Raw genomic sequence first — 144179 nt, 5'->3', positions numbered from 1 at the left:
ATGAATGTTGAGAATGAGGATTATTCCAGGTATCCTCCAAGAGAGTACAGGGCCTCAGGGAACCGAAGAGGATTGGCTTATGGACACATTGACACTTTGGGGGCGCGTGATAGTGAGGAGGAGGGGGCTGGGCCTGTTGACAGACTGCCAGTACGAGGGAAAACTGGCAAGTTTAAGGCTGATCCAGAGAAGGGGGCAAGGTCTCCTCGCTTCTCTGGTCCTCGCCGCCGCCGCCGCCATGCGAAAGAGGAGCGTGGCAAGGTAGACCCGCCCCCTGCTGCACGATGCTCTGCTACCAGAGCTGAGTTCTTGAAGCAGAATGGCATGGCCTCTCAGATGGCCTCTGCTGAAGGCAGGGCAGCTGCAAAGGGTAGCAACAATGTGGAGAGAGGGAGGCAGAATATACCTGCACGTCCTAGCAGGGCTCCTGTGAGTATTTGTGGTGGGGGGGGAGCCACCGCAAAGAGCGCAGAGGAACCGGTGGTGAGACCAAAAATCCGGAATGTGGCAACTCCAAGCTGCATGAAACCAAAAGTGTTTTTTGATACTGATGATGATGACGATGTACCACACAGTACTCCCAGGTGGAGAGATGCTGCCAATGCTGATGCTGAGGAAGCCCGTGCAGAGACCCTCCCAAGAAGAGGCCGAAGTGAGGGTGCAGGCAGCTCCTCTGAGCCCAAGTATCCTGAAGACAAGAAGGATAACAGGAGCGGGCAGGCAAAAGCAGAGAAGGTGTCCAGACGGCGGCGAACCATGGCTGACCCTGACTTCTGGGCATATTCTGATGATTACTACAGGTACTATGAAGACGACTCTGACAGTGACAAAGAATGGATGGCTGCTCTGCACTGGAGGTATCGAAGCCGGGAACAACCCCAGTCTTCCAGTGGGGAAAGCTGGGAGCCTCTGCCAGGAAGGGAAGAACTCCCTCAGCAAGCTCAAGGGAGTGTGAACACCAGCGGAGCTGGGAACCTTGCCAGTACCAGTGTTGGCAGCAATGGCAGTGGCTATCCCGAAGTACAAGAACCGTCTCTTCAGGAAGAAGAGCAGGCCTCTCTGGAAGAAGGAGAAATTCCTTGGCTCCGGTACAATGAGAATGAAAGCAGCAGTGAGGGGGAGAACGAATCCAGCCACGAGCTGATACAGCCTGCGATGTTCATGCTGGATGGCAACAACAACCTGGAAGATGACTCCAGTGTGAGCGAAGACCTAGAAGTGGACTGGAGCCTGTTTGATGGCTTTGCGGATGGGATGGGGGTGGCGGAAGCCATCTCCTACGTGGATCCGCAGTTCCTCACCTACATGGCCCTTGAAGAGCGCCTGGCTCAGGCGATGGAGACTGCCCTTGCTCACCTGGAGTCTCTCGCCGTTGATGTCGAAGTGGCTAACCCACCCGCAAGCAAGGAGAGCATTGATGCACTTCCTGAGATCCTGGTCACCGAAGATCATGGTGCCGTGGGCCAGGAAATGTGCTGTCCTATCTGCTGCAGTGAATATGTGAAGGGGGAGGTGGCGACCGAGCTGCCGTGCCACCACTATTTCCACAAGCCGTGCGTGTCCATCTGGCTTCAGAAGTCCGGCACCTGCCCCGTGTGCCGCTGCATGTTCCCTCCCCCACTGTAAAGGCCATGGCTCGTCACTCTTAGCCTGGCTAATTCCCTATCTAACACCCACAATACTACAGGAGCCCGCTTTCAAAATTAACACTGGCAATGAAACCTGTCGGTCAGTTACACTAAACTTGTTGATTCCTTGTGATTATTTCCAATGTGAAAATGGTTGCGTGCAATTACATTTAAAAATCATTCTTTCATTTAGAAGGTAGAAAGGGGAAACTAAACTTTCTAAATGCTACTTGAGATTGCAGCAAGAACATAAATTTTCTAACCTGAAAGTTGAAACAAATCATATTTGTTCTGTAGACTATGTTACTCTTACTTGTTGATGTCAGGTTTATCTGTTAAATACGTTGGAAAGAAAAAAATCACTTTCGTTGCATGTTATGGGTTAATGTTCCTGTATTTGCAGTGGTGTAAAAGCTTATTAAAGTTCTTTTGGTTTGGCACAGTACAATGGCATCGTTTGGGCTTTGTCTGAAACGGTGTTACCAGGTAACTATAAATTTTTCTCAGCTCTAGAAAAACTGTCGTTTTCACTAGAAATTCTCATCAGAACACCAAAGACCTTTAAGAAACAGGAATGAGGTGTGTGATTGTGTTCTGTGTGGAAAAGATTGACTAGAGAGAGAAAGAGGAGAGAGAAAATACCTACAAAGAAACAGGTTAAAATAAATCCAAACTGTGGGGGGTGAACAAGTTCGAATCACCTTTGAGAAGATGGAAACTCACAGAATGGGTAAAAAAAAATGATCTGAATGCCAGTTACACATCTTAACATAGTGACACAAATAGGGACACCCTAACAGAGTGCTGCAGGACAGCCACGGCAAATTCATTTAACAGCTGGCCATGGTGCTTCAAATCCATCTCTAGGATAGAACTCAGACACAAGTGAATTCCTCACACCCTATTTCCCTTCATTCAGCCACAGAGGTAAGCACTACCGAGAAAATGGTGTGAACTCCTTGTCTCTATCTCTAGACATATACACTCTGTGTGTGTGTGTCCCCACAAACAGCTGGGTTTGTTTCTAAACTGGACGTAGTTGGTGGAATGTATGCTCTTGTTTTGCAGCTTGAATTTTTCACTCATGTTCTTTTTTTTTTTTTTGCATTTGATACATTAACCCTTTTGGTAGATGTTTAGATTCTCACCAGCACTGAATATAATAGGAATACCCCTTTGTGCACGTGTGTGTTTGTCTAGCAGTAAGTACAAGGGAATGAGAGATCAGCATGCCGTAGTTTGAGCATCTTTACTAAGTAGATAGTGTCAAATTGCTGTCTTGAGTGACTGTACTGCTATTTCTACCAACAGTTTTAGGAGGAGACTCGTCCTAACTCCAAAAGCCTGGGTGGTGTTAGTCTTCAGCCCTTCAGCCTCACTGGGATTCCGTGACGGGTCAGTGAATACACCAGAGAAACATGCTCTGTTCTTTAGAAAACAATAGTTTGTCTTCCTGATCACATCTAGTTTCAGCTTAGAAGAGGAGAGGACACAAGCAGTTGATCCACATTTGCGCCTGCAGCTTGAGCAGTGTGCTAGCAGCAGGCGGTAAGCTGTACCCAGTCTCTTGATGTTTGGGTAGGTCTGGAATTAAAGCTATGCAATGGTTGCAAGTTTTATCAGGTACTGATAAAGATGTCCAAGACATAATGTTATTAAGGAAGAAAGAAAAGCATGGCATAGAACAGTATGTAGAGGCTTTAGAGGCTTAATGGAAAGCCTCACCATGCCAAAAGAGAGGACCAGTGGGATGACTCGGGCTTAGAGCAATTACTGCTCTTGCCGAGGACCCAGGTTTGATTTATAACACCTACGTGGTGAAGGGATCCGATGCCCACTGTACACCAAGCACGCGTGTGGTACACACTCACACATTCAGACAAATCACACATAGGTACTAGCTGGTAGTCAGCATAAAGAAAAAAGTCCATACGCTTACAGAAATGTCTTCTCCCACTTAAGCCTTTTTTTTTTTTCTTTGCTGCAGCTGCTCAGGCTGAGACCTACAGCTTCCTTCTTCATCGGTCTTTCTCGGCCTTAGCCCAATATAGGGCTCTTTTGGTGGGTTCTGGTGGTTTGCCACGAACCTTTTCTATGCCCTGAGTGGTACCACATGAAAGTATTTTAGGAGCACCCTTGGTATCCTTCCCATGGTATAACAGTGACCCACATTTCCAATTTAGGCAGAATGAGTCAGTTCAAGAGAGGGGATGCTGGCCGGTGCCAGAGGGCCCCTACTGGCTGGAGAAATACACCACTGCAGTCTGGGTAGAGACTCCAGACCTGTGCCTCTGGGGCCCAGAAGTATTTGCTGTGGTGGTGATGTCAGAAGCAACAATGACAGCTTGGGGCCACAGTAATGATGCACGATTAATAAAAACGCAGGGTCAGAAACTGGGGTTCAACCTAAAGGTGTGAAAAGCAAAACAGCCAGCCACTGGCTCTTAACCGCAGTCTGAAATGGCGACCCTGCCTCCAGGAATCTCAGAAGGAGACTGTGTCTGAGCGCTGTCTTCCCCTGTCTCATATTCCTCTCCAGGGCTGGGATTAAAGGCATGCACCACCTGATTTCTATGGCAACCAGTGTGGCTACTGACATGAAGGGTGCACATCATTATGGCTACTGGGATTAAAGGTGTGTGTTACCATAACCTGGTCTGTAAGGCTGACCGGTGGAGCTGTTTCACTCTCAGATCCTCAGGCAGGCTTTATTAAAATACAATTGAAATGTCACTACACAGTAGTTTGGGGTCCTTGGTGATGATGCAGCAGGCTACCAGCTCTACTGGCAGGCTGTGTCTGTCTATCTGTCTATCTGTACTGTTCCTCAGACTTGCGTGCAGATGAGACAACACATTGCCCACCATGCCCCATCCTCGGACAGTCCTCACCCAGAGGAAGGGAGGAAGCTGGGTCGTGGAGCCCCTGAGCCACCTTTCCAAATGCCATGGCATTTGCATCTGCTGACTGGTGGCACTTTGTGAGCTCGCATGTATTCCCCCATTCCAGTTTTCTGTCTCTACACTTCACTATCCCAAGAGGTTCTCTGAACCCCACCGCCTCAAGCCCCCTCCATACATTGATTTCCCTGGCCCCGGCTGTTAATCCCAGAAGGAGAGTAGCAAGGAAACTGGCTCCAGAAGCCAGTGACGCTCTGCAGCCACAACAGAAGGATGTTGGAGGAGGGGCAGCAAGGGATGTCTTAAACCCAGCAGCCCTAATCTCAGCGGCTAGGAGCCAATAGGCACCTGAAGGGCTGTGCATGAGCCTGAGCTGCCTTCAGCTGGACCTCGTCGATCTGCTTCAGGTGTTCTGGTGACAGGCGCTACGTGCTGCCAGGCTCTTAGAGATCCCGGTGCACATTGCAGATCCAGCCTGGGAGTATGGGACAAGAGGACACCTTGCGTGATGACAGGAAAAAGAGGAACAAGACCCTGATAACTAAAGGGCACCTTCGGAAGAGCTGGGGACAAAGGGACAGCATCTGCTCACAGATAAGGGCATGCAGCTGGAAACCGACGGTACGAGAAGCAGAGACGGGCACTGGCACACGCAGCCAGTCTTCAGGGAGCAGGAGAGCCGAGCAAGGTCTGCTCAGTTAGGTTCATGCTTGCGTTCAGCGGCAAGCTGGAGTCCAACAGACTAGGATTTTTTTATTTCCTTCAAAACTTTGAAACCGGGTCTCTGTAGCTCAGGCTAAAACCAAACTCACTGCAGTCCTCCTGCCTCAGCCTCCTGAGTGTCGGGATTACAGGCATGCATCACTGTGTTTAGCTTTGTTTAGTTCAAGAGGTATTCAGCTTCTGCCTGTGGTGCGTTCAACCAGGGCCCACAAAAGATGAATGGAGCTTAATCTTTTTCTCAACTCATGGTCTAGACTGGGAGATGGGCTCAGGACAACAGCCACATGCTGGGAAAGCAGAGGCAGATGCACACTCCATCTGGTGGGCAAAGCTGGGAGGAGGGCTGGTGCTCCCAGACATCAAATGCGAGGCCATTTACGCTTCAGGCATGAGGAGGGAACAGGTAAGGAAAGGACAGAGGGAGAGCAGGATGGCTCCTTTTTAAGGCTGTCACTATCGTCAACTGGTTGTATTTGTTTGAAAGATACTTCAGTGAGATGTATTAACATTTCAAATCCACACACACTGACCCTGCAATTGCATTAGTGGGAATTTATCTCTCCTACATGAGCAAGAGCACAGTTTGTTTGGACAGGGATATTTATTATTGTGTTGTTTGTAGTTGCAAGATGAGCAAGTGTTTAAGTGTCCATCACTGGGGGCCTAGTTAAATAAATCATGGCCCAGCCATCAGAGGCTTTACTGGACAACCTGTATCCAGTGCAAGGGAGACCCTCCAGACTGCTGTATCAGTCTGCAGAAGTCTGCAAGCTACAAAGGCCAGGTGCAGTGTAGTGGGCCATTTTACAAATGATCACATGTCACAAAAAGATCTATGTGCATCAGTGCTTAGCCAGCTGTAGCATACCACTGGAAAGATCCGGAACCAGAAGCACGGAAGGAGGTAGGCAGTGAGGATGCTTACTTTTTACTGCGTGCTTGGGTTTCTTTCTTTTGTTTTCCTCCTCTCCCTCCCTCCCACTCTTCCTTCTTTTCTTTTGCTACATTTGTATTGGAATGTGTGCGTGGGTGTGTCTGTGTGGGCATGCGGGGGGGGGGGGGGGGGGGCTCAGAGGGACAATTCTCTTCTTTCACCAAACTCAGGTTGCCAGGCTTGGAGGCAGGCTCTTTACCTGTCGCATCATCTCCATTTTTTTCTTCTGCAGTGCTGGGGTCTAAGGCACACGAAGCAAGCCCTGTGCCACAGAGCTGCCCCTCTAGCTTACTGAATGCTTTTCGAGATGCTTGACAACTCCATTTGCTTTTGGCTTTGTTTTCTTCTTCTTCTTTTTTTTTTTTTTTTTGTTGTTGGTTGTTTCATTTGTCTGTTTTGTTTTGAGACCAAGTTTTACCATGTAGACCCTGCCTGGCCCAGAACTCGCTTTGTAGGCCAGGCTGGCATCAAATTCACAGAGATCCCCTGTGTTTGCCTCTGCAATGCTGGGATTAAAAGCGAGAACCACCAAGCCAGACTGGGATTTTTTTAATCATATGCATATATGACAGAAACAGAGAAAAGAAGGGAGAAGGGTGGCAGGAAGGTAGGGATCTCAGGCAAAGGGAGCTGAAGGAACAGAAGTCTGGAGGTATAGCATGGGATGCGGTGAAGTCTGGAGGTATAGCACGGGATGCGGTGAAGTCTGGAGGTATAGCACGGGATGTGGTGAAGTCTGGAGGTATAGCATGGGATGCGGTGTGTATTTGCATCCCTGCATCTTGGAGCAGAGACTCTCTGAGCTGATCTCCAATAATGGGATGGAGAGTGCATGGTCAGGAGATTGGGGGGGCAGGGTGATGAAAGCACTCTCAGCCACAAGGCCAAGGTCCCAGAAAACCACAAGTGTTGGCACATTCGAACCTCCTAGGGAGTTGTGGAACTCAGTTGACATCGACTCATAAAAATACATGGTACAGGCTAGAAGGTGGGAGGTGGCCTAGGGCAGGGCCACTAGGATCTCAGGTTGTCGAATAGACCTTGTGTATGTCCACAACAGGTTTACCGGGAAATCGACCATTGAGCTGGCTGGTGCTGATTCTCTTTCACTGGTGGGGTCATTTTATTGATCTTTGTGTCTGGGGGAGGGGGAATTTCTTAAACACTCCTCAACCAGCACATGACTGAGAAGGAAAGCTTTTTTTCCTGCATGTCTTTGCGAGGGTGTCAGATCCACTGGGACTTGAGTTACAGACATTTGTGACCTGCCATGTGGATACTGGGAATTGAGCCCGGGTACTCTGGAAGAGCAGCCAACGCTTTTAACCGCCGAGCCATCTCTCCAGTCCGTAGATTTTTTTTTTTTAACAAGGTTGCTGGAACACTGGCTCACCTTCACAAGGAGGGATTCTCCTTAGGAAAGCAGAGCAGGCCGTCAATGGTTGTCCTGTGTCTTTGAAAGTCTCGCAGAGGAGCTTTGCGTCCAGTGCTGTGGCTCAGTTGAAAGACCTTTGTATGTGAGGCACAAGCCTGAGGCCATTTCAGTGCTAGTTATCTGGGAGTCCTAAGCAAGGTACAGGCCCACTCAGTCTTGGTTTGCTGATTGACAAAATAGGCCATGAGGATCCCACAGGGTGAGTTGACTGCTGCACTAAAGTAATGGATGGGCAGGCACTTAAGCCTTTCTTCTAGCTCTTCCCTTTGGGCCCTGTCAGAGCCCAAGTCTCAGGAGAAAAGAAATGAGCACCCCCTATGTGGAAAGACCCCCACATCTCATCATAATCTAGCAAGACTAATCCTGATGGCTGACCCTGATCTGAAGCAAAACATCAAGAGGTGTTTTTTTGATGGGGTGGGGAGGTGGGGAGGATGAGGAGGATGAAGAAGCAAAATATTTCTTTTCTGTGCAATTGACTGCTCACTGAGGCCCTTTGCTCACCAGTGTCTGCAGACACAGCCGGCAGCTAAGGCTCCTTGGTGCAGAGCTTGGCTTCCGGTTGAGCACTGAGCATGCTCACCCTTTCCAGGCCCACTGAGGAATGTGGGCTGGTCTAGACTGGACGGACTCTTGTGTGTCTTCAGGCTCCTCCCTGAGCCCCAGACTGACCCCTCCTCAGACTGAGATGAAGGAGCCTCTGTGTCTTGGGGCCCCTGCCTGATTAGACATGGCTGCCATAGCAGCTTCTCACTCGCAGTCAGGCACTGAGAGAAGAAAGGCCCAAGGCCTCCAGGCTGCAAGTAGCTGGCCTGAGGTCTCATGAGGGACTGGGTGAGTCAGAAGTCCCTGCTGGTCTCTGTTCCCAAGAGGAAACTTTGAGTCTCCCAGGCTTTTAGGGCAGGGAGGGTGGGACTTGTCCAGCCTTCCGCTGGAGTTGTCAGTGAAGGCTCAGGCCACATATGCAAATTCAATGACCCTCCAGTTCTGCCCAAGGCTGCTTCTGTGGAGGTAGAGCTTGTTCATTGGCTGCAGTGAGGTGGCAGAGGTGACGCCTGTGGTCACCTCTGTGCCTAATTAGGTTGTTCTAAACCCTTTACAGGCCGGGCGATGGTGGCGCACGCCTTTAATCCCAGCGCTCGGGAGGCAGAGGCAGGCGGATCTCTGTGAGTTCGAGACCAGCCTGGTCTACAGAGCTAGTTCCAGGACAGGCTCCAAAGCCACAGAGAAACCCTGTCTCGAAAAACAAAAACAAAAACAAAACAAAAAAAAAAACTAAACCCTTTACAGCTCAGCATTAATGAGAAGTAGTCTTTTTTTTCCCTCTTCTCCAAGTTATGTGCACATTTTCTATCTCCATGTCCTATGTACTGAGCCTCAACTCCCTCATCAGGAAAACAGGCACAATGACATCTGGAATGTCTGTGAGGAGGACTTAGAGACCTAGCGCACTGACAGCCATAGGAGCCCTTCCATAAGGCGCTTTCCTTCCTGTATTTATTGAGTACTTCCTTTTTGAAGCTCCAGGGAATCCTAAAGTGACTTAGTCTCTGCCCTCAAACAGCCTCATGGGTTTGAGTTCCCTTGGCCACTAGCCCAGGCTTGAGCTAGCTTCTGCCCTCTGGTACTGCCTCGAGGCTTGCTGAGCACTTCTGTGGACATCATACCTTGACATTTCCACAGCGACTCCTCAAGGAAGTGGCTATGCAAGAAGACTGCAAGTCCCAGCTGTTTCACGTGCCCTGTGACTTGGGCAGATAGTTTAACCTCTCTGTACCTTAGTTTTTTGATCTGTGAAGCTAATTAGATTAAAAGTAGTTCTGCTTCCAAGAAGCAGCTCGAATGGGCCTTCACATAGGCCTGACACATAATAAGTTTCCCAAATGTGCCAACTGTCATCCTTAGGACACTGAGGATCAGAAGAGAAATGACTTGCTTAAGGTCATTCAGTGAGAAGCAACAGAGCCAGGCATGAATCCTGGAGCCAATGCACCCTTAATCAGGACTGGTCTTGCTAACTTCCTGACAAGATGATTGTAAGCATCTGTGGCCATGGTCTCCAGCTGCAAATCTCTGTCTCCCAGGCAGGCTTTAGTTAACTCCGTTTATCATCATGTCCTGCCACACTCCATATTTTCAGTTGCGAGTTTTTAAATTTTATTTATTTTTATTTTATGTGCATTGGTGTTTTGCCATGGGTATCAGGGTCCCCTGGAACTGGAATTGCAGAAGTTGCAAGCGTTCATGTGGTTGCTGGGAATGGAACCCGGGTCCTCAGGAAGAGCAGTCAGTGCTCTAACCACTGAACCATCTCCCCAAGCCCCCATACTCCGTATTTTAAACAACAATGCTAATAGAATACTGGGTGCCTCTCACTTTAAATATCAGCATATTCAATCCTGAGGTCAGAGCTCAGGGGTCTCCATTCGCCACATGAGAAAACGGAGGCATAGGAAGATTAAGTGAACAACAGCCCAATAACGGTGGCAGAAAGAGAACCCAAACCCCGGTAGGCAGGCTCCAAAATCACTGTGAAAGCTGGGCACTGTAGCACATGCCTGTGGTTGCAGTATTTGAGAATCTGAGGCAGGAGGATTACCGTAAGGTCAAGGCTAGCCTGTACACATGGCAACCCTGTCTAGAATACCCAACACAAAACCTACAACAAACCACAGCCTGAAGCCAGTAACTCCACCTCCTGCGGTGAGAGCAGGAGCCAGTTTGATGTGCATGGCAGGTGCTGAATAAGCAGAGGTTGAAAGAGTGGGTGGGTGGGTGAATGAACGAAGCCAGGTACAATAGGGTGCTGGCCATGAAAGGGGAAATATGGGAGAGATTTGAAAGCAAACTGACCAGATTGGGAGAGGAAACCACCTGGGATACGGAGCGGCCTTGGATGACTCCCAGAATTTAGGACTGGGTGACTGGATGATGAGGTCATTTACCAAGCTGGGAAGCCCACCGGAGGGACAGCATGCAGGGCTGTGGAGAGCAGCTTTGAGGAGGTCAGTTCATGATGAGTTTGTGGTGTCTTTGATGCTGGATAGTCAGGAGGCTGTGGGATAGCAGGTTTCAATGAGGGAGGTGGGCCTCCTGCCCAGCCCCTTCCCATCCACCCCCCACCCCTTCCATCTCACACGAAGCTGCTGGCCCCTTGGCCTTATTCTTCCCACTGGGAAGGAAGGGAAGGGATCTTTGATGGTGGGAATAGGAGGGGTGGACTATTCTAAACCAAACAAACGCATACACAGTGCCTGCTTGTTGCCGATCCGCTTGCCTAGCTCTGGGCACATGTAGGCTGTCTTCCAGGGCAGACCTCCCCCCACCACCCGCCGGCCCCTGCCGCCTGCTCCCTGCCAAGGTGAGCTCTGACAGGGCGACTTGTCATCTTTTCAACACCTCATTTTTCCCTCCTTACTCACTGCCCGGGGAGAGGTCCTTCCTGTTTGCACACCTCAGGGGCTAGGCCCCGAGGAGGAACAAAAACAGCCTTCATGGTGAAGGGGGAGGGGAAGGCAAGAGAGAAAGCCCGGGGAAGAGAAAGGAGAGAGATGGGCTGAAGAGGAGGGAAGAAGACAGAGCTAAAGACGCCCCCTCTCCTGCCCCTTCACACACACAAGCACACATGCATACCACCTGCAAGGCATCCTGGCCCTGGGTGCCTGATTCCCAGGTCACTTCCTCAGGACCCAGCTGCATCTAGAAACCAGCTGTGTCTAGAAACTAGCCACTATCTTGGCCTTCCTACCTCCACCGCAGAGGCTCGGGCCCAGAGTTGCCCAGCTCAGCTCAGAATCCTCAGTCTTTTTCTAGCCCCAGTCAGCCGGAGTCCCACCACCGCTTTCCTCTGAACCTCCAGGTCAGCTAGTCTGTACCCTCTGGCTCCAGGCCCAGGGCTCCTCCGTCCAACCTCCCTCTCCTCCTGGGAGCCCCATCCTAACCACTGCCAAGCAGGTAGTCCTCTCCCCTTCAGCATTGCTGACAGCTCCAGTCTCTTCCAGTCAGCCAGGTCCAGTGTCGCCCAGTCCGCCCCTCCCCCACTCAGCTCCCACGTGGGGAGCCTCGCTCCCAGGCCTGGGCTGCCCCATTCACAGCACCCTCCTCCATTGTCCAGGCCTGTCACTCAAGCCTGGCATTAGCATTTCTAAAGCCCTTTCCTAGACGCCGCTTCTGCCCAGGCTGGGCAGAAGAACTTAGCCCTATAGAACAAGGAACAATTAAAACGAGCCTTCAAGAGCACTTTAGAGTATATAATTCACTTTTCTATATAGCCATTTCATTTACTTCTCCCAACAGCCTTTAGTCGTGGGACACTGACATGGAGAGAAGTTTGTGAGTTGCTCAAGGTCACGGAGTGCATTTCCAAAGCCAAGGCAGGTTTTTCTGATGCCAGAAATGTCACTCTTTGCACTCCCACACCTTGCCTCTGTCAGACCCACTTCGTTTCTGCTTGGCTGGGCTTTCTTTAAAAGTGGGCTCAGCCAGGCGGTGGGGCGCACGCCTTTAATCCCAGCGCTTGGGAGGCGGAGACCGGTGAAACTCTGTGAGTTCGAGGCCAGCCTGGTATACAAGAGCTAGTTCCAGGACAACTCCCAAACCTACAGAGAAACCCTGTCTCAAAAAACATTTTTAAAAAAGGTGGACTCAGTAGGCACACACTCCTAGGGGAGGAAGGCATGCTGGATTCAGTCTGTAAGGGCCTTGGGGTGGCTTTCCCGCTGCCTATAAATGGACAGTCAGCTCAGAGAATATGTTTCTTTTAAGCTCCCACTGGGGCAACATTGACCTCACCTAAAACGGCCTAAAATACAGTCAGGAAACAGGTAAAGGTTCCCAGGGCAGATGGCCAGCTGCACATCCCCTTTCTGTCCCTTAGCAACTCTGTGACTTTATTTAGGTGAGTTTTCCTCTATACAAGGAAGATAATAATGCTATCTCCTAGGGTTACAGTGAGTCTTACATGAGTTAATGGACAGATCAGGGACTGAGCAGCTCAGTTGTCCTGGGGTCTGGCTGGGGTGGGGGGTGTGGAGCTTTGTTGTCACAGAGTTTAGAATTCAGAAAGTAGCTCTGCCGTCTACTGTGTGGCTTTAGTTGAATAGCCTATCCTCTCTGGTAGACTCTCATCAAATCCTTATCAGTAAAATGGAGATAATACTAGTTCTTACTTCTTGAATCATGAATGGTAATGTGTACACAAATGTTTTCTTTAAAAAAAAAACACTTTGTAGAAACAAAAAACAGACTGCCATTGAGACTTTATGTCTCTTAGGAATTTTGTCCAAGACTTCATTTGAGAAGGTGGGAGAGGTGGTTCAGTGGTTAAGAGCACTGACTGTTCTTGCAGAAGACGGGGGTTCAGTTCTCAGCACCTACATAGTGACTCACAGTCTCCCATAACCTACAGTTCCAGAGGATTTAATCCCTCTTCTGGCCTCCACAGGCAACACACACACACACACACCCATCCATGCAGACATTCATATTCATCTACCTCTTCCTACCTCATTGCTGATTTGGGGATGCCTCTCTCCCAGCCTGAGCACTAGTTTCTTTCCAGTGACAGGTGCTCACATGGAGCCAAGTGGACATCTTTGTGCCCCTCCACTGACACTGAAGGTCTACAGCAGAGGCTAGCTGAGAACAAGCAGGTTTTGTGTGTATACTGTTTCGCTAGGGTGGTGGGTAGAGTAGATAATCCCTCACATGGGCTCAAACCCTAAAGTCCTCAAAGCCCTGCTCACTACAGAGAGTGTAGGAGTGGGCCTTACAGAAGAGACACCAAGGCTCACAACAGGGAAGATACTTCCTTCAGTCTCTCACAGACCCAGGAGCTGAGACCAGTCTTGCAACTGTTTCAAGTCCAATGTCCATTCAAGCAAACCAGTCTACTTTTTTGAAGCCGGGTCTGGCCATTTAACCCAGACTGGCCTAGAACCTATGAGCCTTCATAGGCTCCCCAAAGCTAGGATTATAGGTTCACGCCACTATGCACAGCTCAAACATCCATTTGTCTCTGTCTTCATAAACATTAACACAGTTTTTATCCTTAGAGGGACACACTGGCACATCCCACCTCCATAAACAAAACCTGTTGAGGAAAATTTTATTTTATTTCATGAACTAGAAGCAATACACCTAGCTTGAGGTGTGATGAAATGATCCTGTGGTCCCAGCATTTGGCCAGCCTGATCTACATATTAAGAACTTGTCTCCAGAAAAATAACAACAACAACAAAAAGCCCAGAAAAGTAAGATACTTATTCTAGTTCCATTGTTCCAAGTGAATTATAACCAGCCCAAATCACTTTAAAATTCCCCTTCATTTAAGATGTCTGCATTAGAAATCAGTAAAAACATTCACCTAAAGCAAAAAAAAGAGTTCTTACTAGGCCACTGACTCTGAGTTAGTTAGGCTTGGAGGTAGGGACTTGGTGGTCACAGTAGAATAGAGGATTCCCAAAAGTGAGGCAGGAGAGATGACACACACAGTGGGTAAGAGAGCTTGATGCTGAAACATAATGGCCTGTCTGTGGTCAAGTCCCCAGAACTCACACTAAGTAAAAAAGGTGGTCATATGCATGCTAGTAACCACAGCACTATTGGATGCAGGAACACAGGAGGGTTGCTGAGGCTGGAGTGTGCTGCTCAACAGCCCAGCTCTAGGTTCAGTAAAAGACTCAGTCTTCCAGGAAGAAGGCAGGAAGTGATAGAGCAGGACACCCAGCATCTTCCTCTGGTTTCCATATGTGTAAACATCTTCACACACTCAGGTGCACAGACATCCTTATGCATACACAGTAAATAAATAGATAAAAATTTTCAAAAAGAAAGGGTGTGTGTCATTTGTCAAAGTAGACTCAAGAGACCTATTTTCCCAGGTGGTCTAACCCCTAAAAAGTCAAGCTTGTATCCAAACCATTTTTGCTTGTTGTGGGATACACAGAACACGGAGGTGGATGTGCATGGGTGAAGACAGATATACAGAGCCAGCACGTCTAGATCTGCCTGGTACACCCCCGGGCTGGTTTCTGCTTAACTCATCTGTGTAAAATGTGCCCTGGCTCTTTGCACAGATTTTAGTGTCTGTTTATGACAGTCCGAGGTCAAGTCCTAGTACCCATTGTTCATGAAGGAGGAAGGAAGGGAGTTCCACCTGACCACTCCAGGAGAGGCACCAGAGGCCACCATGTAACAGAGAAATAGTCTTCCCAGTGCTCACCATGCTTCTGAAGTGTGTCTCTCATTCTGACTTCTCTGATAACTAGATGTCATGGGTGTGAGTGGGTGGGGAACAAGGTTCTGAAACCAACCCCTTCATTTTATAATGTCACCATGCTATCTAGAGAAGCATTTGTTGAAGCTTTCTAGTGACTTAGCCTCAGAACCCAAAGTTTCAAAACTCAGGTCCCTTGACTCCCAAGTCACTATCTTTTCTCAAGCCATTCCACAGCACAGCATACCCACACCCATTCTATTTTACTTCTCTGAACCCCAGATGCTTTCAGGGTCACGGTCTTTGAATCTGTGTCATTCAGTATGGTAGCTATATAAACTGAGACCATGACCACTCCAAGGTATGTGTTCCAGTTCTCTTACAGATACTACACAGGTTCCTGGAAAAGTTCTACTGCTGTATCAAAAATCAGGTCTAGTAAAAACTGATCATCTCCAGAGCCTATTTAACCCCAGCCAGTTTCAAGCTGCCTGGGCCAAGACCAACTCACAAAGCGCTCTCCAGACAACGCCAACACCTGCACCAGCTCCTGGGATTTCACCATTGATACCAGCTCTTCTGCATCAAGGACACCTGCCAACTAAAATCGGTTTTTATCTGCTATTGTGTCCCATCCCATGGCTAGCTCCATTTCATCGGACCAATAATAACACTATTTTTTCTCCTAGCCACCTGCCTTCTCATCTCTCTCGAAAAGCAGCTGCCTGAGGACTCCAGGATGACAGCAAACCGGATGCCGCTCCAGCCGCTCCTCTCGCTGAGCTTGAGTGTGTCAACTCTCAGCTCTCCCCTCTCCCATGTCACCCCGTGCCCGCAGGAAGTAGCCAGACTTGAGCCAACGCCTCTTTATCCAAAGAGAGCCTAAAATGTTGGTCATAAATACCACCTCAGCTCCTTGTTACACCCCTATATCCAAAGAGTCTGGAATGTAATATTAAGTTGGGGGCATCACCCCAGCCCCTGGCAGTCATCCTTGGGGGTGCCAATGGAGCACCAACGGAGTGGAAAGTTCCATCTCAGGCCCCTCCCCCTGGGAGTTGCCTTGGGCCGGACTCCACCTCTGGGAAAGCCCGCCAAATGCTGACCCCTCCCCAGGGAGGGTCAGGACCACTCCCACAGGCTCTTTAGGCTCGCACGGCCACCCGAGAGCGCTGCATTTATTAAACGTGGCATTTCTAATTTGGTCTAATCTGGTTTAATTGGAGTTATTTTGCATCAGCGGAGAGGCTCGTCTTAAGATTTTTTTCTAACAGTATGGTTGAGGGGAAAGCTTCTATTGTAGAGATGAGGGAGAGTACAGCCAGAGGCATCTGGGAGAGTCCAGGGCAGGGACAGAAAGTAGTAGACTGAACAAAGCCAGCAGAGTGGACCAGGCCATGAGAGGAGGTGGGGGTTGCGGGGAGAGCCAGAAAGGAAGATGAAGACAGTGTGGACAAAGGAGACTATGAGAGAGGGGGCCAGGGCCAAGAGAGGAAGACAAAAGAGAGCTGAAATGCAGGGCTATATGGGAATGAGAAGCTGGTGGGAAGCCCATGAGCTGGAGAAGTTTAGGGTGGGGGCAGGGTGAAAAGAGCTGAGGAGAGCCCCAGGTACTGAGTGAGCCTGGAGGCCAGCATGCTCTTTCGGATGCTAATAGGCACCACAGAGCTTTTGAATCTGACAATGGCCACTGCCACTTGCTACCTGTAGCAATTAGATACTTGACACTGAAGTGGAAGGCTCTAGTGGCAGAGCCCTGGCTTCCATGAATAACAACATAACAAAGGACAGTCCAACAAACTGGAATTAAGATGTGCTGCGAGACGGGGTGGTGATGGCCGGTGACGCCTGTCTTTAATCCCAGCAGAGGCAGGTGGATCTGTGAGTTGGAGGCCAGCCTGGTCTACAGAGAGAGTTCCAGGACAGCTAGGGCTGTTACACAGAGAAACCCTGTCTCAAAAAAAACAAAACAAAACCAACAAAAAACAACAAACAAAACCCCCAAAGAGTGCTAGGTGGAGGATGCAAACGGTATTGCAGACACTGCCCAGCTGAGCTGACTGCCATGGTGTTCAATAAGGTGTTGGAGATAGACATACACTTTTCCGTGAGTATTCAGTATGGACTAAAGAAAGCGGACTGTCTCATTAGCACGCTTCGTATTGGTCCCTGATTTCTACGTTCTCAAGTCAATCACTTGCATACTGCCAAGTACAGCGGGGAGGGCAAGGGGAGACAGAGTCTCACTATGCAGCCCAGGCTGGCCTCACATTTACTATCTTCCCACCTCAGTCTTCCTAGTGCTTGGATTACAGGCAGATGCCACAAACTTTGGCTCAATGTTTTAAACAACCAAGGAACGAGTTGGTGTGACATCGGTTGCAGGTGGTGTTCACACCTCTTCGCATTGAATACATGTTCAAATAATCATATTTGGGCTACTTGGGATCAAATCTTCAAGTTAATTTTACTTGTGAATCTTAGGTTCTTTAAGTTCTAGCTCTCTTGTGGATCACTGTGCTACATCTCCAGCAGGAAGGAGTTAACAGTGTTGTCAGCAGGGTAGGCAATGGGGCCAGGGGCCAACAGATAGTGAGGAGCAGCTTCTGGCAAGACAGAGAGAAGCAACCAGCAAGCATAGCTTCAGAGGGTTGCACTGACCGCAGGCTAGTGGGGGCTCTGGTGAGCACCTCTGACACGGTCAGGTGACAGAGGTAGTGGTGGTGCTGGTGAGAGCACAAGCCTTTAATCTCAGCAACTGGAGCAAAGACAGACAAATTTCTGAGTTCAAGCCCAGCCTGATCTACAGAGCAAGTTCCAAGACAGCAAGGGCAACACAGAGAAATCGTGTGTGGGCAGTGGAGCAGGGTGGGAGAGAACCTCAGATGACTGGTCCAAACCAAGCCCCGGGGTATGGGATCTGGAGGCCTAGATTCAAGTCTGGGAGAACTGGGGAAAGGGAGCAGAAGCGTGCAAGGCTGCCATGACAGACTTAAGGACATAACCTCACTGTGGCATTTAGCCTCCCTGTGCCTTGGACCTCCCTCCTGTGAAATGGGAGTACAGTCAAGTTCCTGTGTCATAGGGACCAAGTGCTCAAAACAGGGCTTGCCACACACGGCAGACTCCAGAGGCGTTCATCGGCATCGTGATTGGTACCCGTCGGGAAGCCAGCAGCGGTTATCCACCTTAGGCCTCCTCCTATATTCCTAGGATGGGCCCCCGACTGATAGCTTGGGTGTTAACTGCTAGGCAGGAGTACAAGACCAAGAAACAAGCCGGTATGAAATCAGTTGCAGGTCGTGTTCACACCCAAGGCAGAGGTCCTGGGGCTCCAGGTGAAGCTGCAGCTGAGGTCAGAGTTCTCCCTAGGGACTGGCTCTGTGGCCACAGCTGTGGACAGGAGATTGTGGGCTCAGGAACTGAGGCAACCCAAGCCAGCTGAGCCTCTACTCTTTCTAGAAACATCACTGGATTGAGCCTTGCCCCAGTCCTGCCTATGCGTAGGGATTGTGGGCCTTGGCTCAGAGAGGGAAAATCACATGGAGACATAGAAATCCCTCTGTCTATAGCTCAAATAACGAGCCCCAGCTTTTGCTGCAAAGCACAAAGCCAGAAGCAGCACTTGAGGGCTCGGAGAGCTGCCAGCTCTGTGTCTGCTGTCGCCAGCATTAGAGCGCTGGGGTAGGCAGGCACCATACCACCCCATTTGTATGCCCAGTCATGCCCTGGGCTTCGCTTTTCTTCCCCAGCAGGAGGAGGCTGCAGTCTGGGTCTGGCCCTTTAGTTAGTAGTGTCCTAGAAAGTGTGCCCCCCCCCACTGTGTTTGTGGCCTCAAGAAGAGGACCGCATAAGTGCCAATAGTAACAACAGAACAAAAAGAGTAAGGGAATACATTTTAATATCCAATCAACCCGGGGGAGCAGGAGACCCAGGCAAAGGAGGTTCGAAGAGGCTGAGATGGTCTACTCTAAGGAAGGGAGTGATTTCTGGTTCCCCCATGGCTGATATTCCCTCTCAACTTCAGAAGTGGGAGAGATGACTGGCCCATCTGTTTGGAATTTACTGCAAGGAGAAAGAGAGATGGGGAGGGGAGGGAGAGAGGCAGGGAGGGAGGAATGAAGATGTGTGTGTGTGAGAGAGAGAAACAGAGAAACAGACACACACACACACACACACAGAGAGAGAGAGAGAGAGAGAGAGAGAGAGAGAGAGAGAGAGAGAGAGAGAATATGAAAATCCAATTTTGGCTATCTCTCTCCCTAACCTGTTCCTTACCATTGACCTTGGCAGCACCGGAGCTCACAAACAGCTGTCAGAATTTTTCAAACTGTTCTGGGGCCAAGGTCTTTGAGCAGACATTGGGGCCATCCAGGCTGGTAGTCATTTGATTTGATTTGATTGTGGAAGTGGGTATTAAACCCAGGACTTCACACATGCTGGCAAGCACTCTGCCACTGAATCATATCCCCAGTTCTCTTTTGTACAGTTTCGTACATTTTGAGACTTGGTCTCACTATGTTGGCTTGGGTGGGAGCGAACTCACTTTGTAGCCCAGGCAGGCTTTCAGAGTTTCAGCCTCTGACCTCAGTCTCTGAGGTAACTGGGATTTCAGGGCTGTGCCACCAGACCTGGCTCAGGCTGGTAGTCTTCACCTATTTCCAGATGCTTCTGTGAACAGTGTTTGTTTGTATATACAGTGAGTGAGCCAGCATGGCTATGTTATGGAGCTATCTACAGAGTCTCTCTGTCTCTCAGGGAACCCAGAGAACACCCAAGACAGCCTTGAGGTCTACTTCAGGCTACACTCGAGTGTCTGCTCCCTCCACCTGGCTTCAGGTGGATATGGTTAGAGACAGGGTTATAAAAGCAAACTTGACAAAGAGGGTAGAAGTGAGGGAGGAACCTCTGGGCGCAATGGAGACAGCCTAGGTGCCTTTGCCCAGGTGCTTGCCAGTCAGCCACACCACCCGCAAGTGCTTGTGCATACTCAGGGCTGGCCCAGGCAGGAGGACACTGGTAGAAACCATCGCACAGGGAGCTGTGGTGGTACAGCAAATGCGGAGAGCGCGCGGTGCAGATCCAATGAAGCAGGTTTGAGTTGTGCCAAAGAGTGAGAGGAAGGGGGGGGGGTCCTGCTTGCAGGGAAAATGAGAGTGCACCCGACCAGGGGCCAGGAGGCCTGTGCTGATAGATCCATCCAAGACCTGAGCTGCGGCCCTTCTCTGGGTTTCAGAGTCCCCGGCTCTCAGGGAGGGGCTCTGCTCTGGTATCCCTGCTGCCAGTTCCCATTAAGCCAGGACCCACTGAATCCAGATATAGAGACTCTATTCATGTCTGAGGACATCTTTGAATCCTTTGCATCTGAGATTCGGTGGGACCTCCCAGAGCAATCAGCCTTCTAGGCAGCACCCCTCCCCTAACCGCCCAGTGGAGAGGAATCTTTAGGAACTTGTCTTTGGGGGAAGGGGCAGGCTTCCCCCTTCATCTTTCCCATCTCACCTGCACCTCCGGAAGTCCTTCCTGTATCTCCCTTTCATCCCTTCTGTATATTTGGGTTCTCCTGAAAGGAGTGTCTCTAGGGTCCCATTTTGAATTTCTTTTGTTTCCCCCAACCAAGGAGAGGAAGAATCTGACTGCACATCTGTTTGGAATTTGGGGTGGGGGTAGGGAAATGAGGCAGCTCACTTCTGGAGCACTCCATGAGTTCCAGGGTGGGGGGAACCTGGGAAAAACCAGAGCCTCCTGCCACCCCCTCCCCCTGTACACCCCACCACTACCACCACCACCACCACCACCATGGTCCCTGTCAGCTGCCTCTTTGGCCTTTCTCATCTCTGAAACAAACAATCAGGAGGCAAACCTGAAACCTTGTGCTGAGACGGTAAACAGCGCGGCCGGCTGGGCTCCGGCCTTAATGGGCCCCAGCCCCGGCCTGTCTGCTCCCGCCGGCCTGCCTCCAATGTGTTTCTGATTTGTACCGAGCTAGCGGCTCTGCCACGCTGAATGTGGCAGCTGCCTCAGCCCCGCCTCTCGGGAATGCAGGGGTGGGAAGGTTGGGAGAAGTGGGAGGCGGGGACCCCACCTCCTCAACCAGCTTGGTGCAGAGGCCGTGGCAGGAACTTCTGAGCCATATACACAGACGTGGTCAGGGAAGGGGGTGGCAGCGCGGATGGATTTCATCTGGCTATAAACAAACATGCTTCTCATTTAAGGACCCAGGGGTGCCAGTCACCAGATCCCTCTTCCCCATTTTCCAGGGGCAGGCAAAGCAACGATTGAAATAGGGATGCTTGGGGACCCGAGTGGGTTCTTTTCAAGGAATCCTGCCTTCCCACAAATGGTGGGAATTTTCTGAAAGTGGGAAGGGCAGAAGTGGGCAAGAAGAAAATGAAGTTCTCTGGTCAATTGCCTCCAGAAAACCTGTGAGGATACGGGCACAAAAAGTTCTTTCTGCAAAACAACTGAGGCTCAGGGGCCAGAGAAGGCAGTGTTTGTCACTCTGACTCTACATCTCAGAGCCGGAGTTTGGATGGCCCGGGTCCATGTACTATTGCGCCTGGTTTCCCCAGAGACTGGGAAGGAGGGGTCCAGTGCCCATCAAGAAAGTGGCCTTTGGTATCCTGACCCCCACGGGATGAAGAAAAGCAAACTGCTGTCTTGGCTCAGTGGCTTCGCATACCTGCGCTTACATTCCACGATCATCTCCTTGTAGACTTGACTTAGTCATCTTGGCCACTTCTGCTCTTTTCATCCTTCTGTTAAAATGAAAGGCCTATACAGTCCCACAGGGACTCCTGAGAAGATAGTTGGCAAAGTGCTTTTGATCAAAGGTGTTTTCTTCTGACCAGGCATGGTGGTGACTGCCTGTCATCCTAACCAGGTTAGTGAAGAAAGACTGCAAGTTTGAGGCCAGCCTGAGCTACCTAGTGAGAGAGACACTTAAAACATAAATTTGGTGAAGTGCCTGCCTAGGATGTACGAAGCCCTAGATTTAGTCCTCAGCATCAAATAAAACTGGGTACGGTGGCTCACCTCTAATTCTAGCACTTGGGAGGGGGAAGTGGGAGAATTAAAAATTCAAGGCCATCCTCAGCTCCTCAGCAAGTTCCAGGCCAGTGCGGGCTACATGACACTATGTCTCAAAAATAGAAATAATAAATTTTAAAAACACAAAACTTTCCCGAACTCATACAATATATTCAATTTTTACCAATTCCCTCATCTTCCTTGGGTCATTAAGTCATGGCTTACCATCTCAGGGGCCTTTCTGTACTTGGGGTTAAAACTAAGATTGAGGTCAGGATCAATACAGTATAGAAAACAGTAGCTTCAAGTCAGGTGGAGTGGGTGTACACTTATAATCCCAGCATGCGGGGTGGAGGTTAAAGCTGGGGGATCTTGAGTTTGAGGCCAGCCTGGAATATTTAGTGAGACTCTGGTTTTTGCTTGTTCGGTTTTTGTTTTTAAAGGAGAAAAATGGAAAGAAAATGAAGGAAGGAAAAAAAGAGAAAAACACAAAGCACTAGTTTTACTCTGGAGACTTACTCGGATCACGTGGCTATGTCTCCAGCTCTGGCTATGATAGCTATCCAGCCAGTGCTCCCCTAGCTGAAAACGTTGGATTCGACCAGAAGGCAGGCTCCCCGGGGGTAGCAGTTCCGTCCAAAAAGCAAGCCATCTTGGCTGCCTCTTTTCTAGACCCCAACTCACAGGAATGTGGGAGGTGGGGGAGCAGGATGTCCTTGGGAAAGCAGCTCCTGGGACCACCCTGTGATTTGTGGCTGTTTATTCCCCCTCCTGCTTTTCCCTCAAGTCCTGAACTCTTCCCTCAAGTGTCTAGCCAGTTCAACGTATGCACAAAGAATTGTATGTTAACAAAGAACATTCCCATTTTTATGATTTTTGTTGTCGGGTCCCGAGCAGCTTGCAGCGGGGTGTGCTGGTCCTGGCGACAGTGAAGTTGAGGTTCCCTGACTGGGAGAGCAGACCCAGCCAAGCGGCGAGCGGCTGGGCAGGCAACAGTGAGTCCCTGGAAGGCGCAGGTTCCCAGCAGCGAGCGGGTGGGCAGGCAAGCGGGTGGGAGACATGTGGATAGACACATCGTACTTATTTATTACTTAGAGGAGAGAGGGGGGAGGGAGAAGGAGAAGAGGACAGAGAGAGAAAGGAGGAGGGGAGCAGAGAAGCGGGGAGAGAGGCAGAAGCAAAGCTGCCTCTCCTAGAGAAAGATGGAAAAGAGAGGGAGCTCAGGCCGGAAGCTGAAGATCAGCCTGCCTCAGCGGATGGGGGAGGGAGTAGGGGAGTAGGTGTGGCTTGTCTCTTAAAGAGACATAAATCATAACACCCATCACTTGTGTGTACATACCTTTCTCTTTGAGCTGCAACACCAAACCCTGCTGACGTGAAGACCCTGTCACTCAATGGGACGGTTACCCCGAGGGGCTGTGCTACAAGGACCTGCATGTGGGTGTTTTCAGTGTAGAGCTTGGGAATGCAACCCTTTCTTTGTAAACATTTTGAAGGTGAGCACCAACTGCTTTAACCTTTGCAACATCAGATCAGACAGAAGAGGATGGTGACCCTATGACCAGGTAGCCCCTACTCTGTTTCCCCCAGAACAGTGCGCTCCTCCTCTTTCTTTACAGCTTTCTCACCCTGCCCAGTTCCCATGGCTCGCCTATACTCAGAAGCCGTTGAGCCCAGTATCTCAAGCCTTTGCACACTCCAGGGACTGCAAGGAAGACCATAATGACAGCAGAGAGATAACATACAGGCTACCAGAAGACTGCCCAAGCCAGAGGAGCAAAGAAAGCTCCTGGCCAACCCCTGCCAGTAATGGCTTCCTGAATCAGATAATATATTCTTCTGATTTGAAACTCATTTTCTCATGTAAGACCTTGTGGGAGGAGATGTTAGATTACACAGCCATGAAGGGGTCCTACTTGCTTCATCCCACTGTGACAGGATGACCAGTGCCACTACCAGCACGCTAGGGCTCCACTCATTTTCCGGACAGTACTGTCTTTTATAAGCCCTTCCCTACACAGCCAATGATATCAAGCCAGCCTTGGTTTTGACATGGGCTTAGTTAGGCCCAAGCTGTATGAAGGGATACAGAGGATCAGAGCTTAAGCAATTCATTCGTTCATTCCCACATCTATCTAGTAATCCTGTTTTGGTACCCACAGGGTGCCCAGAAATGCTCAGCTCCATCTCCAACCCAAGATATTTATTTGTTTTATTAAATTGTTACTTATCTAATTGTTCGTGTGTGAGAATGTGGGTGGCACGGGCGTGTGGTAGTCAGAGAACAACTTCTGGGAGCTGATTCTCACCTCCTGCCTTTTGGAGACAGGGTCTCTCTTGATGCTCCTGCTGTGGCAGCTGCATGTATTACCCCCCCCCCCATCTTGCAGTAGGAGTGCTAGAATACATGTACATACAGATACACGTGTGCTGCCACATCCAGCTTTCTTTTATTTTAAAAATGTAGGTCCTGGGGGTGGAACATGGGTCCCAGACTTGGAAGGCTAGGTCTTTTACCCAGTGATCCATCTTCCAGCCCCAGCCCAGAAGATCTGTTAACTCACATTTCCCTGGCCGAGGACTCTCCCCGGTTCAGCTCCAAAGCAGTTAACTGCCCCATACTGTCATCCCTTCCCTGTCCTCTGCCTAAGTCCACTGTTACCACCTGATCTGACACATTTGGGACGGCAGCTCCTACCCTCCTCTAATAAGAACACCTCCTATTTAGGCCCCCAAACCCTGAGAAATAATCCCTTGTTTGCTTTATCTGAGGTGCGGCTGGGCCCCAGGCCTCTTAGCCAGAGCCTTCTGGATTCATTTTATATTCAGATCCACCTCCATCCCCATCCCAGCTCTTCACACCTTCCCAGCCCCCAGCACCTACAAGTGCTTCTGCGGACAGCTGTGAGCAGCCACGGCAACAGAGAGAGACATGGGTACAGGCACCAGGGGTGGCCTGGTGCATCAGTCTGGGTGCACTTGGGCAAGGACAGTGAAGGCACAGGAGCAGAGGGAAAGGGGTGGGGAGGTACCAGGGGGCGTGCATGGCAGAGGTACTTGTTGGGGGAAAGCCAGCTGGGGTCTATGTCAGACTGAATGGGCCGGTGTGTGGCTCCATGTGTGACCCTCCCAGCAGCTGTCAACCTGCATTAGCACACACATGGGCGAGCCTACACTTATACTCAAGAGGCAGCAGGGTAGAAGGGAGGGTGGAGAAACATACTGACGGGGCGGGGGGGGGGAGAACAGAAGAGGTTTCTGGTCTGAGCTTTGCTTGCTGGATTTCTAAGTGTCCGCCCCCACTCGGGGCCTCAGTTTCTCCATGCCTAACCCGAGTGTGTTGAACTAGAGATCTCCAAGGACCTTTGGCGGCTCTAATATCTATGCTCCAGTTCCTTGATGTTTTGCATGTGATAGCAGAATCAGAAAGGCTTTCTTCCTGAAGGAGAAACACCAGGGAAAGGCATGCAGAACCACCTCTGAAATATGGATGAAACTTCCATTACTCTGCCATAACTTCCGCCCCCCCCCCCCCCCCCCGCTCTGTGTCTTCTTACAACCAAAGGAAGGGCAGAGACGAGGGTGGGCTGTGTCTGGTTAATGAGGGGTGCGGCAAGAGATTCCAGCAGCAGCCTTGAACCCAGCGTTGTTTTTAGTTCCCTTAGGTTCCTGCGGTTGCTTTAGGTTCACAGACACGGTGAAGAAGCTGCTAAGGAGTCTAGAGAACCTTTGCCTGGCAAATGGCCACCATTTTGTCTAGCGAGGATTTAAGGGCAGAAGTAGTGTAATGTCCAGTGACATCTCTGGAGGTTCATAAAGAACGTGGTACTTTTAGAAGATGAATAATACAGGATACACACAGCAGGGTTTTTGAAGATAACGTCGTTTGTGATTTACACAGGATTTTAAATCTGAATTATTACTAAAATTGTATTGGGCGTGGCTTAGGAATTATAGGTGGGGGTGGAATCTCCCCGTATAGCCAGCCATTGGTACCGCCACTGCTGAACTGACTATTAGTCTTGATTCCCGGAGGCTTCCCTCGATTATCCTAAGCAATACATCTGACTCTCCTGTGCCTCAATTGCCTTCTATATAGGGATAGGGAGGTGGGGAAAGGGGTTAAGAATGGTTTCCTCTGCCCCAACATCTACCTAGCCAGCTCTCCTAAGGAGTAATTCCATTGTTCTTATAAGACCTTGAGCTGTGTGGTCACTGCCGAAGAAGGGGTCAGCTCCGTTCACGCTGCAGGGGGAAACAAGAGGCCCAGACTGCACACCAGGGCAGGCAAGCACTTTCCTAGCCTTCATTTGAGGTCAGGGAGGTACAGAGAGGTCAGGGGAAAGTGAGTGGCAGAATCAGGCCCAGGCAGCCCGTTGGGATTTTAGTGCAATACTCTTCCACGTCCCCCCCCCCCACCTTATACAATTAATTTACCTCTAGAGGTTCTAGAAAAATGGGCGGGAACTAAAGAGAGCTCTCAAGATCCACAGCTGGGTCTGAGAAGGTTAAATTCCCAGCTGGAAGCATTCAGCGAAGCTTCCAAAAATCGGGCAGTCCTTACAACTTGCAAATAAGTACTTCAGGCCACAGGAAATGATCCCAGACCACAAGGCCCGGGGATTGCACCAGAACAGTCCTGCCTGCGTGTCAGCACCGTGTGGGAGCAGCAGCTTGGGTGAGAGTGGCTGCGAGGCATCCTACAGACTTCAGGATTTAGACAGACCTGGGCTGGGGTGTACGCCCAGCTCTGTTATTCTCTAACCCCCTCCTCAACGCCTTCGAGACCTGACAATGATGGAGGGTAGCCACTCGAGTTTCTGCAAGGCCCCACTGGCCTGGTGGATGTTCCAAAGGCTTTGCAAGCTTTCAACTGCCACTCACTCTGTGCTGGAAATGCCGCATATACACATGTTCTCTGGGTAACCAGAGGAGGTAACTCTGGTTGTGGCCGAAGCCTCCGGTTTGGGGAAAAGCAGGAGAAAGGAGACAGGGTGCTGCGGGTGGGGTTGGGGGGTAGTGGGAGCTGCGGGCCCCCGCAGCAACCTTTCCTGCTCTGCTGACCAGCGAGTTCTGAGGCAAAGCTGAGGCCTGCGGGCAGGAATGCGGTTCCATAAAGCCACTCTACCTCACCGGAGTTGGCGGGACCGCGTAGGTGCTAGGGGACTGGGGACGGGGCGGGGACAGGCCTCTGGCCTTTTCTCTGGGAAGAATCTCCTTCCAAGAGGGTCCCGCTAGAACCCAGGATTTCCATTTCAATGCTCCCTGGCAAGCTGCCCTCCTCAGAACTCGGCTAAAGGCTCGCGGAAAAGCCTTTAAAAACACACTAATTACAAACAATTCCTGGGCCTTTCCTGATTTCCCTCCACGCGGCTCTGGGGGCGGGGCGGGCCGAGCGCCCAGGGGTCATTTACATGCGCCTGTCGCTGCTCGGTGTGTGAAAGCCCACGCCAGCAGCCACATGCTGACCCCAGCGGGCCAGGACTTGAGCTCTTGTTTCCTTCCGGGTCCTTGAAGGCCTCACTGGATGCGGTGGTGGTGGCGGTGACCCTGGTGGGTGGAGCTGAGGGAGCCTAGAGCAGGCACCTGGACAAATGCACCATGGCTCCAGGAGCCTGTTGTAAGGACACCAGAACAGGTCAGGCATCATCTGCCCTCAGCGGCCTGGATCCCAGCTGTGGGCCCTCAACCCTGCCATCATTGCTAGGGGGCTTCGGGAGGTCGGCCTCTGCCATGGTGCCACAGGGCAGTGGTGAAGGTGAACTCTGGCCCACCTTCTACCTCCTACCTCTGATTCCCCGGCGCGGGGGGGGGGGGGGGCGCTGTTTTCAATAGTTTCTGAGCTGGCCAAGACCAACAAAACCCCTTTCGGAAGGTTCTAAACTGTTTTAGCCTAATCTGAAGGAGCCTCTGGGGAATTCCGACTAAAGTCATGCTTCCTCACACTGACTGCTGTAGGCAGAGCCCCTCTGGAAGGGTCTAGAGGCTGAACGAAAGAAAACTCGTCTGTTCCAACTGGCCCCAGTCCATTGTTCATGAAAGGAATGTGAGACCTTGGGAGAAGAAGGGCACTGGCTCCTGCCTCTCGGGCCTTTGGCGGATAGTAACAACGCTCTGAGCGTGTACTCTGTGCCTAGAGCCTGTTAAATATTCACGGAGCGTGTTAAATATTCACTCATTTCATCTTTTAATCAGCCTCATGCTGAAGAAACAGATGCTCGGAGAAGTCAAGGCACTTGTCAAAGATCACAAACCGGTAGGTAAAGAAACTAGGTTTGAGTGGGTTCTCCCTCCTTCTGCTGCTCATTTGGACCTTAAGAGCTCAGACCGTTGCTCTATTGGGAGCCCACCAAGGCCAGCTGGACTGGGACTGAATAAGCATGGGTTGAAACTGGACTCTCTGAATATGGCAGACAATGAAGGCTGATGAGAAGCCAAGGACAATGGCACTAGGTTTCGATCCTGATACATGAACTGGCTTTGTGGGAGCTTAGCCTGTTTGGAGGCTCACCTTCCTGGACCTGGATAGAAGTGGGAGGACCTTGGTCTTCCCGCAGGGCAGGGAATTTGGACTGCTCTTCAGTATCGAGAGGGAGGGGGAATGGAGTGGGGGGAGGAGAAGAGGAGTGGGGATAGGGGGAGGGGAGTGGGGGGAGGGGGCAATATGTGGGAGGAGGGGGAGGGAAATGGTAAACGGGGAGCAGGTGGAAATTTTAATTAAAAAAGAATAAAAATAAATAAAAAAAACTAGGTTTGCATCTCAAAAAAATAGGCAGAGGTGAATCGATGGAGGACATTGATGCCCTCTTCCCGCCTCCATACAGGGGAAAGGAAGCGGGGGAGAAGGATGTAAATATTAAAAATAAACTGCCTTGAACCCAGATGCCTCCAGAGTCTTTATTACTGAGCCTCAAGGTCAAATCTGAGAGAATGTGCTGTCATTTATTAGTGCCTGCTCATGTGTCAGGCATTTGACACCGATACCTCTCAATTAAGGTCCTCATCAATTCTACAAGACAGACCAGATCGTCTCAATCTTATACAAGGGGCCATAGAGGCATGGCGGGTAGTTGACTTTTTCAAGGCCCTAGAGTTGGTAAGCAGCAGAGATGAGACTTCAGCTTTGGCTCTCTGTTAGGTACTCTCCTAAATGAAGCATGGGCATTCTGCCTGTAGCATCTATGTGAGGCCTGGAGCTAGCATGCGAGAGTGGGCTGTTCCTATCTGCAGACAGCATGACCAACCACCTCATTTTCATCCCTCTTTCTTTGGCAAATAGCTTCCCCAATCCTCATTGCGTTCTCATCAGACTCTTAGCTGGAAGGAAGTGGGTCTTATTGAAGGCCTTATGTGCTGAATAAGTGTTGGACGTCAGGCTCTGACGCTTCTGAAGGGACAAGTCACTGTCCCATTTGAGCCATGTTTACTCAGTCCCAGGAGTGAAGCTGGTCAAATAACAAAATCAGATGGAGACGCCTCTTGTCAACTCTGGAGGACTTTGCAGAGGTGAGTGGGCACTCGGAGATGAAGGCTTCCATCCCCAGCATGCTGGCATGACCTCATTGCACATGTGTCTACCACATGCGTTGGCACCACTACTGAAACATACATACCAGCGTTGGTAGGCTTCACACAGATGGGTGGGAGGGGATTGTCCTTGCCCCTGAGTTGTGTCTCCTCCAGACAGCCATCCCATAGCTCCTTTAATCCTTCCTTTTAGGGCAAAATGTCCAGACCTCCTCCCTACCTAGGCAGTTAGGTGAAGTAGAAAAATCACCTGGTTGAAATCTTGTAGACTTAGTTATTTTTGTTATCTGTTTATTTTGTTTTCTCTCCTATCAGGTGCTGGTGATGGAACTCAAGGCCATATACAGTCTAGACAAGTATGGTACAGGAGAGGTGGCTCAGAGGTTAAGAGCACTGCCTGCTCTTCCAAAGGTCCCGAGTTCAATTCCAAGCAACCACATGGTACCTCACAACCATCTGTAATTAGAAAAATAAAATGGTACCACTGAGCTACTGGACATCCCAGATTTGGAGTTAGTTAAATTAAGCATTTTTCTTCCAAATTTCTAGCTGTGTGAGTTTTTAAAAAAAATTCCTTCACCCCTCAAATGACAGCAATAATAATACTATCAAGCTCTTCTGAGGTTCATATGAAAAATCACGAAGAAGATACTTTTGTTTCAGATGCAAAAATAGGAAAACAAATACTCCCCCCCCCACGCACACTCCTCAGGGTGGGGGAGTTGAAATTGGAACTCAGGGCCTTGCGCATGCTAAGCACATATTCTACCACCGAGCTGCACACCTAGCCTAGCAGATATCTTGCTATCAAATAGCAAGGGGGAAGAGTCAAGCAATGGACAGAGGGTGTCAGTTGTGAAGTCAGTCATGACTCTGGATCCCCGGAACGGGGCCACTGATCTTAATCTTGGGGGTAGAGGTAGTTCGTACAGATGGTGCTTCAAGCAAGAATTACAGCAGATATATATGCAGCATTCCTTAAATGTATTTTTTAGTTATATTGAAGCATGTGTATGCATGTGTGTCTGTGTATGGGCATGTGCACATGAGTGCAGTGACTGCAGATGGAGATATCAGACCCCGTGGAGCTGGAGTTACAGGCAGTTGTGAGTCACCTCACACGGGTGATGGGACCGGAACTCCGGTCTTCTGCAAGAGCAGGTAGTATCCATCACTTGCCATTCTAATGCTTCGTAGCTTTATCTAATTTAGTCTCTTCTGAGAGAAACCTGCCATTATAAAAGAACTGTTTCTAACCCTGTTTCACAGACAGGGAAATAGACACAGAAGACGTAAGTCATTATCCTAGCTAGTTAATCAGTTTCCTAAGAACACTTTCTTTCTTTATATTGACTTATTTGTTGTGTGTTTGTAGGCATGCATGCACATGTGTGCCATAGTACGCATGTGGAGGTCACAGGACAACTTGCAGGAGTTAGTTCTTTCCGTCTCAGTGATCAGATTCAAGTTGTCAGGCTTGGCAGTCAATGCCTTTACCCTCTGAGCCATCTCATCAGCCGAACACACTCTTGTGTTGGTTTTGAAATCATTTCTGACTGTGGAGCTCAGACTGGTCTCAAATTCATGATCCTCCTGTTTCAGCTGCCAAAGTTCTAGGGTAATAAGTGTGGGTCACCCTGCCCAACGTGAGACTCAGAGAAAATTTACATTTAATTTGTTTTCCTTTTTGCAGCACTGGGAGTAGAACCCAGTCCTAGAGCCTTACATAATCTAGGCAAAGGAAGTTGTTTTATTATTTTTTTCTTCAACCACTGAGATACATCTGTCCCCAGCTCAACACTTTAACCCCAGACTTTTTAGCATCCTTAGACCCAAGATACCTATGTGAGTAGAAGTTTGCCAGTGGAAGTGGAGGCTGAGTGTGGAGTGTGAAACCAGCTCAGAAGTCTTGCTGGGATTGGAGGATGAGTCAGGTAGGTGAATGGGGGTCGGAACCGAAGGGCCCCATCTGCCAGGTTTAGACAATGGGACTTGACTTTGGAGGCAGTGGAGAGTTGCTGGTGGGTTTTCAGTGGTGAACCACACACAGAAAAGGTCTTAACTGTCTGTGGTGTGGAGGCCTCTCAGAGGAGGACGCACTCTGGTGGCAGAGGAACGATAAAGGCAGCATTTGTAGGGATGGAATGCTTGGGATGGGTTCCAGAGATATCAAGGAGGTAGAATTGGCAGGACATGGTAATTAATTAGACGTGAGAGGTGAGAGGAAGGGAGGTGCTAAGGTTTCTATCTAGAAGCCTGAGACTGGATTGCTGTGGGGAGATCCTGCCCCTAAAGACATGAAACTAGTATGGTCAAATGGTCCTGTGGGTCTTGTTTGAGGAGAGGCAAACTGGATGTATCTTTGGAGATGGCCACTGAACACATGTCTATGCAGCCTGACGTTTGGAAGAGCGAATAGTCCAGGCTGAGGTGATACAGGATTCACTTGCTGAGAACAGGGGAGAAAGCCACAGACATGGTTGAGAGGTCCCAGGGGACCATCTACAGGGGGACAAATTTTGAGAACAGCACTTGGAGGACCCCAGCATTGAAGGAGCTTGCAGAAGCAGGGCCTGGGAATGAAAGGGATTAAGAAAGAGTATGCAAAGTTCAGGGACCAGGAAACCCACACCTAAGTGGATAGGTAAGAATTAGGGACTAGAGTGTCATGAAGCAGGAGCCACTCAGACGTACCAAATGTGGCTGAGAAACTTATGGTTTTTTTTTTTTTTGCTATAATTAGGTTTTGGCAAAGAGAGAGAGAGAGAGAGAGAGAGAGAGAGAGAGAGAGAGAGAGAGTGCACTGATGTAGTCAGGGAGTCTGACAGTAGTGGTCTAGAAAACTAAGGGCAAATAGAAAAGCCTAGAAGCCCAGTGAAGACCCTGGGGAAAGGAGAACAGAATGCCAGCTAGGGGGAGACACTAGGTCACAGGGGAAGCTGAGCTTGGTTAAGGGAAATGAATGCTAGTCTCTTCCCTCCTGGCTATTTTTCTCCCTGCCCCTCCTCCTGCCCCCCAAACTTGGGTCTCTGCCCTGGGCATGCTGAGGTTTGTCTATGCCTTTCAAAGTGCCGGGTCCTCCACCTCTCCTCTGGCTCCCTCATGTCTTCCAGCAGAAACCTCCCTTCCTTGGCTTTGGACTAAGCCCCTGAGAGAGCTGATGAGACAGCAATTAGACCAGTTGCAACGGCCATGCGTTCACATCTCTGTGCCAGGGCAGGCCTGCTGGCACCCTGCCAGATTCCTCTGGGCCAGCTTCACTGCATGGTCTCTCTCCTGTGTGACCCCACCACCACCAACAACCATGAAGGAATATAGCTAGGAATAAAGGCTAGGGGTACAGCCTTAAGTCTCGCCCCCCCCCCCAGAGTTGGGTGGCTATACACTCAAAAAGACAGGTACAACACTCCCAGCCACAGCACCAAGCCAGTGTCCACCAGCTGAAGGGTAATCGAGGGAAAGGGGTAGGGGCGGGCCTTCATCCCACGTTCCTGCCCTTCACATCTTCTGTGACTCAAGATGCTTTCTCTTTCCCAGGCTGCTGTGGCTTGCCCTCCACAAAGCTTCTAGGGGCTGCCAGGCCCTCGGGAGAAATCTGCTTTTGTTGGGCTGGTTCTTTGGGGCTTGCCTGCTGAGTTCTGTGGCTGCGAGGGCCTAATTTTCCACAGGCTTTTGGGCCTTGGTCACAAAGGTTTCATAGTCCTGCTGGCCATCCATCTCGCTTCTCTACCTAAATAAACTAGAGCACATTCTCTCTTCCTCTTTCACACTTGGACTTGACGTGGGCAGTCTCTGGCTTTGATCTCAGCCTCTCTGAGTTGATGAATCCTAGAGCTAGCATAAAACGTTCGTCTATCACAGCAGCGCTTGGTGGGATAAAGAGTGCAAATACTGGAGCTGACGCTGTACTCTCCAGTGGACGCCTCCAATCCTTCCCCTAGTAGAGTACTGCATGACTGCTTCTGCACAGAGGGACGTGCAGGAGGGACGGGATGCTTGAGACCAGCCCCACTCTCCCACAGCGCCATCTGGGGGAGCAGCAGGTCATCCAAATGTCTCTCTTCAGTGTCATCCTGAAGACTGGATGGGGGAGGACAAAAGAATCACAAGCAGAGATGCAGCGCGGTGTGTAAGAAATGACACCAGGTCTTGGGAGGCGGGGAAGGAGGCAGAGAAAACATGAGAAGAGATCCTGTGACACCCAGTGACTTGGTGTTTTTGAGAAAAAGGACCAGGCTTTGGGCATCTGTCCTTGCGGGGATGGATGGGACACAGAAGTATGGCAAAGACATCCTTGGGCGTGGTGGTAGAAAAGCAGGGGAAACTGTGAGCTGCAGCTGGAGGGCAGGAATCAACAGTTGCTTGTGGCTTACCTGGCAGAGATGGAATTTGAAGTGATTGAGTAGGGCTGGCCTATTAACTGGTACCAGAGGTCTGAAACTGTCTTCACTTCTGTAAACTGGGTATATAATAACATGTGCTTTATAGGCTTGATGTGTGGGAGAAATGGCAGCGTGCCTATAAAAGGGCCTTGAAAATATCAAGGTCTATGCCCATGGGAAAGATTGGTGTTATTTGGCACCCTAGGTCTGGTCCTAGGTTCAAAGTTACCACCGTTAGGCTCCTGTAGCTGCCAGTCTTCGTCTCGCTTCTGATCACTGTTTACTTAGCATCTCCTCCCAGGGGGTGCCTGGAAGGCAGGCCTCGTGTCTCACTCCTGTCTATATGTTCAGGCACGGGACCAGGAAGTCCCCAGTGATCAACATGTAAGTGTGTGCACACATGCAGGTGGAAAAGGGAACCAAAGGATTATGGAAGAAAGTCCTGATAGTCATGCTTGAAGATGCCCCTGTGGGCAGATATGTCCTCAAGCAGGACCCATCCACGAGGATTCCTAATGTACCTTTCTCTTCTGTGTGCAGACAGATACACATCTGCCCACAGGAAGAGTACCTTCACAGTTTCCTCGATCTTACAGCCCAAAAGGAGTGAGGCTCAGAGAGTTCCTGCACTTCAGTGGGCACACGCTTTCTCGAAACATGCCCTTGGCCCCATAGCACACATGAAGCCCCCTCGGCTGAGTGGCTTCTGCTCCGCATTGGACACTACAAGGCATCTGTTTAACCTTGGGGAAGGCTCACAGAACTGGTCACTTGCTGGGAGGCCAGTCCTCCTCATAGCGATGTTGGGGGAGGGGACATGAGGTGGGGAGCTGCGGAGCTTTAGAATTGAGGAGGGAAAAAAAACCTGATCAAAACCATGTCACAAAGAAGGGGGAAGGGGTAAAAGAAAGGAGAGAGAGAGAGAGAGAGAGAGAGAGAGAGAGAGAGAGGTTTCCATTCACAAAGAAATCATTATGGTTAATTTAATTCATTGTAGCGTTTAATACAGAAAAGCTTTTCTACAGAGACTGGGCATCAGGCCAACATTTAGATATAAATGGGTTTTATTTTAAAAGCGAATGCAGTGAGGGGGATAGGCTCAAGTTGGTCCTCTCACTCCCACTCTCCTTCCCTCCTCTCCTTTCTCTACCTTTCTGACCCTGTGTAGACCAGGAATTAGGTACGCCACAAAGTGACTACCTACTCCCCACTCCTAGGTCATGACATTTCTTTTCCTAAGGCCCTGCCTCCTTCCCTTTCTCAGGAACAGGGGGAGCCCTCTGGCTGGGCCTAGCTCAGAGCAGCGTTGGGCAATAAGAGCTTTGACTATTCTCCATATGACAGTCCTGAGAAATCACTCTACTTTTCTAGCCCCTATCCAGGACAGCTCCTACCTCCTCTACAAAGGAGGACACCAAGGCACCGAAGAGAAGTGTGGCATGCACGACTTGATTAATGGTAAGGGAAGAACTTGAACCTGGGTCTTCCGGTTCTCATTGTGATGCTGTAGGCATCCAGCGCCCTTGGCTTGCCAGCGCCTCCGTCCTGGGGGGCTGGCTCCATTCTTCTGCACCTGAGGCAGGCCCCTCTCTTCCCTGCCAGGCTGCAGAGGAGCCCCTCCCACAGCTTGCAGTCCTCCAGCAAGCTAATCAGCTAATTCACACTGTGGTGTCAATGGCAAATAATAACTTACTGTAAAGTGCTAATGGTGTAATTTCAGGCTCTCTGGGCTGCTTGGAGGCTGGAAAAGAGCTGTGGGGATAGGACCACTTTTTAGAAGTTCATCGTATTCTATTACAAATTGCTCATCTCATGCCCTGGGCTGCCACAGAAGCTTGTAATGCCCATTGGTCTGGGATCCCAGCCTGCGGAGGAACACATTCCCATGGGTCGAGTGACACCTGCTCTTAAAGGGACACTCCCAAGGAAGCACCCAGATTCACCCGACTTCATTTCCTGCCCAGTCTCTAGTTTCAAAGGCAGGGACCAAGGTCCACAGGGCCTGGTCATGTGAGAGAAGGAGTTAGCCATGGCACTGACCTAAGGACTTCAGCAAATTGGTATCCTTTCTTTTGTACTGCCATGTGCCCGCTACTGCAGCTTCAGCTGCCCGGGCCAAGCTCCCGGTTTCCTCACAAGGCAGGATAGCTACGTGTACTTCCATTGTAGGGGTTATGACAAGGAGATCCAGAAAAGTGGAATGTCTTGTTCAAGGTCACGCCTTTAGACGTGAAGTTTGAGTTGATATTCATGACTCGTGACCCTTGGCCTTGAGGCCTGACAAAACCTTGTCTAGACAAAGAGGAGTACTGGATTCTCAGGACAGCATAGGCCTTATGACTCTGTCATATACAGCAAGCTTTGCATGAGCCTCAGAATTACTCATTAAAGTCATAAATTCTAGAAGACAAGTGGCTAGTGGACCCAGCAGTCTGAGCATAGGGACCAAGCACACACTCAGAGTTCAGAGGCCCCACAACTCTCTTGCCCCTTAGACAAGAATTAGCAAGTCTGACACTGGGGTCCAGGCCCTCAGGAAAGGTCCTGTGTGTCCTAGGTCGACTTGTAGCCTGGCTGGTATTTGGGGTATTTGGGGTTCAAGCCCAGCAGAGGCCCACATCTGGATCCCCTTAGCTCGCTGCGTTCCTTCTTGGCTGAGAAGAATGTATTCAATGCCGGAGGAGCTGCTGGACTGCGGACTTGCTGCCCGGACCGGCTATCAAAGCGGAGTGGCAGCAGGCCCCTGGGGAGGGGCTTCGTGGGCTCTCCATCATCGAGCAGCCGCCCCCGCCCCCGCCGCCGGTAGCTCCAGGGTGGAGCAGGAGCCTTTCAGCAGGCACTCCATTGGCGCGGCTGCAAAGGAGCCGGCCAAACTGGCTGGTACAGCCCAGGCAGACCCGCTGCTTCTGATTAGTGGTTCACTCTCTGCTCCTGCTCCACCAACCTGCCCTACCCCCCCCCCCCCAGAACTGCCGCAGCCACCATGTGCCCCTAAGATGAAGGTTGTGGGTGGGGAAGGGGCCTGGAGTCCCTAACCAGAGCTGAGTCAAGCTAACTTTTGCAGACCCTTGAAAAAAACAGACTCGGTTTTTTTTCTTTCCAAATCTTCATTTGCTCTGCCTTTGAGTTCCCTCTCTGAAGAGTTCCAACCACAACCAGCCTTAGTGCGAAGCAGTTATTAAAAAATAATGCTAAGGCATGTGCAATCTTTTATACTGCAGCATAGCGGTTAAGGGGAAAAGTTTGGAGCCAGGCAGCCTACATTTAAAACCTAGTTTTGTCACTGATTAACTCTGGGCCTTAGGTCTCCCCCAGGCCCCATTTCAAAGTGCCAAAACAATAGGCCACCAGGCCCCCAGGGTTGTCCTGAGACTTAAGTGAGTTAATACTATAGAGGGCTTAAAATAGTGCCCAACACAGAGTGAGCGCCCAATAAATTCCTAGTGTCCCAAAACTTGTTCCCATCCATCCCTTGACTCATTTGAGCCTCTAGCAAACCTGGGCTGTAGAGGTTGTAATGGAAAATAGGTCACGCAGTGAGTAGAGGCAAGGCTGGGGCTTGTCCTTGGTAGGTCTTTCTTCCCTGTTCCCCAGCACCGTGTCCTTTCTGGCACTGCCCATGGCGCATCAATCAACTAACACTGGGAAAGAACTTTTCTCCAGGCTGTAGTTTTTACTTTTGCTTTGGGATGATTTGCCAAGGAGGCTAAATCAAAGATTTCAAAGTGGGGGGCCAGAGAACTGCTAATCCTTCCTAGCTGGGGCTTCAAAGGAGTGTAGCCCTCAGAGGAGCAGCCCAGACTCCCCAGGGCTCTTAACGGTCCAAACGTGCCCCTCCATCCAAGATACATGCCTTTCCGATTTGCAATCTACCTAGTAGGGGCGAGAAGTCAGGGATCCACAAAGTAGCCTATTGCCTGGAAGGGGCTTGGTTCTCATACAATTGAAGGGACAGGAGGACCACCATGGATAGTCTCATCAGAGAAGGTGTGGGGAGCAAGAGAACCCAAGGGCTTGCCCTTCAGGCTAAAGTGTACTCCCATACCCCGGGTATCCCAAGTCACCGCCTGTGGCCCTTCAGCCCCTGCTTTCCAGGAAGCCCACACTGCTGCAGGATGTGGTGAGGATGCCACAGAAAAGTGTGTGTATGTGTATGTGTGTGTTTGTGTCTGTGTGTGTGTGCACGTGCCCCTGTTCTTTTCCTGCAGGCTGCAGCCAAGGGATCTGGGCCAGCCTCACAGGGAGCTGGCAGGAAAGCCTCCAGGGAATGTGACCACAGCTCACCCTGCCTCTGCCACAGGCCAGCTGGCCCAAAGGCCACACGCACCCTTTCTAAATTGGGCCCAGAGATTGCTGAGGGTCGAGTTCTCTAGTCAGGAGAGAGAAGTGAAGACCCAAAAAATGCAGCTGCCATAGCAGCGGTGAGGCAGTTTCTCTCACACAGTGGGTGGGAAAAGAGGGAGGGCAGAGGCTGAATCTGCATCCGGGTCCAGATCCCTCCTGCCACCTGGTAAGGGATAGGCAAGCCTCCAGATTCGAGTGTGCATGCGGAAGTGCTCTTACTGTGGCTCCAGGCTGCAGCAGGGGCAAAGGACATGCCTTGTAGGAAGAGCATTAAACTTGCACTCATTGTGTCTGCTACCAGATCTGTGTGACCCTTCCCTGATGAACAGTCGGTATGCGGCACTATGGGATGCATGGCCATAATGGTGTCTTGACTAGGCTTTACTGGTTACAAGATAGGCACTGTGCTTGTGTCCTGGTTCTCAACGCTTTTTATAACCTCTGGCTTCTACTCACTTTCAAAGCTGGTTCTGTTTCACCCGCGAGTTCTGTGAGAACCACTCTGTGAGCTATAGGACAAATTCCTAGGTAGCTCAAGTTAGCCAAAGTTTGGTTTCTGCGTATGTGATTGGAACCCTACATCAACCTCCACCAGATGGTGGAGGCTGGGAGTTTGCCCTGTGGCTCCTCTCTTCCCTTTCAGGAATTCACATATGTGCACAACACACACACACACACACACACACACACACACACACATACCACATACATACAAATGTGGGTACTTGCTGCCTATTTGCTTCTGACCTGGTCCACTAAAGCCTTCCGGGCAAGCGAGATCATGAATTGACTGACATGAGAAGAGCCGTCTGGTGTGGAGGCAGAGGTTGGAGTGGAGTAACACTTCTGAAGACACCAATTAGCTTCAGCTGAAAACTACCCTCAGCAAACAAGTGACTAGCCCGAGCAGGGGCCTGACCCCAGTGGCCACACAGTTTTACCTCTTGCCCATAGTTCTGCCATTGCTGGACTAAGAAGACCAGTTCAGTGAAGAGCCACAGACCAAATCTTCAGGCCAGGCTTGGTAGGTCACTATACCTATAACAAACACAACACACATGCGCGCATGTATGTACCAGTGCATGCCCACATAAGCACACATGCATATACACATGTGAACATGCACACACACAATGCATCTTCATGCACGGGACCTTACTCCATGCATCACTATGTTTTCCCAGCAATGTTAACAGCATGTGTGGGGTATCGTTCCACACTGCCCATGAGGCTAGCTTACTCTTTTGAACGGCCATATTGTATTCCACTGTATTGAGTCACGCTGGGAGTCAGTCACCTCACAGAGGCTGCTTAGGCTGTGTGCAATTACCGCATCTGAACAAGAATTTCATTGTTAGAAAGGACTGCTGAGCTAAGTGTTTACATGTGATCTTCCCACTCTGTCCCTCCCCTAGCTGCTCAGTTCCTGGAGTGGGGGTTCTGGCTTGCGAATAGAGAAAGCCATCGCAGATCCCAGCACTAGCTTCCTGAGGTCTTAGGTAGTGAATCCAGAGCAGGCTTCCTGGTCAGGCCCACTGTAGAGGGGCGAGTTCTGGTATAGCTGAGCCAACAGATCTGGCAGCCTCACTCCCCACATCCAGCTGGATCTGCTCCTGAGCAGGCTGTTTGGCTAACCCCTCCATGTGGTTCTGGAACCTGTATTGCCTCCAATCTGGAGTCCTACTTCGGAATCCCCATTTGCCTAGCAGAGACCAGGGTGGCAGCTTCCTTCCACCAGGGCTACACACCTCTAGAAGCACAGCCAGGCACAGATCATAGCCTCCCCAGAGCTTGCAAAGTCCACCGGCAGCCCCTTTCGGACGTGGGCGGAGTGGAGGCTAGAAGCTGGGGATTTTTCCTTAATAACAACTTGGCGCCCCAACTCATTGGCAGCTCTGCCTGCCTGCAAGCCAACCTGCACCCCACACACACACCAGAGGAGCCTTCATCTTCAAAGCTTTTGGGAAACAGTTAATTAACCCTCACAGCCCTACTGCCTGTCTGTCTGCCTGCCTGCCTGCCCGTTTGCCCGTCCAGGAGGCTGTGTTTCTCCCAGCTCCATGATGTGGGGGGTTGCTAAAGAAACCAACATCTAGAGAAAGGGCATGGTGCTGAGACCAGAGGTACAGGAGGCTCCCAGGCAATGACGCGCTCTGCCTTTCAAGTCTTCCCATAGCCAGTGGGAACCCTAGAGGTAACCCCCTCCTATCATGGACTAGGTGTAGAAGAACGTACCTTCAAACCCAAGTCACAAAATTTTCTGTGCCTCCTGTTCCTCATCTTTAAAATAGCTGTTAATAGGACCCAGGTGTCAGAAGTCCTATGGGACAGAAGGGGGGCAAGTGCTCTGGGAACTGTGTGTCCAAACGCCAAATGGATGGAATGGTGAGTGTTTGGAGAGCTGCCTCAGGCAGGGCACTGAATGGAAGAGGCCTGAGGACACACACACACACACACACACACACACACACAGAGAGAGAGAGAGAGAGAGAGAGAGAGAGAGAGAGAGAGAGTAAGAGAGTACTCATCCGCATACAGACATGCACATGAACAAATACACCAAAATTAGCCAAAGCAAACTGCAGGGATATACGACAGCTTCCCATAGAGCTGTCCTACAGACAGATGCTCCCATTTAGGGACTCAGAATGCAGGGAGCCCAGGGAGGGACAAATGAGAATTAGATGGCAAGTTGGATGCCAAATGAAGCAGCCTCCTTCAATAACTATCTCCCCACTCTTGTTTTCGTGACAGCCCCCAGCACCCTCAGTTTCTGAAGGCAAACCTCCCAGTTTTTCTGCTCTTCCATTTAATGTTTGCACAAGCTCTGTGTCCTCTGTCAGACTAGACACTCACCAAGTACAGTGAAAGGATCCTGTTGTTCTGCGTTCCCAACCCCTAGCGCGTTGGGAACTGCTAGCATGTACTGCGCATCTGCTCTGTGCTTCCTTATGTGGCAGGGCGTCGTCTTCATATCAACAGAGAAAAGTCAGCAGCATCTTCCACATAGGGAAATGAGGCTTAGAATGAGGACGTTACTTGCCCAACGTCATACGGTTAAGGTGAAGGAGACAGAGGATTCCAACAAAGGAAGGCCCCAGGACACCACTCCCCAGCAAACTGCCTCATCTCTACATGTTGCCAGGGAGCTTGCTGTACTGGTGGACAGAAGCTGGGTCACGTTAGCACCTACTCCTCGGGTTCTGATGGAGCCAGCTGCAGTCTGACTTGAAAGACTACGAGGCCCTCAGATGCATTCCCGCCCATCTGTGAGAGGTTGAGGGGAGTCACTAGTTCACACGCATCATGACTGACTGGACAGCAGAAAGGCCCAGGGAGGGACGGAGAGAGGGAGTGAGAGAGACTGGGCCTGGTGGGGTTCTAACCAACACACTCTCTAGCCTTCTTCTTAGGTGTGGGCAGAAGAGGGGGAAATCTGGCGCCTTGTAGGAGGGGCAGTCAGGTGAGTAGCCCTCCTCCCAGCAGGAGGAGGGGACTGGAAGTCCAGAGGGGGAGGCTTGTTTCTCTGGAAGGAAACCTTCAAACGCTAATTGGTAGTTGCAAATAATTAAAGTAATTTACTAAGATTATAAAGAAATTTCTTAAGAGTGATTAAGCAACTCTGGCTGTGTCTAGCTGTTGGTAATCACTTCCCCAGGGGGGTGAGTGCACTTGGCAGGGTGTCACGGGGCTACTCACACCCGATGGATCCTGATTTCTTGGCAGGGGGTGGGTCGCAGAGGTTGCAGGGCATAGCAGGAGACCACTGAGACTCTCTGGGGGCGTCTGAGCGAAGTCTGACTCTCGGAGGTCCACACGCTCCCTGCTCCCTTGGAGGCTCAGGTGTAACTGGCTATGCTCATACATGTGCTCTGCATTGGTATGTCATCCCAGATGCTCCTAACCTCACATGTGTGGTGGAAACTTTCCCATAGATGCACAGGCAGAAAATGACTGTCACCATCATGACCCTTCTTACACAAGCACTTGTACACTTCTGGGCAACAGTACAATTCATAGAGTCTGTAGGCACAAATAGTGGAACAGGCCTTCCCAGCACACTCGGTCATACCCAGACACTGGATAAATGAATTCAAGTGATTACAGGCATGCATACACACAGTTATAGATGTACCAAAACACATACATACATACATGTTGACATAAGGAAATAGACATTCATACACACATGTCACATGTGGACAGACATGAATGTGTAGTCAGTCATATGTGTCCGAGCATCTATCTTGAATCTATTGCATCTTAAGAGCAATAGAAACTTGACATAGACACTCAACCAAGGCATCATGCACGCACACCCAAACCACATGGAAACAAATCTCATGCGCACCGGTCCACCTGTCCACCTGTCTGCCCATCCTGCAGTCTACCGAGACCTGCCTCCCAAGTCCTCGGAATCCTCAGAGGTGACCAAGTCAGAGCCTGTGTGTTCTGTGGGACACTGTCCTGAGGATCTCTCAGGGACCACTTGGATCCAGGTCAAGCCAAGGAAAGCAGAAGTGAGTTGAGGGGACATGGGAAAAGGACCCAGGCTGGAGTTGAGCGTGGCTGGGACAGCTCTGAGGGACCTTCTGTGGCAGCAGGAAGCATCACGGGATAAGGCTCTCCAACTTTCCAGAACACCATTTTCTAGGTATATGACTTTTGTCATGGCCCTTTACAGTTGCGGTATTTACTTTCCTAACCTGTAAGGTGAAGATATCTCTGTTCCCTTCTTCCCAGGAAGGACTGTCATGAGGATTGGCATCTTGCACACAATAATCCAGCGGGGGTGGGAGTTTCCTTCCTGTGACCCTTAAGGGATTTCTTGAGCTGCTCCTCACCCAGGGACAAATCCCTTTGGAAACTCCCTGTGTAAAAAAGGCATGAGCTCATTTTGATATTTATTTATTTTTATTTATTTATTTATTTTGGTTTTTCGAGACAGGGTTTCTCTGTTGCTTTGGAGCCTGTCCTGGAACTAGCTCTTGTAGACCAGGCTGGTCTCGAACTCACAGAGATCCGCCTGCCTCTGCCTCCCAAGTGCTGGGATTAAAGGCGTGCGCCACCACCGCCCGGCAATGATTTTGCCATTATGTGGTTGCCAGGAATCGAACTTTTGACCTTTGGAAGGGCAGAGAGTGCTCTTAACCACTGAGCTATCTCTCCAGCAAGCATGAGCTCATTTTGATGTCCTTCTTTGGATCATCCACAGCAGCCTAGACCTTTGGGCCTAAAGCTGACAACAAAAATGCAAACCTCGCTTGAACCTTCGATACCCTCAGGGGCCCTGGCCTCTTTGGTCCTGGCATAAACCTGGGTAAACCTGAAGAATCTTCTTCCCTTCTCCAGGCCTCAGTTTCTGTCTTTGTTCTCCTACAGGACAGGCATAGGGGGAAGAGATGACCTAGATGATTACTGAGTCCCTGCCCAGCACTGGCAAACCAGGGTTCATGTAAATGACCCACTTGAGTCTGGGCCCAGCTGAATGATGTTAATCATGATGCCTATTATTTTGCCCTAAGAGGGTCTCTGCTCCCCTAGGGCCTATTGGTGTTGATGAGGGGTGCGGGTGGGAGCTGATCATGAGGGTGTCTTGCTGGGGAATACAGGAGTTGCAATGACAGGGCATAAAAGACAGAGAGAATGAAGTTACAAGCAATGTCCATGAAACCATAGAAGAAAGGGGATCTGGGAAAGGCCTATGAGAATGGCTGCCTCGGCCCTATTTCCATTTCAATGAATACCAAGAGCAACTGGGACCTACTCTCTTGACCCTTTGAGGCTTGCCCTCCCCCCCCCCCCCGCCACTTGTTTTTCTGTCCAGGGCAACCTTAAAGTCCTTAAAACACAAAAGGGCCATGGGTCTGTTGCAGAGGCAGCAGCAGACGTGATGCTGGGAACACATTCCCCTTTCTCGGTGGCCTGGGAAGGGCAGGTGACGTGGTTGAAGAGTAGAGAGAGCCAAGCTCACGGTTTGCAGCTTGAGGAAGACAGCAAAGTCCCCTAAGCAGGCTCTGGCCTATGCCAGGCCCAGGGGATATGTTTCTGATTCTGCAACCCCCTCTCCCTCTCCCCCAAAGACTTGCACCTAACCACCACATTGCCCTTCACGGGCTTCCATAGATTCTACCAGCAGACATCCGGGTGCACAGTCCCTTCCTTCCTTCTCCAGGCACCAGTATATCCATTCACTTCCTTCAGCCTGTCAGTAGCTCTGGAGGGTGGGGACCAGGCTCCTTGAAGCTCGGGAATCAATCAGTCCTTAGCACTGACAGAAAATTCTAGACTCCCATGAGCAGCTCCACTTTGAACGCTCAGACCCATTCTCACTGACTTCCGAGAGGACAGCCATGACACCGGCTCCCTTTGGAGGCAGGAAGGGGTCTAGCCTCGAAAGTGCCCTCAGCCAATGATGCCATCAAGAGCTAGAGGTGCTTGGGCCCCAGTTAACTTCACCAATAGTGGTCTGGCTGTTATTCCTCTCTTCCCATTTCCTTCTCTGCCGGTATCAGTGGCCCAGCTTGTCACTGCTCTCTTCGTACACTTAGGTTTCTAGAGTAGTGGACAGAGGAATTACTCCAACCCCAGGCTGTGGCTTTGTGTATGACCTTGGCTAAGTCACTTCACCTTTCCAAACAAGCCCCAGGTTTCTTACCAATAAAATGAGCTCAGTCAACCCTTTGCTACGGTGAACAAGATTAATAGATTCAGAAGTACCTGGCATAGGTCTTGTTCTATATTTGGCCTTCAGTGAGGAATAATCCCCCTGCGGCCCTACTCCATACAGTCCCATGTCTCTGTCCCAGGCTTTCCTAAGGCTCTTTTACTTCTTCCTGCTTCCTTTCCAGGTCTTGTCCTGTGTTGTTTATCCTGGGCCTTCTTCCGCCCTGAGAACATTTACTCCCTTGACTCTGAAGAGAAGGCTTTCGTCAGAGTGAACTGGAGAGGAAGGGGACCGCTCGAAGAGTTCCCCGGGAGAGGATGCTGCAGCGCTTAAGTTGAAGGTTGCAGGTGCCTGCAGGCCTGGCTTCTCTAAGTTAAAAAACTGGCTTTGTCCTCTGCAGCTCCCATTTTCCTGTCCACTCCCTCTCATCCTACTGTCAGAAAAGGAAGAACAGCTGGTTCCCATCCTCTGAATAATAAGCTTGCCGTGCAAATCGTTTTCCAAAATCATTAGGCCACAAAGATTCTATTCAGCTGCAGTGTTTGCCTTGGTCCCTCCCTCATTTCCCTGCAAGATGGCCACTTAACAGAGATAGTGCACAGACATGTACCCGAGACCCAGAGACCTTAGCTCACAGATCTGTGCAGACTGGCCCAGAGCAAGAAACCCAGGAAGACAGATCCCAAGGCTCAGAGACCAGGAGTAGAGGAGGCATGTGGAATCTTTGCCCTTTCAGAATGGCCCAGAGCAGTGCCTTACAACAGAAGCAGCACACAGATTAGCCCTGAAGCATCCCAGGTGTCCAGCCCTGGGCCTCAAGAGGAGGTGGCCTGAGTAAAAGGGATACCCCTACTCTGGGGAGGATCGCTGCCTTGTTGTGGAGACAGCACACAAGACACACATACAAAAATGCATTCCAAGGTAAATGACACATGTTCTCAAAAACAGTGCAGGAGGTGTCTCTGGGCAACCAAAACCCTGAGTGCACAAGAAGGACTGTATTAGAGAAGGCAGATAGCACATAGTATCCGTTCCCTGGCCAACTGTCCAAGACCATGGGGATGAGTCAGCTTCCTATGCTGACGGCTGAGACCAACAGCCTTTGGGACCTCCCTACTGACCGTTGTCTCTCCTGGAGACTTCCCAGTAAAATGGTTCTGACTGCCTAGTCTCCCACTTAAGGATGCTTTGGTGCACACAGTGGGTAAGATGTTGGAGGGGCTCTCATGTTTGAGCAATGTTTAAAGAGAAGAAAAGGAACCACGGATAGTCTTGGGATGCCTACTGTGTATGATACAGGAATATTGTAGAATCCTCTGAAAACTATGGCTTATTTGGCTGTTTTCTGGGTGAAGAAACTTGGGTACATGAGCAAGGATATAGTGTTAGGAAGTGACTATTCTCTGTGTCATCCCAACAACTTACCAGAAGCCACCATCAACAACAGCTTGCACACTCAAGCTATCGTTACGATTACCACCAACCGCACATACTGTCAGTCACGCCATTTCTACCCACTACCATCTCCTCCACTACCTTCTCTGGAATGCATTTACTTATTTACAAGGGTAAAGGGCTAAAGGTATAGATCAGTGGTCAAGACTTGGGTTAAATCTCTACAGCAGGGTGCTGGGGAGACCAGGAGGGGGAGGAAAGAGCTGAGCTAGTTTTGCCAGGTATGTTGATGTACACCTGTAATCCCAATGTTCTGAAGGCAAAGGCGGGAGAACCATGGGTTTGAGGTTAGCCTTTTAAAGATCCTGTCTTAAATAGAAAAAAAAATATATATATATAAAATAAAAATAATTTAAAATCAGTATTACCCCTGTTCTCCATCTGAGGAGATTCAGTAGATCTATTCCTCACTTCTAGTAAAAGGCTGATACACTAACATGGAACCCACCCCAAACAATCTGTGTACCTGTGTAGCCATTGCCGTGTATATGAATCTCTATTCATGTAGCCAAAACCCTGCCAAAACCAAGGGTGCCCTGGACCTGACATGGGTCAAGTTCCTTGGTTGGTATGGGAACCACAGCCACGACAGATCTGCTAGTTGTCCCCACCAAGACGAGAAATGCCACTAAAGACCATGAGAGGAACAGTTAAAGGAGGCACGTCTGTAAAGGACATGACGGAGTAGGCAGGGCTAAGAGCTCAGGCCTGAGGGTGGCCATCCATGGAACCTTGAAGTTTTCTTGCTCTCATAGCTCCCAGGAAGACTTGTGCCCACATGTCCATAGAGAGGAGGTGACTCATGCCAGGCTCCAGGGCAAGGTGTGAGAGGCGGCCTAGGACATGCCCCCTGTCTTCCAAATACTAAAAGGGTGTGTGAGGATGTGAATGCCCTTGATGTGTGTGGGGGTGGGGGGAACGAGAGTGGAATCTGAATCTTTTGTTCTCTGAGAAAATGGTGAGTACTAGGGGTAGGGCAGGTCAGTGTTAGTCTGAAGAGCACATGGGCTCCAGCAGCCCCCACGAGGTTTTGCAACCCGAAGGCATTTTAGTACTCTTTTTTTTCCTCAGCTAGCAGCTCTGGCCTCTGCTCCTTGGCCTGCACCCCATCGATTCAGTTATGTGCTAAGGCAGGCCATTCACTGTTTCTGTGAATGGAAAGGGGCCTCAGGGAGACTTCTAGCCCTCTGGTACAATGAGCTCCCTTCCTGTCCCTGCTGGATGCCAGCTATAGTTCAGGCGGGGCTGTCTGCTAAATCCCCACCTCGCTGAGAAGATTCCTGTTTCAAAAGTGGGGAGAAGGTGAAATGCTATTGGCCACAATTTGATAGCCGTTGAAGCTGGATGATGGGTGGACGGGGGTGGGGTGTCCTGAAATGGTTGTGTCTACTTTTGTGTATACCTGAAGATTTCTCTAATAAAAAGCAAAGGTGAAACAACAAAATAAAGCAAAACCCCACATATGTAGAGGGCTGAAATCATACTTTCCAGCAGTTTCTGCCCACAGACCCTGATATGCCTCCTCAGACCATACAAGCCACCCTTGTTCCCCATTCCCAGGTTGGCCTTTAGCTATTTGGACAAAAGTATAGTTTTTGGCACTAAGCAAAGCTGTGCTACGTACAGGCTCTGCTGCCTCCTAGACGTGAAATTTCAGGCAAGTTACCTCCCTTAGTCAAATGAGAATGGGCACCCCTTCCATCGGGGTTATTGTATGGGTTTTGTATGGGTAATGCCCCTTTTCTCCATGCCTGGCCCAGGACTCACGATGATTGTACCTCTGCAGAATGTTGTCATGGGCCAAGTCTTGGAAGAGAGAAATGTCCCTCATCTGTCCTCTTGTTTCTCACAAACAGTACTTCTTCAGCTCAGGGGACATCTCCTTGGCTGTTTATCAATGTGCCTTGGCAAATGCGGGCCTGTAGTGGGGCCCTTTATTGCAGATGTTCCGGACGGGTGGAGTACAGTAAACTCTTACCTCCTTGCATCTGGGGATAGGATTTCTATGCAGACAGCCCAGGATTTCATTAGCTTGCTTAGCTACTACGTCACATGCTGGCTTCCGAGAAGTCTGTGGTCATCCCGGAGCCCTTTGTCTTTTTGAGGCCTATACTCATAATGTTCCACCTCTGGAGCCTGTATTTGCAAAGTTGGGTTTTGATTCTTCAAGCAAGCTTTTACATATGCTCCTACTCAGTTTGATCTGGCTGGCTAATTCAGGTACCTGGTTCCAGTCTGTGGAGAATTTCTTTTTCATTTCAACATATTAGCTGTTCTTTGCATGTCCAGAATGTGAAGTAATGACCAAGCTCTCTATGGCCTCCTCCAGATCACCACCAACATCATATACGGGATGGTATGGAGGTCCAGGGCTCTTTGGAGGCTCCCAAGTAATTCTTTTCTTTGTTGATATCAGCCAAGGCTCTTTACTTTGAATTGTTCGGTGATTAGCTCACCATATCCGAGCAACTTCAGCTCACAGTTCTCCATCTTACTTCCTAGGATAGCATGATAATCCTTGTCACAAGCTGTGATGAACTCCAGAGATAGTTAGTCACAAAATATAACTGGGCCTAACTGACCTCAGCAGGAATGCACTGCTTGTGCATGCTCCCAGCTTCCCTGGCACATTTCCTCGTGGTCAACAACTTAACACTTCTTTGGAGAACTTGGTTGAAGACTGGGATTGAGGCTCCCGTAGTATACCCTTCTCCACTCTGGGTAGTTGATGCTATGCTTGCTAACCTCCTAGCCTCCATGAGTTTTGAAAGTCCTGATAGTAGATGTGACATGTGACATGTGACAGTAGCTATTAATACCTGAACTTGTAGAGCAAGTCAATTTAAAACAACAGATACACTTAATAGCGACCCAGAGCTGAGCTAGATAGGACTCTCCTGTTCAGCAAACTGCCTCCCTTTCTATATGGAGAAAGAAGAAAAGCCAATGGGTGGTGCTGAAAAGAGACAGTGGGTAGGATTAAAAAAATATGGACCAATAAAGTGTTAAAAAAGATTGAGGGAAAAAGGACTGGGAGGAAGTTTGGGAAGGCCTCATGGAGAAGGTTACAACTGAGCCTCTTGTGGACCTTAAAGTACAGGTAGGATTTAGATGTGTGGTGATGGGGTAAAGATTCACCGTACAGGTGGAGGAGCTGGGGGTGAAGACACAGGTGGGGACTTTGTTTGAGCTATGCATAGCATGAACACAAAACAATAGTCATAGTTTTGCCCCTATTTATCAAACATTCACTGTGTGCTGAGTTAAACTATTTGCATACATCTTTGTGTAAAGTATGAACTGTGATCATCTAGGAACAGGCTCAGTGAGGTCAATCGTCTTGCCGCTGATCACACCGACAGGATGTAGAAGTCAGGCTTTTGATACAAGGCTGTGTTGTCTGACCTGAAAACTCATATACTCTATTAAGCATTTGTTTATTTGTTTCATGTATGTGAGTGTGCATGCATTTTGTGAGTGCATCCATACCATTGTGCACATGTAGAGGTCAGAGGACAACTTGCAGAAGTCAGTGCTCTTTATGTCCCCTGTGGGTCCTGGGGATCAATCTCAGGTTGTCGGGCTTGGCAGCAGGCATCTTTACCTGTTGAACTATCTTACCAGCCCTCACTTATAGGTGGAAGTTTCTGAACCACCTGGTCCCACAATCATTCAATCCCAAAGAAACACATAGAGCCTTATTAATTATAAACTGTTTGGCCTATTAGCTAGGGCTTATTATTAACTAGCTCTTACAACTTAAATTAACCTATAATTATTTTCTATGTTTAGTCACATGGCTTGGTACCTTTTCTCAGTAAGGCATTCTCTTCTTGCTTCCTCTGCATCTGGTTTGTGACTGACTATCTGCCTTTCCTCTTCCCAGAATTCTATTAGTCTAGTCACCCCACCTAAACTTCCTGCCTGGCTACTGGCCAATCAGTATTTTATTAAACTAATATGAGTGACAAATCTTTACAGTGTACAAGAGCATTATCCCACAGCATTTACCTTATTTTATTTTGTTTTATTTTATCTTTGAGTCAAGATTTTACTGTGTAGCCCATAATGGCCTAGACCTCACTCTGTAACCTAGGCTGGCCTCTAACTACCTATCCTCCTGCCTCAGTCTCCCAACTGCTTGTATTTAAGGTATGTGCCACTATACCCATCTGAAACCCTCATCATTGACTCCAGTGTTACTCAAGACCTGACTTCCTAGCTTCTTCTACACTCTGCTGCCCTCTTTCTGGTGTTCATTTTTCTTGCCTTAGAGAAGACTCACTCTATCAGGGATGGAGAATCCAGAAAGTCTTGGAGGAAGCTTTGGACATGCTTTCTCTCATCCCTGAGCTGCTGGCCAGGTTCTCCTTTGGCTTTTCTTGGGATCATGTGTAGCTCTAGGAGCCTGTTAGCTGCTCTCACCATCTCTTTATTTTCTTTGAGATAGGGTCTCTCTTCACTCTGTAGCTCAAGTTGGCCTTGTATTTACAGCAATCTTTCTACCTCCGCCTTGAGTTCTGTGCTTATGGGCAGGAGCTGCCATAGATTTCCTGCTGACCTCATGCAGGAATGATATGCAGTTTTCTGAAACTTTTTGGAGACAGGGCCTTGCTATCTAACCCAAGTTGGTTTCTACTTTTACCTTCTGCCTCAGTCTCCTCCTGGGATTACATGTGTGTACCAATACTCTTGGTTTCAAGACATTTTTGTTTCCATTTCATGCATACATATTTTTCATACATATATACTGGATTTTGGTGAAAACATGATTATGCACATACACACACATACATATGCACACACACTGCTTTGTCATGGGTTATAATGCAAAAACAAAACACTTTAAAGTATTGTTCTATAGTCTAGTTGTCAGTCTTTGAACCAGTCCCTTCTGCTCTTTGACCTTCATTTCTCTCAGTTGGTATGTTAGATTTTAATCTATCCTCCTTCATCCAAGCAGCATCTCAGGAAACCCTTTGAACACTGAGCTATTCTGTTCACATAGGAGCCAACCCATGTGCTGTGTACACAGAAATCACCCCATATGCTGTGCACACAGAATTCACCCCAAATGCTGTGCACACAGGAGCCACACCATATACTGCACACACAGAAATCACCCCATATGCTGTGCATACAGGAATCACCCCATATGCTGTGCACACAGGAGTCACCCCATATGCTGTGCACACAGGAGTCACCCATATGCTGTGCACACAGGAGTCGCCCATATGCTGTGCACACAGGAGTCACCCATATGCTGTGCACACAGGAATCATCCTGCTTCTTTCTCTTTCTTACCCAGGACCTCATGGCCACTGACATTCCTTTGGACTGCACCATGGCATCTCTGTTGTGGGGATCATAGGTTACAAATGGGAAAATCCAACTTGGAAGCTCTTAAGGAGCTTCTAGAGATCCTCCATCCTGGCAGAGAATCATGAAGAGCATTCTGGGTAGGGTGTTCATGGGCTACCTCCTTCTTGCCCAGAAGCCTGGCCAGGCTTCCCTTACCTCCCCTTGTTTCCCCTCCCAATTCCTTTCCTTCCCTTCCCTTCCCTTCCCTTTCCTTTCCTTTCCTTTCCTTTCCTTTCCTTTCCTTTCCTTTCCTTTCCTTTCCTTTCCTTTCCTTTCCTTTCTCATTCAGCAAATAGGACCTTTGTGGATGTCCACAAGGTAACTTTGAGAGGCACTAAAGTGAGTAGGGAGAAGACCACGGGGGTTGGGGCGTCACAGACACAGGTGGGCCCAGCATGGGGACACACTGGTGTCTGGGCTGGGGCCCTTCTCTCAAGTTTGCAGCTATGTGGCCAACTGTGAGTTATTTCATCAACGGCATTCTCAGTCCCCTTGTGTGAAACAGGCACCGTGAACTCTTCCTTTGCAGAGGCATGATGAGGCAGTACTTAGCTATCACATGGAAATGACCAGTGCAAGAAAGAACGAGCTAGCCTGCTGTCACGCCTATAATCTGAACACTCAAAGGAGGATTGGAAATTTGAGGCTAGCTTGTCGTATATAATGAGGCTCTGTCTCAGATGTCCCCACCTCCACCCTGAAGAAAAGACAAGACTGTGGCCTCTCCGGACTCCTGCGAGCCCACACACTCCCACTTTTGCCCCCAGGGGAGCGTAGAGGATCTGCGGATGATCTGCCAGAATGTGTAGCTGTGCATGCATGTCTCTGTGTGTGTGCCGTTTGTTTATATAAATGCAGGACGGTGCTAAGGGGGATCTTTTTCTACCCTCTTTGGGGGAGAGTGTCTTCAACCACTTTTTTTTTTTTTCTGGGCAACATTTCATCTCAAAACAGGTATGTTGTTTCTGTTTTTGAGCTTTAGTATCCACAACTGTCTTAACAGGATCCGAGTCTGGTCTTTTGTGCCAAGATCTTGGGAAGAGCACGGGAGAGTGTGAGGATGAGGCCACAGCACTGGCCTCTGGCCCCTGGCCCTCTGTGGGTGGGATCCCTGTGTGGCCTCATCTCTGATCTAAGCACCTGAGGCTCCTGGTAGACAGGAGGAGACCTGCTCAGGAGGGTGGGCTCTCTTGCTCCCACCTCAGGCTGCCAAACACCCTTGAGGCAATATGTGTGGCCGGACAATCAGGCCCAGGCCTGGGAATAGCAGCACAAGCTCACAGACTGAGTCCCATTAGAGATGGAAGAGACCCAACTTGGCCCATGGCCCCACTGGGTGGAGGGCAGCAAATGGCCAGTGGCCTGCCTGCTCCATGGGAGGGGTTGGGATAGGAGGCCAGCATCCCAGCAAGATGGACTGACACTGAGACTCTCTCTAGTGGTCCAGGGCCCTGCCTCCAGGTATAGCCTGCCTCTTCCTGCCCAGTTCCTCAGGTAGGAGTCTTTGCACTGACTGGCCACACTCCCCATCTCCCGCCCCCATCTATTTTTTTTTCTGACCCTGGGCTTCCTGTTCCTCCTCTTCCTCCTCCTTGAAACCTACTTGGCTGTTTACACCTCAAAGATATTTGTAGATTGCTATCTCGGGAGGCTGTTGGCCTGACTCATCCCTGAGCCAAGCCCTGTCTGTTGGCTGCTTTAATCTTTCTCATCCAGCCAATCCCTCTTCTCCTTTAATCATTTTCTCTTCTCCTCTAAAAGCCCTACAGCAAGTCTGGCTCCCTGCATCTCAGGCCTGCCTATTCTTTTCTTGAGAATTCTTCAGGGGAGCCCACACGCTACTGTCTCCCCCAGTTGGGCCCAGGGCAGCAGTTCATAAATGGCACCCGAGTTGACAGTGTCTTTGCTCTCGTGGCTTCAAGTTTCCTCTCCCAACAAGTGGGACCAGCCCTTAGGAGACCAGGAGACATAGGGGCAGCACACTTAGGTGGGACCCAGGCTACTAGGACCTTGTTAGTCGTCAGATGACCTCTCCCAGGTTAGCTCATCTGTTTATGCTTCCTCCTCTTCCTCTGGCTCTACCTCTCTCTTGGTCATCTCTCTCCTCTGTTCCCCTCCTCTGTCTCTGCCCCCCTCAATTGTACTGCTAGTTTGGAAGGTACCACCTGCCACTCTTCACCTCCACCCCTGGTCCAAAGGAAGAATCAGGCCAACCCAGGGATAGATACACAGCAGAGAGGACAGTCTGAGTCCATGGGCAGGGATCTCCAGAGATGAAAAGAGCCTCGATACAAAGACCTGGCTCAGGCTTTACTCAAAGGGCCCAGTCCAGAGAGATAGAAGGGAAAGTGGCTTCAGGATAGTGCCAAGATGGTCAGGGCAGGAATGGGCCTGGGAGTGGGGCAGACTTACTTGCACAAGATATTCATAGTGTATCTAGAAACAAAAGCAGCCTCTAGCAATTTGCTAGTTTTTAGATGTCCCTGTTCCCTGGAGCTCACATCTTGATGTGTCCTTAGTTCGCCCCTCTCCGGGCTCTGATGTCTTTACCTATGCAGTGAAAAAGGTTTCTTAGACAGTTTCAGGAGTCCTTCCGGCTGGAACCCCGTGACCCTATCAGATACTGGCTAGGTCACAAATCCCTGGAAGTCATTGCTCAGGAAGGGGAGGGGCTCAGGGTGGCATCCCAGTTTTTCACGGGGATCCCTTGCTAGGAAAGGCCAGACTCTACCGAGAAAGGGAGCTCTCAGCTAGTGGCAGGCTCAGGCCTAAGGAGTGTGGCGTCAGCTAGCCACAAATCAGGCCCTCTGTAAGTGGCCAAGTGGGAAGAAAGTCCTGGGATTGAACACCATGAAACCCTGCTTCGCTTCACTTTGAAAAATAGCACAAGGAGAGAGAGCACGAGCAAGAAACTCAGGACCGCGAGGGGTGCACCCACACACTGAGACGATGGGGATGTTCTATCAGGAACTCACCAAGGCCAGCTGGCCTGGGTCTGAAAAAGCATGGGATAAAACCGGACTCGCTGAACATAGCGGACAATAAGGACTACTGAGAACTCAAGAACAATGGCAATGGGTTTTTGATCCTACTGCACGTACTGGCTTTGTGGGAGCCTAGGCAGTTTGGATGCTCACCTTACTAGACCTGGATGGAGGTGGGTGGTCCTTGGACTTTCCACAGGGCAGGGAACCCTGATTGCTGTTCGGGCTGAGGAGGGAGGGGGACTTGATTGGGGGAGGGGGAGGGAAATGGGAGGTGGTGGTGGGGAGGAGGCAGAAATCTTTAATAAATAAATTAATTAATTAATTAAAAAAATAAAAAAGCAAAAACCTAAAAAAATAAATAAATAATTCAAAAAAAAAGAAAAAAGAAAAATAGCACAAAGGGCCTTTCCATCACAGGGAGGGGCCTCAGAGAGGCTTTAGCAGGTGCCCCCCCTTCTCCCTTCCCCTCCTTTCCCTTCTCCAGGCCAGTGTGCCGCAGGGAGGGGCTGCCTCTCTCCTCCTGTGCCCCTCCTTCAGGCTTCCCACTCAGAGCCCTGGCCACTAGCAGTTTTGAAGCTACATAGGGGAAAGAAAGTGAGAAGAGGCAGGGTGGAGAGCAAGGAAGAAAGAGACAGATGGGGACAGATAGAGAAGCACAGATACAAGGGGAGGTAGAGACAAGAACGGAAATAAAGACTCATTTAAGGACCTAGAGATGGGGATCTAGAGGAGCTAGAGAGGCAGAGGGAAAGGGACCAGTAGACAAGTGGAAAGGACAATGGTTACACGGAAAGGCCAGAGAGAGAAAGAGATGGCTTTCAGAGACCCAAGGAGAACCAAACCAGGCTGAAAGAAAGCTAAAGCAAAAAGATCCCGTGAAGGTGGAGAACTAGAATGGAAGAAAGAAGGAAGGAAGGAAGGAAGGAAGGAAGGAAGGAAGGAAGGAAGGAAGGAAGGAAGGAAGGAAGGAGGGAGGAGCAGCTGTTTGGGGTTTAGTTAGCACTGAGCCTGCAAGCCTGCAAGCTGACACAGCACGTTCTCCCCACACCCTCTCCCTCCATTTCTCCCCCTCCCCGTTTCCTTATCACTGGGCTCTTGCCTGGGAAAGAGGCCCTGTCCTCTTTGTGTTCTGCACGTTATTCTAGGCTGAGCTTAGCTGATGTCACTAGCGCTTCCCCAGCTCTCCCTTGATTCAGCAACCTTAGTGGACAGGTAGGGAGGAAGTAGGTGCCCACCCTAGGGATAAAGGACAGCTTCCCAGCTTCTCGGCAGCCCGAAGAGGAGTGAGTGGGGTTTGGGAGGTAGCCAGTGCCTGCCTCCCTGGTTTGTGAGCGCCTGCAGATTGCTGTCATCTCCTGGAGAGCTTGCCAGGATCCCAGGGGCCTCTGAACTAGGCCTCAGGCATGAGCCCAGGATTGTGGTTCACTGCTGAAGTCAGCCCGACTTGAGTGTGTGTGGTGGCTCCAGGGGGCTGGCCGCTCTTAATTCTTAAATGGAAGCAGATCCCCTTTCCCCCAAACCGTCCTTGATGGTGATGGTCAGAGATGGATAGGCTGTCAACTGAAGAAAGCGAGAGGGTTCTGAGGGGAAAGGTAGGGCAGCAGAGGATGCGATGAACATGCTCTAGGGGCGGGCTTGCTTCCTGGAGAGCTCCCAGGGCAGTTTGCAAGGTTTGCCTCAGGAAGGGTGAGAATCCGAAGGCAAAGGTGTCCTGTGACTGCTCTAGGCTGCTTTCTGGGACTTTAGAAATAAGGGCAACTGAGTCTGTGCCCAGTCAAAAGGAAGAAGAGAGAGGGGAGAAATGCAAACTGGCCTCTGCCCTGCCTTTCTAAAAGCATTTCTGAGTGAGTCACGCTGGGTTTCTGCCCCTCCCGCACTGAGGGAGTTAGCGGCCCTGAAGAGGAGACCAGCTCACACCCTAGGAGGGTCGGGAAAGGACCTGGAGCTGTTGATACTGGAAGAGAGGAAACTGTGGGAAAGAGTGGGAAGTGTCAGCTCCATCCTCAGAAATACGAAAGGCTGTCACAGCGCAGAAAACTTACCAAATGTTTGAGCCGGATGATTTTGATCCAGGCCCAACCTGGAGGGAAAGGGGCCACTGCAGTCAAAGCCAAAGCCCCATATCTTATCGCATGCTGCGGCCTCCACCCTGATTGCATCCCCAGCCTGGAGAGTCTCAAATGGAGACTAGATGAAAGGAGGAGGTTATAAGGAAGGGAATTCTGACGAGTAATGGGGATTCGCTTTCTGACAGTTAAGCCAGGTTAAGAAAATAAAGATGCTGAGTTCCACAAAGCTGGAGGGGTACAAGAAGTCCGCCAAAAGGACCTTCAGTGACATAGGACTTTATCACTTTTGTGATTCCAGCCAGTCTCTTAATATCAACGTGAGAGTGACATAGATCCAGAGAGACCAAGAATAACAGCAGCCCACTGGACTGCGGAAGAGCCGTGGATCAAGGGGCAGGCGTGATTGAGCCCAGCACCCGGGAGGTATAGACCGGAAGATTACGTGTTCAAGGCCAGTCTTGGCTGTGGTGAAAGGCCTTGGGTCTGGGTAATATAAATAAGTAAATAGATAAACAAACAAGGGTCACATGCCGCTGGTAACTCCCACCTGGCTCTCCCTCCATTTCCGTTGCCTTAACTCTTAGCTCCCTTCGTTAGGATCTGTCAGCTTGGGCACATTAATGACATCCTGTCTCAAAATTAAAAAAAAAAAAGGCAGTGAGATGGCTCAGAAGTAAGGGTGCTTGTCATGCAAGCCTTACAACCTTAGTTCAATCTCCAGGGTCCATGTCAGATTGGGAGACATGACTCTACAGAGTTGTCCTCTACCCGCCCTGCCCCCTGCCATAACACCGATGTCCACATATCTGCATATATACATCACGTATATGCTTGCATGCACACACACACAATTTTTTTAGAAAAGTCTAAGAAAGAGGTCTAGGGTGTAGCTCAGTGGTATGAGTGAGGCCTTGGGTTGCATCCGCAGTATCTGGCGTGTAGGCACACTCAGAGCCCAAACTTCCATGCGGGTTGTTAGCTCTTCAGTTCTCATCTTGCTGCCTGATTTACTCTGGGTAAATGTCTGGGGATTTAAAGAGGCAAAAGTTAAACCAGACTTGGTGGCACACACCTGCAATCCCAATGCGCTGGAGGCTGAGACAAGAAGATATCAAGTGTGAGGTCAACCCAGGCTACATAAGGATACCCTGTCTCAACAAAACAACAACAACAAATTAGAGGCAAAAGACAGTACTTTCCAACCTGGCAGTTCATATACGAGTCATGGAGATGGAGGAGGCAACAGTTCCCAGGGTGGCACTCAGGTGTGGCTGGGATGATGTGACAGAACACTTTCCTGGAGGGAGTGAACAGCTTGTCCCAGGATGCCTTGATCCTTTGGTAGAACACTGTACAGGGAGTCATGATGGTTTGAGAATCTAGAGCTGAAAGGCTTGGCGATCTGTCTGGGCCACACCAAGCAGGTGTCTCTTGGGCTGGGGCCAACTGGAAACCTGATTGGGCCAGGGCTGAGCTCTGATCTAAGGGCTGGCAACTACGGGAAGCTCCCGCCCTAATTCACCTGCTGAAGCAGACTCAAGTCCGGAGCTTAGCCCACCCCTTGTCTGCCCAGGTATGGGCCGGGTGGAGTACATGTGTAGACCTGAAATGAAGACCATATGGTTGCGGGTGGACCCCACCCTTGTGAGGGTCTGGAGGGGTCCTGAGGGCTTCTCTTGTCCTATAGGGAAGGAAGGAGCTGCCCAATCTTTGGCTTATCTGTTCGTTCTTTCACTCAGAGTCTTGGTCTAGTAGGCCAGGCACTTTCTGGCTGGTTGGATCCTCTCTTATCTCTACCCTCATCAACATTCTTCATTCCAGCTTCCCTATCCCAAGCTGGGACACATACCTGAAGGGCAGATCAAAGGTTCACAGCTGCTCTTGTCAGCTCCCATTAGACCCCAGCTGAGACAGGGAGCCCACCCTGGCAGACTGCCCTGGCCCCTCACCCTGCCTTCCTCATCTGGGCTTTCTGAGCTCACCCCAATTTTATGCCTCCAGATGCAGAAGGGGGAGGCCCCCAACCCTACCCACTCTTTCCTCTCTCCTCAGTAGAGAAAAGCATGCCTTGAATATCTTAGTGGGAAGGCCTGGGGAGGCTGACCTGGGCAGACAGATAGAGCTGCCTGGAGAGCCCAGACCTGGTGCCTGGGGAAGGCCATATCGGGCTTCAGGTGCCCTACTTCCCCACATGAGAGCTGAAAAACCATGGATCTGGCCTGAGGGTTCAGCTTGCTGGGGGAATCATAGACTTTCTTCCCAGGCCTGGCATATGTGGCAAGGGAGACTTCGAGGCCTTCTGTCTGCTGTCTCCAAACACACAACACATATTTCCTCCACATTTCTACCCCTGCAGTCACTTCCCCACCTGCTTCCAGTGCTGTCTCCACTTGAGAAAAGCCTATTCCACGGGAAGAAACAGAGATACCATGTGACATAGATTGTGCGGGGCATCTGGTTTTTATAGAAACGGCACACGATAGACTTGGATGTCCACTGCAGGGAACTTTTGATTAGCACCTGGTTGAACGTGGAGGACTCTTCTAGTAGTCTTTGTATCCAGGCATAAAAATGATAGTTTTTTGAAATATTAAAGTTCATTGCTACTCGTTCAATATCTCAGCTAATCTGGATACCAACCCTAAAATAAGTATTGTTGAGACTGGCGTGGTGGCACATGTTCATAGTCCCAGCACTTTTGAGATGAAGAGAGAATTCAAAGTTCAAGGCCAGTCTCAGAAAGCAACGCACGCACACACACACACACTCCCCTAGATTCCACACAATAGTATTCTTTTTATTCCTTGTTTATCAATGACAAAGTGAAGGTACCCCTGGCCATTCACATAATGGACAGCATGGTTGGAAGTTGGTTACAGGTCTCTCATCCGGGCATCCATATGCTCACTGCTACATTCTGCCTTCTGACTCATACATGGCATTGAACATTTCAAATGTCCTAACCTGTCCTAGAAAGTGAGTGCTAGGGCCCCCATGACAAGGATACTAGGCTCTGTGGATGCTTAGGTCCCTTACATTGTCTAGAGTGGCAGAGCATTCGCATGCAACCTATGGGTACCCTCTCATGTACTCTCATCATCTGTGAGTTACTCATAATACCTAATACAATGTACAGTTTAGTGTAAATGATATAGGGGACTTTTTGGCGTGGGGGAGATCTGTGCCTGTTCAGAGCATGCACAATGTTTATTCCAGAATGTTTTCAGCCATAGTTGTTTGTTGCCACTGTTGCGGAACTTATAGATACGGGAGGCCTGCTGTGTTTGTTTCCAGGCTTTTCTCTTGTGGTCACTCCAGGAATGAGAGGCCATAGAGTGTGAGGTCTCGGGGCAGAGAGTTTGGAACTAGGCATGCTAGTGCATGTACCACTTCTGTCACTTGCTAGCTGTGTATCGCTGGGCCAGATGGTCTCCAGGCCTCAACTACTTCATCCACAAAATGGGGATGGTTATTGGATATCCAATTCACATGGTTGCGATGAAGCTATAAAGCACTTTGAATGAAATATTGAAAATAGTGTTACTGTGTACTTTATTTACTTTTGGGTTTTTTTGGTTTTGTTTTTGTCTTTTGGAGACAAATTTTTTTATGTAACCCTAGATGACCTTGAACTTGCTGTGTATCCTAGGAGAACCTCAAATTGACTATTCTGCTGTCCCCCAAATGCTAGGATTTCAAATGGGCACTGTCCAATCTGGTATTTTTTTAAATAATAAATCACTAATATTGTTTATAGCCTTTGATTATATATACATATATAATTTTATATGATTATATATATGTATATAACACATACACATATATAATGTGTATGGATGCTTTGCTTGCATATATGTCTGTGCACCTTGTGCATACAGTGCCTGAGGAGTCCAGAAGAGGGCATTGCATCCTTTGACACTGATGCTGCAGATGGTCGTGAGCTGCCATGTGGGTGCTGAGAAGCCCCTCCGGTGCTGTTTTTTAACCATTGCCTTTTCCCCAGAACCTAGTCTGAGCCAAGCATAGAGTGGTCTCAAAAAGTCCTTTTAACACACCTTCGTGGAAGACCAACTGGTGTGTACCAATCCCTGGGTACATAGTTAAGAAAAGGTGATGGCTCTTCTCAGTGTGTGAAGTGGGCCAAGGAACACAAATTTGAAATGGTACAGAAGGAAGTTGGAGGAATACTTTCACTCAATGACTACTTAATACTTTTAATCATTTATTAAATACCGTACAAAAATCTTAGAAGTTTGTCCATGGACATTAGCATATTGGCAGCACAGAGGAAACAGAATTCCACTTGGGGAAGCCTGGGATGGAGAGGGGCCAGCGGTGTTGTAGCAAGGGAAATGAATGCAATGTTCCCTTTGTCCAGGCATGCTTGCTAAGGGCACTAAAGCTGGGATCTCAATAGTCTCCCATATCAGCACTCCAAGACAGATGTCTCTTTACCCCCCTCTCCCTAAGTCCGTGTGTTCCAGGAAATGGGAGTAACACATGCAGGGCCAAGGGTGAGGGGTGACCGGTGCATTTCTAACCCTCTGAGTCATTCAGCAGATCCCAGGTGGAGCAGGGAAGGCTGGGGGCCCAGGAAACAGCAGCGAGGGGGGAGCAGGCTGGAGAGGGGAGCAGAGACTGCAATAGGCCTGATCTTGCAGGTCACGGACAGTCCCCAGGAGGTTTCTAAGCGAGACCATCTGATGGCTGTCTCCAAAAGTCCACTGAGTGAAGATGAGCTCAGCCTGAGTCCCAGCGAGCTGAAGGGACCTGGAGGTCACTCAAGTTAGGCTGAAGCTCAGGGGAGAAAACTGAGGTGGAGATTATCAGCATGGAGATAGGAACTGGAGCCCAGAAAGATGAGCTCATGTGAGGAGAAGGAGGTTGCGCGAAGTGGGGGAAGAACTGAGCCCTGGGGTCTTCCAGCATTCAAGGACTAGGAGAAGAAGAGGAGCTGACTAAGGAAACAGAGAGTAGCCAGAGGGCAGGGAGAGACCCAGGCAAGTGCTGGGGGTGGTCAGTAAACCTTTCTTCCTCGAACTTGAACTAGGAGTGATAAGGGTCAGTCATGGAAATTAACCCTTTAGCAGTAGAACTTTATAGGTGAAGAAGCCGGCAGAACCTTCATGAAGGATTTGCTGGCCTTAATGCAGACTCTTGAGCCTTGCCTTGGGGATTCTAATTCAGTAAGCCTAGGTGAGATCTGGTGTGTGTGTGTGTGTGTGTGTTGGGGGTGGGGCAGTAATTTTTCCACAAGCACTCAAGTGACTGAGGACCAGAGTATGTGCCCTTAACTGGAAGAGCAGTGCTGGTGGCAGATAGTGAAGAGGGAGGACAGGGCCAGCTGAGATAAAGCCCTGGTGACCAGCAGCACTCTTCCACCCTGAGCACACACGCGCACACACACAAGCACGCACACAGAGGCATGCATGCGTGCGTGCACCCACACCCACACACATACAAGCACACGCGCGCGCACACACACACAGAGGCACGCATGCGTGTGCGCACTCACACCCACACTAATACAAGCACGCATGCACGCACACACGCACACACACACTCTCATAGTCCCAGACCTTTCCCTTAGAACCCAGGTGCAGGCCCGGAGCCCAGCCAGGAGTAAACTGAGCCTCAGCGTGGAAAATATGGAACCAAGATATCCGGAGGGGGGGGGGCTGGCGGGAAGGAGAAAATAATGCAAACCATGCAGATCTGCCCGGGAAGGAGCAAGACAAGGGCGGTGGGGGGGGGGGGGAGCTGGTGAACGGCAAATGAGATATGAGACTGCAATGTGATATGGTAGCCCGCTAAAGGCAGCCTCCCTCCCACTTTCTCCTCCACCCACCCCCACCCCAACCCCATGTGGCCAGGCTGATACAGCATGGACCAGAAGCAGAAGATTCCCCTCTTCTGCGACGCCAGGCCCAGCCATGCCTGGGCACTACCCAGATGCATCCTCAGCACTTCCTATTCAAGAGAGGCCTCCACATCATTCAACATTGCTGCAAAGGCTGCATCAGGCCTAGGGGACCAGACACAATCCAGTGTGCTGTGATGCCAGCTACCCGGATCTCGGGTCCTAGTCTACTATCAATGCGCTGTGTGCTCTTGGAGGTCACCTGCTCTCTCTGGGCCGTTACTGCCACCTCGAGAGGAAGCAAGGGCTAGAAAACATAGGCTTTCTGAGTTCTAATGTGTCCCAGCTTCAAGGACTGGTGCATTTGAATCTGTTCTGCCCTGACCCCTCTGCAGGCAGGAAGGTGGGCCGGCTGCCCACACTGTGCTGGGAGTTTTGCATCCAGTCTCGTTTCAGCTTCAAAATGGCCTTCTGAGGAAGGAGTCCGTGCCCGCTTTCCAGCCGACGATGTTGAATGTGGGGGAACTAGTGTTTGCTTCCATGGGGTAATGAATCCTGGGGATCCCTAGATCCCCTATTCCCAGCCCCAGCTCTTACACCTTCGTAGGAGCTTGTGTGACGAATCAGCCCATTGTCCTCAGAAGCAGCTCCGCCAAGTCCATAGTGTCTGTACTTTCCCACGAGAGTTAAACACATGGCCTGCATTCATTCTTTCTCTCTCTGTTTCTGTCTCTCTGTCTCTGTCTCTCTCACATGCATGTGCACGCGCGTGCTCGTGTGGTGTGTGTGTGTGTGTGTATGTATGTATGTATGGGAAGGGCACAGTCCAATAATGGGCTGACCAAGTCTTTCAAACGTCTTTTTGACAGGCTCCCTAGGGAGCCTGCAGCCGTGGGAGGCCCTCGGTGTGCGGTCTGGGTACAGAGGTCCTCTCTAGCAGCCTCCCCTTCCCCTTGATCCATCCCAGAGTCTAACTCTCTTGACAGGGATCCTCTGAGCAAATCTGATGATTGCCAGCTGGGACTGGAGGACTCAGGGCAGAGGCCACCAGGACCCACCTCGCCCTGACTCTAATTGGCTCTCCTGCTAGCTAGGGATGGCCGTCAGCTTTGAGTTAGGCCTGGCTTCTCTCAAACCAGGACACTTGCCTGCTCAGCCAGGCCCAGTTTACATCTCCCTGTAAGCCTTCCATGGAGGAAAAAGAGACTATTGCCTGCTTCTGGATCTCCCTTGATGCTCAGGTCCTGGCCCAGGATTTGAGGTGACTAAGAAAATTCTAGGGGCTTAACCCCCACCCCAACATTCAAAGCCACACCTGACAGTCTGGGTGGGCGTGGGAAAATGTGTGCTGCTGCCGTGAAATCGGTTTCCTTCCTCACTCCTCCCCAGATGGTGTGCTTTGGGGACCCTTTCTCTGTCCTTTCTACCTGTGTCAAACCTTGAGCTGGGCCAAGAGTCATAGGAGGCCTGGATTTGGCACTCACTGGCGGAACTTGCCCTGGCCACTATCTGTTTCTGGTGGGGTCAGTGTTCTTTCCGGTTGGGACGTACCAGGACTCTAGTCCTCACCTTGTCTCTGCCACACACAAGGAAGTGAATTCCGTTCCTGTTCTCTGCAGAAGTCAAGTCCCCTCTCCCCAACCTGGCATTTAAATCCCCGATTCTCTTCTGTCGGGTTTGGTGGTTGCCAAGGCTTCCCCACTATTTATTCTCAGAATACAGTGGACCTTTCCCAGTAGCTTTCATTCTAGCAGTGGTTAAAGCAGTGTCCAGGGCCAAGCTATCTCTTTGTGGTGTACTATGCTGTCATCTTGGGCAAGTTATTTCACCTCTTTAATCTTTGTTTTGGTGGGTTTTTTTTTCAGATTTAAAAATCAGGCATAGTCATTCCTGTTGGCGTTGTGAGGACTCAGGTAATATATGTAAAATACTCAGGACCACAGTAAGTCTCTAGGTAGAGACGAGCTATCTGTCTTTGTTTAATTATCTGTTTTTGAGACACTGTCTCACTATGTAACCCTGGCTGATAAGAACTCTTTATTCAGACCAGGTTGGCTTCTGCCTCTGCCTTTGTCTCTGTCTTCTGAGAACTGGGATTAAAGATTCATACTACCAAAATCTGGCCCTACATTTATTCATATTGTCTTTAAATTTTAGTTTGGTTTGGTTTTGAGACAGCTTTGGCTGCCCTAAAGCGCATTACTAACTGTATTAACTATCAAACAGGGCTCAGAGTGCTTGGGCAGCGGAGACAGAAGCAGGCCATGGAAGGATGTAAGAGCTCAGAGAATCCTTTCAATGTTGGAAGCTGCACCACATGCTAACTCTCCAGATCCCTATGTGACCAGTGTGAATGGTGTTTCCCTTGTAGGGGAGTGGGCTACCAGGCAGGTAGGGTATTAGTGGGTGCAGTTGGTGGAGTTACAAGTTGGCAGTGAGTTTGTAGTCTCCTCACGGCAATGACCTCAGTGATGTCCCAGGATGGGCAAATGTTCTCAAACATTGCTGTGGGTCAGACGATGTCTGAGATACTTTCTTAATTTTCCCCTTATTTGATTCCCCACCTTAGCCTTTTCAGGACAAAGCAAAGCTACTAAGGTCCTTGTTTTGCAGGCAAAATAAGTGGAATTCATAGGAGTGGGAAATGACTTGCTTAAGGTCACACAGCTAAAAATGGCCAGGGACTGCAGTCCAGTTGTTTTGAGTCTTAGTGACCAGAATTGGAAGGAGTAGAGCCTAGAACTCCCTTATTTCTGTCTCTGCCTTCCATGCTGAGGTCCGTTCCATTGAATAGATTTCCCCCCGGCAAGTCCTATGCAGGGCACCAAGAAGCCGAGGTGAAACGCCCAGACCCCATCTTTGAGGAGGCTTAGGAGATACAGACATGAAAATGCAGAAATTCTGCTTTAATGAGCTGAGAGCTGCTAAAAGCAGGGGCGCGTACAGAATTTAGCCAGAGTGCGGGGTGGGGGGGCTAGCGGTATGTAGGGTAGGTGATGTAGAAGGAAATGGGGACACCAAGAGAAAGATAATGGGAGCAGAAGGGAGATGATGTTCAGAGGGTGGCTGAAGCTCCTCCCAAGCTGGTAGCAAGGTGCTTGGCTTGGAGAGTGAATGGGCCAGCTGCAGATGATGGATTACTCTCCATGCTGGCCTGTCGTTGATGAGCTGGCATCATGCCACCAGCCTCGTGCTTGGGCTCCCTCATTTCTGTATTAGCCGCAGCAATAAGCAGGATAGAGAGCTGTTGGCAGAACTGTATTCTCTCTGTGTTTCCGCACAGGACTAGTAAAGAGCTGGGGGCTGTAGTCGGGTCCCTATTGCCAGTCCTGAGTTCACGGGTGATTCCAGGTTTTAGGCAACAAAAAGACTCAACCCACTTAACTCACCTACTTGTGAAGCGAAGTGATGGTGTGAGAGATCCTGCCCACCAGGCTGACATCTTGGAGTACTTCTGTGCCATCAGATCCTGGTGACTGAGAGCAAATTCGCTTCCAACCTGAGCTCCGCAGTGCACCAAGGCCCGAGTTCTTGCCACTTGACATCCATTATCTCAATGCGGCCTCACACTAACCTTGTGACTTAGCCTCGCGCTGCACACACAGCTCAGCGGGAAGGGACCTGGCCCAGGTCACATCAAAGTAAGTGGTGGTCTGTGGGCTCACCGCCCCCACCCCCTCAGCTTGCCTGCAGCTAAGAGGCCTCCCATTGTGAGCCCGCTGCAAGGAGAGCCTTCTGCTGCTTTTGGTGTCAAAAAGGAAGAAACTGACAGGTCCTCCAGAGACCTCAAGTTTATGCTGGTGCTAAATTGGGAGAGAAATACCTCTTGTGGGCCTTGCCCCAGGGCATGAAGCAGCCCAGTGGACAATATCCTGGGCAATGGCTTGACAGTCCAACAGACACCGTTTACACGTGGCTGTTTGCCTCTCGTCAGATAATGTTTATTTCTCTTCCTGATTATGAAAGGCACACAGGCATGCCTGTTTCTTGAAAGGGCCTTTGATAAGAGCCGAGGGCAGCACATGAAAAGGCCGCTGCACAAGAAACATTCTGCCAGCGCCTACACGCATGTGGCCAGGGCGGGTTTTTTTGTTTTGGGTTTTGTTTGTTTTTTTTAGGAGATGAGGGGAACAACCCAAGGAGTGGGCGCCCGACATGGCCCATGGCCGCTCCCCCAATAAGCAAGGCGGCTCACAGAGGTGCTCTTGTTCCCTCGCTCAATGACCCTGGTTCTGTCTGCCACTCAGGGCATGGCTCTCTCCTCAGCCCTAGGCATTCTCACTTTTAGAGCCTTTACCCCACAGCGTGTCCGATATGTGAAAATGCACCCACATCCCATATTAAATGTAATTTTTGCTATAAAATATTTCAAAGGATTTTTATAATTCCGCTTTCAAAATTATTTGCCTATGAGTAACTCGTTTCATTCCCAGTTGGCTATGATTTCTTTGTAATCATCGTGCATGCTTGGGAATTCTTGCAAAGTGAGGAAATCTAAGCAACAAATTGTTTTCAAATGTAATGAAATTTTTAGGAATACTAAATTTAACAATTAATGAGGCCGATATTATACTATGTTTTGTAGACATATAATAGAACATTTATTAATTCCAATTCTGCTGTTTTCTTTTCATATTTTAGAGCCAATAAATTTTCTTTTTCTTGGGACTGGAAGATTTTCTTAGACCCTCAGAAAGCACGGAGGCCCCGGGTCCCCTGCCTCTAGTGCCACGTGGAAAGCACAGTCTGGACTCGAGGTGGCTTCAGCTAGTGCGGGAGAGGAGACAAAGGAACGGGGGGGGGGGGGGGGGGGCGGGTGTGTGCAGCGCAGAAGAGGGCGATGGGAATGCATTTGTGAGAAGCCTGCCTCACTCCGTGTCTTCCAGTCTTCCAGCCACTCCAAGAGCCAGCTCTTGTCGTTGTTGCTGTTCTCCAGACAAGAAGACTTAGGAAGCTGATAATGGGCATGGTGGTGGCTTGGGGGCATACAGCTAAGAAGAACCAGAGGAGAGCATTGACTCTGTTGAGCTGGAAGTGTCTCTTTGAGCTGTCCCCTCCCCTGGGACTGCTCCTCTAAGGTTACTTGGTGAGGAACTGGGGCAAGTCCAGGGCCGTGAAGATGAATAGTAACTATTGCTATTATCAGAATTTTCTTTCCCGAAAGAATTCTGCAGTTCAAAGGATCAACAGGATCACCCTTTCTAGGGTTGCTAATCAAGTAATTAAGTCATTTGGGTAATTTGACTATGCTGTCTGTGCCTCAGTCTGTTCACCTGTAAAGTGGGACGAATAGGATGAATGTCAAAAGACATTCATGGGGAGGGATGAGTTAACTCCTGCAAAGCCCTTAAGTAGAGTGCTGTGTGACACATAGTAAAGGCTCAGTAAGTATTAGCTCCAATAACAACCACCATTAGCATCATCGTCATTATTGTTCTAGTGAACTGCAATCTAAATCTCTCACTGTATGAACCAAGGCCCTAGAACCCTGGGAAACAAAGGAGACAGTGCCTGTGAAGCTGGGGCTTTGGGCTGTAACTGAGGCTCACACTTGCAGAATCTGATCTCTCAGGCTTTGAGGGGCCATCTACACCAACTGCCACCTGCCAGGCCTCTGGAACCCTCCAAGTAAGAGGGACTTCTTCACATCCAAAGCTGGCTGGCCTATTTTTAGTGACTACAGCAGCTGGCCCCAAGGCCCTCCCCGAAAGCCTAGAAGAGAAAGGTGAGAAGAAGGGAAGGGGAGGGCCGGGGGATTATGCTTATGGCTGCCTGGCTGTCTGACCCTCCCTTCCAGGTCCTACCCAGCCCCTGGTGCTCCTAGCATGGTGACAGGCTAGCATATGAAGGGTCCCCCGGGTCTGGGGAGCCAGAGATATTCACATCCCTTCTGGCTCAGCCCTCCTCTCACAGGCACCCCACAATCTCTTTCTTTTGCTTCCTTCCAGCCGCTCATAACCATCAGTCCCGGATGAATATTCAGGGCCAGATTGGAAGGACCCCAAACTCTCCCTTCAGGCTACAGAGGCCCAGCAAAGGGAGGGATGGAGTTTTAGTCAGGCAGTGACTGATCTGGGCCATAAACTCAGGGATACTGTCTCCTAATCTAGTACCTTCACTACTCTGTGTTCCCTCAGCCCAGCCTGGCAAGTCCAGGACCTTGGGGAAGCACTGCGACCTTTATACCTCACACGTGTTTGAGGTGGCTGCCGTGAGTCAGATGAGAGGTTCCCCCGGAGGGCAGGCAGCTGCAAGGGTGGGGGCACTCATCTCGGATCTCTGGGACTCAGTGCCATGTGGTCAAGTGCATTTTCTACAACTCTCACATGCTCACACATGCACACACACACACACACACACACACATGCACGCACACACGCACACGCTTTGCCAACATTATCTAGGCTAGGGATCACCATGCCGCATGTGCAACCAGTTTGCCTATCCTCCCCGAATCTAGAGACGGTTGAAGCGATTCTAATTACAGCCTGCATTCCTGCTCTGTCTGAAGGCTTTCCCTTTTTCAAACGGTCTATTTTTTTTTAACTCAGCACTTGGCTCCTTTGCTCCTTGTTGCCCGACTCCCCCCAATACACACCTCATTCTCACGCCCCTGCACACCTCTCCCTTTCTGAGTTGGATTGTTCAACTACAGCTTGATTTTCTGCTGTCTGAGACTTGGCAAGACTTAAGAAAAATCCAGTTTGGGTTTCCTGCGTGTGTGTGTGTGTGTGTGTGTGTGTGTGTGATGGTATGGGACAACAAGCAGGTGTGGTATGTTGGGCCTGTGTCCATATATATTCTGTGTTACGAGGATATATGCAAAAGCGTGACTATTGGATGCATGCTTCTATATATGTGTGTTCCTGTATATAATTTTGCTTACATGTTCATGCTGCATATGTGTGTATGCAGTCTTTGTGTTCACACAAGTGTGTATCTGAGGTTATAAAGTCACGGGTGCCTAGTCTATGGTATGGTTTCAGATTCCATCTCTTTTCCCTCATTAGAGACACTGCCCCCTGCAGGCCAGATGAGGGCCCACAGGCTCACACTGGCCTCTCCAGAACCAGCAGCAACCATCAGCAGGGATCAGTCACTTAGCCTGTGCAGAACTAACAATATGTGATAAGTAGGCTTTCTGGAAGCAACTGTTCAACCCATCAGGAGTCACATTCCTGCACCACAGAAGTTTGTGCCTTCTATCTTCCCATCCTTTTCCCTATATTATATATACATATGTATTTACAAACCCACACCCCACCTTCCCCACTCTCTCCCCTACCCTATCCTCGGGCCGTATCCTAGGCCCTTTCTGAGCTTTGGGAACCTTCCCTCTGCCCTGCCATCCGCTACTCACAGTACATTGTCAGCAACTGTCATTTCCCCGTAATCCTTTTTTAAAAAGTATTTATTTATTTTTCTTTTATGTGTATGAATGTTTTGTCTGCATGCATGTCTGTGCACCACGTGTGTGACTTGTACCTGAGGAAGCCAGAAGAAGACATTGGGTTCTCTGGAATTGGAGTTACAGATGATTGTGAACCTAAATGTGGTTGCTGGGAATCAAACCTGCGTCCTCTGGGAGAGCAGCCAGTGCTCTTAACCACTGAGCCATCTCTCCAGCCCTTCCCCATATTCCTAGTGTCTGTTGACCATTTCCCTCATCCACATCCCTCAGGGGCACAACTGTCTTGTGATATGTAGGGGTTCTATTTTTCTTCCCTAGTCCACATTCCACTTGCAAGGAAGTTGGGACAGTATCCTCATGGTTTCTCATGGTTGCTTCTGGACCGTTGGTCTTTCTTCCTCCTGAAGCGATGGGCACGCTCATGAGAACCTCATCTCCAACCCCTCCTGGGGCTACTGTTTTCTGACCTTTTTGTCAGTCTTGGAACTGTCAGAAACTGGATGGCTATTTCTTCCCTCATCCCCTGATTCTGGCATCGTTCTTGGCAAGTTCTGACCTACAGAGTTACCCACCTGACTTTTGTTCTCAAGCCTCTGGGTCCTATGCTCCCCCTTAGTCTCCCACTATATACTCTTGGCCTTACCGTAAGAATGCACAAGTTTCAAATTCTTGATTTTAATCTCCCCACCCTTTGACCTTGTCCTCCACTCCTCCACATTTGTTCCTGTAGGACCCTCACTCTGAGGCAGCTCTGCCTCCCCCTAGACCACCAAGTCATTGCTTTCCTACTCTTTCCTTTTCTCTCTGCTTTCCGTCACAGCAAAACCCTCTCAAGATTCCGCTGCACTCAATAGCTCTGATTCCTCAGAGCCAGGTTCGCCATCAGTTACCGCAGTGAACTTCCAGTGCCACTAAAACTGCTCTTGTCAACGGTCCTCAGAAGCCAGATGTGGACACCTTTAAATTAATCCCAATGCCCGGGAGGCAGAGGCAGGCAGACCTCAGTTTGAGGCCATCCTAGTCTAGATAGTGAGTTCCAAGACAACCAGGGATACACAGAGAAATCCTGTCTAAGAAAACGAAACAAAACAATCTACCTGAAACCCCACATTGCCAAACCTGTCTTACCTTTCTGGGTCCCTCAAAGGTAATGCATATGCCAACAGCCCAAAATCTGTATCTTCAATTTTATTTGCCCCACAAAGCCCTTTTTTTGTGTCTAATATCTCATTTGGTAGGAGGGATTTAAAAATTCTTTCATAGCCAGGGTACACTTGAAGCAGCATCTAAATAGATGTGGGGCCATAAATCTGTGGTTATCACCTATGTGTCTGGATGAGTTTGGGCTAATACATCTAATTTTCTGCCTGATTCTATTTAATGACCATCAGCCAAATCCAGGCCACCATCAACTTTCATCAGGACCTATACACTATATCCCTACTTCTACAGTTGGTCCTCCATTCCCTGGAGCCATTAAAATGATCTTTCCAAAACACAATTTCAGACTTGTTCTGCAGAAAACACTTTTTTTGTTCTTTTTGCTTTTGTTTTTGTTTTTTAGACAGTCTCACTCTATTTTAAGCCTGGCTTTGAACTTGCTATGAGGCTAGCCTGAAAGTTGTTATTCTTCTGCTAAGAGATGGGGTTACAGGCCTTTATTACCAAGAACAGCACTTGAGATTCTTTAATGGCTTTTTAAAATATATTTTACATGTGTGGGTGTTTTGCTACAAGTATATCCGGGCATCACATGCATACCTGGTACCCATGGATACCAGAAGAGGATGTCAGATCTCCTGGTGCTGAAGTCACAGATGATCATGAGCTACCTACTGCGTGGGTGCTGGGAATAAAACCCGGGTCCACTGGAGGAGCAACAATTGTGCTTAGCCACTGAGCTGTGTCTTCAGCCTTTTTAATGGCTTCTTAACACACTCAGGTTGGGTAAATTCTTAACACAATCATATCTTGAAGCCAAAGCCCTTAGCCAGGTATGCTAGTACCCCAGCATCAGGAGACAGAAGCAGGGGCATCCTCAGTTCCAGGCCAGCATCAATTACATGGGAAGACCCTTTATAATACAAACATGGCCCTCATTTTGCTGTGGCCTACACAGCTTTTGATGATATGGTCTTTCTTTGTCTCTCCAGCTTCAGTTCTTTTCCCCCTTTTCCCACATGCTCATGCTCACTTTTGTCCTAGAATCCTGTTTAGTCTTTCTCCCTCCAAACCTTTCCTGGATCCCTACACGGGTGTTTTACCTGCACGTAGATCTCTGCACCACAGGTGTGTCTGTTGCCCAGAGAAGTCAGAAGGTGGCATTGGATCCCCTGGAATTGGAATGACAGAGAATTCTAGACTGTCATGTGGAAGCTGGGACTTGCACCTGGGTCCCCTGGAAGAGCAGCTAGTGCTGGGAACTGCTGAGTCATCCTTCCTGCCATCCCCCTTCCTTCTCACCGAAGCCGGACCACTGGCTCTCACACAGCGCCTCTGGCCTTACGATCACATAAGCCTGATTTATTTTCTTCATCACTATCTACAACCCTGGGATTATCCTGCGAGTTTGTGGTTGCTCATTGATGGTCCACCCCTTGCCCTCGTTAGTTGATAAGGCCTGTCAGGCGTGTTCCTTTGTTCTGTCTCCAGGGCCTCAAGACAGTCCTGTAAGTGGTCACTGGGAGAACAGACGAGCACGTGTGTGTCTTCACTAAATTGAGTGTCCAAGAGGGAGGCCTCTTTGATGGGCAGAGGACCTGCTTCACTTTGACAAGCACGTGTGTGAACGGTACACGGTACTGTCCCTGTGCAAGGTCGGGGGAGTAGTTAGGACATAGGCTTTTAGCAGGCATAGGAAGGCAGTGCTGGGCAGGTCAGACAGGCAGCCAAAGAGAGTCTGCTTCCCCTCCATTGATTGCATTAATGCCAGGGATTTGGAGTGAGGCAGGTTGGGTAATGGGTGGTAATTCAGTCCAGGTTTCCAACACATTCTCTGCTGAGAACCAGAGTGGGGAAGAATGAGAAAGACAGATGAGGAGAGACCAGCATTGCCCCGAGCCTCGAAAGGGTGAGCGCTGGGCAGCAGGGCTGACAGCAAGCTTGCCAGAGAGCTGCTTTGCTGAGAGGCGAGGAAAAGCCTATTCTCTTGTGCAAAGTGGTCAATAGTGGCCGACACATAGTAGGTACTCGGTTATTGGGAGTCTTGAGGCTCGCAAGGCCTTTCTTCCATCTTATAAGCATTTTATCCTTGGGACAAACTTTTCTTACTCACTCGGGTTTGAGGTTTAAAATAATACAGTTTTAGAAACATGTAACAGAGATGGAGTCTCAGGTCGAAGTGAGTCATAAGCTGAATGTATGTCATCAGTCTGAAGTTTGACCAAAATCCGAACTCTGCCATTACCTACTGCGAGGTGCCGTGACTAGGTATTGCAAAAGAAGCATGCCTTCGTATGTCCTCTCTGTATTATAGGACATGCTGGCATGCAGGCCTGAACAGGGGAGGAGGAAGATTGGGACAGATGAGGTAGTCCAAATACCCAGGCTCAAGTAGTAGCTTCACCATTTGCTGGCCTTGGGACTGTGATCACTTTCCCTTTCTGTGCCTCAGTTTCCTCAGCCTCTCTCATGAAGATAACATTAGAATAATATTATAGAAGACATGGGGCTGGAGAACACTGCCTTTTCATCCAGAGGACCTAGGTTTGATTCCCGGCACTCACAATGGAAACTCACAACCATCTGTAAACCCCAGTGTCAGAGGATCCAATGCCTTCTTCTGATCTCACACTGGCACCAGGCATGGATGTGTTAAAGAGACACATGCAGGTAAAACATCCTTACCCACCCACCACCCAACCAAAAGTTAAAATAAATCTTTTAAAAAAGGATAGAAAACAGCCGGGTGGTGTTGGCGCACACCTTTAATTCCAGCGCTGTGGAAGCAGAGGCAGAAGGATCTCTGTGAGTTCGAGACCAGTCTGGTCTACAGAGCTAGTTCCAGGACAGGCTTTAAAACTATAAAGAAACCCAGTCTTGAGAAAATCAACAAAAATGAGAGAAAGCATGAAAACGCCTGGCCATAGCCACTGCTGAGTGGACAGTGGTGGTCATGCACTACTACAGTATACATATGGCATAGGCAATGAAGTTTATGGCATGGAAGCATTTGGGGTTCCAGCAAGAAGGATGTAAAGACAAGACTGGCTCAAAATCACGGATTCTGGCTGAGGCGGGACTAGAACTCACACCAGGCATCTTCCTGGATATACCTTCGGGGGACCATGTTTGCTGTTGTGCACGGCTGCCAGTAGCATGGTTCTGGCCCACAAGGGCCATAGAGGCTATGAGGGCAAAGGTGGATGTAGAGAGAAATATTTTGATGGCTGTGGTCTTGAAGGAGGAGGTCTTGGTCTCGAGCGTCTCGTGTGAGCTCAGGACCCTATTGGAAAGCAGGTTCTGGGATCCCTGCCTTCACTCAGGCTCTTGCTGTTTCCTGGACTTGAATACCTCCTCCAGGTGCCCCCTACTTGGCCCCAGAGGCCTAGGGAAGGGGAGACCAGGGTGACAGCTGCTGGGCTATGGGCGGGCGGACGCCAGTGTGGGGGTGGGAGTGGGGGGTCAGGCTCGGAGAAGGCCAGCGGGCAGGAGCATAGAGAGGAAGTTCACAGTCTGCAGCAAATGGATTTCAAGGCCCTGTTAAGTGGAAAAGCCTCCAGGAACGTGGCAGAGAAAGGCCCCTGTCTTTGGAGAGGGGCTGAGGGGCCAGCTGGGGGTGTCTTGGCAGGGGAAGCTGAGCTGCATGCCTTGTGTGAGCTGGGAGAGTGGGGGTTGGAGCCGCCAAGGAAGGTTGGGCAGTCCTTGAGCAAGGCCGGGCCTTGGGATTGCTGTCTCCTCAGGAGTGGGCTCAGACTTTAGCTCCAGATTGGGAATGTTGGGTCCCCAGGACTTAGGCTAGCTTCTTAGGGGCTTCGTGAATGCCAAACTGACAAGGAAAAGGACTGGCTATAGCTCTCAGTTCCTAGGCCTTTCTCTCTCACGCGATGGTGCTCAAGGCTGTAGTCCTAGTGGCTATAAGTAGCCCCACCATGATTTCTGTTTTTCTAGGGCTGGCGATCTGGCAGAATGGACATCTTCACAGAAACAGCACTTCACAGTTTACAAGCCATTTGCCTATCCATTTCCGTGCCACAAGAGTGGGAAGGGGCGCATCTGCTCCAGTCACAGTGGAGACCTCTGTTTTGGCTTTCGGTGCAACTCACAAGCCTGCAGTCTTCACTAGGCCCTTATTTCCCCTTTCCCTTCTGTTTTTCTTTCTTTATTCCTTTTGGTTGTTATTTTGAGGCAAGATTTTGCTTTTTAATGCAAGCTTCCTTCTAACTCTTGGTCATCCTGGTATAACCTCCTGAGTTCTGGCATTACAAGTCCGAGCTGTTCAAGTCTATCTAGATTTTCCATGTTCAGAGGTGGCTTCTCTCAAAGAGGCATGCTATGACAGGATGTCAGGCCAAGGCCTCCTTAGGTCAGGCAGTCCAAGCATTCTGTTAGTAAAAAGTCTTGTCTAGTCAAGCCATCTTTGAGCTGGTCACTGTGTGTCCAGTCACATAGTACTTCCTTTCTATCACCCTGACTTTCTTTGGCATGGTTCTCCATCATGAAAGGAGATATAATAGCCAAGGGCCACAAGGCAGACAGGCAGCAACCAGGCCTGTGCAGGGTGGCTGAGCAGCAGAGGAGGAGTCTGGGGCCCCTTTCCCAGCCAGGCCCCCTGCCCTTTGCCTGGCCTGGCCCCAGGCACAGGGCCCAGCCAGCTGTCCCAGGGCGGGCAGGCTAGCTGCATTAGCAAATGTGTTTGCGGTTATGGGCCGCTCCCGAAAGCAGAGAAGCATTGCACTAGGGGGGTAGGGACTGAAGACAGACCAGGCTCTGGTTCCCAGCCCCAGCCAGGGAAATCAGAACCAGGCTGGACTTCTGGCCCCTCCTTCAGAATCCTCACACCTCAACCCTTTTCCATCCCCAGTTTAGGGAAGGGAGCAAGGGAAGACTGGCCACAGTAGTGTGGCCTCTGGCGTTGGCTATCAGTGGTGAAAGTCTAGAGCGAATTGAGAAGGCTGTAGGGTAGAAGTGGATGGTATTTGTACATGTACCCTCTCTCTCTAAATCCCTCTCTCTCCCACACTTTCCAGCCACAGAGATGGCCAAAGCAAGAGACCAACTCGCGGCTGGTGGCTCATGTAATCTGTGTGACAAAACCCATCCAAGTTGCAAAATGAGAGCAGAATTTCCCTGCTTCTTTCCCTCAAGGACTGGCAGGAAGGGTGACAGTGGCCCTGATGCTTGCCAGGAGCCTTCTAGGGGCTGGCCTTTCCAGCTCTTCCCTCAGATCCCAGCCAATCTAAAGGAGTGGGAATGGACAGGAACTTGGGGAAAAGAGCAGGCAAAGAAAGGGCGTGGTGGGTGTCCTACAGTGCAGTACAGTCTGAGATGCTAATTTTCATGAAGATAACCAAGAGGACCATGAGGCTCGCTACCTGCAGTGGGAGGTGCCCAGTGGGGGAACTGAGGCTCCCACAGAGGAATTATTAAGGAAGGCCAGTATCCAGTAAAGAGAAAGAAAGAAAACCCAGCTGTATTAAAACCTCTACCTCCCCTCATGGCAGGACCTACCAGAGCAAGTCAGGGAGGTCCCGCAGTCTTGGGACTGATGGCACTGGCTCCGGAACTCACTCAGGGCTTGTGTCCTTCTTGCCATTTCCCCTCTAGTCAGCCTGGTCACCTCCTCTGTCTCCTCTAAAAGTCTTCTCGAAAGTTGTGACTCCTATCTCCTCTTACAAGTGTGGATGGTTCTGTTATGTCCCCGTGATTCCATTCCTGTCCCTGCTGTGCTTGGGGATGAGTTCTCTGATCTTCTAATTCCTTAGCACTAGTCAGAGGTACTGGAAGCTACTAGGTCACTGTCAGCCACCTCCTTTGTCATACAATTGTAACGAACTTTTTTTGCCTGAAGTATAGGCTTGGTGTCTGATGGTTAAGAGTTCTAAAGTAGTTTGGGACACTCCAGACAGTAAGCTCTGTGGTCATTGCCACTGAACCATCGGTCTCAGGTCTGGCAGAGGCGGCCAAATGGTCTTGGGAGGCACAATCCCTTCACCTGTGCTCAAAAGACTGGAGTAATCTAAAAGTAGGGACTCCCCGTAGGCATAGTGGTACAATCCTCGCTTTCAGGATACTAACGTGGAAGGCTTTCCTCTGGGGACAGCCTGAGCTATAGAATACAGTCCTGTCTCACCAAACAAAACCAACCAACAAAGATATTCCACAAAGCCCCTGAGGGCACATACAGATGGCCAGAGGGATCGCTTCCCAGAGTAAATGGAGGAGGTGAAATGGAGATCCACTTCTAGGGGCTTAGCCATAACTTTGAACTTGGGCCTGGAAGACCTTACCATATCCCATGTAGAGCCCCTCCGACCGTCTTCATGGCTGGCTGCTTTTGTGGGGCTAGCCTTTTTCCTATATCGGAATACTTAGAGGTCCTGAAGAAAGCTGGCCACAAGCTGAGGAGTGGAGCTCTTGTCTGTGGTCAGTGTTGGCTGTGGAGCCTGTGTCATGCATTCTGGCAGATCTCCAGGTTGTGGAAGAAGGATCCGGATGAGAAGGGAAGCAGAGAGAGCGGTGAGGTGCCTGACTCAGGAGCCCTCTCCTGAAGTGAATAGTGCCCTTTGCCAAGCGCTTCCTTTCGCCTGCCAGGCACCCAGTTGGAGAGATGGAGTGCTAGGGGAACTTGCCCTGAGGCCACTGTATAAAGAAACATCCCTGTTAAGGTCTCAACCCCAAACTACTAGTAGTGTTCAATACTGCGTGCTTCTGCTTGGCTTGGTGGATTATAAGAACAGAAGGGAAAACGGCCGGATGCACTGGACTCTGAGAGCTGGCTCCTCACCTGGGACCAAGAATGCAGGCAGCCACAGCTTGCTGGAGGGCTGAGGAGGGGATGATGAGTGGGAGAAGGTGCAGAAGCAGGAGATGGATTGGGATGGGTTCAGAGGCAATGAAAATGATTAAGGGAAGAGAGGGATCATTTATAAAACGAGATTAGAAGAGCAGAGCTGCTGCGCTTGGCTAAGGGACAGCTCACAGGCGGTGGGCGTCGGGGAGGGGGTGGTTGAAAGGGGCAAGGGAGCCCAGTGACTCAGAGGGGCCTACTGGTCCCCATTGCCTGTCAGGGTGACCTTAAAGGTCCCTGAGAACCCAGCAGCCACAGTAACCAGGGAAGTCCCAGAACCCCCTTCCAGCTTTTCTTCGTGGTGATGCGGAGGCAGGAAGAGCCTTTGGAACAGCCCGCAGAAACTCATAAAGATACTTCAGTAGCTGAACACAGGGGAGGTTTCTCGTCCTCTGGGGGCAGGATTGGAGAGGCACAGAAAGGAGCTCAGAGAGCCTAGTGACCTGGACTGGGTCACACGTAGAATGCCGGAAACAAGACCTTACCTCAGGGCTTAACTCCAGGACAACCCATGGTCATTCCACTGCCCTTTACACTCCAGGACAGGATGACAGCCATCTTCTTTTGTCCCCCGGCACACCCCAGGAGGTCTATCTAAACAGTCCACTAGGCATTTCTTTTGGTTTCAAATCACAAGCCTCTGGGGAAGCTCTTTCTCATATCTAAGCACAATCCTTCTGACTGTCTTTCCACCTTAATTGTCTAACAGGAAGAGGAGGAGGTGGAGGAGAACTCGGGGCATCCCTGTGCTTACTGCATACTGTACCGAGGACATGCTAGTCATTTGGGTCCATCCCAAGTGTCAAAAGGAGTCTGATGCCAGTGAGTGATAATGCAGAGATTTCAGCTCAGATGCAAGTCACCCTGGGCTAAGCCGCCATGAAGATGGAAATTCAGTCACGTCAGGCACTTAGTCAGCAGTTGGTGAGGAGGACTCCCCATCGGTGCTCAGGTGGTGAGCTGGAGAACCAATCAGGTAACTTGGTGATGGGTGGGCATGGCAACAGCTCTGGAGAACCATGGAAGAGGGACAGGCCCAGATAGCCTTAGGGTCTAGGGTCTGGTGATTTCTATTCCCACAGGTTCCTGTCCAAGCTGACGGGGCCCACCTTGATTACTAACCCTCAGGATCCCGGGCCCATCATATCTGGATCACCTCCTATTGCCCATTGCCACCTCCTACCAACAGCCAAGAACCTGTGAGTACAGGAGAGACCATGTCCTCCAGATGGAGGAGCCCTGGTAGCCAAAACCCCATCTCCCAGGTGCCGCCTGGATGAGCTTTAGGTTAGCGGGCTGTCTGCTGAGCAGCGGAGGAGAAGGAAAGAGAGGCGAAGGTGGGGGAGGGCAGGAGTGGCTTTCTTTCTTTTTTTTTCCTCGGGCAGAAATGAGCTCATGTTTTGTCTAATCTGAATTCTGTCAAGCAAGCGAAAAGGAGAGAGACAGAGACAGAGACACACGGAGAGACAGAGAACAAGAGAGAGAGAGAGAGAGCTACGGAGTTAATAAAAAAATCTGCCAAGCACATGTTCTTTCCAGCTCAGAGACAAACCAAAAGAGAGGGAGGAAAAAAAAAGCCAACAAAACCCAGGAGAGCTGAAAGAACAGACCAGACGAGGAATGTGTTCTCAGCTCACCCAACTTCCTCTTCACTTCAACCAGAGAAAATTCTGCCCACTTACCCTTAGCCGACCAACTCCCCACTCCCTGCCTGACTGTGTACGTGTGGGGGGAGGGTTAGGCCCCTGGGAAAGAGTTCAGCGTTCCTCAGCCTTTCTGGTGAAGAGGGATTGAGATTAAGGGGCAGAACAGAGGCCTGGCCTGCTAACCTTTGACCCCAGGAGGCAGAGCGAGTTTGTGTTCCGTAGCTTTGGGGAAAACACTGCCCCAGCCCCCAACTAAAACCCAGGCAAGGTTCCCCAGAGCCAAGACCCCAGGAAGTGAGCCATGACACCAGAGAAACATGGTCAACAAACCTGATTACGACGAACTGACTTCCATGGGGCCATTTTGCCCTGGAAGTGCTTGAAGACTTGGGGAAGGTATGCCCCAACTATAGCCTTTCCTCCTCAGCCCTTCCCAGCAGCGTCCTCCATCCTGCCTCCCCATGTCTTAAAAGGCTGGCTGTGCAGTCCTGGAATGTGGAGCTATTCCTAGGGGGAGACAGGGAAGTGAGGGGAGCTGAATTGCCCATGCTGAGCAAGACGTTTAGCTACTCAAGCAATAATAGGGCTTTCATGGAGATGGCCAACCTTGGGTTCTGAAGCTATTTTCCACCCACAACCCTCCTTCCTCCCGCCCTGAGTTGCCCAGCTGAGAATCCTCCTTTGTTGGGCTGAGCCCTGGGGGGAAGAGGGGCTGGGCTTTGTGGAAGGGGCCCCCAGGCCAGGCTGACTGGGCTCCCTGTTGTCTGGGTGGAGCACATCTGGCCAGTGGTGGGGAGCTGGGGCCAAGGCCGGGGCCTAGAGACCTAACTCTTCTTTCCCAGCAACCCCCAGGGTATAGGCCCTGCCTCTGTTCCTGGGTTCAAGTTGTGTTTGTGGGGTAGTACTTTCTGTGTTCCTCAGTGGAAGAGGCCTTGAGAGGACACAGGAGCGAACACCACTCTAGCTAACGACTCATATTCCAGAGGCACCTTTCCACAGAGCAGACACATAAGGCATGGGGAGGATCGCACACTCTGACTCTGAGGATCCAGTCTGGGGGGCCACAAAGGCTGTGTAGAAGGGTGGAAGCCAGTCGGGTGAGGGTGAGGCTGGAGCTGAGGCTTGGCCTGGCCAGGCGGGGTAATGAAATCCAGCTGGAAGGGAGGAGGAGGAGGGAAAGGAGGAGGGAGAGGAGTGAGAGAAGGAGGGGGAGGAGGAGGTTCCTTTATCTCTCGCTCCATGTTCTCAGGGCCCACGTTTTTTAATTTGTGTTGGATAAACAATATGGGATTGTGTACGCAAAGAAGCTCTAATTATCCCCCGAGGTTGTGTTTCCTTAGAGGAAATGAACTGGGCATGGCATTCGCGGTGGATCGCAGAAACGCACCAGCCCAATAGCTTCCAGATTGCTGCTCAGGCGTGCCATGCTGGGAGCCTCCTTCAGCGAGGCTGTTCTCTCCATACACCCAGCTGTGTCTGAAGCCCAGCTTGTACCCTGCCTGACCTGGCCCTAGTAGGGCAGAGGAAGGCCTGCTTGTCCCAAAACCTCACTTCCTCCCTGTGCACTGAGCGCGACCGCCCACCCCCCCCTCCAGCCTCATCTTTAATCTCTCTCAGTTTAAGGTCTGAGACATGGACTTGTGGAACAAGGGTTGGAGATGAAGGTGGCCCATCCCACCTTTTCCCTCATCATAGTTCCCAGTGGCCATGCAGCACTTCCCATGGGGGAACTTAGGGATCCTATGTATCCACTCCTGAACAGTGTCTTCCTAGGGTTTTTTCTCATGGAGGTTTTCTCATAGAGTACTTCCTCTAGGGTGGAGGAGTGCATAGCTGGGGACTCTGTTCTGGTGACCCAACCTTCTGGGAATGGGTAGGTACCTCAAACTTCTGCAGCACACTGGGACTCGGACATCACAGATGAGCTGTCTTACCATCCACCCCAAACTCTTACCCTGCCTGGGATGTGGTCCAGAGAGACAGAAGGAGGGAAACTGAAGTCCAGATAGGCAGACGGTCAGCCTGCCTGAAAGGTCACATGCGTGTGGTAGGACTGGAGGGACCATCAAGTGAGACCTGTGAAAGAAGGGCATGCTGGGAGTGAGGTGGCAGAGTGCGTGGGATATACAGAAGTGTTAATCAGTAGATAAATCAAACCATCACCTTCTCCCACCCTCATCTGTTTCCCCCTAGTCTTATGAAGAAAATATAGGTATTCTCAGGGACGAGACCAACACCATCAAGAACGGATGTACTTGCTATGCGCCCAGCCAAGGGCTAACGCTTGCCACCAAGAAACTAGGCAACTAGCCTACCTTCCAAGGTAGGCTCTAGGTCCTAACAGAACTCAGGGACTTCAACAGGGGCCAGTCAAAGAAAATGGCAAACAGGTAGCAGGAAGCTTCTCCCGGGGAACTGCAGGGACGAATGGGCTGGATGGGGCACCGGACAATGCAGCAGGAAGGGAGATATGGGGAGGTAGCTGGCGGTAACACCATAACTGCTTCCACGGCCGTGGAAGGCTCGCCCTCATGTCTCCCTTTTATCTTTTCATTACATACAAATTAGGAGTACGATTAACTTTATTAAAAGCAAACAAAGCTGGTCAGAGAATGGGGCCTCCAGACAGAGCTGTGGAGGCAAAGAGAGAAGAAGCCAGGAGGAGCAGGGAGGGTTGTGGTTCTGCAGTTAAAGGGGCAGGAGGGTGGGGAGGGGCTTTTCGGCAGGATCCTGTCTCTAGGGATCCCAATACTTTCATGGCTTCCATCGCTAGCCTTCTGAAGTTAAGCCAGCTCAGTCCAGCCTCAAGAAAATTCCAGACTTTAAAAGATACAAGGGGGCTGAAGAGATGGCTCAGCGGTTAAGAGCACTTGTTCTTGCAGAGGACCTGGGTTTCATTCCCAGACACAGATGGAGACTCACAACCATCCGTGACTCCAATTCCAAGACATGCATGATACATATATGTGTGTGTGAGCAAAAGCATTCATCCACATAAAATAAAATAAATGGATCCATAAATAAATAAAAGATACAAGGAATTTCTGACCATGGAGTCTGTCACTACTTCTCACCTCCAGCTATTAATGGAGAAACTGAGGCCCAGAGAGGCAATGTACCCCACATTCCCGGTAAAGTGAGTGTCGGGGTGTGTGATAAGAGGCAAAAGCTTTCTGTTTTAAAAGATGTTCTCCACTTTGCCTCGCCTCCCCATAGTACTGAGAAGGTCTGACCTAAATCCCTCTTGCTACAGACACACCCATATTTTTCTTCACTCAGTAGCGCTGCTGACCCATACCAACCTTTTCTGGACTCCAGGGAGGCTGCATTTTACCCGCTTGGCCTTTTCTTCATTTGTAGCTTTTTGTCATTCTGAGAGCTCAGGGCTCAACTGCCACTGGAAGCCTTGACCCCCCATCATGGCCACAACCCTTATGGCACCTCTGGCAGTTGAGTGGCACATTAACTTATGAGAAGGGCTTCCAACTGCAAATCCTGACTGCCAGGCAAGTCAGCCTCCAGTCAAGTCGTTGTCTTCCTTGATTGCTTTATTCAGAGCACATATGTCGAGGGCTTATTTTCCACCTAGGAAAGTGCTAAGCGTTGAGGATTCAATGATGCTGAAACGGATGTGACCTCTGACGGCATGGAGCGTGTAAATGGGAAGCTGCGCTTTAGTGTGGCTATAGCACACCAACAACAGCATCAGAAAGGAAGTAGAACCTGGCTGTGGTGGTGCACATCTCCAAACCCAGCCGAAGCAGGAAGATGATGCGTTTGAAGCCAGCCTGGGCGACATAGCCAGAACCTGTCTCCAAAAAACAAGGGCTAAGGATGTAGCACAGTGGTAGAACTCTCATTTAGCATGTACAGACCCTTGGTCCCAGCCCCAGCACCACAAAAAGGAAGAAAGACAGAAAGACATAAAAAAGAAAGAAAGATAGAAAGAAAGAAAGAAAGAAAGAAAGAAAGAAAGAAAGAAAGAAAGAAAGAGAGAGAGAGAGAAAGAGAGAGAGAAAGGGAGGGAGGGAGGGAGGGAAGGAAGAGAGAAAGAAAGAGAAGAAAGAAGGGGAAGAAAGAAGGAGAAGAAAAAGAGGGAATGGAATGATTAATACACCTGACTTGGTCATCACACATTGTGTACATGTGTCAATTACATGATGCCCCATAAGTTTAAACAAGTAAAATTTAAAAAAATAAAATAAAATTAGAAATATCAGTAAAGTACAGATTAAATAGTTGAATCCCCAACACAGATATGATTCTACTTTGAACTGTTTCTGCCGAGGTCAAGTGTGGAGCTATCAAAGAGCAAAGATGGCTATGAGGTTCACATTCCTGGATTCTGTCCAGTGTCCAAACATCAGCTTGACTCCTGGTGCCTTCTAGCACCTTCGTCTATGCTGTTAGTTACTTCACACTCATCCAAATAAATAACACTAAGGACTCACTATTGTTGCTGTTAAAACCAAACAAATACACAAACCCTCTTGGCTATATAGATCAAAGAAGTATGATTTCTAAAGGCTTAGTCACCTAACACCTACTGGGACCGACTACTTTAACCCTTTATGGAAATCGACCAAACATGCTTAGCAACTTTCTCAGTGGGAGGAGGTAAAAAAAATGAGTGGCGCCTAAACCAGCTATGACCCACCCCCAAAATGACCTCTGCCATTAGGTCAAACATATGACATTGCCATTCTGGAGGCCAACAGTTGTCAAGTATTGGCAGTTACCTGTGATTCAATGCCATACTTACCAAGTGCTCTGGCCCTGTCATAAAGTAGGTCTTCCGAGAGTTGCCGCTGGTATCAGCCTTCTTTGCAGCATCATTAGCATGGGTGCCCTCACCGGACAGTCCCAGTTCTTGTTAAGCCACTGTAATAGGTCTCCTGAGGCTTCCTGAGGCGAGCTTTCTCTTTGCTCACACAGGAGTTCCTTGTGAACCTGAGTAACGACAGCCAGCATTTTGCTGACATATCATCTCTCATGTGACAGACTCTATTCTAAGCACTTCACAAATATTAGCTCAACTAATTCTCAGAAGTACCCCCAGGGGGCGGGTGCTATGATTGCCTCAATTTGTAAAGGTGGGAAGCTAAGGCAGGGGAATTAAGGAGCTTGCCCAAAGCTCACCACTCACTGATGCCATACATTGCATTAAGCTGGAAATTTGAACTTTAGTTGGCTGAACCACTTCTAGCTTGCTCGTGTGCCTGGCTCAGGGGGGCTTAGGACAGACTGAAATCTGTCATTTCTTGCCCCTTTCGGTAAGAGGGACAAAGGTATTTCCAAGGAAGAGATGGGGAAAGCCAAGAGCAAGTATATGGATGGAGTGGGAATAGTCTGTGCTATTCAGGTTGAGCAAGGGAACCTACAGACCCAAGCCGTGAAACTAAAGGGATATCTCCATTCATGCTCATTACAAGTTCCCTCCCAGGACACTGGTCCAATACTTGTGAAGTGTGATGGAAACATAGAGGCAATGGGCGGTAAGGCTACCATGTCTTAGCCTGTAGCCTTTGAGAATCACTCAGCTTCCCTGATCTACGCTTTATGTACCTGCCAAGTGGGACTAACGAGGCTGCTGCAATGAGAGGAGCAGAGCCCTGTGTCTGGCAATTTCCTGGCCCGTGTGTGATGCTGGTGAGGGCTAGTCTGCTTTCCTGACAGAGCTGGGGTGCAGATGGGACTCTCAGTTCTCTCCACCCCTTGTCCGGCTGCCTTTGGGACAGAGACTCTTAGAGAGCCCGGGGCACAGAGACTGGTGGCTGGTAATAGATTTTAGTAAGAAAGGCAGATCTGTGCATTTTTGTTGACATTGCTATTTGATTTTACTCTGTTCTGACTTCCTCTCCCCTCGCAGACATTCCAGTATCCTCAGTCGTGGTGCCCCAAGGATCGCTCCCTGCTCCTTCCACTCTGTTTAAGTTTGAAGAAAGTTCTTATGGAATCAGTGGAGAATCAGTCTGGTGTCTGGTTTTGCCTCTAGCCCTCCATGGGAAGACAGAATAACAGCGTGATGCTGAGCATAGTGGTGCTCACCTGTAATCAAATCCTTTTGGAGGATTAAGCAGGAGGATGGGGGGTTTGAGGCTAGCCTCGGCTCCATGGTGAGTTCAAGGACAGCCTGGACTACAAACTACACAGGGAGAGTCTGTGTCTGTCTCCATCTCTCTCTCTCTCTCTCTCTCTCTCTCTCTCTCTCTCCAATAAAAAAGCAAGTTAACCAAACCAAGCAAGACTAGAGACTATGAGGACAAAAAGAGAAGAAAGCACATCATAATAGCATGTCTGTCCCTGCCGGACCCGTGGGCACAGTGCAGTGGGTCTGAGCCTGAGGCATCTTAATTCCCTCTCAGCCCCATTTATCTTTTTCACAATTGAATATAGGAGAAGCCAATACCAGTGGCTCCATTTGCATTAGTGGAGAATTTTTCTAGAGCCAAGCAAAGGTTCTTTCTCTTCCCACCTCCATGCCCAGCCTCCTGCCCAATGACGACATCCCACTCAGCAGCCATACATAATGCTACTCAAGGCAGTAGGATCCTGACAGGTTCCTTATGGATTACCCTGCCTGTCCCTTCTGCCTCTGGGTCCTATGTCCACACAGTCATTTTTTCTTGTAGAGATCTTCTCCCCATTTTGATCCACACATTTCCATTTGTCTTCAAGCCTGTTGGCCAGAAGTACTTCCGTGCCAAGAAGGACTCCTTCGTGTTCCCCTGTTCCTCAGCACGTTGATGGGTTTCCAGGCCTGCCATGGGCTGTGTGGCTTGGAGTGACAAATCTTCCTGGTACTGCCTCTCTGGGCGCTACCTGGAGGCTTCTAAACTGTCTGGTTTTGGTCTAGCAGTCGACTGTCCTGTGTCCTTTCGCTGGTATCAGTTCCCTACTTGTATAAAAAGGAGACCAGGATAGGAACAGCTGGTCCCCAAAGCTTCCTCTAGCTGTGTGCTTCTTTGAGAGGGAGGGAAGTTGGACACGTCTGTCTTTGTGGGGCTCTTCTGCAGCCCTTGCTATTGCAGGGGAGAATGAGAGGCTTCCCGGATCATTCAGATTGGCCCGGGTAGGGAAAGGTTGGGGCTGGGACTGGGCCCTGAGCAGAGGGGGACAAGGGTAGCCAGCCGCAAGCGGGCCTGAGAAAAGATAGCCCCGGAAGAGGCAGGAAGGACAGAGGAGGAGGTGGGAGGGAGGGAGCAGGAGGCAAGGAAGGGAAAAAATAAACACATAATCAGGGTTATGGCGTTTCCTGTGCAGCTGGAGTCATCTTTTGCTCTTCATAAACTCAGCTGAGGCTTCGCCACCCACTCTGGACAGGTGGCTGCTGTTCCCATGGCAGCCTGCTGGAGACCTGAACAAGGGGCTGGGGAGCGCTCAGGCTTAGGTGCCAGGCTTACCAACAAGAAAAGGCTGAGTTCTTCTGGCCTGGGAGCCACCCCTTCCCCCAGATGCAACCTTGTTGGGATGAGAGACTAGAGCGATTGGAGGAGACTGGCTTGGTCATGCATGGGGGCCTGGATTCTGACCACCTTCCCCTCTCTGAGTCTGTTTTCTCATCTGCCGATGTCACCACGATCTCTTGGTAGCATACAGTCTTAGGTCCCTGCTGATTGCCACAGAGCACCTCCATCCCCCCTCCCCCATCTGACCCCGTGGCTGGCCACTAGTTAGCATTCCTTACTATTACCTGACTCCTGATTTCTCCCACCATTCAAGATAGCCTACATCCTGTATCCTCTTCAGCCTCATTCACCAGGTCTCTGGTCTTCGGATGGAGGGATTAAGAAGTACCCTAAGCATATGGCTTTCACTTCAAACGACCCTGGAGGGGAGGGAAAGTCTAGGTACATAGATGGTCACCTAGCTGGTCACAGTGAGGACAGGGTTTGAGAGCCTAGCTTTCTGACACATGAGACCATGCTTAGTCACTCTCCTCTACTGCCATCTATGAGCTATGGAGAGGGCTTGATTTAAACGTGCCACTTGTTCATTTGCTCATTTATCTATTCAGTCTCTAATTTTCTTATCAATTCTGTTTTGTACTAAGAATTGTCATAGGTATGGCAATAAAAATCCTTTAGCTGAGTGTGGTGCTGTATGCCCATACTCTCAGTACTGTATAATCCGAGGCAGGAGGATTCTGAGTTTGAGGCTAACCGCTGAGATATAATCTCGTGGCAGGAGGTGGGGGTTGTGTAGAAGGGAAGGAACCACATAGCTTTGGCATTTTTCCAAACTATTTCAGATCAGTTTAAGAAGTATAATTTAGAGTATATTAGTTTGAATCAGAAATGCCCCCATAGAGTCATGCTTTGAGTGCTCATATCTAGCTGGTGGGAGGGCTTTGGGAGGCTGTGTAACCTTTGGAAGGTGGAATCTGGCTGGTATAAGTAGGCCACTGGGGGTGGGCTAGTCAGAGACATAAGCCAGCCCTTAGTACATCCCTGCTCTGCAAGTCTTTGTAAATAGCCCCCCCACCTGTGTTCCTAATATCAGTGGCGGAGCCATTCCCTCATGCCTTCCCAGCCAGGATGGATAGTAGCTCTCTGAAATAGTGAGCCCAAATAAAATCCCCTTAGGTATTTTTCCCTCTTGGTTATTATTTTTTTTTTTTTTGGCATAGCAACACCAAAATAACTAATACAGAGGATGCGTACGGGCGCTAGGGATGTATGCCCCTTTAGATCAGGCCTTAACAGCCAGGGTCTTTCCACTCAGAAGATTAAATCCCGAACTCAAATGCAGTTAGATGCCTCTTGCCTTTCTGGAAGCACTGAAATTGATGTAGTGCAAGCCCTTCAACATCTCTCTTCGCAGACTGTGAATTCTTGAAGTTTCTAGACACTTCCTAAAGCCACACAGCATAGTACACAGCAGTGTGAATGCCCTGAGGGCCAATCCCAGCTCTGTCTCTTAGGTGACAGAGTTATATGACTCAGTGAAACAGGTTGACTTTGCTTAGCCTTCAGGCTTCCCACCTGTGAGATGGAGATGACCATTGTGTCCACCGAAGACGCTGCTTTGATGATTAAATGAACCAAGGTGTGTCTGCACCAAGCTTGGACAAGTTCACTCAGCAAACCATGCCATACATACTTAACCATTGGGTCTAAAGAAAATGAGTGCTGAGTGTTTAAAATAAGACCTTTAAGATTTTAAAAAACACCCTCTCTGGTCCAGGCCCAACCAGGATCTATGTCAGTGGACCCTCTGACTAACCTGTCTGACCTGGGACACCTACCCCCACCCCACACTACTATGTAACATCTCCCCTAACCGTGCTGCTCCTCCAGGCTCAGGCCCAGTCAGGAAGAGGATTTGCATGCTTTTCCAGAAAGTCTGCCTGGTCCCTTGCCGAAAGCTGCCTTTCCATGTCTAGGCCCAGATGGGAGTTGCATCAGTGAATATTCTTGGACTTCACCCAAGAAACTTCACACCACCCCTAAAACCTTTGTGTCCCATCACTATTATAATCATCCCCTCTCTTCAATAAACAATCAACATGGAGTATCTGAGCAACTGACTTGCTCCCTCCTCCTACCTGACTGAAAAACAATCAAGTTAGGACATTAGCAAAAACAGATGCAAATATCCACTTAACTTAGGCAGGCTAGAATCTCATACCACACACACAACCAACTAAATAAATCCACATGCCCGGGTCCCCAGCAAAACAATATAAAAGACCAAGACATTATATCCTAGACAAAGACCACCAGTCCTATAGAAATGTTCTCCAGAGGGAATTAGCTAGATGAACATCAAGACACAGAATTTAAAAATAACAATTATAAACATGATTGATGAATTTGGGGAATTTATAAAGGACACAATAAAACACCTGAATGCACTTAAAAAGGACAAAAATAAACTTCCTATTGAAGACCAAGAAAACACAGTTAGCTGAATGAAATTATTAAGACAACACAATGTTTGAAAACTGAATTAAATAAAAAGCTAGGAATATTGAGAAAAAACTCAAACTGAAATGAAGATGGAATTGAAAAATCCAAAGACCCTTTTAGAAACTTAGGGTAAATTCTCACAAGTAGTTGGACTGAATATAAGATAGAATGTCAGGACTTGAAGACAAAATAGAGGAACTGGACCTGTCAATGAAAGAAAACTGATATATTTTAAAATGAAAGGAGCTGGTGGTGGTAGTGCACACCTTGAATCTCAGCACTTGAAACACAGAGGTATGTAGATCTCTGTGCGTTTGAGACCAGATTTGTCTACAGAGATATTTCTAGGGTAGCTAGAACTACACAGAGAAACTCTGTCATGAAAAACCCAATAAATAGCCGGGCGGTGGTGGCACATGCCTTTAATCCCAGCACCTGGGAGGCAGAGGCAGGCGGTTCTCTGTGACTTTGAGGCCAGCCTGGTCTACAAGAGCTAGTTCCAGGACACGAACCAAAAAAGCTACAGAGAAACCCTGTCTTGAAAATCAAAAAAAAAAAAAAAAAAAGAAAAGAAAAGAAAAGAAAAACCCAATAAATAAATAAACAAATAAAGTTAAATAAAAATGAAATGAATATTCAGGAACTTTGGGATACCATGAAAAGAAAAAAATCCAACGAGAAGAATAGAGGAAGAACCCCAGGTCAACAGCATAGACCCGATCTCCCACGGGGTAATAAAAGGAAGGTGATGTGGGATTCCCCTGTGTATGCTGTGAATATCATTGGTTAATAAAGAATCTGCTTTGGACCTATTGCAGCTCAGAATAGGGCAAGGTGGGAATTCCAAGCAGATAGAGGAGGAGAGAGTAGGCAGAGTCAGAAAGATGCCATGTAGCCACCAGAGGAGGCAGATGCCAGAATTTTGCCTGGTGAGCCACAGCCACGTGGCGATACACAGATTAATAGAAATGGGTTAATTTAAGATGTAAGAGGTAGTTAGAAATATGCATAAACTAATAGGCCAAGCAGTATTGTAATTAATATAGTTTCTGAGTGATTATTTCAAGTCTAGGCAGCCCAGAAAGAACAAGCAGCCTCCAGCTACACGAAACTTCCCTAAACTGAGGGAAAATGTACCCATAAAGATACAAGAGGCACACAGACCACCAAATAGACAGGATCAGAAAAGAAACTCCCTATGTCCTATTATAGCTAAAACACTAAATATACAGAACAAAGAAAGGGTATTGAAAGTTGCAGGAGAAAAACCACAAATCACATATAAGGGCAAACCTACCAGAATAACAGCTGACTTCTCAATGGAAACTTTAGAAGCCAGAAGAACTTGCTCCAAGTTCTAAAAGACCACAGATGCCAACCCAGACTACTACACAGTAAAAGTATCTGCCATAGTTAAAGTAGAAAGAAAAACTTTCCGTAATTCAAACAGGCTAAAAGAATTCACTTACCAAATCAGCCCTATAAAGAATACTGGGAGTAATGTTTTGGTCTGATGAGATTAATAAGCACACCCAAGAGGCTACAGAAAAAAAACAAATAAAGTTATAATAACTGCAAACAAAATAAGACTAAGAACACAAACAGCAAAAAGGCAACAAAATGAATTGGTCAACATATACTTTTCAGTAATAACTAAAAAATGGCTTCAACTCCTCAATCAAAAAACACATGTTAATTGAATGAATGAAGAAACAAGATTCAACTTTTTGCTGTTTATAAGAGACATACCTGCTTTCAAGAACAGGTACCATGTTAGAGTGCAAAGTTTGAAAAAATATTTGAAGCAAATGGGACCAGGAGATAAGTAGGTATTGCTTCATATCTAACAAAATTGTCTTTATACGACAGATGCAGGGTTGGCTCAACATATAGAAACCAATAATGTAATAAACCATATAAGTAAACTTAAAAAAAATCACACAATCATCTTAATAAATGCAGAAAAGGTCTTTGACAAAATTTAGCATGGCTTTATGATAAAAGTCCTTGACAGAATAGAACTGGAGGAAACCTCCCTAACATAATAAAGGCTGTATTTGAAAAAACTCACAGGTAACATCATCATAAATGGAGAAAATTTCAAAACAATCTCATTAAAATCAGGAATGTGAAAAAGCTGTCCACTATATCTACTCCTTTTCAAAGTAGTGCTTGAAATTCTAGCTATAGCGATAAGACAAGAAAAGGAAATTAAAGGGACACAGACTGAAAAAGAAGTAAAATTATTTATATTTACAAATGATATATTTTACATGAAAGATCCTAAAGATTCTACTAGAAAAATTTTAGGAACGATGAATATATTCATTAAAGTGACATGATGCAAAATTAACTTATAAAAATCAGTAGCCTTTCTATATGCCAATAACAAGCAGGCTAAGAGAGAGATCATGGAAGTACTCCCATATACCATATATGGCAATATCAAAAAACAAACAGACACCCTAGGAATAAACTTAAGCAAAGAGATGAGAAGACCTTGGCATCAAAAACTTAGAATTTCTGAAGAAATTGAGAAAGACACTAGAAAATGAAAATACCTCTCATGCTTATGGATTGGTAGATTGAATATTATGAATATGACTCTTACCAAAGGCAATCTCCAGATTCAATGTAATCCCAATTAAAATTCTCAGAGCATTCTTCACAGAAATAGAACAAAAATGCTAAATTTTATATGGAAACGCACACACAATCCAGGATAGCCACAGGATCATAAACAAAAGAACAATCTCTAGCAGGGCAGTGGTGATGCACACCTTTAATCTGAGTATGCGGAAGGTTGAGGCAGGCGGATTTCTGTGAGTTCAAGGCCTGCCTGGTCTACAAAGTTAGTGACAGGACAGCCATAGCTATTACTCAGAGAAACCCTGTCTCTAAAAAACCAAAACCAAGAAAGAAAGAAACAAACAAAAATAATTCCTGAGGGATTAGCATACCAAATTTTAAGTTATGTTATGGAACACAGTAATAGAACAAGTTTTTTTTTTATTCACACAAAAACAGACATGCAGTAGATTAGTGGAACAGAATAGAAAACCTAGAGATAAGTGTACAAAATTAAAGCCACCTGATATTTGGCAAATATTCAAAATATACACACAAGGGAAAGACAGCATCTTCAACAAATGGTACTGGCAAAACTGGATCTCCACGTATCTAAGAATGAGATTAGATCCAATCTATCATCTTGCACAAAAACTCAGCTCCAAATGGATCAAATGACCTTAATCTGAAATCTGAAATTGCTAGAGAAAAATAGGCAAATATAGGTGTAGGCAAATGATTTTCTGAACGAAGTCCATTTGTCCAGAAATTAAGATCAACAATTAACAAGTGGAGCCTCACAAAACTAAAAACTAAAAAGCTTCTATACAGCAAAGGAAACAAGTAACTGAGTGGAAGAAAAAGCTCAAATATTGGGAGGGAATCTTAGCCAGTTATATCTGACAGAAAGTTAGTATCTAGAATATATAAAGAACTCAAAAAACAGTTAAGAAAACAAACAACCCAATTTTAAAATGGGATATGGATTTGAACAGAAAGTTCTCAAAGGAAAAAAAAAACAACAACAAAATAGCTAAGAAATACACCCAAAGTGTTCATCATCCTTAGCAATTAGAAAAATGCAAATTAAAACAAGTTTGAGATTTCATCTTATCCCAATCAGAATGACCACGATCAAGAGAATAATTGGCAGTTATGTTGGAGTCGATATGAACAAAGAGGCCCCTTATCTGCTGCTGGTGAGATTCTGAACTAGTGCAGTCACTATGGAAATCAGAGGGGGGAATCCTCAAAAAGCTGAAAACAGATCTACCTTACAACCTTGCTATACCGAGGTAGATCTATATGCCAAAGAGTCTTGGCATAAACAGAAGAAAGGACAGAGATTGTGTTATATCATACAAGAAATATTATTTATTATTCATCTATCAAAAAGACTCCAGGGCTAATGAATAGAAGAACTGGGATGAGTCGTTAGAACACTGTATTCATGGAGAGAGACTACAGTTAAGTTAACGTGCTGCTTGGTTCTTGTGTAATGTCTAGAGCCCCTGCGGTGGTTTGAATAAGAAGGGCTCCTGTAGGCTCACATATTCAAATACTTGGTCAGCAGGGAGCGGTACTATTTAAAAGGATTAGGAGGTGTGGCCTTGTTGGAGGAAGTGTGTCCTTAGGGGTGGGCTTTGAGGTTTCAAGGACCCATGCCAGGCTCAGTGTATCTTTCTCTTCCTGCTGCTTGTGGATCCGTGGGTCTGGTGTAGAACTCTCAGCTACTTCTCCAGTACATGCCGCCATGCTTTCTGCCGTGATGATAATGGACTAAACTTCCAAAACTGTAAGCACAGCCCCAATTAAATACTTCTTCTCTAAGAGTTGCCATGGCATCTCTTCACAGCAACAAAGCACCAACTAAGACAGAAAAAAAGAGTCTTGGCATATACTCAATGGACTCGACATCTTACTCCACAGATACTTGGTCAGTCATGTTCATTGCTGCTCTAATCATAATAGCGAGAAAATGGAAGCAGTCTTGGTGTTCACACACTGATGAACAGATAGTGAAATGTAGTATGTTTACACAATGGAATTCTGTTCAGCTATAAAGAAAAACTGAATCATGAAATCTGCAGGTAAATGATGAGAACTGGAAAATATTAGACCGACTGAAGTAACCCAGACCTGGAAAGACAAATGCATATTCCCTCATTTCATAGATTTCCTTTTCCCCAACTCATGGTCCTTTTCTACTTTCCTGGCTTCTTTGATAACTCTAGGATACTCTAAAACCTGAAGATCGGATCTTGGATCCACAAATAAGATAACATGAAGTGGGAAAATGGAAAATGGGGTGCTTAAATGGGGGAGAAAGGGTTAATAATATAGAGGGAGAGGGAGAGAGAGGGAGAGAGAGAGAGAGAGAGAGAGAGAGAGAGAGAGAGAGGATACATAAGAATGTTTGGAAAATTCACAAGGAAACCTACTATTTTATAAGCTTACTTAAACACATATACACATGCACACACTCACGCATGCATACATGCATGCAAGCACATTAATACAGTTCTCCCATAGAAAGTGATAATGCTTTACTCAGGCGTCATGGACTATTAAGCAAAAAATTCCAGTGCAAGCCCTCACTTTGAGTGAGGATCAGGGTCCAAATGACCCCCAAAGTAGTATAAGCTGTTGTCATTGCTCTTGATTGCCTGCTAGAATGTGAAAGTAATCCCCTATTTCTGAAGACACCAGACTGCTGTCTGACAGGACCTAAGGCCCCCTCAACTGTAACTAACTCATGCCTGGCACTATAAATTTAGACAAGCACCTATGGCTGGAGAGGTCTTAGGCCCTAGATGAGATCTGTTACTGCCATATTCCTAAAGCAGAGCAATTTCCAGTTGGCTTTAAACTGGCAAATTTCTTTTCTGAATAGATCAATGCAGTCCTCATCTTCATCTAAGAAGTTTCTTTTCCCAGCTGGTGGGGACTGGCAGAGAGATCCATAACCGGCCAAAAGGCAGAGAATGACACCATCCCTACATCCAGACTTGTGAACCATTGTAGAAGAACCAAGATGACTGGTGCAGGAGAAGGCCTGGTGGGCGGGATGGAGATGGAGGTCCCGTGAACTTTCTACGGTGCAGTTGCCTCAACAAAACCCACAAAGACCACACCAATCGACACGCCAACGGGAACGAAAGAACAGTTTCACAAGGCCCCTGTCTCCAGAGGAAGAGTTACAGGCAGTGGGTCGCTGTGGAGGGAGAGAGAACCAGCTATGTGTGTGTTTGCTCGCTTGTTTCCGAGGATAAGACCCCAAGTGGTCAGCCCTAAACATGTGCAAATAATACTATTTGGACTCAGAAAATGTAGAAGAGGTCATGATTTGAGAAGGGATGGTTTAGGGGACCCTGAAGGAATTGAAGGGGGCATGTCACAATGATGTAAATACGATGTCCTCGTGTGTAAAATCCTCAACTAAAACTCAGTATTTTTCAGAAAGGGATTTAAAACACAGTGACGTTCTGAGGACAAGAAGAAAAATGAATGAAATGTGAGGATAAAGCCATCTTCCACAAGAATTCAACCAAACAGCATGTCACTTGAGTTGCAACCATCTCCAAAAGAAGTGGTATTAAAGTATATTGGAACACATTGCAAAAAAAAAAAAAGTTTTCTTCCTCTAATGAGTCAGCATCTGCCTTGATTTACATGGTAGATTATCTAGGCGAACACTAATCCTCTTTTCAAAAAGAGCGAATTATCTGAGAACAAGAAGTCCCCCTAAGAAGGCTTAATCATTCGTTGCAAAGGCCTCAACTTCTGCTCTGGCAAAGTAACATAACTCTTGTTGCCTACTTTGAAAATACACAGTAAGAAATAACTTAATATTCTGTGTACGTAAGGTGCTGAGGAGAAAAGCTGCTATTGGAACAATATAGTTAACTCCCCCGTCATTATGTAATAGTTCTAATGCAGTTAATACAAATAGCATGTAAAACAAAACCAGGCAAGAAGGGTTTGCTAGACAGATGTTCATCCTGCTCCTTGCTCGTTATCTGCAACCTTTGCCTCACGTGGGCTTTTCACTGAGGAAGGCCCAAAAGAAAAATCACCTAGGATGGGCCAGGGACACAGTCCCTCTACACAAGCCAGAGCCATCCTTCAAAATGTGCCTCATTCTCCTGCTTTGCTCTGGCCCCCTGATGTCCCCAGGAGAAATGCTCCCTCCTGAATGAGCTGGCTTCTACCCCACCCACACCTCTTCTCATCTTTTACCACTTTCGCTTTCGATGCCAAGACTTCAGCCACATCAAACATTGACGTTAAAACAAGGCCTCCGCTTTCCCACCCGTTTTCTCCTGAAGCTCGTGTGTGTGTGTGTGTGTGTGTGTGTGTGTGTGTGTGTGTGTGTGTAAAACGCCTTCCCTCTGCTGTCCTGTTTCACACATTCCCACGGGCTGTCATGGTGCACCCTCACTAGAATGGAAGCCTGGAGAGGCACGAGCTTCCTTTGGGTTACAGCTGCACCCACGGCATCTGGAAATGGTCCAGCTCCTGGAAGTAATAAGTGATCATTAAAAAGTTCCGAATATAGACTGCGCCGAGGTGTCAAGTTCAAGCGTCCTCCCCTCTGCAGCAGCCTGGGCAAAGCACACTGGCACTGGCACAGGCGTCGCTTTCCATCCCTGCCAGTGAGCACGTCTTAGTGCCTGGGAGTGGCTGCCTTACTTGTTTTATCTCCTCACTAGCCCAGGCACCTCTTGGGGCCAGGAACCATAGCTCTACCTAGCATTTCCAAATCACCTCACGGCCCCTGCTTTGTCTACAGACGCGCTCTCTCTCCTGGCTGTACCCTTTCAGGACTCAGGGGAAAACATCAACAAGATGTCCACACCTCAGACCTAGGCCAAATCAATAAAAGCAGAGGCTAAGATGGAACTGAGTCATGAGCCATTTCATTCCTTCCTGTGCAGTCGTGCTAACATGTAGCTGGAAGCCAGCATCCCCTTCTCATCCAGCGGCCCGACTCTTCCTCCTAGCCTGTGACTTGAACTCTCAGAGGAACAAGACTGACACAAAGGAATCCCAGAAGGAGGATCTCATGTACCGAGTCCCAGCCAGCTCCGCTGTAGGGAAGAATGCAGGGAAAGCCTCCCCTTTTCCCACAGGGCAGGGAGTACAGGATGCCCTGAACATTCTGCTTGCCATGGACCTCACCAATCTGAGTCTGATCTAGTCAGGAGTACCACTGGCCCAGCTGCATGTCCTTTGGGCCAGTTTCCCACGCACTAGACGGGGTGGGGCTTCTGTAGCTGATCGAGATGGCAGCTGAGGGTTGCCCACCTGCAGCAGCTGCAGGCTCAATGAAGTTGACGAGGCAAAGAAACCAGACCTGCTCAGACTTCACACCTAGGGGCACTAGGTTTGCCTAGAGATGTAAAAGGTAAGGCTCAGAGCAACACTTGACACTGCCTTCAGGCCCCTGGAGACAGAGAAGCTATAAGGAGCAAATCTTTGTGTGTAGCGCCTACTTAAATTTGGGGCACTTTCTAAACAACCTGGGTGTTTAGCATGTTCCGCACCTTAGGGTGTAGGTACAAACACCATCACTCCCAGTTTACACCTGATACAAAAAGGACTAAGATGCTTAGGTAACACGCCCGAAGCCAACCAACTGGGAAGTAGCACAGCCACAATTCAGACTGCGGTCCCCTAGCTCAAGAGCCTCACCACTCAACAATGCCCTGTAGCGACGTGCCAAACACTGTGTTCAGCACTTCCCATGGAGGATGGAGGATGGACAAGAAGAGACGGAGGCCTCCTTCTGCCCCTTGGAGCCCTGAAGACATGACAGGGACTTTAAGTCTCTTGCGCCAGTATCTCCCCAGTTCCCTTTTCTGAAGGTTTGGCCCCTTACATGGGTGCAGGGAGGAGAGAAGAGTGCCCTCTAAGCAGGCCGGATGCTGACTGTGAGGGTCAAGGCCACACTGGCTAAGCTGATGGCAGAGCTGAAGTCGGAGCAGGCCAGCCACCCAGGTAGCAGCTGATATGGCCCTGCTGGCTGTCCAGTAGGTTCATTCTGTTTCTGCCATAGATGTAGGACACAGTGAATAAACAGGGTTAAGCCTTCTTCCCAACAGTCACCGTAGAAGGAAGAAGAGAAAAAAGACACTACCTGGACTGGGCCAGTACTGAGAGACACTAGACAACAGATTTTGGCTCTTTCTTGTGACTTGGGGGCTGTGCTATGGCTCAGGTGGCAGAGTCTCCAAGTATTACATAAACCGAGTAACCCAAAACCAAGAACTCTGGAGGTAGAGAAAGGAGGGTCACGAGTTTAAGGTCATCCCAGCTACATACTGAGAATCTGGGCTATGCGAGAGCCCATCTAAGTAACAATAACTAAAGTAACAGGCTGTGGTGATGCACACCTGTGACCACAGCATTCAGAAAGCCGAAGAAGGAGGGTCACGTGCATGCAGCCAGACTGGGTCATGTCATGAAGACCCTGTCTCAAACAGAATGGAATGCAATAAGCTAGAAATGACTTGAAGTGGACAGAAGCTAGATGTGTTCTTCCTATGCCATGCTCCCATTTTCTTCAGACAAAGAGGCAGGCCAAGTTCTTAATTTTCTCCTAAACCAGATCCAACCTTCAGGCTAAGTGACAGTCTTGTCTTTCGTCCTCTTAGCAGCCTGGGTTTGCCTTCTGAGTACTCACCCCAGCCTCTCATGAAGTCATACTTCCAGTGGTAACCATTGCAGAGCCACTCGTACACTAGACTAAAGCCTTCATGAGAGCAGCGACAGCGCATTCTCCCTGCTACAGCTTCCTAGCACAGTTCTGTATTAGACATGGAGTCAGCATACAGGGAAATGAGTCAGTGGATAAGATGTACGAGTACCTCCCATTGGAACGAGCTACCTAGCACCTATCTGTACGGGTTCAAGAGCGCAAGCTGTAAGGATCCAAGCCAGGGTACAGTCCCTGGCTCTGGACCCTACGGCTGAGTTGGAGTGGCCAGAGGCAGTCGGCTTGAGCTAGTTCGGTGCCTTGCAGGCTCTACTGCAGGGCCCAATCCCACTGAGGTCTCACCTCCTCCCTTCCTTTCCTGATCATTCCTCTTTCCTGTCCTCACCCATCTGCCAGGAGCACCAGCCAATGGGCACCAACAGGAGAAAAGGCGTTCATGCCTGGCTGAGACAGCACCTGATGCCAGGAGAGGCAGGCAGTAGGCGGGGCCTCTAGCCTATTCCCCAATCCTAGCCTTCCTTACTGTGTCCCAGGGCCTATCCTGGCAGGGGCAGAGAAGCACATACCAGCACCTCACCAGGAGCCCTGGCAGACAAAGTCTCAGGGGGTCTATGGGGCCCAGAAGGAGGAGAGCTCATTATTAAACAGCAATGAGCCACATCCTCCACGAGTTTAGAGTGATATGGGGACATACGCCCGATGTCTCCTCAAGCAGAAAGTGACAGCACATGAATGTGATGCTCTATTTCCTAGGCTGGGTGCTAAAATCACAGATGTTCATCGCCTCGCTGTCCCTCAAGCTGGGCACTGACATTATACAGAGTCTTTTGTACAGAAATATATTTTATAATTTAAGAACGTTATAGCTGTCTAGAGCTACCATTAAACACATGGATTCCAGAAGTCAAGACTGTCTGGGCTAATTTTCCAGCTCTGTCATTTGCTAGATGTCTGACCTTGGGGTGGATATTAAACCTCTCTCCCCTAATTTCCTCAGAAGTAAATGGGGTTAATAATCGGCCCTGCCTCCAAGGTTTGTTGTGAAGAACAATTTTGCTAATGTATGTGATATGCAGAGAACAGGGTCTGGCATATAGTAAGCATAGAATAACTGTTAGCTATCATTAGTATACATGTTCTCAAGGATATTAAAATGTGTCTTTGGGGTGGGGGGGGTATGGCTTAGTAGTAGAGGCTTACCTGATATGCTTTAGGTTTTTAGTTCTGTTCTCAGATTGGAAAACAAAATCCCAAAACTGTCATTGTTTGCACACAGCTGACTCATCAGTGTGAAAACCATCAGAGTATAACTGCAGATGCATTTGAAAGGAACACTGAGGATTGCCTCAAGTCTCAAGAAGTGTCTTCTATGGAGATGTCCTGGGGGTTACAGAGCCTCACAGAGACTCTCTCTTGCAGTAGCCGCCCCCCCCCAAGACTGAAAACACCCTGGGGGTACTCCTCTCCTTGATATACCCCATTCCCTGCAGGAAACAGTATCTTTGGTACTCTGGCATTGAGGCTGAAGGAGGAGGGGCCCTGTGTCGGGTCTCTGGGAAGCCTGCTCTCCTGTCAAGTTACAGGAGATGGCATTAGTACCAGCTCAGTGAAGCTCCAGCTGTCTTAGCTGCTGCCTTCTAGCCCGGGGTGGAGGAGGGTGGTGTCCTTAAAGTATACTCAGAAGAGGAGATGGCACGCCAGTGGGGAACCTCGTCGGGGATGGGCTCGTGTTCCAAAGCATACTGAGGTCGGCTGCTGGGAGGCAGCAAGGAAGACTGGCCAGAGGAAAAGGGAGATATGGCCAACTTGGAAATTGGAACTGAGAAAGCAGTGGAGGCTGGGATCAGGGCTGGATCAGCTCCAGGGCCCTGGGACAGAAATAGGCCAGGCCACTGGGTTTCCAGATCACTCTTGCTCTGTCTGCCTGGCTCAGTCGCTCACAAACAAGGAGCCAAATGGACACAGGAGAAGGCAGGGCTTGGCTCCTTGCTGGGCAGGAAGACGGAATAGTGTAAGGTCCCAATGCTGGTGCCTTCTGTCCCCTTACCCTGCCTTGTCTTTAGAGAACTTGTTACCACTTGCTGCTATGCTGGATTTATTGAACATCTACTCCCTCTAGAAGGAATGCTGCTCAAAGACAGGGCTTTATCTCTTTTCTTCATTGCCTCGGGTACCTCAAGGCCTTAGAGCACGGTCGGCTGCAGAGCGGGTGCTTAACAAATCTCTTCTTCCTCTTTTCTTTTTTTCTTTCATACAAGGTCTCCTGTCACCCAAGCTGACCTCAGTGTCACCATGGAACTGAAAATGACCTTGCACCCTTGGTCCTCCTGCCTTCATCTCCAGAGTACTGGAATGACAGGTGTGCATCAAACCTGGAATATATGGACTGGGGACCAAGGGCAGGGTCTTTCTCATGAAAGACAAGTGCTCTAGTAACTGAGCTTTGTATTTCCAGCCTTAGACAGCTTTGAATAGATAAGTGAAGGCTACACGTTCCCACCTGACATGGGGATCACAGGGTCCCTAGTGCAGGAAGGCACTAGTAATTGCCATCCTTTTGGTAGATGACAAAGTGGAGGTTCAGAGAGGTTAAGGATGTACTCCATTTCACACAGCTAGGAAATGGCGCGTCTTAGCTTTTAACTCAGGGATTACTCCTCAAATGTTCTTTTTGTTTTTCAATCCTCTAGTGATTATTTAAAAGGGGTGACTATCTCTGGAGGGTGCCACATGGTCAACCCTGTGGGTCTTTGTACTACAAAGAGACGACCTGAAGAGAGCCTGCGTACAGAACTGAGAGATTTCTCTCTGCTGGAAACACTTATTTAGAGATGCTACTCAATGATTTGGTCACTTGGAGCCTCAGAAAGTCCTGACTCCACTGTGGGAGATCTGCCTGAACCATTTTTCCTGGTGGGAACTCAGCCCACTTCTGAGGTACGAAATGAGCAGAAAGTCTGGGGACACTGCCTCATTTTAGGCAGAGTGACCACACCCCATGGGGGGGCCATCCCTTGGTGACAGCTCGAATGGGGGAAAGGGTGCCACCCAAAGACCTAAGTGTGGCATGGCAGGAGGCAGAAGGAAGGGAAAAGGCATCGGTTTCTGGAGAGAGGCTGGGATGGTGACTGGCAGGCTCCACCACTCCCATGGCGGGAGGTTGTATCCCCTCCATGTCATTACTGAGTATTCTAATGGCCTGAGAGAGGGACAATGCCAGGCTCTTCAAAGCAGAAGGGCTAGGGTGGAAGAGAGGCGCTTGTCCTTTTCCCCAAACTACTGAGGATGCTCTGGTCTTCCTGCCCTCCCAGACAGTGAGGAAATGGGCTTTGGAGCATGCAGAACATCCACAACCTCCACACAGAGCTATTTTCTTTCTTTTGAGTCTGAAGCAGCTGTTGTAGCAAACCAGGTCAAATGTAGTCCCCAGGCCCTTTGAGAGCAGCGCCTGTCACCTTCTCCACTACTTCCCCTTGAAAAATGCCTGGTGCTCTACAGCATACTACTGTTAGGAAGGAACACACATGCACACACACACACACGCACACACACACAGCTCTTCCTTTTGCTTGGCCCTAAAAAGCTTGACTCCCAAGTGCTATAAAGTCTTGGGAGCATATCTGAGCATCTAGTACTGGACACACTGCTGAACAGGAACTGAATGGGCTTTCTTTATGTCTTAAAGGGTCTGGAGAAAGGATACAGCCAGGTATGGTGCCATACACCTAAAACCCTAGTTCTTTGGACGTAGAGGTCAGCCTGGACTACATAGTAAACACATTAGAAACAAAAGAAAATGAGATAGCTCAGGGCATGTGGGAGGGAGGCGTGCCAGCTAGAAGAGAGCCCCTCCCATTGGTTACTCCCTGATGTAAGCTTTTAGTGGATGGCAGAAAAGGGGTATCTGAGCCAGACAGGGCTTGGATGGTAGATAGAGGCTGCCTGGGATACTACAGGCTTCTCCCTGGGGTTAAACAAATGGAAGCCATGATAGTTCTAAATAGTTGCTCAGCATCCTGGTTTCTTGGGGCCCAAGGACTAGGAATGGGGAATTGGAATTTGGGAACAATGGTTAAGTGGAGACAGGACTGAGGCAGCATGTCAGGGTGATCTAGGCCTCAGAGAGAAGTACAACAGCAGAGGATGAGGAAAGCTGGTATACAAACGGGTCCATGAGGAAGTGTAGCCAGCTCTACCTGAAACAGTAAGGAATTCCTAAAGGGCCCTCAGCCCTTCACCCTGTGTTCTGGCAGCTTTTACACCAGCTTGACATAAGATATAATCATCTAAAAGGAGAGAACATCAATTGAGAAAATGCCTTCATAAGACCTGGCAGCAGAACTGGGTGGTGGCTCATGCTTTAATCCCAGCACTCCGCAGGCAGATTCAGGCGGAGCTCTGTGAGTTTGAAGCCAGCCTCATACAGGACAGTCAAGACTACACAGAGAAACCCTGTCTCAAAAACCAAAACAAACAACCAAAAAAATTCCTAAAAATATCAGGCTGCAGGCAAACCTGTAGGGTATTTTCTCAATTAGTGATTGATGGGGCGACAGCCCATGGTGGGTGGTGCCACCCCTGGACTGGTGGTCCTGAGTTCTATAAGAAAGCAGGCTAAGAGAAAGCCATGTCGAGCAAGCCTGTAAGCAGCTCCCCTACATGGCCTTTGCATCAGCTCTTGCCACAAGGTTTCTGCTTTGACAGCCTTGGATGATGAACCGAGATCTGGAAGTGTGAGCCAAATAAGCCCTTTCCTCTCTAGCTTGCTTTCATCATGGCATTTCATCACAGCAATAAAAACTATAAGACACGCTGTGGCCCTCAGCCCAGAGAAAGGTATACTACATCATCAGCAAGATGCTAGGGGACCTGATAAGCAACGCAAAAGGAGAAGAGCCAAAGCAGGGCTAAGGAGCGTGCTCTGCACTGTGGGATAACTCTGGTTACCATGTTGGCATCTCCTGGGCAGCTGTCCTTGGGGCTAAACCCAAACTGTGCTGCCCAATGAGCTACAGGTCTGGGCCGCTCATCCTGCCACCCTCGGGGAAGCCTAGGGAAACATAGGCAGGCCTGTGGTGGCTCAGGCCTCCAGGCCCTTGAAGCCCAGATTGCTATACAAATGATTTTGGCTTTCCTCTGTGTTCTGAATGAGAAAGGTTGGAAAGAGGGGGATAAAGACAAAAAGACGGGCCAGGAAAGGGGAAGACTGACCTGGCCACAGCAGGGCCGCCTTAGGCCTGGCCTTTCTCCCACTGGCTCCACCCTGCCTTTCCCCCTTCTCCTGCTCACTCTACCATCTGTGGGTTCTGCCGTGTCTTTCTGCTGACTTCCTCCATCATGGTCTTCTGGCTGCCCCCACTTCTCTATCTCTTTGCTTCTAGGCCCTTTTTGTTCCAGCCCATGTTTCTTACTGTCTTTCCCATTCTGGATCTGTTTTTCTTTCCCATTCTTTATCCCTCTCACTATCTTCTGGAGTCCAGTATGTTTCTCTATGTCTCTGCTTGCCCCTTTTCTCTGCCACTTCCTATGCTCGTCTTCCAGCCGCTCACAGCCTCTCTGCACTTGGAAGACCTGATCCATTTTGTCCCCTGGCCTTGACTGACAGCTTCTAGAAGTGGGAGTCTGGATGACAAATTCCACAGTCCCCTCACAGTAAGGACACAATACCCGGAGCATATTAGCCCACAGTGTTCCCACAGTCCTTCTGAACCCCAGAACACTCCCACAGCTGTTCAGGTTGTGGCTGGTACCTGACCTCAAAGCCAGGCCCTACCTCAACTACCAGTCAGAATGACAAGGCCCAACTGTCAGGGAGGCTTCTTGCTGCATCATCTATACCATGTTCTTGGGCACTGGCAGGAACTGGACAATGGATTTGAAATTTTATCTGTCCATTTCTTGGGCGAACTTAAGATCAACAATGGCAGCACTCCCAGGGCAGGCTTCTGTTCTCTTGCTATGGATGGAGCCTCCCACATACTGGACAAATGGTCTCCCCCTAAGCTGTCCTCAGTATCTTTTTATTCTTTTATTTTTTTATATTTGTTTGTGTGTGGGGTTGTATATGTATGCATATATGTGCATGTGTGGTGTGTCTGTGGTACGAATGTGTGTGCATGTGTGTGTGTGTCTGTGGTATGTGTGTGTCTGTGATATGAGTGTGTGTGTGTGTGTGTGTGTAGGGAGTGCATGTATAAATCCAGCCAGAGGTCAGTGTTCTGTCTCTTCCTCTGTCACTTTTCACCTTTTGTTTCCTTAGAGACAAGGGCTCGCTGTATCGCTGGCTGACTTAGAAATTGCTATATAGACCAGGCTGAACTCAAACTCCCAGAGACCTGCCTCTTCCTCCTGAGTAACCTGTCCTCTGTGCACAACTCGGAAAGTTTCTGATGACCAAAGAGAGAAAGATATGGTGGCACATACCTGCAGTCCCAGCACTTAGAAGGCAGAAGCAGGAGGGTTGTGAGTTTGAGGCCAGCCTGGGCTACGTAGAAGGACCGTCTTTCAAAGAAACCTAAAAGAGGAGGAGAGGTAAGAGAAACAAGAGTGTCTGAAAGGGAGTAAACATTGCCTTTGGCACAAGACTGACTGGGCAAGTAAAATATTCTTTCCTCCTACCCCCACGTACCCTTCCTGCATACTTAGAGTGGCGATATTAAGGACAACCTGAAGATTAGTGGGTCTCTGAGCACAAGCCTGAGAGCCTCCTTGGGCCTTTGGCTTCTCTCAGAGAGTCAAGCATAAGAAACCAGTCGGAGTGGAGATGGTGGGGGGCATTGGAGCCTAGCTGGGTGGGCAGTGGGGGATGTGGTAGTGTTGGACAGCCCTGTCAAGGGGAACCAGTAGGGGTGGAGGTGTTGGGGGGCACTGAGGTCGAGCTGGGTGGGCAGCAGGGGATGTAGTAGTGCTGGGCAGCTCCATCTGGGAGAATGTGTATTGTACCCCCCACGAGGCTTTGAGTCATAGGCAAACAGTTCTGCCCGCTGCCTCCTCCCTCAGCTCCCAGCCACAGACACACTTGGAATTTCCAAAGTTTGGTTTTTGCTTTTGCATAGCTGTGAGTTTCAGAAACACCCACCTCCAGAGCTAGCCTAGAAAAGGAAATTTCTTTCTCCTGGCAGTTGATGTTGGCACTGGTGGGACTTCAGAGGGCACTCGAACCTGTCTTTCTCCGGTCCCCTGCAGCCTGATAAATATGGCCTGGATGGAGGCTTGAAGAGAAGGAATGACTGGCCACAGGGGCCACTACAAACCGGTGACAGAGCTAGCTGAGGACCCTGGCCAGTTCCATCTTACTTATGGGATGTTTGCTTGCTCGCTCTCCCTGTTCTCTCAACCCTCGGCCTGGCCAGGCCATCTGTTTTGCTCTCTCCTCTCTTCACGATGAAATGCAATCTTCACACTACAAGAATCCGAGGGTTTGAGATACTCAACAAATAGGAACGTCTAGTGCCTTCTGAGCCACACTACTGGAAGAACAATGTGGCATTAGCATGTGTATGTGGAGTAGCCTTTCATTTGTTCCTTCGGTCAGGTGGTGCCCATACTAGACTGAGTCACAGGAAGGTCCATGCTCACCCAGCTCTGAGGTGTTCCTGAGATGGGGCATCAGTGACTCCTTCACAGCCACTCACTGCCAGACTGGGCAAAACTTAGAACAGAACTGGAATCAAACTAAAATTTGGATAGAGAGGAGGGACTTGCCAATACCCCTACCCTGGATCATCCCGACAAGGACAGAGATGGGTACTCACCTGATCACTTCCACAGCTCCACAGTCCTGTATCTGAACAGGCCCTGATCTCAGTTTGGCCATACCTCTTCATCACAGGACTAGTGAGTGGGACAAGAGTCCATCTGTCCCTTTCTAAGGAGCCAGGTGGAAGCTCTTGCCTAGAGTAATGCAGGTGGCATAGTCAGTCCATGGCCAAACAATCTGGTGGAGACACAGATGCCTCGTCCTGGAGGGGAAGGAACAGGGGGTGCTACGAGGCATGTGTCCAGGGGGACTGCCCTGCCTTGGCATGTGGAGGGAGAGTTCTTGGCAAAGCATGGCTCTCGGAGAAGACAGATTGCAGGTACAATCCAAGACGTCCTTGTTAAGTGACCTTGGCCAAGTGACTTATCTCTGTGAAGCCATGGTCTCCTTATCTCCAAAGTCCTATGCCATCGCCATTCGAGGTCCTAGAGGGCAGGGCCTATTAAGTGTTCTTTCGTGATGAACACACTTGAAGAAGGAGCTCCCACAGTTCCACAGTTGGTGTGCAAGGCGGTAAGGAGAGAAGGTGTATACATCAAGAGGATTGGGGCTGGATTAGCTGGCGAGCAACTCTGTGTTCGTCAGCAGGAAGAGGCGGTGACTCAGAGGGTTCCCACATTAGCTAATTAGCTGACGAGGGCCAATAGAGGGGCACAGCTCTTCTACTCACCAAGGATCCTCTGAAGGGGGAGTGAGGGGTTGTCTATTTAGAGAGGAGAAGACAGAAGATTGATTTCCTGACCTCCTGAAGTCTCTATCATGCCACCCGCTCACCCAGTGTCACAGTGAAAGTTGGCAAAGGCATCATCTTTGTGTGCAGCCTCTCTCCATTCACATGGCCCGGAGAGTCCAGTATGGGCCCCATTTCAGCTCAATGGCTCTTGGGCTGAGCCCTCATTGCTATCTTGAAGTCCCCCCCCCCAACTGCTGACCCAGCCTTACATTGATGCTGTAAATGTGTTTTGAGTTCTTATGTGCCGTGTAGAGGTGCTGTTCTGGGCACTGAGGAGGGCGCAGGAGCTGAGGAGCTTGGCTCAGAAGAGGCTCTAGGCTTTTCAGTACTTCAAGTGAATGATAGATATGAAGCATCAACCAAAGGCTGTGCAGAGTTATGGCTGACAGAGGGTTTTTTTGTCTGAGTTGCATTGCAACTCCAGACCTCAGTTTCCCCGCATGCAGGTAATGATAGCAGGTTATGCAAGATGGAAGGCTCTTTTAGCTCCTCAGAGCCTGTAGGATGGCCAAGGGGAAGAGGGGCAGATTCTGGTGTGGTCCAGGGTAAGGAGCTGGCCTGGAGAACTTGACACTCCTTTCAGCCCATCAGGGTTAACTCCCGCTCTCTTCCTATCTCCTGCTCTGGACACTCTAGGCTCACCCCACCTGAACGCAACATGACCTCTCCAAGAGCTAGGCTTTTGCTCAGGCTGGACCCTGGGCCCCGAATGCCATCCTCTTTCCAATTCTTGCGGAAACCGTCATCCTGGATGCTGCAGATGATTTAAAACGAAAACGAAAGGGAAGGAGCACATTAGATTGCATGTTCTCTAACCACAGTGGACTGCTTTTGCCAGAACTGTATAAAGGAGTCATTGCTGTCCAAGAGATTCTGGGAGCAGAGATCACGTGACCAAAACCCAGCCGTGAGCTCGGAGGCTTTCTGCTGCCACTCAAAGGGTTGCTGAGAGTCTACCTTTGAGGGTATTTTAGTCTGTGGCTTTTGTCTAGTTTGCTTTCTAGTGCTCTGATAAATGCCATGGCCAAAAGCAACTTGGGAAGGAAAGGGTTTATTTTATCTTACAACGCCCAGTCCGTCACTGAGTGTAGCCAAGGCAGGAACTCGTGGACAGCAGGAACGTGGAGGCGGGAACTGAACAGAGGCCATGGGGAGGAGGACACTGCTTACTGGCTTGCTCCTCAGGGCTTGTTCAGTTTGTTTTCTTCTACCTTCCAGAATCACCTTCTCAGGGGTGGAATCTCCCACAAGGCTGGGTCCTCCCACATCAATTATTAATAAAGAAAAATATCCCACAGAGTTGCCTACCAGCCAATCCAATGGAGGGATTTTCTCAAGTGATGCTCCCTCCTCCTACATGACTCTAGCTCGTGCCAAGTTGATAAAAAGCTAACCAGCACAACTCTCCTGTGGACTGAACATGTTCCCACCCTCCCATTCACAAGGATGAAAACTAATCTTTAATATAACAGTACAGAGAGGTGGCAGGAACCTTTGGGCGATAATTTGGTCCTAAGGGCTTATCCTCAGTAATGGGATTAATTCCCTTATTAAAGGAAGCTGGGTGTGGTGGCTCATGCATAACACCCTGGCTACTTGGGAGGCTGAGAAAAGAGGAAACAGGCTACACAGTGAAACTCTGCCTCAAAAACCAAACAAACAAGAGGCAGAAGGGAGCTTGGCTGACTCTCTGGCGTGTGAGAAGCAAACTAGAAGGCATTCTTCCGGACACACAGAAGCGCCGGCACTGCACACCGAACCTGCTGGCGCCTTATGCTTGGACTTTTCAGCTTCCAGACCAAGGAGGGATATGTTTCTCATCAGCATGAATGACAGCCCCAATCTCTGTATATGGCAGCCCAAATTAAAACAGGCTCTGGGTTGCCAACCTGCACCTGTCCTCTTTTTAGCCATACTGTTTTGGGTTCCTCAGGTCCCATTTTAGAGCCCCAGTTTCCCCCTCTGTAAAATGGGTGTGTTGAGTCCCGCCCTCCAGCTCTAAGAAGTATGGGGCAGTGCCTATGTAGAAGTTGCTGGCCAGTGATGGCCGGCTTCCACTGTCCGCCATCCTCCTGCTGAGAGACATGCTGACACCTCCACTCTGTGCTGAGGGACGGAACATGCTGACACCTCCAGACACTTCAGATTCACGCAGCAGAAAGCATCACCCTTTGCTCAGAAATCCTTTATAGTGATTGTCCGCTGAGAATTCCTGGAAATCTAGCTAACTCTGCCCTTTGTGCTTTCTTGGGCCCCCACGGTTTTGGCATCCGTTGCTTTTGACCCTCAGCTCGGCGCAGGCACACTGACAGAGGCCTCATTTGCCCAAAGGACATTCTCTCCACCCTCAGGGAACCCAGGCTTGATAAGTCTGGGGTGGGGTTTCAGAGGGATCCACCCCCATCTCTCCAAGGCCCAGGGAGAAAGCTGGCACCTTGCCAGAGCTCTTTTCTTGCTGCCTGCCTCTCTTCTTCTTGCAGATGGCTTTTATCCTTGCTTTCTTCCGAGACAGATGGTGTAGGGACTGGGAAATAGGGTGGGCTCCTAACTCTGCCACTTTCTACCTGGGAGACCCAGAGCATGTGACTTGACTCTCTGGCCCTCACTCACTTTAACCCCTCTACCCCTTGGGGGGCACATTCATAGTCACACCCCCTCACCTCCCCCGCAGGATTCTGTGAAGATCCAAAAGCATTGTGCACATGACCGCATGCCACATAGCAAGCGCTTGACTAATGGCAATTGCCTCTTTGTGAAAGCGCTTCATGTAATGCCAGGCACATTGTGTGCACTCAGAATATAGTCACTGAGTTGATGCCTGACTTTGAACAAAAGTCTAGACGTGAATGCCTTTGCCCATACAACTTTGTATAGACTACATGAGATCTGAAAGTCAACCTTCTTTTCCTGCCCCCCGACAGCCTGACCGTTCCCTGCCTTCTTGCTGGAGTCTAACAGGAGTCTCAGAACGACCTCTGAATGTGTGCACATGTGTGTGAGGGCTGGGGGGGGGGGAGGGCACAGCAGGCTTTACAGAGGGCTAAGTCCTAGGAGCTTATGACACCAGGAGAAAACTGTCCTTTGTCAGGCCCTTGTCATTCTCAGATTCCCTTGCCAGTCTCCACTCCAGAATCTTACTTGGGACCAGTTAAATGATTCTGTTCAGAGCTCCAAAGCCCCTGCTATTCTCGTCCTCTGCTCTGGATGCCAGGGAAAGGCGAGGCCTCTGTACTTCCTTTTGGTGGACTTTGTGCTCAAGAGGAGAATCATCCCCTCAGCTAGGGATGCCAGCATGATGAGGAGAAGGAAAGGGCTCAGATAGCAGGCTGTTTTAAGTTGACAAGACAGAGGGATAGACTGACCTGAGGTCACCCAGGAATATTTGGGCACCCAGAGGCTCCTGAACTCTCCCCTTCACCTCGTCCCATTTCTGACCACACCTCTGTGGGGTCTTCTGGACTCCCATCCCTATGCAGCATAGACTATTTTGATGACCTAACTCTAACCAGCAGCCAGCATCTTCTAGATTCCTGTGTAGTGGGGGAGGAGGCTTGGGCCCTCTCTGTGGTGGGAATGTGTTGGAGGCCAGGAACTTGCACAGGCAAATGGTGTCTGTAAAAACATCAGCTGTTGACAGCTCCAGCTGTGGGCCCCAATAATGCCCCACAAGCCAGATGTTGACTTCACCCACCTCTGTCCTGCAGGGGCTGATTTACAAAGCACCTCACAGTCTGAGGAAGAGCAGCGTGAGGCCATAGGGTGACAAGGGCTCAACAACAGGAACACCCAATGCAAGCGCTAGGAAGTCAATAGGCTCACTCTTCTGTCTCCAAGATTGTCTGGACAGCAGGGGTCACTCCTGGGTAGACAGTGTCCCACAGAATCTGGGGCCACAGCCTCCCCAGTCAAATGTTCTGTATTTCCAGCCTAGGACAGATAAGTTAATATGGAGTGGAGCTAGCATTGTACCTCATGCCTCTCCCACGATGGGGTGAGTGCCTGGGCCCTATGAGTGTGTAAGCTGTGTCTGCACACCTAGAGCCCATGAAAGGCACGCTGTATAGTGCATTCAGGCATTTGATAAGGGTAGCACCATAGACCTTCTTGCCAAGTCCCCAACTGCAGGCCCTAAGACCCCTCACTGTCCTTGCTCCAAGATGCAGTGTGCCCAGTGCATGCCCGCTTCCAGCTCTTTACTATGGATGGAACCTGCTTCTTTCAAACTCCCTTAACTGAGTGATCTCAGCCCAAAGGTCTTGATGAACACCCCTCCACCCCCACCCCTCCTTCTAATGCATCCTCGCTGGTCGGCTGGGAACCGCAGACGGCGCTGTGACATGAGTGGAGATAAGGGGGCTCTCACATTTCCCCTGGCTGGGCTCCTGGGCCGCCAGCATTCACGCTGGCTGATTTCAACATGAAAGGGCCTCTTGAGAAGGAGAGCCCCCTCCCTTTCCCCCTTCCCACTGCTAAGCCGCACTCTGCAGCTAACCACTGTCTGAGCCCCCTCCTTCCACAGTACCCACATGCTTGCCTGCCTGCCAAATCTTCCCCCCAACTTCAGTCTCACCTTGCCCCCTCTGTCATCCAGGATGGATACCCCCTGCAGGGTACTCAGGACTGTCCCTGCCAGCAGAATACTGGAGGGGACCAAGAGGGGAACAGAGTGTCAGCCAATGGCATGGGACTAAAGGCTGGCCTGGAGACATAGGCCATCTGGCCAACTGTAGACTAGCATGTTGAACAAATCTCTGCTGGAGGAATCTTCCAGTCCTAAAGGGACTTAGAGTGTTCTTGGTTCTGAGTCCTTGTAGCTAACTGCCCAGGTCTCCTACCAGGCTCTTCCTCAAGCACTGGGAACAGGTGCCCTTCAGAACTCCACCAAAGCACCTCCTGGCTCTGCCACCAGAGGCCTTCCACAGATCTGCCCTAAATCTTTTATGTGGCAACTTTTTCAATCTTTTATTTTTGAGCTAATTTTAGACTTACAGAAAAGGTGTAAAAAATAGAACAATTCGCTGCCACACACCCCTCACCTGGCTTACCCTAATATTAACATCTTACATAACCGTAGTACAATACTCTAACTTTACCTTGCTTCGGTACTACCACCTGAGCTGTGCAGCTTGCCACCTTTCCCCAGGTGGCCACAAACCTCCGCTTGCTGCCACAGGTCCCTACCCAAGATCCCACCATTGCATTTATCCTGTTTCCTGATGCTCTTCCAACCGCAACAGCTCTGCAGCCCTTCCTCTTTGTGATCTTGACTCTTCTGAAGAGAGAGAGGTTTGAGGGCAAGAATAGTGCCCTTCTCAGCTCACCGCACAGAGGGGCTCAGCTAGCAACATGTCTTACGCCTGCTGGTTGGTGTTTAAAACCTGTGTCCATGAGAAAGGTGCCTTGGGGATGACATTAGACTGCCCACACCTTGTTTCTCTTCAAATGCTCGCCCCCTAATAATCATACTCATCTGATGATCGCCATACACTATGGTGAGTTCTTAGTCTCCTCCCCCTCTCTTTGTGTAGTCTAGGCTGACCTGGAACTCATGATCTTTCGGCTCCAGCCTCTTGAGATCCGCGGGGATTCAGACACGTGTCCTCCAATGCATCCCTTTCTTGATGTGTATTATTAACTGCGAGGGACTGTTTGTCTTCTTCTTTATTTGCTTACTTATGCAGTCATCTACAACAGTATGGAACAACAGACTTTTACTATAGTCTGGGTTAAAATCCGCTGTCACCTTTGAGGAGGTGGAGCATAATTGCTCTACCCTGAACCTCCTCCTGAAGAGTACAGTGCATAAGATGGGGACAGCGGTTCAGAGAAGCGCATCAAACACTACCTCAGCCAGGGCATCAAGGTCAGCATCACCAGCTGAGTATCCTTCTCACTGCTCTGCACTCTGCCTGTGCTATTCCTCCTCTAATCCAATCTCCACTTTAATCATGAGACCACTGTGAGCTTTCAGATGCAAACCAAGCACCCAACTGCACTATTCAAAGCTGTGGAAGTCAGGAAGATCAAGGAGATCCTGGGAAAGCCTCTTAACCACAGGGAGCCTAATGGGACGCACCAGCTCTAGGTATTGCGGTATCCTGGGAGTAGGGCTGGAATGAATAGAGCTGGGACAGGTAAAAGCCATTCATTGAGTCACTGAGAGTAGAGGGTGGAGCTGAGTGCAGGGTCCGAGCCAAGCTCATGAAGGGTTCTGGGCTTCACCTCCAGAGATGAGAAACAAACAAACAAACAAACAAACAAACAAACAAACAGAAAACTAAAACAGCAGCTCTAAGAAAGCATGGCTTTGGTTAACAATGTATCAAATATGTATTCATGTTGATTCATTAATTGGAGCCAGTGTACCATATTAATGTGACAGGTTGGCAACAGGAAACAGTAGGTGCAGGGTACATGAAAACCCTCTGTATCTTTGTACCTCTTTATAATTCTAAAACTGGGCTGAAATAAAAATAATTTCCTAACAATCCAGTACTATCATTATTTATTTTCTGCTCCAGTTCCTCCCGCCTTGGCTAGGAGGACATCCTCCAGCTTGGCTCTGCGTCCCTCTCACAGGTTCCGTCCTCTGTGGCTGAGTCCTTATTCTCTGGCACCACAAGATGCTCCAGGCTCGTCTTAGCCTTTCGTTGCCCAGCCCCAATCCCATCTTTTCTCCAGAATCCCCGACTTCTTTCGTTACGGAATGGCATGTGAAACCAGCCAGAAAATGTGTGTGAGCTAACCGTTGTTACTGCGGTGTCAAATGTTGTTTGTTCGTGTTCATTCTTCAAGAGAGGTACTTAGTTCTCTCTCTCTCTCTCTCTCTCTCTCTCTCTCTATATATATATATATATATATATATATATATATATATATATGAGATGCATAATGATATTCATAGCATTATATATCTATCTCCTTTGTATTATAAAAAACAACCTGCTCGGGCTGGAGAGATGGCTCAGAGGTTAAGAGCATTGCCTGTTCTTCCAAAGGTCCTGAGTTCAACTCCCAGCAACCACATGGTGGCTCACAACCATCTGTAATGGGGTCTAGTGCCCTCTTCTGGCCTGCAGGCACACACACAGACAGAATATTGTATAAATAATAAATAAATAAATAAATAAATAAATAAATAAACAACCTGCTCCCTGTGCACAGTCATGGGCTACTGTTTCTCCAGGGTAACATATCAACACATGAAGCTGCTATGCCAAAATTTCCCAGCATCTCACACGCTCACAGCAGCTGCCAGTGTGCTCTCTAAGGTGGCTTCAGTAACTCTCTACTGTTCATGTTCACTAGCAGCCATCAGGGTCCGTCCTTCCCTAGCTTGCAGCCCCCATTGCACTCTCCCATTTCAGGGCTACCTCCCAGCCAATCCTAGTAACCTACTTGCCAATGCTCCCACTCCTCTGGGGCTCGGCGTATGCTGCTCTTTGGATCTGAGGTGTCTTCATCTCTGAGCAGCATAATAAACTTCTACTCATACTCCAAAGCCCACCACAAAGGGCATCTTTTGTATGAAGTTTCCAAGCAGGTAATCGGTGACTCTGACAGTGTTCCCTGTTTGGCCTCGTGGGACATGGACTGGAATTTAGGGGTTCTCTCCCACTTGCTTGCCTGTGAACACACACAGGCACAGACTAAGTTGGGCACAGAGGAAGTCCTGGCGGTGCCCTCGGTGAATGGGTGAGTTTCCCATTGGCTCCAGGCAGCCCTTTGCCATTGGCTGTGAAAGAGTCTGTTCTGCATCTCTGAAGGAAGAATCCTTTGTTGATGGCTGAGGCAAGTGCCAACAAGGTGCTTTGGGACAGTCATAGCCACTGGTTTCGCACTCACTTCCCTGTCTTGTGCCACAGGGCCCGTGGAAAATGGCATTTGGAGCCTTCCAGCCAGCTCCCCACTTGTCCAAAACAGAAGCTTGGGAGCCATCTTCTTGTCTTCCTCTCACCTCCACTGCTATTCAGCAACAGCACAACGAAATGAATCAGTGCTTCCCTCTGCTGCGGCCGCCCTGCGTCCTGTGTCACTCCCCCATGATCTCCCACTAACGCAAAGACTTCTCGTTGCCCTTTCTGCTCCCAGTTCTGCTCCTTTCAACCCAGAAGGCACCAGGGATTCAAAAGGTGTTGGGGACTGTGAACCCCCAGACCCTGAATTTTCTGTGACCCCCCTGCCTGACAGAGTAAACATCTTGTTTCCCTGTGCTAGCAGCTGCTCTGAGCACAAGACCTTCAGGAGTTCCTGATGGCCTTGCAGCTGAGAGTTAGGGCGTGGCCATTAGTCAAGGAGACCCTATATAAGCTGCCCTGGAACACACTAAAGGGGGAATTCTTGGGGCCTGTCTGTGTGTGTGTGTGTTTCAATCTCCAGCCCCTTGCCAAACTTGCGAACTGTACTGTAGTGCGTCGAGCAGGCGCTGTGCTACAAGAAAGATCACTCTGTGTGCAACTACAATCTTGTTGTTACCCTGCTTGTGTGCCCTGTGACTCCTGGGCTAAAGTTCCAGTGTTCTCATGGCCGTGTTCCCGGCTCAGAAGCAAGGCAGAGCGCAGCATGCCCCTGTGGTGGAAGAGCATGGCCCGATGGTCCTGGGTGCTGGGATTGAGAAGGTGTGTGGTGCGGCCTTCCTGCTTTTGCTTGGTGGGCATCACCGGCTTCTGCACAGGATACAGAGTCCACCTTCCGCTCTCAGAACACCCAGACTGCTGATTTTATTGTCATCTGGTCTGGTGTATGTGGTTTGTCCTGCCAAAGTTCACATTGAAATCTGACTGCCGATGTAGTGTATTGGGAAATGAGGCCTCTTAACAGGGATTAATGTCTTTATTGTGAAACTGGATTATTTTCCATAGGGGTAGAGATCAGCTCTCATAAATTGTCTGCCCCTATGTGTCCCCTCCGTCTTCTCTTCTAGCCTGCTCACCCTTGCACTTCTGTTCTATACGTGCACTGGCATGTGGCCCCTGCCGGATGCCACCACTCAGTTTCGAAGTTTGCCATCTTTATAATGATGAGCTAAATAAACTTTATTCTTTTTAAAATTTGAATCACGTAGTTTAGAGTCTTCAGTTACAGCCGCAGAAAATAAACTAAGGCAGCTTTCTGTGCTCCTGGGTTCTACAGTATATATCACAGGGCCCAGAGTGCAGTGGGGGACTTCATCAGTCTCAATGATTGGATAAATGAACATAGAACAGATAGGCGGTTAGACAGATAAAAAAAGTGTGCGTGTATGTGTGTGGGGGGGAGGTACACGAGTAGGCAGATGTATAGATGTGTCGATGAGTAGATGGACTGAGGGCTGAATGAATGGTCAGGCAGGTTGAATGGCTATAAGTGACAAAAGGATAGATTGTGATTAATTATGGAATAACAATAATACTGGAGGAGAATAGATTAAAAGGCTTATTGAAAGTCTCAGGTATCACAACAATCTTGAACTTCCTATTTTACAGATTAGCAATGGATGGTTCCAGGGTCTAAAGTGACCAATGCACAGCTTTGAACCTAGGTGTGCTTGATGCCAAAGTTCATGTTCTTTCCACAAGCACACATTAAAAACATATGGGATGCTCCATTATTTCAAGCTGCATGTGCAAATTGAGCATAGATTCTATGCCCAAGGGACATAAAAATTGAGCTTTTTAAACATTTTAACATTTTCAATTTTTCATTCATTCAGCGTATATCCAGGATGGATGCCTCTGATGGGTAATCTTCAATTGTCAATTTGACTGGATTTGCAATCACCTAGGAGACACACCTCTCTGAACATGTTTGGGAGCATATTTCCATAGAGGTTTAAACTGACGAGGGCAAACCCAACCCTTAAGGCTTTGGCACTTATGCCATGGGCTGAGGTCTCAGACAGAATAACAGAAGGAAGCTGGTTGGGCATTAGCATTTATTGCTTTCTGCTTCCCGACTGTGGATGCGACATGCTCCTGCTGCTGTGCGTTCCACCATGACGCTCAGCACCTTCGAACTGGGAGCCCAGATAAACCTTCCTTCCTTAAGCTGCTTTGTCGGGGGTTTTGTCCTAGCAATGAAATAATGCAGTCTCTGTGTGTCTCTGAGTCTCTCTCTCTCTCTCTCTCTCTCTCTCTCTCTCTCTCTCTCTCTCTCTGTCTCCAGGTTTCTCGAATATTCCACATGCATCGCACAGGCCTAGAAATGACTTAGCACACCACCACACACACCGCGGAGTGTCATCTGTCTGGGATTCAGTCACTGTAATGCAGGGGTGGCCAATTCTGTGTGGTCTCCGCCTTTTTCCTCAGGGAACTGAGGGCAGGAGACAAAAGTCACAGAAATCAACATTGAGCCCATGGACTGTGTTATGAAGGGCGGAAAAACAAAACAAGACAGAAAATCCAGAATGGCAAATCTAATTTCGATGAGATACTGGCACAGGGCAGACTCTTTTTAAGGGGGCACGTCTCAGCTGTGACCTAAAGAACAAGAAACAGCCAACTATGTGGACTTAAGACGAAACACCCCAGGAAGGGGGCACAGCGAACGCAAAGGTCCTGAGGTGGGTCTGAGCTTACTCAGTCCCTAGGACAGCTTAGCAGCCTAAACAAAGCAAGAGTCAGGAGACAGATACAGAGAAAATCACAGGCATGGTAAAAAACCAGTTCATGTGGTCCCCTGTCTCTTAGTAGTGCAGGAAACCACTGGGGAGTGGGAAGGATCCTGTTGCTAAGGTTCCAGCCCAAGGATGTGGATCAAGATGGTGCAGCGCAGACTTCATATTGTTTGGGGTATTCCTTGACTCCTGTCTTGCTTCTACCATCTACCAACAAATCTTTCTGTTTTCTGAACTCACACCCAAACCAACCCTTCTGGCCACCACCACGGGGCCTTCCCTCCCACAGCCCGTTTGTGATACCTGAGGGGTCCAAGCTGAAAGGGTTCCTACATGGATTCCCATGCCTCTTTGGCCCACCAAATCAGGTCTTTCTGCCCCTTCTGCTTTCACGCCCCCTTTCTCTTTTCCCTTGGTATCGCTCCCCAGGCACAAGGACCTCTGCAGTTCCTCCAATGCTGTCATCGTGCAAGCAACTGGGCATTTTTCTGCGTACTCTTCTCTGCCTAGACTGCTCTCTCAATTAGCAACATGGTACAGCGCTGTCTGCCCTTCAGAGGTAATTCAAGTGTCACCTTCTCAATGTGACCTTAAATTTAAAAGCTCCCCTCAGCCTCTTTCCTCTTGCCTCCCTCTCCTCCCCCACAGCACTTATCAACGGACAGCCGTCACATCTTTTTTTTTTTTTTTTTTTTTTTTTGCCTCCATTCGCTGGCTGTAGTGTGGGCTTCACGGGGGAGGAGGGTATTCACTTCATGCTGTTTCTGAAGCACTTTCAACCATGTTTGCATACAGTGGGTGCTCAATAACGGTTTGTTAAAAGAATACACCATCGTGGAAATAAAGAAGAGAAAGTCCTAAGCTGTACTGGGAAGTGAGATGTATCTTAGACAAAGGTGGTCACATTAAAGCAGACTAGCTACCGTCAAAGTGGACGATAAGTTGATATTTGCTGAGAAAGATGTTAATAGAAATAATAAATGAGGCCTCCCCACATCCTGTGCAAGCTGACAGCTTGGCACGCAATGTCAGTGTCACACACGGGTGTGTGATGCTGCTTTAACCTTGCCAGCCTTGCCAATATTGTTTTGGTATTTATCACTGCCTACCCTCCAATGTGTACATGTATACCCAACAGCACCTGGCTTTTCTGAGCCTACAAGCATCTCCAATGGAATTTTGGAGTGGGTGGATGTTAGTTCAAACCCTGCTAAATGGATCAACTCCTTCCCCACGGAGGTGGTGTTGGGTTGGAACCCCAGCACCAACCCCTCAAGGAGTGATCTGATGGGCTTTGAGCTCTATCCCGGTCACTTTGAGGACACTGGGGATTATAATCCCTCCCTCCGGGTTTGCTTGGGGGTGGTCCAAGCACACAGAAATGAACATGTCTCACAGACTAGGAAGCTCTGGATATAGAGGGCAGATTTTCAGGGTTTGGCTCTCAAATGGAGCTGATTTACCATTTGTTTCCATAGAGAACAGTCAGTTCATCCATACTTCCCCTGAGGGAGGTGGGCACCAGGCTGACACTGGGGCTCAGTTAAAGGTCTGAGGGGCGCGGAGTTCTCCTGCATTTGCCGAGTGTTCCTCTGGGCCTTCTGTGAGTGTATTTGCACTGGTTTAACTGAGGAATGAATGCCCAAGCCTGAATGCGCGCACGCCGTGTCTTAGCCAGTCCTCGGTCTGTGAGCCGAGCACTATTCCTGCGAACTCTTCACTGAGAAAATTGGGGCTTAGCACAGTGGAATGCTTTGGGGTTTGTGCTCACTCCACAGCCTGCATTGTTACTCTGTCACATGGAGTCAGCCATCCCAGAGGGCAGTTGGAGGTGTCAGAGAGGGAAGGGGAAGGCAGAGGGGTGTGGACAGGCAGGCTTCTACCACAGGAGCAGTGTCCCAGTAGGAATTCAGACAATGCCGGAAACCCCAAAGTAATTTTCTAACCCTGGGAAAATGACCTATAGTTTAGCTGGCATGCTCAGTGTGGCAGCTGCGGGAGGGGAGTTGTCGGGGCCTCCCTCCTCCCTGCAACCCAAGACACCCCGAGTGTGTGACAGAACTGAAGCCGTAGAAAAGCAGAAAAGCCCTTAGAGAGCTTCCTGACCCCTGCTGCTCCTTAAAACCTCCTGAATTAATCAGAGCCTGGTCCCCACCCCAAGCCCGGGGCCTGCCTCTGGAGGCCCTGCCTGATGCTAGGGATTTGAAGTGGTGTCTGCCTTTGGGAGTTTCCCCAGCTCTCTACTGAAGTCTAGAGCTGTTTCGGTGTATTCTACCTGTCACAAGCCTCCACAGTGCCACCTTCCAGTTGGAGGGGTCGAGGCTGGTGAAAGCCGCACTGTGCCTCCCTCTAGGGCTCAGCTAAACACAGGGGCCTCCAGTGCGTGAAAGAAGAGAGGGTCTCCAAGGCCAGAGAGCAGTAGAAGGTGCTTTGGTTGAGCCAGAGCTAAAACCATCCATTATTGTTCTGGGAGTCTGCCACCCTGGCCTGCCTCCCTCACCTGCAGCTCATCTTGCATCTGGAGGTGTGAGAAGAGCCTATTGCAAGGAAACCTTGGTCTTGGGCCCCTCCCTTGCCGTGAACACTTTTGGGAGCAGTTTCCTCTCGGAGACATAATGTTATTTATTCATCTACAAAATGGACTGAAACTCAAGTGTCCACCACACAGAGATATGTTCCCATCCTTATGCGTACTGCTCCTAGAGACGCTTGGGCTGTGAGTCCTAACTCTGCATCCAGAGCATCTACTCTGCAGCCTCCTGCTCTGTAGCATGCACATCTACGTATGTGACCTGGGCCTCCTTCCTGGATCTTCCTAGGTCCGAGTCCCCCTTCCTTCCCCTAAATTATACTATGAGGATATAGAGAGCAGGGGAATACAGTCGGCATCCAGCCCAGGGTCCACTGGAGGGGAGACTTCAAAGAGGAGGCTCCTGTCAGGTGGAGGGAAATCTGCAGGTGGACTTCACCTCTCCCTTTCTGGCAGCCATCCGTGGTGGGGTCAGAGCAGCCAACCATCTCTTGCTTCAGCATCCCTCAGAGCTGCTTTCTCAGCCTCTAGTGCTTGTTAGCGCAAGAGGTCCAGTCAGCAAGCCATCTTGGGGCAGGAACAGAGAAGATGGAGACTGCCTAGCTTGGATGGGAAGGAGGGTGAAGCTACCTTTAGAAGCATTGAAAAGTGGGTCTGTGAGTCCCAGGCCAGGGAGGATGCTTCTCTGTGCCATGTCAGGTGGCAAGAAGGGTGATATGCCTGGGTGACGGTGTCAAGTTCCACCAACAACCCTGGAAACAAGGGAGGCTCCTTCTTGATGTAACTCATACTGCAGACGGATTGTTGAGGCCCAGGCTAAATAAATAAATAAAAAACCCTAGTCACACAACCATTGCCTCAAGGGCTGATAACTGGGCAGAGGATTCTTAAGTGGCTGTCATTTTCATCCCACCCAAGAGCCTCTAATACTAAGACTAGCACTGCCAGGCATGTGGGGCGTGTCTGAGATCACAACACTTGGACACAGAAGCAGGATGATTGCTAGTGTGAGGCCTGCTTGGGCCACACAGCGAGGCCTTATTTTAACAGCCACGACAAAAATAAATAGCAATAGCACCTGCACAGTGCTTCCTATAGGGCAGCCACTGTCATGTTTCCTATGAGTAGACGTAGCTATGCTGAGCAATGCTGCCATGAGATAGGCGCTCCAATAGAGTGCAGATGGGGAACCCGAAGTTGCACTCATTCAGAGAATCGGCTCCTAGACCCTGGGCTGTAATGTGTGGGTTGGGGCTCAGAGCTATGCTCACTTTCGCCACAGTATACGGCAGGAGTTGCAGAAAGAGTGAACCCCAGCAGGGGAAAACCCAATCTTCACAGCCTCTGTATGTCGGTGTTCCACACAACCCAAGCAGCCATTCGGGGATATGTGTCACTGGACAAATCTGTCACTTGGTCCTTTGAGCTTCATCTTCCTCCTGACCAATTAGGTGAGTAGATCTGGTCATCTGTAAGTGCCCCCATGTCTCTGGTTTGCGGCGAGGGCCTCAGGGTACCTCTTCTCTGACTTCTACCAGCCTTTTCTCTTATATTTGTTAGCAAAGAGGGACTTAGACGTGCTGGGGAGGAGGAAATTCAATCTGGTCTTGTCCAGACCAGGGAGCTAGTTCCCATGACAGGGGGAAGGGCATTAGGGCCCATCAACCTCCCAAGCTATCTTGTCTGTGTGTGGCTTTGCAAAACCACCCTCCAGTCTCTCCCAGCCTTAAGACTCTGCTTCCTGATTCTTTTACTCCAAGTTGCCCAGCAGCCAAGTTCTCCACTCCGTGTTCAGCTTTGATTCTTTGATGCACCTGGTGCTGGGGTCAGCAGATGTCCTGAGCAGCCGGATCACCCCTTCTCCTGAGCGGCTAACGGTAGTAGCAGTCATTTACATACAAGAATGTACTCACTGTTGTGAGGAAACATTCTGGCCTCGTCTCAGAGACTACACTTCCCAGCTGAAGAATGGCAAACACTGCCCTGGAGACCAGCTTGGCTACATCTTTGATGTTTAGCTCTGGATAAATTCCTCAGCCTCGCTGAACCCCAGCTTGCTCATCTCTATAGCGGCAACACAACAAACTCAACTAGCCAAATAACCAACCAAATATACATTGCTAAGCTGATGAACAGCTGGGAGGAGTCAATTATGATAGTGGATGACCATTCTCAGAGTGAGTGGCCCATAGTACAAGGTCCATTAAAAAGAACTGAGCTCCTCCCCCCAAGGCAGTGCTAAGGCTGGAACCCAGGGCTTTGTGCATGCTAAAAAAAAAAGCATGAATTACACCGCTGAGCTACATTATCCACGAGAAAGTAGTTCTGCTTCACACATCTGTGTGATCTTAGGCAAGTCAGTGAATCTCAATTTCTGGGCTAAGAGGCAAGATGTAAAAATGCCCTCCCAATGATATTTTTTATAAGGGAACAATGAGATAATGAATGTAAAATTCCTTGCATGGTGTCTGGCAGATGGCAGGGAATAAAAAAATATGTTTCCTGCTCCACCTAAGTCTATACAGAAAGATGAAACTATTTGCCCCAAACATATCTAAGTGCACAAAACTATGTGTTTATAATATTGATATTACACAGATGTGTCCAGAGAGAAAAAAAGAGCATTCCTCAGTCATTTTTCTGAGGTTAGACAAATAACTAGACAAATCTTGATATCCAAACTAGACGAGAACATGATAATAAAGGAATATTTCAGACAAGTTTGTCTTATATATATAGACATAAAACGCAAAGCCAAAATATTAGGAGACAGAATTGGGAAACATATTGAAGAATAACTCACCATGAGCAAGTGAGGTCTATTCCAGGACCTCAGGGGTGGAAGATCAATGAAACAAAAGGAGTGCATTCTTTGGAAAGATCAATAAAATTAACAAATCTCTAGGAAGATTGACAAAGAAAAAAAGAGAGAAGACGCAAACTGCCAACGTCAGAAATGTAACAGGAGCTATTGATACAGGCCCCATGGACATCAAAAGAAAAATAAGAAAATATCATCCAGAGCTCCTCACACAAAACCAGCAACTCTGATAAAGGAATCAGTTCCTGGAAAAGCGCAAGCTACTGCAACTCATCCAATGGGAAACAACTAACTAACACAGAAATTGAATTTGAAATGAAAGCCTATCCCCAAATGAATTTCAAGGCCTTGTTGACTTGGCTGGACAATGTTACTAAGAGTTGAAAGAACAATGACCACAAACTCCATGGATTCTTTTCCATAAAGTGGAGGAGGGAGGGGAGACACATTTTATGAGGCCAACACAACACCAAAATTGAAAGAAAACAATACACAGACAGAAAACCACAGAGCAATGGGAATAGATAGAAGAATCACTAACAAATGGAAGTCAACAATGTATAAAAGGAATTACACATCACGATGAAGAGAGTTGGTTCCAGGAATGCAAGGTTGGTTTAATATTTAGAAACCAGCCCACATACTTCTCCATATTGGTGGGCTAAGAAAGAAAAAGTCACACAAATTCATCAATAGATATAGAAAAGGCATCCAACATTCTTCTTTAAAAGAATCCTAGAAAAATCTAGTCAATGTAATAGACAAAGCAAAGAATTGGAAAGAACGGACAAGGCACAGACTGGAAAGGAAAAAGGAAATTGCTTCTTATAGGCCGAAATATGATTGCACATGTAGAAAGGCATCCGCAAAAGAGTTTCTTAGAACTAATAAGTTCAGCAAAGTCACAGGTGCAAGATAAATATTAAAAACCCAAGCACATTTCTATATGCCAGCAATGAGTTTGTGAAGATCAAAATTAAAATGCAATACTGGGTCTAATCTCCACAAACAGAAAAATATGAAAGATCAATATAATAAAACGAGTAGAACTTCTACACTGAAAAATCACAGAACACAGAGAAAGAAAGCAAAGAACTAAATAAGAGAAGAGGCGAACTTGGGTGCACACCAATCCCAAGAGTCAACATAATACGGATGTCAGTCCTCTCAAATTCACACACAGGCTTAATCCTGTCAGCATCAAAACGTCGACACAGCTTTTATAGATAAAGGCAAGATATTCTAAAATTTGTATGAAAAGGCAAAGAAATTAGACAAGGCAATTTTGAAAGAGAACATAGTGGGAGGCATCACTGCACCTGCTTTTAAGACTTATTACCCAGCTCCTGTAATTAAGACTTTGTGGTACTGGGGGGAGGGAGAGAGGGAGAAGGAATTGTGAACCCAGAAACAAATCCTCCACATGTGCCCCCCCCCCCAGCTTCCTGACAAAGGTTCAGCAGTGTCTTGCTGGAGGAAAGAATTTTGAACAAATGAGGCTGAAGCCGCTGGGCAGTCACTTGCAAAACAGTTAAGTCTCAACTCAAACCTCACACAAAACTAAACTGAAAATGAGTCATAGATTTAATTATAAAAATAAAAGTACACAATAGAAAGGAAATATAGGCAAAATCCTCCCAAATGGAGGCACTGGCAAAAAAATTCCTAGTCATGACATCAAAAGCATTATCGAAGAAAGAAAAGACAATGGGTGAATTAGACTTGATCAAATTAAACACTCACTCATCTGCAAAGAAAACAGATGAAAAAACAAACTCCAGATTGGAAAAGTATTAACAAACCATGTATCTGACTAGAACTCATATCTAGAATATATAAAGAGCTCAAGACTCAACAGTGAAACAAGACAAGACAAGAGAAAACAAAACAAACAACCCAATTAGAAAATGGGCAAAAGACACGAAGAGACATTTCACCAAAGAGGATATACAGATGGCAAATAAGCACATGAAAAGTTAGTCAACATCATTAATGCAAATTAATGCAAATTGAAACCACAATGAGATATCACTGCATAACTAGCCAATGACTAAAATTTAAAAATTAGTGACAATACTGAATGCAGTGACTTGCTGCTGTCGTATACTGCTGCAGGAACCGGAAAAGGCCACTCTGTGGAAAGCGTGACTCTTACAACATGATACATGTGACCATCACATGACCCAACAACTGTGTTCTTAGGCATTTATCCCAAGGAATATAATAGTAATTTTCACACAAAAATTTGTACATGAATGTTTTCAGCAGCTTGCTTTATTACAGCCCCAAACTGGAAACAGCTTAAATGTGACTGATTGAACAAACTGTGGTACATCCATACCAAAGAAAACTACTTGGCAACAAAAAACAGCAACTACTACATGCAATAGCTTTAACTGGGGCCCAGAGAATTTTGCTGAATGAAGAAGCCAGTTCCACATGGTTGAATACAATATGTCAGGGTTACGCAACATTCTTGAAGTGAGGAAGTTATGGAAACGGGGAACAGATTAGTGGTTGCCCGGGGTTAAGAAGTGGGTAGGAGGAGGAAGGGGGAGGGCAACTGAAGGGTCTTTTGTGGTGTTGAACTGTTGGGAACTTGGTTGTGTCATTGTCAATAGCTTGGCTATGACACATACAACATTCTATTTTTACAGAGTGTTATCATTGAGAGAAACTGGGCAAAAGGCACACTGGTACTGTCTGGGTAGCTTCTTGTACTTAGCTGCATATGATTCTCCAATTTCCACAGAATAAAACATGATTTAACATATGAACAAAACCATCCCATCAATATATGAAGAAGGAGAATTTAGTCATCTAGACTGTTGGGATTTGAATAAGAGTGGCCCCCATAGACTCATGGGTTTGAAAGCTTGGTTGCCAGAGAGTGTCACTATTAGGAGGTGTGACCTTTTTGGAGGAAGTATGTCACTGGGGGTGGGGCTTTGAGGTTCCAAATGCTCAAATCAATCCCAGTCTTCTCTCTCTCTCTCTCTCTCTCTCTCTCTCTCTCTCTCTCTCTCTCTCTCTCTCTCTCTCTCTCTCGCTGCCCCTGCTCTGCCTGTGGATCAAAAAGCAGGGCACCTGGCTCATTCTCCAGCGCCATGTCTACCTGCACACCTCCATGCTTCCCACCGTGTTGGGAATGGACTAAACCTCTGAACCTGCAGCCAGCCCCAATTAACTATTTTTCTTTATGAGAGTTGTCATGGTAATGCTGTCTCTTCACAGTTATAGAAACCCTAACTGAGATAATGAACAAGTGAGTTTTGTTCCAGAAATTCAGGATAGTTAAACAATAAAAGCCATCATTTAGAGTGGGGGTATAGCTCAGTGGTAGAATGTTGTCTAACATGCACAAGGCCCAGAGTCCCATCCCCCATCACTGCAATCAGTGATATCTACCCCCCACATACATACACACATGCAGAGAGAAAGAGAGAGCAAACCCCCACAATTACTGTAATTCACCTAACAAGGAGAAAAAATAATAAAAACATGTAAAAATATTCTACAAAATTTAAGTCACTCATGATTTTTAAAAGTCTCAACAAACAACATAGCTTATGGTGAAAAATTGCAAGCCTCTATACAGTTAGACTATTTTTATTTCACATTTTTATTTCCTTGTAATCCAAATCAGCATACCAAAGAAATAAAGGGTTTGAAAAGAAAAAAGAAAAAATGATTTTATTTGAATTTAGATGACTATGTACATAGAAAATCTAAATGGCTTTATAAATAGCTAGTTTAAGAATTATTTTTAAGTGTGTGCATGCTTGTGTATATGTGCATGAGTTCAAGTGCTCAAGGAGGCCAGGAGAGAACATCAGATCCCCTGGAGCTGGAGTTTACATAGTTGTGAACCCCACCTGTCTTGGGTGCTGGGAATTGACCTAAGGTCCTCTGTTAGAGCAGGATGTTCTCTTAGCTGCAAAGCCATCTGTCTGTCTCCATAAAGAAGTGATAAGTGAAGATAGCAAGACCACTAGCAAAAATCCACTGTATTTTGCATACCAGAGAAAAGCAGAAAATGAAGGTTCTAAAAAGTCCTGTCATTTCATAACAGTATAAATATTAAACACTTAGTAATAAGTCTAATATAGATATGGATAACCTCTATATTGAAAATTAGAACACATTATAGAGCGAAATTGGGGGAGACTTAAATAAATCAGGGGTAAATTATATTTATGGATATAGTAAATATGACAATTCCCATGAAATGAATTCAGAGTGTCTCATTCAAGAATTCAGCAAGTAAGTTCATGTGCATGTCTCTCTCTCTCTCTCTCTCTCTCTCTCTCTCTCTCTCTCTCTCTCTCTCGTGTGTGTGTGTGTGTGTGAAGTTGAAGAAATGGTCTTAAAATTCATGTGGGAATGGAAAGAGCCAAGAGTTTCAGAAGTAATCTTAAAGGACATAGCCACTATCAAAAAGTAGAACGCTATAGTAAGTAAGGCATTGTGGGAAGCTGACAAGCAGAGGAATAGGAAATCTGAAAATCAGAGTCAGACACATGTAGGTACTTGATTTATGGTAAAAACAATATTGCATTGGGAACCTTGAAAAAATAATGTTGCTGGATCAGTTAGCCAGCCATGTGGAGAGAAAAAAAAACCTTCATGTTGACCCTTATCTTAGCTCATACTAATTTACTGATAAACTACAGAGATAAATGTAAAAGGCAATACAAAAACTTTCAAGAGAAAGAGAAAGGCAAAGAGAGGAGCTGCTCAATGGGTCCAAAGCTGTAGTTTGGTGGGGGAAAGTTCTGGTATTGGTATGGCGCATAGCAGAGACTACAGTCAGTACGATGGCATCATATAGCTAAACAAGATTTGCTGTGCTTCCCCACCAAGCAAAGATAAATGTCTGAGCTGGTGGTTATGCTAATCACTCTAGTTTGAGTATTACACATATGGACACAGGATATTATAGCACATGCATTTGTATGATAATTAACAGAGAGGAAAATGTGGAACTTAGTACCTTTGGAGTGAACACAGACTTCATAAACAAAGCAGGACAAAGTGATCCAGAAAGGAAACTGATCATTTAAAGGGGCTCATGAGCCCCAACCCTTAGCTGAGGGTGTCTGTGGCTTCTAGGGGAGGGAGAGTCAGTTTTCCTTAGAGTGTTGTTCCTGGTAGGTCAGCCACGCTCCAGTGGGTCGCCCCACACTCAGGAGCACCCGGGCTTTCTTTCAGAATGAGGACATGGAGTTTGGTGGGTAGAGAGGTGGTAGTGGATCTGAGAGAAGTTATTGTTTTCTTTCTTTTTAAATATTTTTACAAATTCTTTAAGAATGTCATGCAATGTATTTGATCATATTGACACCACGTCCTCTCAGACATTTAACACCGCCTTTAAAGCTGGGTATGGTGGCAGATGCCTATAAATGAAGCACTCGGGTGGCAGAGCCAGAAAGCTCATGAGTTCAAGACCAACCTGATGTACATAGTGAGGCCTTGTCTCAAAGGAGGAGAGAGGGGGAAGAAGGGAGAGGGAAGAAGATATGACAAAATATTATAATAGATACAGCTGACAAATGTAATTCTCAGTATCACCAATAATCCACCAGGAAAATGTGAAGAGGATTTTGACACTTCACAAAAAATATGACTATTAAGATGACCAATAAACAGATTTAAAAAGTGTTCCACATAAGAAATCAGAAGGAAAGCACAAGGACCACACTCAGTGGTGCACATCTCTAACGCCAGCGCTCAAGAGGCGGAGGCAGGCACATCTCTGTAAGTCTGAGTCCAGCCTGGTCTAAACAGTGAGTTCCAGGCTAGCTAGGGATACATATGGAGACCTCGTCTCAAACAAAATAGCAGCAAAAAGGAAAACACAATTCAGAACCATAGTGAGATGCTAGGGTAAAACCACAATGATGAGGAAAATTGGGGAATGACATGAGCATGTGAGAGTGACAGAGAAGGGCGACGGAAACCCTGGCTTACTGCTGGTGGACAATACACTGAGCCAGCTCGCTGGGAACCTGGCTGCAATATATGCCCAGGCTGATTTTAGATAACCCTCCATGTCTAGTCTCCATATTTCTGCACCAACTAACTAGGGATGGAAAATCTTTGGGAGGGGAGAGTTACAGTTGTCCTGAACACATGGGACTTTTTTTTTTTTGCTTATTATTAGTCCCTAAATCATTCAGTCTATTTATACAGCGTTCACACGGCAGTAGGTATTGTAAGTAATTTAGAGATTAAGTGTAAAAGTGAGGATGTGGGAAGGTACTATGCAAACACTGTGCCACATTACCCTGGGGGACTTCAGCATCAGAATATTTCGGCATCGGTGGGGTCCTGGAACCAATACCCCAAGGATACTGAGGGACCACTAACTGTATATGCTTGTCCATGATCCACTGACTCAATTCCAAAAGACATCTATAAGAATGTTTCTAGCAGTCTTATACATAATAACGCAAACCCTGAAATTACTCCTAAGTCCCCAAATCATGGTTGCCTGGGCAACTGTGTGGAGACAAACACTCAAGGGAAAAAGTGATGGTGGCAGAAGCCAGGGCAGCAGTAGCATGGGGGAGGGCAGTGGAGGAAAGGAGATGGAGGCGGCGCTCACATGACTCTGAGCTGGATCGTGTTTAGGAGGTGACAGAGAAGCCAGATCCTGGGCCTGAGCTCCTGAGAGGACCAGCGAGTCTTTCATTCAGAGAAGAAACTGTGGAGAAGGAGGTGGGGTGGGGATGGAGGGAGGGCTTGCTTAGGTTGGCAGTAAGTAGGAGGCATGGTGGGACCGGGCCAGAAGGTAGTACAGAGATGCCTTCATTCCCATTTTCTACCCCTGACTCCTATACCCTAAGGTCACTCGGGGGACAGGTGCTAATGGGCAAATGCCCCTGGGAGAGGAGAAGCAAGCCTGCAGGCAGGGAGGCACTGGGCCTTTGGGTTCAACTGGTGTGCTGTAGAAAGCTTGTGAACCACTAAGGTCAAGACAGGGTTCTCTGTGTTCTGTAATCCTGTAGTCCACCACTGCTGAGTCAGTGCCTCTGTCTTCTGACCCAAAACCCCAACTCTGGCTTCTCCAGAAATGTTTGTTTGGTTGGTTTTGTTTGTTTTTGAGACAGGGACTCATTATGCAGGCCAGACTTTGTCAAAACTCACAGTACTCCTCCTGCATCAGCCTTCCAAGTGCTGGAATTACAGGCATGTACTACTACGTCTAGCTTTCCCAAAAGCTGTCATTGCCTAAGCAATTGCTTTGCACATCCCCCTCCCTGCCTTGTCTACACCGCACAGCAAGGACCTCGCTTCTGCAAAGTGGACATCTATCCTCTCTCTTAACTCCTTGCAAGGACTGAAAGGGAGACTACCCAGCAGCATATGTTTCAAAAGGAAGGTAGAACCTCAGGGGAAACTGAGGCCCACAGATGGGAAGAACTTGTTGAAGTTCCGCCGGAATCCAGACGAGGTGATGGCAAAAGGTAGGCAAGAATTCAGACATGATGCCCATGCTTGGTTCCCTTTTCTACTTTTGAGTAAGAAGCAGAGAGCGACTTTTGAGAATGAGGGCAAGGGAGGCAGGCACGAGGCATGCTGTGTTCACGAGGGATGTAGAGGTTGGCCGTAACCCGGACACACCCAGAAGAAGAAAGCCAGACAAGGGAGGAGAAGCAGAAAGACAGGGACTGAGAGACAGACAGCAAGTGAGATTGGGGAGAGGAAGAGAAAAGAAAAGAAGGGAAACAAAGAGAGAAAAAAGAATACGTGAAGAAAGAGACAGCAAGCAAGTAGTGGGGGCTGCCCTCCCGCTCCTGCAGGGCTTGCAGGAGCCAAGCCCACAGCACTGTAGAAGGCAGAGATGGGTGGCCCCAGAAATCCTTACCTGCCAAACCCCATCAGCCCTCAGAGGCCCAAACCAGAACTGAGCAGTCGATCTAAACAGAAAACAAACAGAGCAAAATGAAAACACTCTGGCTGCCCCCCGGCTGCGGCTCTGCGCATTCATTGGCCCCCTGGAGGCCACTGGGAAAGCAAGGCACAGCTTTTGTAACCCTCCTCTCTCTCTGTGCCCCTCTAGCCCCCAGCCACCCCCTACTAAGAGCCATAGACTCTGCTCTGTTCAAGATGCCATAGCAGGGGGAGGGGGAGGGCTCTTGAGGCCTGCGGGGCTGGGGCTGCGAGGGCTAGAGGGGTGTTCCCTGTCCTTGGACTGGCACTAAAACAGAAGGTTGGTGGGGTCCTGAGGGTGCAAAGCTTGGAGCGGGGCTCTACTCCCCATCCTAGGCCCTGGCGTTCCTAAAGAGCCCAAGGACTGGCCTGGGTGTGGCTGGGGTTAGAGGCCAGCAGCAGGCCTGGGAAGGGGCTTATGGATTGCTGGAGTGCATGTTAGTGGGCTGAGTTCCTTTCTTTATCCACTGTGCTCTGGAGCCCAATACCACGCAGAGGTTCTGTCTACAGTGTAAATTTATTGTCGCCGATAGATGATACAGCGAAAACTAATATTTGCCTTGCTCTTTGCAGTGATCAAGCTTCCTCCTTCTCCAGAAAGCTCACTGCCGCCTCTGCCCCCTCCGGCGGGCACTGAGTTGAGTTTTTTTCCAGAAGATAACACTGGGCTCGGGGAGGAAAGTTGGTGTGGGCAGAGGCTGGTTTTGAGGCAGCAGGAGCTGGTTGGTGGAATCTCCGGCTGTAACCTAGAGGATAGATGTTGAGGCTCAGACAACAGTGTGCAGTCCATAATATTTGTTCCTGAGCTCACAGTGATACAGATTTAAAATGCAGGCTCTGGAACTAGATAGCCTAGGTACAACCCAGACCTTCACCACTTCCTGTGTGGCCTTGATGTGACTAATACCATTCTCTGTGCCCCTGATGTGGCTAATACCATTCTCTGTGCCCCTGATATGGCTAATACTTTTCTCTGTGCCCCTGATGTGGCTAATACTATTCTCTGTGCCCCTGATGTGGTCAATACTTTTCTCTGTGCCCCAGTTTCCTCGTCTATATGATGGGGATTCTGGTAGCACATATCTCATAGAGCTTGGCAAGCTCGTGTCTGTTATTCTAAGTGAAGCAGTTGGCAGAGCACCTGGCACATGACAACTCTCAAATATTAGCTCCTGGTATCCTTGTCAGTATTGCGGTTACTTGCCAAACCTCTGCTGAGCCCTAAGAACCAAGCAAAAGGAGCTGTGGCACCTACCCTGCTGAAGCTCCGAGGAGCCAGGGGAGGTGATCATTAGGCACAAAGGAATGCCAACCAAAGTAGACTTGAGAAGGGCGGCGTGACTCAGGAGACGTCTCCAGGGCCAGTGCAGTGAAAACGCACAAATGAGAAGCATGTCTTAACCAAGAAGATACTGGAAGGAATCAAAGAACAGACAAAAGAAAGGATAGCATCTTAGACAAAGGCATAGATCCAGCAAGGACCAGGTAACGTAGCACAAAATACTGATTAAGAGGCAACTGTAAGCTAAGAACAAAAGGAAAGGGGAAGGTTGAAAGGACGGATTTATAGGACTAGAAAAAGGCTCTGAGCTAGGCCTGGGGGCGCATGACTGTAATTCCACCTATGTGGGAGGCTGAAGCAAGAGGACCACAAATTCAAGACCAGCCTGGGTTACACTGTGAGTTCAAGGTCTCAAGGCCAAATAATTGAGACCCTTTCTTAAAATAAAGGTTAAAAACAAGGTTAGAGATGTGTGTGGCTCGGTTGTAGAGTGTTTGCCTGGCATGCACACAGGCCCTGTTTTTGTCTTTTGTTTTAAAAAGCAGAGCTACCTTTAACACAGGTCTTAGACACAGAAGACGAGAAGAGGAAAGACACATTAGAGAAGGTGGGTAGTATCAAGATGCCAGTCTTGCCCTTGCTGTTGGCTGTCTTGGGCAAGTCCCTTCACACTTTGGACTTCATTTGGGGGTTTATTTAGGGTCATCGTGACCTTTTCTGGTCTTCTGGAGCTCCACCCCAACCCCTGTACAGTCTTCCCTTCCTCTTATACTCCCTGGTGCCTCCAACACCACCATGACATGACATCCAGGTTCTGCTGGAAGGAAGGCTCTTATCTGGGGCCCACCTTATCTCTGTCTGCTTTTCCTGCACCCAGGCCTGGATCATCACTGAGGGCTTCAAGGCTTCACGGCATGAGAGTTATGCAGGCCTGGCCCAAAGAGGCACAGGAACCCCCGCAGAGGCTGCTGGTTACTCTGGAAAGCCCAGAACCACAGGCAGCTGGGAGAGGCTGCCCCCGCCAGGATGATGGAGTGGGTGTGACATAAATTTCTCAGGACAGGCAGCAAAAAAACATTTACAGCCCCTCCTTGCTGAGTCTGGTTCCAATCAGGACCCCCCCACCCCCAGTCGGCCAGCTCCCTACACCCGCCACACCAGGCTAGCTCCTCTAAATGCCAAAATCACTGAACGCTTTTGTCTTCATACTCTTCTCCCTACTGTTTAAGAAACATATACAAAAAGATACACACACACACACACACACACACACACACACGGACCTTCTCTACTAATCGTGCCTCTGTGTACCCTTATGAGTGTATACATAGACACGTCTCTATACACACATGACCCCAGGGTTTTTGTGTACCCGCAATCACATACAGACTAGCAGATACACTCACATGTCCCCCCCATGCATCCTTGAGTCTGGCTCTGAGTGGGCCAAGGAACTAGTTGCCAGCTGCGGGCATCGTCCACTTCAATTAGTCACCGAAGGTCCCTGGAAGTGCCTTTCTTCAAAAACATCGGCAGACCACTTCTCCTGGGCTCTGCTTTTCAGCCCCTAGCTACCATGGCAACATGAGATGATACAAGAATGCCTCCCCCAAGGCTGTATTAGGTACTGGCCTGGCTCTGAGCAGGCGCTGAAGGAGGCCGAGGCTGCCTGAGGGTGCTTCAAAAGGCAGACAGCCTAGACAGGCTCTGCCACCCATATTCCACAAAGCCCAGTGACCGAGGGGCCTCAGGCAAGCCCTGCTTCAGCTTGGTGTGGCCCTCTTTCCCAGGCTTCTCTTATACTCCACCCTGTTCCTACCCTTAGCCTAGACCACCAAATGCCTCACCGGGCCACCCAAGAAGTATCTGTTTCTCTGGATAGGAGCTGAACAAATTTTCCCTTTCATGTGTTTGCTTTGCCTACCTGAATCCTCGAGCCATTTGCTCCACTTAGAGAAGCCGGAGAGGCCCTCTTGTTTATTCCAAATGCACATGCCCAGTTGCTTCACATCAGGTTGCCGCAGTCAGGCCCAGCTGCTTTCCACAGCTAGGGTGTCACAAGCACAGGAAGGCTGGGTGTTGGCAACGAAGGCATGGTTGCCCACCACACAGTTTGGTAAGAATTTTGGCATGTTTGTTCTTTTTGTCTCCTAGAACAATGAAAATGGTGGCTTTTAAGGAAAAGGGACTTTTTAAGAAAAGCTGCTCTCTGTGTGGCAAGGTAACATCTTCCCTCCCAGGACCAGAGGCAGTATTATGCAATGGAAACAGACTTGGGGAGCTGGCCTGGGCTGAGAGTCACTGTTTATCACCCCATGAAGTCCAACACTTCAGCTGAATCTATTGTATTGCCCTGGAGTTTCTTCTAAAAGTTCAAACAGGCCCACAGAGCATGACCTATAGTCAGTCAACAGTGAGTGAGCATGGTGGTTGTTTGACACTAACTGCTGTACTGAAAGCCATAGCCCTCGGAAGAGGTTCAGAGGAAGAAGGGAGCAGCCCTGAACTGCCCTCACTTCATGCGGGGCCTTATTAGATAGCTCCCATCACAACCACTGGCATTGAGACTTGGTCTTCCTCTGGCTCCAGAGCTCCCGTTGGGACATTCTCCTATGTCAGATGACATAGGATGGTGGATGTGTGAGGTAGAAGCGTTGTCAAGGTAGAAGCGTTGTCAAGGTAGAAGGGTTGTCAAGGTAGAAGCGTTGTCAAGGTCCATCTGCTGCCTCTTCCTCAGGGAAGCCAAACCAACCAGCCGGGGTTGATGGCCTGTCCACATGCTGGCTCCAGAATAGCCTGCAGGACAGCGTGATGAGGCAGAAAATCCAGCAGCCAGTCCTGGGAGCAGCAGTGGAAAAGAAGTAAGGATGGATGGCTTGGAGGGGAGGAAAGCCCGTCCCTCTTGACCAGGTAGTCTAGAGTCTTAGCACACCTGGCCACAGGAGAGTCTCAAGTTCCTGGCCATGGCCCTTCAACGAAGTACCCAGGGATACCCATGCAGCTGAGGTTGGGGGAAAGCCAGGGCTCTGTAGAAGTTGAACTGGTTACTTGGAAGGGGAGTAGGCTCCCTGTCTGAGAAGTTATGTGTGCGGATGTTGCTTCACATCCTGAAGGAAAGCTGGGGGAGAGGTTAGACCCTCCCCTAGAGCAGGGGCTCTCAGACTGCGGTTGCCATGGAAAGGACCTATGACATTATCATATTTCTGAACGAGTAACTACCCTGGCACACCGCTACCTTTGATGGGAGTGGGCTTGCCAGGGTGTTTGCCAAGGTGTTGCACAGTAAAGGGAAGGGATCTTGGGGGGGGGGGGGAGGCGGGTGGTGGTGTGAGGAAGTCCCAGTGTCTTAACTGGTTCATTCTCTTCCAAATATAAAGTGCTATTTGGGGAACAGTCTCAGGAATTCCACAAGCTTGATCCCAGAACTTCTCAGTTGGCAGAGAAAGATTCTGGTGCCCAGAAAAAGGAAGAACCTGCTTAGACCTCACACACCCAGCTAGAGGATAATCCAGGACTAGACCCCAGACCTCTTCACTGCTTCCCCACACACAGGTTGCTCTTGCAGCTTGAAGGGCTGGCAAGCACCTTTGTCTCCAGTGGCCTGCGCTGCTGGCTAGTGTTCTGACCTGTGGGACCTCTCCTAGCCCCCTCCATACCTTTATCCCTCTTGGGTTTATTCTGGTGAGCAGCTTCTCTTCACAGGTCACCCTTTAGAACATGATTTAGAGAGTACCGGCGAGCAGAGATGGGGAGGGTGTGCCATGGACAGGGCGTGGGAGGCAGGGTGGAGCAGCCATCCTGTGTTCCTACTTAAAGGCTGCTTGTTGTTGTGTGGGAGGGCCGTGGAGGCTGCTGGCTGATCACACCAGGATGCAAGTGATCAGCAAGGAGGCAGCATAGCAGCAGGAGGCTGAGGTAGGCTGCACAGGAAAAGATCCAATAGTAGCTTCTCCAGCTTGGGGCCAATGCCAGGGCTCAGCTCTTCCCAGTATGTTGCCGCCTGTGAGTTAGAATGAATTTTTTTTTTAAATAAAAACAGCACAGTTGTCCTTTAGGTTGTCCTGTAGGTGCTAAAACCTGGACATAGTCCATCCTTTCGTATAAGCCAGGAGCCAGAGACAAGGTAGGTCCTGAGTGGCTTTGGCTAAGCAGGGTCAGCTTGCATCTTCCTAGAAACCCAGAGAGGTCAGGACATGGGGTAGCACAGTTAAAACAGATCAGGGAGGTGCCTGGAGCCAGTCAGCAGAGCATTTTGACAGGTTGATTGATTGATTTACTTAATTACTTATTCTCTCTCCTTCACTCCTCTTTTTCCTTCCTTCCTTTTCTCTCTCCCCCTCTTTCTTTCTTCCCTTCCATCCTCCCTCTGCCTTTCTTGTTTTATTGGGCGGAGGGGTCACTATTTAGTCCACATGGCCTAGAACATGAGTGAGATCCTCTTGCCTCAGCTTTCTGATTGCAGATTTGGGGATTATAGGAATGTACCGCCACGTACAGGCTTTAGTTTTCTTAACAAAGGAGTTGCTCTGTGTAAATTTTGTTCTGTCTCTAAAGGGTTGCAGATAAAGGAGAAACTGGCAAACAGTAAGTACAAAGAAGGAAGTCCTGAACCCATTCTGCACATTGGTACAATGAGAAAAATATGGCACTTAACTTGTAGTGATTTTAAAGAGTAAATACATCGATATGCATATATACCCACAAAATGATGAGAAAAATAAGTATCTCACCCTAAATGCTACACAATGTTAGTTTTTAATATAATCCATTGTAATCCAACCTAGAGTTAGATGATATTAGTAACTATTTTCCTCCTAGCTTTTCTATTTGAATATTTATAGTTTGTAAAAAGTAATCAAAATCAAGCTGCATATATGATTTAGCCTCCATATTTTATAGCATGAGCATTTTCCATATCACTATGTAGCCTTCAAAACTCTTCATACGTTGTAGTTTGATTTAATTTTTGTGTGAGATAAGGTGTCCCAGGTAGGCCTTGAATTCAGGCTCCTCTTGTCTCAGCCTCTTGACGTTTGTGCTGCCACACAATCACCTGGCAAAGTGATTTTATGTACTTAGTTTACTAATGTTTAATTTTTAGCTTATGACTTTTAAATGGATATCTTTGCAGATATGTTAATTCAAACTTGGGCCTCTTTTGCTATATTGAAGATTTAACCTCAGGTCAAGTGCTTTACTTTACATATTGAAGTATGTTCCCAGTCTTCTTTTTACTTTCTTCTTTCGTTTTGAGACTGGCTTTCACTTCGTTGCCCAGGGTAACCTGGAGCTCACTCAGTAGTGTAGGCTGGCCTTGAACTTGCAAACCTCCCACCACAGTCTTTGAGGAGCTGAGATTACAGGTATGCACCCCAGACCTGACTACACATAATTTTTTAGCATAGGGTCCTGTAAATGTAATTAATGGGTCAAAGTGTGTATCTGCTTTTAAAGGCTTTTGCGTTTCCAGATTGCCAAGTTATACTTCCGCCAGCAGCATGTGAGGTTGCTTATGGCCTTACAACCTGGGCTGTTATTTTTAATGTTTCCTAAATTGACACATAAATTTACATTTGTTATATTCCACTTGGCTGTAGCTAGGAATGGGACTTTGGAATACCAGTGTGTCAGCTTCTGAGAGAGTTGAGCTCGCCAGGTTAGAGTAAAGAGGGTTGCAGATAAACCTACCTGCTGAAGGAACAAGAACAAAGGGCAAAGATGAGGTCATGTGGCCGCTGTAAGAAGCAGAGACTAGAAAAAAAAAACCCTGGCTACAGGAATGAGGCCCAGGGGAATGTGATTGCCAATCCCTGTAGTTGTCCAAAAAGCCGCCCCCAATATGTGTGGAGTCCCCCAGCCTGGCCAGACAGGAATAATTCTGATGTAAATCGGGCTTTGGAAATGCAAATGTAAATAGCGGGCTGGCTGGATTGACATGGCTTCTGAACACTGGAGGCCTGGGTGGATGGCTCTCCGGGGAACCTGTCTGAAAAAGAATCCCAGGAGCTTGCAGAGAGAGGATGTGGCATCCATACTGCTGGAGAGCAACTGGGCCAGCCAAGCCACAGACGGCCACTGGGAAAGAATGTGGCACAGGAAAATTGGAAAGAGCCACTTCTCGGGCATCGTGGCTCCCCACTAGGGCAGGAACCACGAAGACCTCTGGGGACTGTGTGGGGGTGGGCTGAGGGCTTCACTTGGGGGTGCAAATTCCCAGTTTGAGCAACCCCTAATGGCTAAGAAACTAACCCGAGAGGGTTGTGAATAAGGAAGCACGAGTGTGGTGCCCTCAAATGCAGACTAATGTCTTCCCACAGGTCTGTTTCTGAGTACCAACTGTTTGCCAGGCTGCAAGGTGGGCATTAATAGCTCTCATTTTACACGGGGAAACTGGAGCACTGATTAGGTAAATGATGTGTTCAGTGTTACTCATAGTTGGTGCTGGAAGCTGACTCCAGAGCTCTGTGTCTGGGTTCCACTCATACACTTCCTTTGCAATAGTTAGTGGCAAAGTTCCCTCATTGGAGTATGAAGACTTTTTTGGCTAGAGGTCCCTGAAAGGATGTAGTCTAAAGGACAGTGAGTGATTGTTTCTAAGAAAATCCAGAGACAAGAAAACAGGGGCAAAAGGTTTAGATAACAACAAGAAGGACTCAGAAGAGACCCCTTCAACTTTGGGGTAACTTTGATGAGCAGCCAAGGAGGAAAAGAGGATTTTACCTTCATATTCTTGTCAGTTGTCCCACCCATATGCCTTTGCTGTCTCCATATCCCATCACCCCCCAGGTCTTTTATTGTGTATGCTCATCAGAGGCAGGGCTGCCCACCACGGACAGGCTCTGAAATCCCTGGTTACCCTTGAGCGGCTGAACAGTTGGGATCCGGGTCATGCTGGGAATACGCTGCGCGTACTTTTCTTCCACACCTTTCTCCATTTCTGCCTGGTGGACTGACCACCGAACTTGTCGGCCTTCCTCCCCAGGCCAGAGTGGATTAGAGTAATGCCACAGAAAATGTAGGATGGGGTGCAGGGTGCAGCAGAAAGGAAATAGATCTGAGTCACACAGACAGCATCCCACTGTGCCTCTTGGGCTCTTGTGATTCTGAGCAGATGTAGACATTCCTCCATGACTTGCTTTATGGCTATACATTGGAGGACTAGAATTCTACCTGACACATTGGGTAGGTTGTTTGGTCAATAATGATGCCAAGTCTGGTGCTGATAGACACCTGGGCCACAGAGATGAACAGAAAACCTAGGCCCTGGCCTCAAGGGGTTTCTGGTTCAGTGGTCCATGCAGGCCTGTTCCTACATGGAATTACAGACCTTGCACAAGCCAGGACCCTGAGTAAGGTCTCAGCAGTATGTGGCCTCTGGCTTTCTCTCACACATGTGCAGTGTTCACCGTCTGCGGACAGCTCTTCAAGCACCATGTCATGCCATGCTCGCAACAGCACAGGAAATGTGATGCAATAGTCTAGGTTCAGCATACTGTAGATGGGGAAATAGCCTCCCCCACAGTGAGACGGAGTGGCAGAGGCAACCAGGCCCCAGGGCTCAGAGTTCATGGAGCCTCTTTCCACCTACGCCCTCTGATACCCCTGTGCCCCCTCCGTCCCACCATTTTCTCTTTAGATACAGCACTGGCCATTTCAGCCAGAACCATGTCAAGGAGTCCCCAGGACTCGTGGCCAGGCATCTGACCCATGCCTAACTCCATTTTTAAGAAATCATCTAATCCCACAAGAGTTGCAGCATCTAATGCTTGGGGCAGGAACCAGTGCTCTCAATCAAACTTTTTCGATGTCCTAATTCAATGCACACGTCATCTAGACAAGTGGGACAAATGTCGCACAACACTCTTCTAAGTCCTTGGATGGTCAAAGTGTCAGACGAGGAGTTAGATGCATCCGCAGAGAATGTTCTAGGCATTGGGTTAAGAGATAATGAAATATCATGAGCTTGTAGATATGAAGGAGAAGGCTGTTGTTCAAGTACTGGGTTTGGAGTTGCCAGTCATCTGTTGTCATGGAGAGCCCAGTAAAGGCCCATGTGGTGGATAGGGAGTTCTTTTCCATCCTCCTGTCCTGGGGGAAGAATTGCATCTGGACTTCCTCTTCTTGGCTTAGAAGAAACTGTTTTCAATGTACGACAACAGAGAAGCAGTAAAGAAGGAGAAGAAGTAAGGATGATAAGGACCACACGAGACATTTTTATAGGCGATCTAATTTATTCCTTGTATCCACTGAAGGGGGCAGGGTTAGAGTTCATTCCTATTCTGCATATGGGGCCACTGAGGTCCATGAATCTGAAGGAGATAGCCCAGGGTCTCAAAGCAGGTACTCCATGGAGCGAGGATTGAAATATGCCTCTAGACCCTTGGGGCTCTGTGAAGGCCTTGTTCCTTCCTCTACCCCACTGCAGGGGTGTGAGGTAGGATGCCAGAATTGCATGTAGAGCCACAGACAACAAACAGAGACAGCCAAGGTCAGGTTGGACCAGGTGCCTACCAGGTGCTTCCTCAGAGCCGGTCCCTTAGCTGTCTGCCTGCCTCTTCCTTTAACCGAGTAAGGTTCAGCGGAAACGCCTCCACACTTTCCTGACAAGTCATGGAGGCTGAGCACTTGCACCTCCTGAGGCAAACGCGGGCAGTGACCTCTGCTCCAAGAAAAGCCCCTCCTATAGACAGGCTGTCCCCTGAGTCCCCTCACAGGGTTCTTCTAGAGTCCTCGCCAAGCCTCTTCTGCTGGGGGTTTCCAGAGGTCTGGGGAAATTCCAAGGGGTGAGGATACAGGATTTCTCACCCACATCGGTCCAGCATCCCACATGTGTATGGCTTGATCATATTTAGCTCCAGCCCCTCTTCGGAGCCACGGTGTCGAAGCAGGTCTGTGTATGCACGCAAACAAGCGTATTCTGTCAGCGATCGGCTAATTTCCTCAGCCACGCACGGGCGCTCATATCCCCTTGAGATCCTGTTTACAAGGAGTCACACTTCATGCTACCTTGAATATGTGCAAGGGTCAAAGTGACGCTGACAGCAGTGCAGGACAAGGGCAGGACTGGTTGGTGTCGCTGCCCGTCATCTGATGTCCTTTTCTCCTCGCTTTCTCCGTCTCCCTCCTAGACACAACTGCCTTCCTTTTCTGAAAGACCACCCTTCTCAGCCACCCCTACTACTGCCCCACCACACGCATGCGCACACCACTCCAGGTCCCCCAAAATAAAGTTAGAAACTGAGTTGGATGTTATGTGTGCAGTCAGAGACTCCGAGAGGCCAGGATTAACTATTCTACTTGATAGATAGGTTCTAGAACAACAAGGGAAGGAAGTGTTTTAGGAGCAGTAGGCCGAGGGAATGATCTCAGCTGGGTGCCATGGTTCCAGGCCAGAAGTTTACATTAAGAAAAGTCTATTAGGAAGGCCCAGGGGGAGGCAGTAGGGCTCAGGGGCTGAGACTACAGCCAGACTTGTGTGCAGCATGGAAGTTACCTGATCTGAGTGCCTTGTTTTTCTTTTCTGTAAAATGGGTGGTGATAGTAATTTACCCCATGGAATTGCTGTTCTTGTTTTGAGGAAGGAGCTTGCTAGTTATGTTGCTCCTCAACCTCCTAAAGGCTGATATTATAAGAGTGTCCCACCATCCCCAGCTTGTCCCACTTATAACCAGTGATAATTTCCTCTTGTCACCTCAGGGGCCTCTATTCATGAAGCCGGTGCTCTTTGACACCTCATAATGTTTGCTAGGAAGCAACTCCTTGCTGTTCACTCTGCCAGTCCCCCAGTTCCACAGCTAAATGAGTATGAAGTCTCCTGCCAAACCCCTGAGCCTTCTTCCCCTCCTCTGCCCACACACCGTTGCCCCACAATGAGCCAGGAGCGTTGTATACATGTCCTGAGCGAGCCATGCTGAAGTACACGGGGTTAGCTCTGCAAAGCACGGCCTGTGGTGGAGCGCGTCCTCCAGTCCTCCGGGGCTCTCCTTTGCTGTATTAGGAGTGATAAGTTTGGAGGGGAATGGAAAGCAGGGCAGTGCTCACCTTCTGTCACTGGCTGGAAGTGGGTGTGGCTTATTCCCTAGAGTAACAGCTGCATGAGGGCAGGTTTTGAGGTATGTTTGGTATTTTTGCTGTATTCCCAGTTCTTAGATCGGTGCTGGCCCCATGGGAAAGCGTTTAATACATACAGGTTAAATGAATGAATGAATGAATGAATGAGCAAAGTTTTCTAAGGTTTCCCCAAGTTTTAACTGCCAATCTCAAGGACACAAAGAGCCGAGTGTGGTCCCTCCTAAGGAGCTTCCCATCCCAGGGGACAGGGCAGTGAGTGTGGAGACAGCCTAGGAGCAGGCACTGGGGGTTGTGAGCCCTGGTGGCCCTAGGACCAGGGCAGAGGCTCACGGCTGCAGGCCAGAGGAGCCCCAAGCGTGTCCGCACTTGCTCAGTGGGCTGCTCTGGCTGCTGGCGGAGGTGGCCGCCCAAGGTCTTTTGGCCAGAACACAACTCCCACTCCCTCACTCGGCCCCGCCCATCAAGGAAGCTGCAGTGTTGGCTCGGAGAGAGGAGTCAGGCAGGGAATCCCAGCCCCTCCCAGCTCTAGACTGGGTCCAGAAGGGCCTGGCATGCTTCTAATATTGAGCAGCAAATTCAATCAGGCAGATGAGAATTCCTATTATTTTAATATATTTAGAAGAGAGTTTAAGGTGGATTTTGTTCCATGCTGTATATTTTTACAACATGAGGTCAGGCCACTTTGATAAATGCTGTAATGGAAGCAAGAGGGGGCCTTGGGAAAGGGAAAGAGAATGAATAGAGAAGGGGGGTGGAGAGAGAGACAGGAACAGAGACAGAGACAGTCATAGGGACAGAGAGAGGCAGAGAGGGAGGGGGCAAGAGAGAGAGTGCACGCGGCTCTACAGCTTGTCTTTCGCACATATAGCCATGACTCCATGCGTGTTTCTGCGTCTGTTTGTTGTTTGAGTAGACAAATCCATTTGGGGATAAATAGGATGGTTTTCCCACCTGCAGGAAGCGAGGCGGCCAAAGGCTGATTGGGGCTGCTTTACTCTGCTGCTCTCAGAGGCCCTGGGCGAGGACTCAGATTGCTCCCGAGGCCAGCCAGCAAGGCTTTGCTTAGAAATGGAGATGCAGGCTTGCTGCCAGGAAGGCAGGGCTAGTCCAAAGAGCCTGAAAGGCCTGTGCCTCAAGTACTCCTTGCCAGGAGAGGGGCCCTGGACCCCAGAGGCCATGCTGTCTTACTCATTGTGACACGAGGTTCTGTTCTCACCTGCCACTGATCACCGCTGTCTCCAGTAGTGGGCAACGGGGCTCTCTGTGCCAGAGAGCTAGGGGGCTGGAGCCCAGACACTCACGTGGGCTTTGCTTACCGAGTGGGGAAAGTCCTCAGGCCTGGAAGCTGGGGGGTGGATAAGATGACCTTCAGAGGACTTTGTAAGCCCAGAAATATTTGGCTAGCTGCTTAGGTAATGTATGGAATGGGGTTCCCAGTTTCTGGAGAACTTTCCAAGGCTCAGAGTCCCTGGGAAGAACCTGAGTTGTTCATGCTGAAAGCTCCTGGCTCAGCTGATGCCTGACTAGAAACACTGGATTCAGGCCCCAGGAAGTTCAGCATGCCACACACCTGGCTAGGAGCATGTGCCCTGCTAAGGGCGCAGGGTGGCATCTGGCTCCATGTCATGTCCTTTGAAGCAAGGCTACTTGGGCTATGCAAGGAGCTCAGCTT

General features: G+C 48.8%; 1 protein-coding gene across 2 annotated transcripts in view; it reads left to right on the top strand.

The window, feature by feature from the left end:
* The window catches only part of Pja1 (praja ring finger ubiquitin ligase 1), a 4413-nt gene extending 2343 nt beyond the window's left edge, over positions 1–2070 (top strand). For both annotated transcript variants that reach the window (XM_057760820.1, XM_057760819.1), the window contains exon 2: positions 1–2070. This exon is cut by the window's left edge. In XM_057760820.1, coding sequence (XP_057616803.1) covers positions 1–1626 — 1626 coding nt within the window. In that variant the 3' untranslated portion in view covers positions 1627–2070.
* Positions 2071–144179: the final 142109 nt, after the last annotated feature.

Source organism: Chionomys nivalis, chromosome X (assembly GCF_950005125.1).
Source record: "Chionomys nivalis chromosome X, mChiNiv1.1, whole genome shotgun sequence".
Lineage (NCBI taxonomy): Eukaryota > Metazoa > Chordata > Mammalia > Rodentia > Cricetidae > Chionomys > Chionomys nivalis.
This window is presented reverse-complemented; position numbering and strand designations above follow the sequence as displayed.